Source organism: Pungitius pungitius, chromosome 5, assembly GCF_949316345.1.
Source record: "Pungitius pungitius chromosome 5, fPunPun2.1, whole genome shotgun sequence".
Classification (NCBI taxonomy): Eukaryota; Metazoa; Chordata; class Actinopteri; order Perciformes; family Gasterosteidae; genus Pungitius; species Pungitius pungitius.
In genome coordinates this window covers 20544042-20685239 of record NC_084904.1, presented here as the reverse complement: position 1 = coordinate 20685239, position 141198 = coordinate 20544042, and the positions used below count along the sequence as shown (strand labels likewise).

General features: G+C 47.9%; 6 protein-coding genes across 10 annotated transcripts in view; 4 read left to right on the top strand and 2 right to left on the bottom strand.

Annotated features, from left to right (window-relative positions):
- Positions 1-45340: 45340 nt before the first annotated feature.
- On the bottom strand, positions 45341-49072 carry hscb (HscB mitochondrial iron-sulfur cluster cochaperone). Of its 3 annotated transcripts, none has more exons than XM_037482802.2 (6): positions 48590-49072; positions 48366-48462; positions 47113-47202; positions 46819-46963; positions 45872-45962; positions 45341-45767 (listed from the first exon to the last, which is right to left on the bottom strand). In XM_037482802.2, the coding sequence occupies exons 1-6, from the start codon at positions 48928-48930 to the stop codon at positions 45683-45685; spliced, it is 849 nt and encodes a 282-aa protein (XP_037338699.2). In that variant the 5' UTR covers positions 48931-49072; the 3' UTR covers positions 45341-45682. The 3 variants fall into 3 exon arrangements, with proteins under 3 accessions (XP_037338699.2, XP_037338700.2, XP_037338701.2); XM_037482803.2 differs by having other exon boundaries at positions 45872-45919; XM_037482804.2 differs by lacking the exon at positions 47113-47202.
- Positions 49073-49095: 23 nt separating this feature from the next.
- lrrc8ab (leucine rich repeat containing 8 VRAC subunit Ab) lies at positions 49096-55036 on the top strand. 3 transcript variants are annotated; one of them, XM_037482801.2, is made up of 4 exons: positions 49096-49258; positions 49915-50010; positions 51596-53720; positions 53835-55036. In XM_037482801.2, exons 3-4 carry the CDS (start codon positions 51603-51605, stop codon positions 54108-54110), a joined length of 2394 nt encoding a protein of 797 aa, XP_037338698.1. In that variant the 5' UTR covers positions 49096-49258; positions 49915-50010; positions 51596-51602; the 3' UTR covers positions 54111-55036. The 3 variants fall into 3 exon arrangements, with proteins under 3 accessions (XP_037338698.1, XP_037338697.1, XP_037338696.1); XM_037482800.2 differs by having other exon boundaries at positions 49098-49258; positions 49818-50010; XM_037482799.2 differs by having other exon boundaries at positions 49098-49258; positions 49496-50010.
- Positions 55037-58943: 3907 nt separating this feature from the next.
- On the top strand, positions 58944-61210 carry ppil3 (peptidylprolyl isomerase (cyclophilin)-like 3). The gene is made up of 6 exons (XM_037482779.2): positions 58944-59071; positions 59351-59425; positions 59955-60048; positions 60147-60214; positions 60322-60440; positions 60591-61210. Exons 1-6 carry the CDS (start codon positions 58961-58963, stop codon positions 60715-60717), a joined length of 594 nt encoding a protein of 197 aa, XP_037338676.1. The 5' UTR covers positions 58944-58960; the 3' UTR covers positions 60718-61210.
- Positions 61211-61343: 133 nt separating this feature from the next.
- Positions 61344-63809, top strand: zgc:101858 (uncharacterized protein LOC449555 homolog). The gene is made up of 8 exons (XM_037482778.2): positions 61344-61475; positions 61579-61749; positions 62165-62343; positions 62443-62536; positions 62629-62698; positions 62775-62811; positions 62926-62989; positions 63102-63809. The coding sequence occupies exons 1-8, from the start codon at positions 61452-61454 to the stop codon at positions 63258-63260; spliced, it is 798 nt and encodes a 265-aa protein (XP_037338675.1). The 5' UTR covers positions 61344-61451; the 3' UTR covers positions 63261-63809.
- A 133-nt stretch (positions 63810-63942) lies between these two features.
- col27a1b (collagen, type XXVII, alpha 1b) lies at positions 63943-109552 on the bottom strand. Its single transcript, XM_037482777.2, has 61 exons — positions 109285-109552; positions 108262-108326; positions 103817-104916; positions 102312-102365; positions 98970-99023; positions 96886-96939; positions 96735-96788; positions 87430-87474; positions 85738-85791; positions 84367-84411; positions 83421-83474; positions 82272-82316; positions 81396-81449; positions 81269-81313; positions 81081-81134; positions 80873-80917; positions 80663-80716; positions 80475-80528; positions 80072-80125; positions 79909-79962; positions 79771-79824; positions 79620-79664; positions 78883-78936; positions 78651-78695; positions 78486-78539; positions 78274-78327; positions 77997-78050; positions 77848-77901; positions 76316-76369; positions 75912-75956; positions 75657-75701; positions 75386-75439; positions 74634-74687; positions 74473-74526; positions 74240-74293; positions 74098-74151; positions 73480-73587; positions 73331-73384; positions 73121-73228; positions 72967-73020; positions 72134-72187; positions 71356-71412; positions 71199-71252; positions 71029-71082; positions 70876-70929; positions 70727-70780; positions 70529-70636; positions 70340-70447; positions 70146-70253; positions 69991-70044; positions 68560-68622; positions 68415-68468; positions 68270-68305; positions 67493-67510; positions 67316-67351; positions 66890-66916; positions 65922-65987; positions 65643-65802; positions 65437-65546; positions 64891-65109; positions 63943-64792 (listed from the first exon to the last, which is right to left on the bottom strand). Exons 1-61 carry the CDS (start codon positions 109335-109337, stop codon positions 64646-64648), a joined length of 4884 nt encoding a protein of 1627 aa, XP_037338674.2. The 5' UTR covers positions 109338-109552; the 3' UTR covers positions 63943-64645.
- Positions 109553-136388: 26836 nt separating this feature from the next.
- Positions 136389-141198, top strand: part of LOC134129030 (kelch-like protein diablo) — a 5586-nt gene continuing 776 nt past the window's right edge. Inside the window, exons 1-4 of the mRNA XM_062562193.1 lie at positions 136389-136909; positions 137833-138016; positions 139349-139492; positions 139566-139730. Of these exons, the coding sequence (XP_062418177.1) occupies positions 136792-136909; positions 137833-138016; positions 139349-139492; positions 139566-139730 (611 nt within the window). The 5' untranslated portion in view covers positions 136389-136791. The remainder of the gene's footprint in view (positions 136910-137832; positions 138017-139348; positions 139493-139565; positions 139731-141198) is intronic.

Here is a 141198-nt window from a genome sequence, read left to right as displayed (position 1 = left end):
GTGGGACCTGGCCACGGGTTTGCTAACGGTCGCCAAAGCACAGCCGTGCATCTTTGAAATAGATCGCACGGACTTCGTATCAGCCTAAATCCGCGAGCGGGGACGTTGACCGCCCGTCAGTTAGACTCGTGCACAGGCGACCGGCCTGCACACCTCCTGCATTCCATCTCTCTGCGGGCAGTCCGACTGAGAACGTCACCTAAGAATGCATTATGAATTGTAATGCATAAATAATGGGGGAGAGAACGCTGTGGAGGAAATCCACAAACAGGAATGGGATGGAAAGGCGCCAGAAAACCAACCCCCCCCCGGTTGCTCTGCACATATTGTGGTGATAAATCTGTTGAAGAATCTTTGAACCAACATGTATCCAGGGAGCGGACTCCAGCCCGTCATTCTCGTTCAAACTGATTCTGTAACGTGTGCAAAACAATGCTAAATGTGGCATTCGAATTAACGTCAAATCCTTGCAAAAAACATCTCCTTGCGCGAGGTGATGAAGTGGCGTCTCGCCGGGCAGTGCGAGAGTCACGTAAAAGAGTCTCAGTTTGTGTAATCAACACCATATATCCAATTTCACACGGGCTTTAAATTACTCAGAAGCATCCCACCCCCCAAAAGATGATCATGACAGGCTAAATCATTTATCTACCGCTGTCGATTCCCTTATTCTAAAGCGTTTTGTGCTAATGGTGGAACACACTGAAATGGCCTTGGGTAGGTGCTTATAGAATGATAAGTGGTTTAAACTGTCTGCCGTTTGGCTCTGCAAGGAACCCACGAGAGCAAACAGTTACACTTCCCTTGAACTCTTATATCAGCTGCATGGAAAAGGAAGAGTAATGATTGCTAGAAGAGAAGAAATGGTTTTATCCGTGTTAGACGTTGCACCTTTTGATGCTGCCTTTTGTTTTGGTGCCCGGAGAAAGGATTAAGTGTCAATGGTGTCTGAAATCATCCATTTCTTCCACAGTAATCTTTTCACAGAAGAAATGTGTGACATTTTTATGTATTATATATTTCAAACTCGCGCTATAACGCATTACTTGGCTGATGCAGCTTGACATTACAATCCCCTTGCTGTTGATTCCTAAATTTACCCAGAAAAGTTTTACCAAATCATGAAGTGGAGCTTTTTTTCTTTTTCACCAGACCGCAAGTCGGAACTTTGATCCTCCAAAATGCACAGAGTGCAAAAGCCGCATGAGATGGGGTTGTATGCCTTTTGGAGGTGGCCTCTATTTGACATCACGTTAAAAAAAAGACCCAGTGTCCAGTTTAAAAAGAAAAAATGAATTTTGGGAAGCATATTCATGTATTGAGCCCAGGGTCTGGGGGGAAAAGTCATTTATAGTCGATCTACTGACCACAAAATGGGAAAAGAAATTAATGGGGACTTGAATTAAAACAGCTTGAATACCAAAATGAACCCAAAACTAACTAAAAAAATCATGCCACATCTTTTAGTACATTTAACAGTAAGATGTATGAGTCAATTTATTTTTGTACTTGATAATGTATTGCCCCTGTCTATGTGACTAAGCTTTGAGGAACATGAAATAAATATAATTTTTCATACATAAGAGGAAGCTGGAAAGGTTCTTTCATGAATCCCAAGTGTTCCAAGCAAATGTGTTTTATCTCCTTGAATACTGGATTGTTTGACACAATGAGGGGAAGCCTTTGATTAATGGCCCTGCTGTTTCATGCTATTTATTAAATGCTTGCCTTGGTGCCAGTTCTGTTTCTTAACGAGCATCAGAATTAGTCATTCTGGTGCTCATTAAGAAATAATCCTTGCAATTAACCCCTAAGTCCCACAGAAGGTCCTCGAGAGATAAATGAAATCATATGGTTATTGTGACCGTGACTGTTAAGTAGACAAATGGCTTAGTGTGATAAGATCTAGGCTCCACCGTCACCCCATCGAAACGTCACATGAATCACATTATTATGGGGGAGCAGGCTTCGTGCCTAATCTTTAAATCAAACGTTTCATTGATTTTTCGTCTTTGCAAATAATACACATGTCCGAGCAGCATTGCGCATTTGATCTGCTTGCACTATGAAGAGAAGGGATTGCGACGTGAAAGGTGAACAGAGGACGTATGACGGCAGCGGTCACCCTGACCACATATTGCTGTTTACCTATGAAGATCTTTCAGAGTGATGGATGGACTCGGAGGGAACAGTGAGACGGTCAAAGCGATATGCAGCCCGTTTCACGATTGGTGGCGAGACAGCTGCTCTTTTGTGGAGCTCGTGCTTTTCCTTTGGTTTCCCCCCCCCCCCTCAGTTTGAAAAGGGATTTCTCTTATTCAGCAGCGAGTGTCCTTCACCGGATCGCTTGTGATCTCTCACTTTACAATATGAAATTGCAGAGCCTGGCACAAAAAAAAAGCTTTTCTTGGAAGCCTTTCTTGTAAAGCCTCCATTAAAAGGAGAAAACAAGGATTTTGATGGTTATCGATTACCATGTATAAATTATAACCTTTTCATTTTCAACAGTTAAAAGGTTAAAGTCCTTTTTGTTGTCAGTTACAATAATAACACCAGAACGCACATTAAATATTCCGCCGGAAACGCTGTGGTTTCAATGCAATTGCACAACCAATGTTATAGGTTTGTTGTTAATGCCTTGAAACACAAATAAAAACGTGCCTCTTATCATCCAACAGGGTAACTTCTATATGTAAAAAAAACATGACCTGGAATGTGCGCTCTTACAGACTGTAATGCAAAGCTTTGCAGCGAGCTGAGACCCAAACAGCATTAAATCCCATTCAGTAAATGTTGGAAACGGAATGTTGTCTCTCAGTGGTTCGGCTTATTCATTGAGGCCGATCGGACTCGACTTACAGTTGAAATACGAGAGCAGAGCTGCAGGTTTGCTCCCAGCAAAACAACGTGATGGTCTATGCACACGCTTTTCCATTCAAATTGGAGTGACACTGTTTTTTTGGGGGGTTTTTTTACCGGTCCTTTGTTACAACTCCTGCAAGGGCACAGTGTATTTCTGGAGTTGTTTACCAATGTTTTGAAATACATCTTTTCGTGAGCACTTCCTACATTCCGTAAATGTCATTTCACACTGACACTGTTTTTTTTGGGGGCTTTATTTACATTTCTGTTGCCGTGACATTTTGTGACCTTGCAGTTTTTCAATTCTTCCAGGGAACTACACGTGTTGATTTTCGCTGACATATCTCCAAAATGTCAAAGATGGGGTTGTCAACATTGGAGATTTCCAAAGTAACGACGTATAAACCATTTCCTCTCGTGTAAAAGTAGAGGATTTGCCCAGTTTTCATTTTCCAATTTTAAATATCAGAATATCATGGTTCTTTCCGAGTGATGCATTGCTACATGTGTGCTCTTGGGTTAGGGGAAATTATTCTCTGACTACTTCATACTTAATGTGAAAGTAGAATAATTGGCTTGTGAATGTGATTTGAAAATAGTTTTACATTCCTTTGAAGAACCAGTACGCCCTTTTTTTTGGACAAACTATAATAGAAAGCTCACAAAAGGAGATTTTGAAGGGCCGGTTCACTTTAAAACACTAGATCAGACAGTCATAATTTGCTCTAAATCATACATTGACTCTTTCAGGCCTCTCTCCAAACAACCAAAGCCACTCCACTTAACTAACTAAACTTAAGAAAATAACTACCATTAAAAATGAACATGGTCTCTGTTGTTACTCTTTGCAGGCAAGCTAGACTGTTAGCGGGGGCACTAAATAAATTCACCTTCATGAAACACTGAGTGGATAAACACGCACCTAGAAATGTAGGATGAGGGTTTCTTTCTTTTGACATTTCCAAAAAAGTATTTTTCAGGCTTTTACCTCATTGTTTCAGGGCTTTGTTATTAACAGTGACTCCAGGGGCCCTCTGATCCACTTGGTAATTTACCCATTACAGAAATATAAGTGTGTAATATAGAATTCAAAACCGCACTGTCACTTTTGCTGCTGGTAAATATGTCACCAGTCAGGCCGAGCCCACCTCCCTTTATCTCCTTCTCCACTAATCATCTTTTCTGCTTATGCTTTAAAAACAGGGAGCAGCAGAAAAAAGAAGAAGGTTATTTAGTCAGGGACCTAATTGTAAGAGATACTAAAAAAAGGTCAAAATGTCGTTGGTGGAGTAGCAGGTGGGTCTCTAATACCACGTTAGCGGTTGCTATCTGTAGAAATGGTTTAAATTACCCACTTAACTTAAGTGTGAACCCAGCCAGGAGGGAACACACCCCTACCATTAGACTCCATTCAACAAATTACAGCTTTGGCTCTTTGCTCCAGTGTAATAATTTGGGGTGCAGATGTGATTGAAAATGTTTTTTGGGAAAGCAAAACGAGCCGCCAACTATAACCAGTCATCACTAGAAAATCTACTCTAAGGACGAAGGTGCACCAAAAAAAACAAACATCCAAAGCTGTTGCACTCCAGTGTCCCTTTTGCCACCTTGCAGCAAACATTTGCAGTTCTACCTCCAAGTGCAATAAACCAATTAAGGCGATCCAATTAAAACCCAATTCCAGCTGAGCACAGCATGCCTGGTGCCTAATGGTTATGTGGTAATTAGCTCCAGAGAGATGCGCCTTAGGGATACACTCCTCTGGATAGTTATGCGCACGCATGCACACGCTTATTCGGGCCATATGCGGTCACACCTTGGGGGGTATTGATCTGGTTTTAAAAAAAAAAAACGTCTTAGCAAACAGTGGCTATCCCGCAATGTCACGGTGGAAAAAGCTGTCACGTTGTCAGAGCTGCAATACTGTAATTGGCTTTCTCATTTTACACCCCCATGAGACTATCTGTAAAGATTACGCAGAGACAGAAAAAAAAAAAAACACCCTCAGCCTACTGGATAAAAGAGAAAGAGAAATCAAAGGAGAGCAGAGCTTCATATTTACACCGTTGACTCTCTTCATGAAAACAGATGACTTTAATGGTCGCGCCGTGCTCTGTTCTAGCCGCACTCAAATGGCTGTTAAGTCGGCATCAGCCAAATGGAGGTGAAAATTATACGTTTTCACCCCTCCGCGTACACGCGCTCCACTAAACGACCCGGCGTGGAACCGCCTCGGGGGCCAGCGCCACGATATTGCCCTCACATTGGGCCCGTGACCGCCGCGTATGGGTCAGGGTCTGGGGTTGATAATTGGGAGATAATTACGGCCAAATGCAGGCAAAAAAAACCACACACAACACAGCACATTCATCGCGCTGTGCTCAGGTGTGCGCAAGGGATTGTTGGAATGCGTCGCGCGGCATCGCATGATCGGTTGTGATTTATCGATCGGCACCCTATGCCGTGCGTAATGCAATTGCTTTTTTATTGCTGTACATGGGCCGGGGCAAATAAAAACACTCCCGACAGTCAACACAGCGTGTGAGGGCTGCAGAAGCGCTGCTGAGATTAAGGACAAAGGGAGAGTTTGTGCGAGCTCAGCAGAGAGGGGAGACTTTTGTTTGCATTTTTATAGACGACCGATTGAGGTTCACTTTCAGTCTGGAGACTTGACGCCATGTGGAATTTCAATCCCATCATAATGAACTTAAACGTTAACAACTTTTAACTTGAGTGTCTTGATACCCTGTTTGTGGCTTGTGTTCTTGTCCATTTGAATCCAATTCCAGAGCTTAGTGCCTGAGCATGGACGTGGTGAGTGGACTGAATGATGTTTGGGGCGGCAGAGCAGGAGATTAGAGTTTGTCACGGTAACCGCGCCACGGGCATTATCCACCTAGTAGAAAGCAAGAGAAAATGTCGTACCGGGTGTGAAAACATTCATTACATTGAATCCAGATGTGCAGATCATGTCCCATATTGGTCACACCATTGCAACTATACGCTGCAGTAAGCCGATGAGACTAGAAAAACGATCCGAAAGAACACGTTATCAATTATAAACCCCCACGCAGTAGAAATATTTACAAGTTTCCACCACTTGAATCAAAGTGTTTCTTTCTCATTTTGCATGATCCAAACACAGAGGAACTGACAGAACATTGGTGGTTTCATGCAGTCGTCCCCTCTAATGGTCGATGCCGGCTGCCATTTTAACCTGACGTAGACAAAAGAATGAATTAGCTCCAAGGCCTTTACAGCAAAAGAGTTAAACAGCTTTTTACGTTTTGAGTAAACTCCTTCCAAACACAGCGACACTAGAGAGAAGATAAAACAAGTTTTTTGGGGGGGTTTTGTCTATTTGCTCCCACTGGTTCCCTCGTTCATTTCATAAATGCTAATATATGCTGTATGGAAGATGAACATGGGGGGGGGGGATGTGTCGGCGGGGGCTCCCTTTTCATTTCACAGGGAGACCACGCGGGAGACCCGCAGCCGTCAGGCTCGGGAAGAAGAAGAAAGAAAAAAAAGGCTTGACAGCAGAGCCCTGGGCAACTGAGAGGAGACACGTGAAAAGAGAAAGAAGAAGAAGCATCGGTGGGAGGGGAGGGGAGGGCCTTTAAAAGGAAAAAGAGGTGTGAGAAGTCCGGGAGGGAAAAGGGGGGGCGAGGAGAGAAGAGTTGGGGAGACAGAGGCGACTGTGTTTCCGCGGGCATCTGGCGGCTCGGAGGAGAGGGCGAGGAAGGCGAGTAGGGGAGCAGGGGAGCAGAGGAAGAGAAGTCCCTTTGTGTCGGTTCAATCGCGTTCACGGGTACAGTGAACGCTAATAACGTCAGGTGGTGTTCAACGCACACACACCGTCACAAGGAACAACAAGTAGATCTGCTCCGTGAGCCTTTCGGCTGAGGCGGCTCCCCTTCGTGGGTTTGAATGAATTGAAAGGATGAGCAGCAGTGTGAGCGAAAGACATCTCAAATAGAGTCAATGAAAACCTGCAGGGGTCGCTTTGTGTATCGCACAGCACGAGCAACCGCCGGCACCAGGGGTGTCTTTGTGAAAGAGAAAAGGCTTCACAACACAAGTCAGTGTTAGTTCAGACATTTGCGATTCCATAATGGCCCATTAGGATTCATCCTGTGCTTGACATTTTTTAAACGAGATAAGACCGGTAATTAGGGTGGGGGGGGTTTTCGTTTGGTGGGGTATCCACTGTGGTCGGCGCTGAGCCGGGGATGGATTCAGTCGAGGGTTGTTCACACACAGGATCAGTAAGAGGTGTCCTATCTAGCCCAAACAGATGTGGCCTCTGTGTGTGTGTGTGCGCCTGCATGGATGAACACATGCAGACACAATAGATACAGTATCGGGGGACATGAACAAGGTGTGTCAAATCATTCGGGCCAATGGGATGTAGGAACATGAAACATATCTGGTGTTCACCGATCGAAAGTCAGACAAGATGGTACGAATGGTCCGGATCACCCAAATATAACAATGCTATTTGTATTTCAACAACAAGGCAGTTCAAAGTGCTTAAGATCAAACCATTGAAAACCTAAGGTCACTGTACGGTGTGGGTTATTCTGGCTCCGGACAAACGAACGTGACCACAGGGTGAAGAGTTCAGAAATTAGTTTTTATTTCTCTCGTGACAGTACAACGTGCCGGCGTTCCGCTCGCTCGCTCGCCTCACTGTTCAAATAGGGACGGGAGGACACACACACACGTCAATTACTGTCAGCTGATTGCAAGGTGTTCTCACCTGGCACTGTTCCCTGAGCCACTCCCCCTCTCTCCCATACCTGCAGCCGAGCTGAAACCGCGCCCGCCACCACAGTCACAAATTGTCCAACGCAACGAAACAAGTATTAAAATAGTGGAATATAAAAAGCATGAACAATCAAATTTAGATTTCATGTTGACCAATTCGTGAAATCTGTTGGCTAAAGAAATAATGTTGGTCTAATACTAACCTCTTATATTCTCTGCTCGCGGCCCTTATGTAGGGCTAAAGGGGCATTAGAGGCGTCACCTATTCAAGGAACAAACAATCAGCCACACAAGACGTGATGCATCTGGAGGAAAATTCTTTTTATTGGAGGTGAAAATGTAGGAGATATTTTCACAGAATGTTGATGCAAGGCGCCCTAAGATGAACGAACTGGATATAGCCAGTGAAAAATAATGAAGGTCGAAGAGAGTGCTCGGCCGTGAGCAAAATCAACCTAATTGGAAATTCTGCCAGGGCCAATCGTGGAATTATTTCCTTATAGTGCAAAATGACTGGCGAGTTAATAAATGGCAGCTGATCAGATCGCGCTTCTGTCTTGTTCCCCTTATTTCATGTCTGAGCTCGAATCCAGAACTCCCTTTGTTCCACCTAAAGCTTATCCAGTGTGACCTGTTTTCAGTCTCTCTGCGCCCATGATGTGGAATCTTAGATATCGGGATGAAAACTTAGAGGACAAATAACAACTGCAAGAAATGCATTGGATTGGTGAAAAAAAACTCCATTTAATGAGGCGTTTTTAATGTAAATTGAACATAGCCGACTGAGGTTTTATGAGGAACATAATTCTAAAGAATTAACTATTTTCAGTCATTAATTGGCTGCGATGTCCATCAACTTTGCACGTCTAGATTCTTCTGACCTTCTGCCTGCTAGTTGGGTGCCTCTGTTCTCTGGACTGCAGTGGAGGCAGCTTAGTGAAGGCCTGCATCGCGTCTAACTGTTTGTGGTCTGCATTCTCATTAGCCCGTGGCTACCAAACAACTTCATTGGAACAAGTGGACTCTTTCTTTTTTAGAAAAAACTCGAGTGAAATATGAAGAAATACGCATGCCGAGAGCAACAACTGATTTGAACATAAGTTGTGTCCCTGTATTCATGAATCCATCATGTGAGGTGCGAGGTTCAGTGGCAAAAAAAAAAAACCTTTAAATATCCACAAAATTGAATTTTTGCCAGCTTTTGATGCCGTTCTTGGAAGGGTTAAAATGTGAATCCTATATTCTGAAAGCACCTCCGTTCCAACGACACAACCAGACGTTTCTCATTTGACCTTTTAGAGTTCGAACACGCTGCTGTACTGCAGCCGCTGTCACTGTTCACCGCTCTGCTTTCTTGTCTCCGGTGGTCACGTGGGATCCGTCTGTCTTCGTGTCGCTCTCAGACGTAGCGAGCTTGTCCCAAAGTCGCTGAGGCGAAATGGTCTCTCTCTCCGTCCCATTGAAACCTTTTCGGAAGGAGCTGAGCTTGTGGAAGAACAACAAGCTGACGGGGTCGCCAAAGGTTTATGCATTTGTTGAGGTGACTGAGGAACTGAAATATGCATAATATTTCCCAGTAATATACAAATAAAACATAGCTACCAAAAGCTAAGCCCAATTGCAGATTCTGCTTCTTTCAGCTGTCACTACTATCGTCTCTTCTAACTTCTAATCCATAAACATTCAGCCGACGCTGGTTAATGATCTGCTAACGTACTCTGCTCACGTCAGCTCAAATGAATTTGATGTAAACATGTTTCCTTACAACCTCCCCAGGTAACGAGTGTCACTATATATATATATATTGGATATCTGTATTACTCGTGCATTATTTTCATCATCAATTAGGGAAGTCAATGGGACCATAACGCTGCATTGAAGAAAACTGGAGATGGGGACCATAAGCCAACATTTACAGTGGCCTTGAGGTGATATTAATTGAGAAGAAATGGTCACAATGAGACACCCAAAAGGAGTTGTCCCTTGATAGCTAGAAATAATAGAGGTTTAAGGCTCTTCTGTATTGGCTTTAACGACAGCGGCCATCTTTGTGTTACGACAGTAGCCCATGTTGGACGGCAAAGTGGAATAGAAACCAAACAAGAGTATTACTTTTTTTCAGAGGGCAGAAAGACAGTGCTTTGCACTTTTTAGGTATAAATGTGTCTTTTTTCCTGCCATCCCGTCGTCCCTTGAGGACGAGGGCAGAGGGTCGGCCTTTGGAGGAACTTAGCTCGCTAGTCCCAGACAAGCAGGTGGGAAGGGTGGGGGGGGACACTCACTCACTACCTGCTGCCTCACGGGACGTGGGCAGACAGCCAGGAGGAGACCTCGCCCCCCTTAACCCGCCTTCGAGGTCGTGACCCACCAACGAGAAGGGCGGGAGTGACGAGGCGGGAGTGACGAGGCGGGAATGACGAGGCGGGAGATGGAGCATGACGTTGAGCCACTGGCAGCGGCCATCAAGCCGAGGAGACAGAGGCTGTGTCTCTTTTGGTTTAATGAGCGGAGCATGTAGGTTAGATGTAAGCGTTTCGGGTGCTGAATCAGACCAAAGACACGCGCCATCCTCTTTGAGCTTTGGCTATCATTTAACATTTAGCCAAGCTGTAACTCGTTCCAGCCTTAATACTTAACATCTAACACCCAACTAGAACCTTGAAGAGATTGCTTTTGAGTCTCAGTCATTTTTATGAGATTTCTGTAAATCACAGGTGCTTTTTAGACTTGGAATCAGAGGCAAAATAAGATAAGATAAAGATGCTTTCTGCTCAACCATTATTTTGTCTATTTTGATGAAAACAACTGTCAGTAAAATAATCAAACTTACCATGTTTAACGTGACACAGGTCTGTCATGAATATGGCACTGCTCCTCACATCTATTAGCCCGGCGAGACCTCGAGTTAGTGAGCAGAATAGAAAAGTGGGCAGGTAGAGCTTGATATCCTGACCTGAGTTGTCATCAGCTCGAGGCGCGGCATCGCCACCGAGTGCATCGTCCATAATTAATGACCCGGCAGCCATGCAGGAGCACACACAGGCCATTCAGACGGCTCATCTAATGACGACAGTAGTGAGTCGACTTGTCTGTGTACACGGCCTCCCAAAGTGGTAGTCAGTTATTCCCATGCATGTCCTTGCTTAGATATAATTTGAAGAGATGCCGCCGCCGCCCCCCCCCCCATTTGGCTCGCCCAATGGTCACATAAATTGGTCGACGGAAAAGTTCCATTTTGTCCTCGTGAAGTTAATCAACTCATTGGGGCCCCCACAAAACCCCGGGAAGCTGTCGCTCCGAGGGGAAGATTTATCGGCCTCCGCAGGGGGAAAATTAGTTTCCCCCCCCCGCCCCCCGGAAGTGCTGGCGGTCAACCGCAGGCCAAGGTGCTCCCAAAAAAAGTGTCGATTCCACCATTCAACATTCTTCTCCTTCTACAACCTTCAATCAACGACCCGAAACCTGTCCGCAGGGGTCCGGAAGCAATTTTAGTTTCTTTCAAAACACTAGATTCTCTTCATTTTCTCTGAAAACCTTCCGGTATGGCGCCGGTTTCGCTCTCCTCTGGAGGACTGGGACACTTACGCAGGGGTTTTAAATGATGCCGCCTGATTAGGCCTCCAGTCAGGTGGAAGTTGAACGGAGCTTTGATCGCGAACCTCACCGGCAAAAACACAAACGACACGGATCTAAGACAAAATCAACAGAGCGGGGCAATGCGTGGGTCGTCTAAATTTGTGAAAACATGTATTTTCAGTGTTGGCGTGAGGCGAACCCAATCGTGAACTATGCTGTTGATAATTTGCACAGTACCTCTGATATTTGCTGCGGTGTTAATCCTGTTATTGGTGCGTTACAGCATGAAAGGGAAAGAAAGTTATGTCTCTTCCTCTGACATCGAGCACACGCCTCTGATATGGCTAGACTCTGGAAATATGTCTGTACGTTGTGGGTTGTTCTGGCTCCGGACAAAGGCCCGTGACAACAGGGTGACGAGTTCAAAACGGGTTTTAATTTTTCCCGTTCGCAGTGTAACGCGCCGGCGTTCCGCTCGCTCGCCTCACTGTTCAAATAGGGAGGAGAGGACACACGTCAACACACGTCAATTACCGGCAGCTGATTGCAAAGCGTTCTCACCTGGCACTGTTCCCTGAGCCACGCCCCCTCTCTCCCACACCTGCAGCCGAGCTGAAACCGCGCCCTGCCACCACAATGTCTTTTAATGTTGAAGAGAATTAATGGTAGATGCAAGCCATGATCACCCGTGGGTTCTATTGAAAGTAACGGAAACTGTGTTTGACTCAGCGTTACCTTTCAAGTAAATACACAAGTTGTTTCTGTTAATCGTTTAACAGGTTTTACAGGAATAAGCGCAGATCATCGGGTGTAGTTTGATACGTCAATGTGAGTCATTAAAATGACAAAGCACACAACCAGACAAATGACATCAGCTGGAGGTAACCACACCAACGTCTGACGGGAACTCAGTATGTTGTTTTATTCACTCTGTTACGATGAGATCTAAGATCAGAATCAGAAGCCATTTTTAACACGTATGTAACACGTAGAGGAATTTGACTTGGTGCAATATTAGAATAAAATAAGTACTTTTAAAACACGTATTTGTGTTTCCGTGGTCCGAGAAACCGCTGTGCAGTATTTGAGTGAATTAACCCGCTCTCAGTCAACTCCACGGGGCTCCTGATGCCTGCGTGTTGTGCCTCTCTTTTGAAACAAACTCATTTTGACCTCTTAGTTCGCCGACTTGTGACTTGTTTTTGTTCTTTCTTTGTTCTCTTTTCCACCTCGCCAGCTCGGGGGACAGTTGTGCAGATGTGGGAGGACGGCTCGTTTTGAATTGAAGCTTGTATTCCCCCCCGGAGGTCCAAAGGAAAACAGTTCTTAACCACGTTGCTCAAAAGGGAAACGTTTTAGGTTTTGGCTGAAACAATATACAAAGTCTTTGAGGAGAAAATAAATGTCAGTTAGTAAAGGGGTGTTTAATGTATCACCTTAATAAGGCACTGACTGAATTGATCACCTCCTGAGTTATAGATTCCTGTAATGACACAAAGATTAAAGTCGCAATTCCTAATCAGACATGACTTAGCAGCCGCGGAAAAGCAAATGAGCTAATTAGAGGGGGAAATGTCTCACAAATGAATGATGCGGCGTATCTCCAAAACAGCCGTTCCACCCTAAAATGTGTCGTGAAACACCATCGTTGAGTTTTTTATTTTCAAATGCAAAATTAGACTTTACTACCGAGTGAGACGGCACAAAAAAGGAACACAATGCCCTGCGTCTCCCTGAATGGTGCACAACCCCCATAACCCCCCCCCCCCCCCCCATCCTCCATGGTCCCATGGAGGATGGGGGGGCAGCAGCAGCCCTCAGAGGACGGCGAGAGTCAAACCTCCCAAACTTCACATGGTGGATGCTTCTGCTCAGGCTGCAGAATGCAAAGCGCCCCCCCCCCCCTCCCCCCTCCCCACCGAGAGCCGCTCGCGTTCTCATTGCTGCGGAGACGTCGAAATGTGAAGACAAACCCGGGGGAAAGTGTACGTTTCGGAAAAGGCGGGAATATTTACCAAGCGAGTACAGTGTCTCTTTGCTCTCTGGAAGTAAAGAATACGGGAGTGATGAAGACGAGGGCAGTGTTTGAACACTCAGTAATCACAAAGGAACATGGGATACGTGCGTAAACTCTGAAATTGAATTATTTTTTTTTCTTCCCAAGAAGACGTTTGCAGACTTCAATGTTAATTTAGCCCCTGTAAAAGAAGTGCAAATACCCACACCAGGAGCTCCCCCCCTGTTTAAAGGCAGAGTGTGGAAAAGCCGCTTTGATGTCGCCGACAACTTAACAGTAATGAGGAGATTGCTTTTCTCAGCGAAGCAGAGCAAATCAAGTAATCAGGGCTTGATGGCTTCCATCCTGGATCAGGAGCACCTGGAATGGACGGCAGCAGCAGCAGCAGCAGCAGCGGCGGCGATCGATTTTAAGAAGCCAAACAAAAGATCACAATCTGCTAACATTTTCAATGGAAACACACGCCGAAACAGCCCAAACCAGCATTAGGCCCCTCGGAGCATTTGATCTGGATTAAACTACGGATCGTCGCAGGCACTTGATTTAACAGCGTGGTTCAAACCCCTAAAGAGACTCACCTCTTTTTCATTTTTTTTTTTTTAGAAGCATCAAACGTGTGTCGTGCACAGGGCGGACATTTCTTTGCACCCGGTGATTGAAATGACCCTCTGTTGGTCTGAAGTAAAACCCTCTGAATGTCGGTCAGGCAGCCGGCTGGAGGAGAGACGTGTGAAAAGGTGGAAATATAAATATATATATATAAAAAGAATCTGACTCGTGACACCTTCATGACACCTCCATTCGTTGAGGTCTTGTGGGGGTTCCTTTGGCCGTGAGTCATCGCGGCTGGAGACAGCAGGGTGGGGATGAGGAGCCGATAGGTGGGAGAACTGGGAGGAGGATTCACGGGGAGCTCAGCTACGATTGTCTCTCTGTTGGTTGCAAGACAATTTCTTTTTTCCTTTTCTCAATAATGTGTGGTAGCTGAAGTTGTGCACTATAGACTTCGGAGTGAATGCTGTATTCTTTATGACTCACATGGACCGCTGGCTCTTGCTTTTTAATCTCTGTAGGTGGCTCCATCAAAAAAGTAACACAGATATTAAAGCATTTTAACTGTGGAAATATGACCAGACTGCAAACACAAATAACATATGATTACTGTAATAATTATTATCATGACTATTAATTCCCTGTGACACTCTTTTCCCCTTTTGCATGCTGTTCCTCATTTAATCTTTATTTGCTTACTTGCCATCCAATCAAAATATCTGGTGAGCTTATCCAGCAGCAGTTAAATCTTCTTATTTTTAGCCCCACAGCTCATCGCTGTACAAGAGCACTTTTAAGAGATTGACTTTCCAGAATAGTGTTCTTTGAACCACCACAAGATTGTGTATTGGTCCTTCGTGTGTATCATTTTTCTCCAGTCTGCTGATATATTAGCCCAATATTTTTAAAATATTAATTTCTAGTTGATATCAGTAGAGCCTTATATTCAAATGGGCAGTGCGTTTTTAGTAATAACTTGAACAGAAGCGCTGCGGGGTTTTCACAAAATATTTATCACATGCACGCCGTTGCTCATGAAAACAATGGTTGTCCTTTGAAATCTGCTCCGCTGTGACACAAAGCCTCGAGAGGTGACACAGCAGGAATCCATTAAAGAGGCTGGCAGGTAACATCAAGCACACAGATGCAGTGTTTTCCTCCCCATTAGTGTGCGCACACACACACATGAGCAGCATTCAGAAAGTCACCATAATGAGCAGTGGAATACTTTGGTTTGGTTTGTTCCCTGATTTAGCTTATGAATGGATGATGTCATCGTTGAACGTTTATATGTGTAAAAGCCCTTCCGATCTGCGGTTGTGGGGGGGTAAATACCTTCTTCTTCTTTTTTTTCCGTGCCTTGAGAAAATTGCCGGTCACGACTGGACAAATTAATGAACTTGAACTTAAACGACAGATGGTGCGGTACACAGCTCCTCGAGGTACGAGTATCGATTTTCTTCCCTTATTTTTTCCTTCCACAACAGCCGTCAAAGTGTTTCCCTTCACTGGCGACGGCTTTATTGGAACTGATGACAGACGATAAGAAGGTTAACACTGAACCGGGTGGGTGACATATATTGGGCTTTTCTACCAATCTCTCTCCCTTACTGCTAAAGATGCATCGTGCTTGCATTCAACTTTTTTTTTTTTTTTAAATACATTTTCAACATCCTACGTTAAAAAACACAATCTCATTTCTCGCATGCATCCAAAAATCAATCTGGCAGCATAAGAACTGAGAACCTAAATTTCATTACTCAGCAGGTTTTGTCCTCATTTGAATGAGACTGAGATGTGAAGAGTTCTTTTATATTATAAAACATCATGTGGGAGATACAGGGGTGGATTCATACTATAGCTGTGCATTCGACTATAGCGGACTTTAAAAGGGCAATTCAAGTGCCCCTGTTGGGAAGTTTGCACCTCAAAAGTAGACCGTTTCAAATACTTTGACGGATTATTTCTTTAAAGATTTTAGAGACCCAGCAGACAATGTTGCTGCTTCTAGGGGACGTCCCAAGTTTCAATTCAAACCGGTTTTGCGTCCCCCTGAGAGATTCAGACTCAATGCCACTCCTGCAACTTCGCTTGGGCTCCAGTGAGAAGCCGGGGCCGCGTCACGTGACCGCGCACCTTAGCGCCACTGGCTGCTGTTCCCGTGACGACCATGCCGACACCCCTCGTTTCCCCGGCAGGAACGGCTTCCGGTGCCCCCCTAATCATTGGTCTCAGCCTAATGTTTCACTTCATCCCAGTGCATAAACGATCTGATCCGGGTTAATTTGCCCGTTGTGCGCTCTCACTGGATTTCTATTTCTCTTTGGCGGGAGATCAGCCGCTCGGCAGCGACATGGAGGAGCGTGTTTAACAGGTTTACTGAAGTCAGGCGGCTGGCCGCCGTTCTGTTATATTTAATTAGCACCATGCGTATTAATGTATGTTGTTCTGCACAGATTGGGTTGCTTCCTCCGTGCAGCCTCCCCTCTACGTGCAAACCGTGGCAGGTGGTGGGTTCCAATTAGGTGAAGCTGAGGAGAGAAAATTCTATTCACTGGCAGAGTGGGATTTCTTTTCTTTGGGTGTTTTAGGTTTTAGGTTCCCTTGTTTTCACAAAGCCTCTTAAAAAAAGCTCACGAGGTGTAAAACTGTCAGGAGTTTCAGCAGAGGAGAAGGTGCTTCATTGGTTCAAGTGAAAGTTAAAAAAAAAGCACAATAAGTAAAGATAATCAGCATGTGAATTGCAAATCAGCTGTTTCAAACCAAACGTTTTCCAAATCCCACCATATCTGTAAAGTCACTAAATGATGTGATTTAGATGTATTCATTTCACATTTCATAATAATGTAGGTTTACACACAGTATCTAAAGCCACTGCTACCCACATCATTATGAATAGGCCCAGTAACCCATAAGGCGGACCCTCAGAAGGGGTAAGGCCACTGATTCATCTCTTTAACTTTCCCCCCACGGACGCGCAGGTGGCCCGTAAAGGTGCGCCGAGGTGTCATGGTCGCCCCTCGTTAGCATACTGCAGGAGACCGCTGCTGTCACTCGCAATGCCCGAAGAAAAGCAGGTCTCTCCGTGAATGAATTATATTTGACTCTTTGACCAGGAGAGGTTTGCAATCCCCCTGAAGGCATGAAGGGGGATTTCCTGAAGCTTTTTTTACTTTCTAGTGAGACTCTTGTTTCCCCGGAAATGAACACGCTTCCAGCAGCATGATTGAAGCTTCAGCAACCTCCTTACTTTTGTCAAATGTCTTTATTATATACTGTATTTATTATGTAAAGCACACTAATATGATCTAATATACCTATTTTTATAATGCATTAGATTCGGCTGGGATTACAATGCTGCGAGGCTTGATAATTAAATCCAGGTATTTTACACACAATGTACTTTAGTTTCATACTTTTCGTGAGTGAAAACGTTGCGTTGCTCTTTTTGTGACACCGTTACCGCAACGGTGACTCATCAGCGTCTGAATGTTTAATGAAACAGGAAGCTAATTAGTACCTGAAATCCAATTAGCCACAGACTGATTCATGACCTAATGAACTACAAGCCAATTTGCTCGTTTTTTTTTTGTGACGACGCCTGAAAAGTGAACTCCTGCTCTTTACCTCTGCTCAGACCACCAGCAACTGACATCGACCCAGAGTAACCCCCCCCCCCCCCCCCCCTTCTCTCATGCCCCTCTCGGTCAGACCGCATGTTTTTCTTTTCCCCGCTCACGTGACCATGCTGCTCCGAGCCCCTCATTAGTAGCTTATTGATCGCCCTCGTTGCTTCCCCCCCGCCCCCCCACGACGGCGGCGGGCCACGTAGCAACAGAAATGATGGCAGAGGCTCCCCGCCGTCTCCTTGGCGATGATAAAAAAAAAAAAAAACGTCATTAAAAACCACGGCGGGCCGCATGGTAAAGCGGGCGCCATGCAAAAACAAAGCGCTACAATTCCCCCATCAAAAAGAAATACCCCCCAAAAAAAACAAGACGAGGCGGCGCGGAGCCTTCGCTTGTTTGCTCGCCCCGAAACCGAAACCTCAAGTCCTCGCCGCTCGCGCCCACATCACCGGAAACCGCGGCGCGCGCATCAAAAAAACGGGCCTCCACTGGGAGGGAGATGAAGCCACAAAACAAGGATCTACACCGCTCCCCACCCCCCCCCCCCGCTTTCCTCTCCCAGTTTATTTCAACACCACCCCCCCCCCCCCCCCAGCCAGAAGAGGTGGGTGGTGTCTTCACAAGGTATGACAGGGATAGTGATCTACAAAAGGACCTAAGCTTTTCATTCCACCCGTGACGGAGGAGGAGGAGGAGGAGGAGGAGGTGGCTTTGTGAATGCGTGATGAGTTCAAGCGAGGAGATTCAATCGGGCCTGGGAGATGGAGAAGGAGGCAGTGGAGGAGGGCAAGGCCGTCTCATCCTGAAAGGCTTTCCGCCTCCTCCATCTCTCTCTCTCTCTCTCTTCTATCTCTCTCTCTCTCTTCTCTATATCAATTCTTCTCTATATCAATTCTTCTCACTCCTTGTCTTGCCTTGCTTTCTTCATCCTTCACAGCCTCCCTCCGTCTGTCGCTCCATCGGCCTCCGTCTCCTCGTTCCTCCGCCTGCCGCGGTCCCCAAAAGGGCCACTTAAGGCAAAAAAAAAACGAGGGATTTGAGGATCAGAGGCCGATCCGCTGCGAGAGGTAAACACACGAGGTTTTCCCGCTCTTTTTTTTTTTTTTTTTTTTTTTGAATGGATGCAATGACGGTCGCCTTGGAATTTTGAGTTAATTGCCCTGCGCGTAGACGGCATAACCGCTGATACGAGTCTGTGGCGGGTCTTAATTTAAAAGCTGCATGAGGGGAAATAACCCAGAGCAGAACATGAGTTCATAGCGCGGCCCTCGCTGTTTCTTCCCTTTTTGTTTATTCAGGTCCTGAAAGTAATATCATTTGAAAGGATGAAAAATGAAACTGTAGACGCGTGATACAATGCCTTACTTATACTTGATGATCAAGTACTGTGAAATCCAAGAGCATCGCAGCCGAAAAATGAAAAAACGGTCCAAAATGCACTCGTGCTATTAAGAAGCGAGAGTTTTACTTTAAATCCTTCACGGCTTCTGGAGTTTTCAGTGGCATCAGTTTTATCCGCCATAGTCGTCCCTGTTTCAGTTAAAATGTCAGGAAGGGCAGCTCCACGTCATCCAGGGTGGCTCTTTACGGCCGGCCCTCATTTTGCATGTAGCCTGGGACCCCGTTGCTTGCCTAAGGGACATTGAAGCCTAAACAAAACTCAATCCATCTTATGAATTATCAGCAGATGCCCCCCCTCCCGCACTTTGAGTGTTTACAGTACATCATACTATGCTTTTAAAAAAAGGGTTTGCCCAGTTGAGATGAGGTTGAAAGTTGCAGAAAAAGGCGGTGTGAGTGTGTGTCAAGATTATTTCATCAATAAATAAATAGTAAAAATATTTTAAAAGGCTGTATTTGCTGGCTGGACACAACCAGAAATTTGAAGATATCATGTGGACTCTGGGAATTGGATGGACATTTTTCAATGTATGCTTATTTCACACTAAAATGAATCGAGAGCATAATGGATAAATAATCATTTATAATGTGTTGTTCCGCGCCTCATATTTAAACAAAATGACCTTGCCACGGGTCACATTGAATATTAAAATGATAAAACTGTCATGACATTCACCAAGCATTCAACTTCAAAATAAGCCTCCAAACGCAGTGAGTCGCGTGCAAGGAGCAACAAAAGCACATTTTCCGGCTGCTTCATTAAGGAGATGTGCCTTGACATCCTCAGTGATCCAAGATAACAAAAGGAGCCCAAAGGCCTTTTGTTGCAGTGACGTAAGACTTCTCTACTGTTAAAAGAAGAAGAAAAAAAAAAAAGGGTTTTGCCTTTTGCAAAGAAACACCCCCGACGTGCCAGCAAGCGACGCACAACAACAACGTCTGATGGAGATGTTTTGTGCATCACTTACTGAACCGAGGCTTTCCTCACGCAAAACAAAAAAAGTACTGTACTGTGTGTTGGATGTGAGACAGAGATCCAGAGTGCACTGACGGTAACTATTCGGCCATCATATGAAGTGCGCTAATGCAATGGATTTTTTTTTTAACTGTGATAAAATCCTTGAGATGGTTTTCCCCAAAGAGGCCCCAAAGGAAGGTTGACAACAAACCGGCCAATCAGAGACAGTTACGGAAAGACCGGCTCTCCTCCCAAATCCACCGAGGGAACAGAACTCACCGGGCACACACACACAGAGAGAGAGAGAGGTGTTGGCAAGTTGCAGATTAGCCCTCTGAGGTGTAAGAGGCAGAAGGAGAGATGTGAGACGGAGATGAGCGGCGTTAATTGGCAACATCTGCGTGCGGCTTTCCAACACTCTTCCAACAGTCTCTTTTTTTTTTTTTGGAGGAGGACAGCTTCACTGTCTGCGTCTCCACTGAGTCCTGCCGCCATTCCTCAGGCAAACTCATTTTTCACCCGTCTACCTGTACGAATCGCAGACTTCTCTCCCACGACATCTCTCCCCCCCCCCCCCCACACACACAGTTTAACAGCCGTTCGTTATAGTGTGTGTGAGTCACGAGGAAGTGTAAAGCGGGAAAAATATCGATTGGCTGGCCCGAGGCGAATTTGGCGCCGCCCACCGTGTCCGCGTGGGGCCGACCGCCCCGACGACTCCCCGGGGGGGGGGGGGGCGGGGGGCGTGTTCCTGCCGTATTAAAACTGTCCATCGTCCTGGCGCTGACGCGCGTCGTTTTTTTTTTTTTTTTTCATTTATTCTTCGATCGGCGGCCCGGAGGGAGCCCAAAGGTCGACGCACGAAGAGGCCCAACGCTCTCTGTCCCTCTCCCCCCCCACCCGGTCTAAAATAATTGCAACAGCAACAACAGCTGGAGTCGGTCCTGAGGTCGCAGGAACTTGGAGGGATCGAAGCCACGAAAGATTAGTTGCTTTTCCTTAAGAGAAATGCAGCAGTTTTTAAAAAACACTGGGTTTTGGATTTCATATCAAGAACATTAATCTCAGAGGAACTCAGACCTGCCACAACAGTACAGAAGTCTTTTTAAATACCAAGTGATGATGCACATTTTTTATATCCCTGGGTGGAGTTATGGGTTTAGATGTTACACGTGAAGCTTCCACCTGACTCCCCTGCAATTCCAACTCTCAGCAGCGGGGTGCAAAGCAAATGTTTGCTCGTTCACCTCGGGTGCTTTATTCATGCGTGAGGGAGAGCGAGGGGGGGTAGTAGGGGGGGGGGGGGGGACCATAAAAAGCAACGAGACGAGGGAAGCAAAAAAAAAAAAAACATCTCGCGGGGCCTTAACATGCGGCGGAGAAGGTTTTATCCTGGCATTTTATGAACAGATTTATTTTGATTACAATCACAAAACGCACAACCTGAGCCCCCACGTTGATTGTGCTGCATATTTTGCTGTGATCCTTGATTAGATCCCTTGTTTGATTTGATTTTATTCCTCTCATGTCTACAATGCCCTTTGTTGTTATGGATTGGTGTTGGGTTTTTTTGTTTTTTTTCCCGGGGAGTAATGGATAACATCTGATACTCATCTATAACTCTCACAGCTGCCCTAAAAATGTCTTTGCAGCACCAGCGCATCTCTCCCCCCCCCCCCCCCCGAGGGGGCCAGTCTGCACCAGTGAGTCGTCTTCCTCCTCTTCCTCACACCTCGCAACTTCTGCTGGGAGCTGAGGCCCTCAAACGCTTTTTTTCTCATTCTACAAGCAAAAAAAAAAAAAGATTAAATAGACAAACCAGTGAGTGACCAGAGCATTTTTTTTTGAAGAGGCTTCCAGATGATGAAACCCAGCTCTTTTGTTTCTTGGTACCTGCATTATTGGCTTCACGAGCTTAAACCACTGCACCCAGAACACGGCTTGTGATGGACGTACCAGTAACAAGACGAACGGGGCCCGGTGGGGGAAGGAGAAGCTGCAGGATGACCTCCGTGGCCCTGATTCGTCTCTCCGGCTCCCCGAGGAGCAGCCTGTCCCCTCCCCCCCTCCCCCCTGGTGTGTTTGCTCATGCTTTGTTCCCTTTCTCCGCACTTTTCTCCCTCATTCCGCCTGTCTTCCGAGAACTCCCAAGGTTGCTTTTTTTCTGCTCTTCTTCTTCTTCTTCTCACCACGTACGAGCGCTGTGATTAATACGGTGTTCAGCCTGTACTTCGGCCTGTTTCGCTTCCCTATGATCATCATGGCCCCCCGGTGGGGGGGGGGGGGGTCAGAGGAGACCTGCACCTGGTGCGAAGCAGTGCGGCAGAGTGAGAACTGTTGTTTTCAGGCCGCACCGTTTCAGTCACTCGAAAGGAAGTCTTTGCTCATTGGATTTTAAGACGGAGGAAAGCGAGAAAAAAAATGCGGATTTTCAATTACTGCCAATGAATCATTAGCCGTCTAATGTGATTTGATACGCTGGAAAGGGAAGAGAAAACCTCTGGAGACGTTCCTCTGGCAGCGCATTCACCAAGAGGGGCATCGCCTGCTTTGAAATTGAAAAAAAAACACATTGAGATGTTGGTGGTTCCTTTACTTCAACAAAAGCTTTGAGGATGGGGGGGGGCGGCACAACTGCTGCTGACGCTCATGATGTTTTGTGAAAAGACCAGGCTTCTGACCTGAAAAATCAAGAGAATATGTCAAAAGAGAGAGAGATTTTGGACAGAAAACTGTAGTTTTAAAGTGTGTTTTTAATTTTGCATGCAGTGACTTCTGTTTTTTTTGTGGTGATTTTACTGCTTTTCCCGCCCAGGTGGCCATGGCTCCTCAGACCTGTGGACAGGGCGATCCATATTTAGAAAGACCCCCATCCCCCACCCAGAGGAGACATGGCAGTCGATGCGGCACAGTGCATTACACTCTCTGATCGGGTTAGACTACAGTTAATTTTTTCAGCCCCCCCCCCCGGAGCCGCAGCGTCTTCCCCCTCAGAGCTGCACATCTGCTGGAACAAGCCGACACCGCCGGGCGGCACGCAGCCGCCGCCCGGCCCACGGAGGCGGGATAATGAATGTAAAACAGTGGCGGATAATTCCCTGTAAATTTGTGCCTGACCGTGTTTTCAGAGCGGAACATTTTGAAATCTGTTTGAATAAACCTGCCTACTGTTGACGACTTTATACCAGCAGCAAACGTGGTTCACCTTCAGAGCAGCTGGTTTCATTAAAAAGGCTCCTTTTCCATCTACGTCTTTCTATGAGGAAAGGGAATCCAAAAATGTGTAACTACAAATATAAAACAGTTTTTTTTTTCTTTCAAATATCTATTTTTAAACGGGTAACATTTGAACTAATAATCCACATGGTACGAAATGTTCTTGATGACAACTTGGCTTGAGTGACACTTTTTGTCTGACTTGGCAAACAACAGCCTGATCTGCGGTTCATAGATATTCAGTCGATGGAGTTTCAAATTCAGTTTTCTCTTTTTTTTGTTGTCACTACTTGAGCTGAAAATAAGCTTTTGTTACAGCTGCAGCGAAATGCATTAGATTTTTGCCCTGGAGAGTTTTGCATTGGAAAGAATTCTCACCCTAAGAGACCTACACGGACCCGGATTTTGGTCTTTTTTTTCTTTTTTTTAAATGGAGATTTGGCGACATTGAGGTTGAAGCATATGATGTCCATGTGAAAAACTCACAGGTTGGTGTGTGCTTCTGTTCTGGTCACGACACACATGGAATCAGGCAAATTGAACCCTAGAACATTCCATGCATCCCCGATGGCCCAGGCGACACCACTTTGCCCAAATGGCACTGCAGCGTGTCTGAAACAGGAGACTCGCAGGCACCAATGAAACCCATTCCAGGTTTTTTTATTATTTTTATTTCAAGCTATTTTTATTTTTTTTTCCAGTCTGACAGCAATTATCAGACGCAGCCGTGTTGCACCTGCAACATGCACTGACACAGCACCCGCAGGGGCTTCTTGTTTGTGAGTTAGATTTTTTTTTTTTTTTTTCATTTCGAGGGTTTTACACATTTTGTGTCACCTGGAAGTAGACACTCTAATGGAGAACGCAGGGAGGATGAAAGAAAAAAAAATGGTTTACTGGTTTATTTTAAATCTTGTAATGATAATAAACCTGGTGTCCTGGCATGCTGCTAGAAAAAAAAAAAAAAAAAAAAGGTCTCGCCTTTCATTCCCGAACATCCACACCTGTGATTTCTGCCTCCGTCCACAAGGCACACAGAATCCAGACTGATAATGGGCTCAGAACGACACCTCCGGAGAGTCACTGTGGCCGACTTCCCCCCCCCCCCACACACACACACACCTAGCTCACTGCCAACACGTCCAGCACTGGAGGGGAGTCATTAAAGTGGCAATCAGTGTTTGTTAATTACTAGGCATTGCAGAAAGATATTTGGTCTGGGTAAGGGGGGGGGGGGGGGCGTGAGGGGTGAGGGACAATTCTTAAACGCTCAGCTGCTCTCCAGTCCATTACGCAGGTGCATAATGGACTAAAGACATTTCACATTCTGTTTAAAAAAACAGACTTAATGAAAATGCGCAAGTATCCCTAAATTCCAGGAGCTCGTTAGGAGTCGAAATGCAATCAACCCCCGGAGCACAGCTCCCCTTTTCTTTCAATCACCTCCGCCGGTCCAGTGCTGTCAAGGAAAAGAGCACGCAGGTAAATACATCTTGAGTCTTTATGGATCCTCGTACTTTATGCAAGCAATAGACTTACAGGAGGGATGAGGGGGGGGGGGGAGAGTCTCGACATCACTTGCAATTCAATGAGCCCGTTTGATGGAATACGGCCTGAGGGTTAGCTGCATAATCAGCAGGGATATGTTCAAAATGGCCGGGGGGGGGCAGGGTGCTTTCCGTGTCCAGAGGGTCACAAAACCCCACTTGCGGATGCGCACAAAAGATTCCTCGCCTTGTGGGAGGCGAGGAATCTTTATCGTAAGGCAGATAAACAGCAGTTAATGTACGTCTCTCTTCAGTACAAAACCTTTTTACACAAAGTGACATTACGGTTATGCAAATAAGACCATATAGCCTCAACAGTGTCATCATTTTCTCCTCACTTGTGATCTGCTAAGGCAAATTGGCATTTTGCTGAGACGACCCCCCCCCCCCCTGCTGCTTCTGCGTCAAGCTGTCAGAGCTAGCGTGGAGCCACACTGTCATTAAAACGTACACTAGCAAGTCTTTAAAAGAACCAAAAAAAATAGCCGTTTCAGAGGTAGCAGAAAGAAACGGATTCATCCTTATTAGGCGCAGGTTTACTCGTGCAGAATTCTAATGATTAGCAGTCATTAAAATGCAGAAGCAGGACCTTTAGCGGCTAACGGGTGATGGTGGACTCACAGGGTGTGGATCTCCTTCAAATCTCTCTCCGGGTAAACCATAAACATCTCAATTCACAAAGCTGACCAAGGAGTGTTTTTAATTGAATATTAAACGCTTCAAAAAACGATATTAAAACAAGATTTTCAGCTGATCTGTCAAAGGGATATTTTGAGTTAGTTGGAGCTGCTACAATCTGTAACCCCTGATCTCCTCTCGAGATGAAAAAGGCCGGGGTCGGCTCTGTTATCTTTTCGGAGGTCAAGGTGTAGTCTAATGCTGGGGGGGGACGTTATGAAGCTCAACGTCGACGCTAATGAGCCTAGAAATCAACCCAAAGGAGACTGAGGGCTCCTTGGAAGAAGAAGAAAAAAAAACTGATAAACGCCTATCAAGATGTTGCTGAATAATTTATCACCTCTGGTCTGCTTGCGATTTGTTTGCGGCCATTTGGCTGCTGCTGTACATGAGGTCTTTTGAGGCGAGTTGCCCCCCTATAGAAGAAGGGGGGTATTAGTTTTCCAAAAGCCTTCGGCAAATACAATCATTTCCCAATGAGCAATTGAGGTTTAACACGATTTAATTACATCTAATTGTATCCGTTTCAGTGTGGTCTCCATCCATCAGTCTGAGCCTGGTGCAAGGCGTTGTGTCGATTGCCCCCCCCCCCCAACAAGTAAATGTCACGGCATCTGCCCTCCAGACTGTTATCTGCAAACCGCGCGCCTGTGAATGAGTCCCCCCCCCCCCCCGTTGGACCACAGGATTGGTTCCGCCTGCTATCGCTCCCTGAAGCGTCCCTCTCTGAGGGGCTCGGGGGCTGCTTTCTTTATCTCCCCTGCGTTGGTTTGAGGTACCTCGGGAAGCGTTGCCCCCTCCCCCCCCGGCGTGCTCGGAATCTCGCAGGAGTTGTCGAACAATCTCCAGCACGCCGGGCGTCCTCTCCAGGATGGAGCCGCGAGGAACGGCCGCCAAAGTGGGACCAATGAATGCGAGACCCGTGACAGATGAGGCTTCTACTCGTGACATGATTTTTCCCGGGTTTCTCAGAGGATGGACGAGCAGCTCCAGACTCAGAGGAACACTTTTAACCCAATCCTGCCCCCCCCCCCCGCCCCCCCGAGCTCCACGGCGGCTTGGATGTGGTTCATACTGTAATTTGTTATTTCTTTAACTGCTCCCTTGGAACTGGTGATTCATTACAACAACAACAAAAACTGCGATGAATAAATTTGTCAATTAATTATTTAGAGTTAGGAAATGTTAGAAAACAAGAACCGTAAGTGCCCAGAAACTTGTGCGGAAAACCCAAAGTTATTAGGACTCATGCTCGGGGGGGCAGTGTGTGTGTGTGTACTGTTTAGATTTATTGGCTCTTCTTCCAGTTTATCCTTCGCAGAGTTTGGCTCCTCACAAACACACTCGCCGTATGTCGTATGGTAGCCAGCTGCACCTGGGGCGGTGATATGTGCGATCTATGAGATGCATCACCCCAAAAAGACCTAAGGTCAACCAACGAAAGTCCCCCCGCCTCCTCCTCGATGCCTTTTACTTCATTACTTGATCAAAGTTACGAATGCATTTTGAGCGACCTGAATTTTAACCACACAACGTCTCCGTTTTGTAACCACCGCCCCCCCTAGCCCCCCACCCACCGTGAGCACGTCTCGTTGTCTTACACCCTTGTGAAAAAAAATCGCAGACATGCGATCCGCTCGGCTCCACATCAACGCGCCGTTAACTGTACTCAACAGCGTGTACGGAACAATGCCTCCGTCTTCATTCCCATGAGGCCCGTTACGTTAAATACGCTTCCTCATGTCATTGGACCCCCCCCCCCCCCCATACTTATCCCGTCGTATATGACCAAAAGAGACGACTTGTGCTGCCATTACTTTCGTGTTTTCCGTGTCCCGGGGGGGGGGAGGAAACCGATGGCCGCCGTGATATTTCAAAAGGTTACCCCGCATCTCAGCATCAGCGCTTGTTTTCCAGGGGTTTATATTTGTTTAGAAAAAAAGGGGGGGGGGGGGTGGAGTGGGGGGGGGGGGGGGGGGTCGCGCTTGTCAGCAATAACAAATGCACTTGACAAACAACCGGGCGGCGTGCCATTTGGAATTCATTTGCCAAGACAAGGTGGAGATAAAAAACAAGGCGCCACCCGCGCCTTCGTAAATCAGAGAGCGGCGTGGATGAGTTACGGCGGCGGGAAAGTCCCCCCCCCTCTCTCCTCCCCCCTCTCTCCTCCCCCCTCTCTCTGGCCTCTGAAGGACAACAGCGGCGTGTCTATTTACAAGCAGCTCCCCTTGCACCTACACTCCTCCTCCTCCTCCTCCTCTGTCCTTCTCGAAGACGGCACACCGGGGGCGGGGGCGGGGGGGGGGCGATTGGAAGACCGAACGCCGATTTCCAAAGTGTCACCCGGGGTGGTAATAAACTGTCTTATCGATGGGAGGCGGCTCCCTCAGCTGGAAGGCAAATTAAGATGTATTATGTACTTGGGGGATTATATACGGCGCCTTCTCGTGGTAAAGAGTTCATGGCGGCGGTGGCGTTGTTTTACAACGGGACGACGGATGAGTGACTGTAGAAGGAATCAAAACCAGAGGGTTAAAACACAAGTGGATTTGGCGGATCTGTTCATTGAGAAGAGACAATATGGGGAGATCAAAAAAAAATGGGGCCGAAAGTCTGTTTTTGTTTTTTCATTACGAGAGAAAACAAACAGAAGTGCATTTTTTCCCTAAATCATTGGAGGTTTGATTTCAACAAAACGTGTCTAAAAGCCTTCTTTGTAAAAAAAATAATAATAATTTCCCTGTGAATAATGCAAACCATTGCAGGCAAATTGGAGTGTTTTCAGAGCCGAAGCCTTCTGGACACCACTGATGTCCTCCATCCATGGTGAAAAGGTGGACCAGCGCTGCCCCCCCTTCCCCCCCCCCCTTTCTATTCGGGGGTTTTTTCAGGTGCAGGATCATCATCATCAGGAATTCAGCCGTCAGACGTCAATGGCGGCGAGACGTTGGATTAAAACGGATCCATGTTTCTCATCCCGGTACCTCTGTGTCGTGCATGCAGAGTCCAGTCGTTAACCAGGCCCAAAGGTGAAAATGTGCTGAGCTGTGCAGAAACCTCAGAGCAGCTTGTAATTTTTTTGTGTCGGCATTCGTTTTTTTTTTTTGGAAGAATTCTTCATTTTTCAGCCGCTTCATACACATCTGGAGCGCCTGGTCGGTGGACGGAGCGTGTTGTGATGTATCACTTAAAGTCACCTTAGCCTTTGCTGTTCATAGAAGCCCTTTCACTCTGTCAGACCATCACGGTGGATGTTTTAGTCTCAGCAGGTTTTTTTTTAACTGCGTGTTATATAATTTCCGGCAAGTTCCCAGACGTGACATTTTCAATGTGCTCATTAGGGACCGTGTAATTTGGTGATATAAATCTATCCTCTATTTGACAAAAGGTTGAGGTCAGATGAGGCATTATGTATGTTTCATGAATAGACTTGAACCAATAATTAGCCATTTCTCATTATTTTTGTGAGTCTCCACCTTTTAAAAGAGGCTCTGAAGTTTTTCTGAAAGTGACATTGTCGTTTTTAAATCAAGCAATACTCCTGAGCACTGTATTGATCCGCCATTGGGGACTTTTTTCATTCATCACTAGACATATATGCACATTTGGCGTGCTAGTTGGACTTTGAGAGTAGGTGGGATGGACTCAAAATACACTAGAAAGCCCGTGTTCATCTCAATAAAAGAACATGTCAACAGTGGATCCTAAGCTGTTACGCATGCTTATCCTTCAGAAACACAAGATGGCACCTGTCATCCAGGGTCCTTGTCTAAACATATAAAAACAGGAAAGACACATTGCAGATGAGATAAAAAGGAAATGAGGCCAAAAATAAGACTATTTTTATATTCATGAAAAATATAGCGCCCAGAAAAACAAAAAGCAAAAAAACTCATTTTTTTTTAGAATCAGGTCATGAAGTCAGGTTATGACAACAGACGCTCTGAAGGTCACCCTGAAGTATTCCATGTAGGCCGGGCTTCATTTCCCCAGCTGGGTGGCGGCTACGCCACAGCGCTCCGTTGCGCCCGGAGCATGTGGCCCGGATTTAGGCGAGCGGGCGCTAACCCCCGAGCCATCGACGACGCGCCGCAGCATCCGATGCCTCTCGCTCCTCCTCAGTGCTCGTTGCGCGGCGGAGAGAATGAGAAGCAGCAGAGGGGGGGGGGGGGTCAACGATGCCCGGGCGCCAGCCGGCCGCCGCCTGCTCGTCATCCTCCGTCTCCTCTCCTCTCTGCCAGGGAGATCTGGACCGACGGGCCTCCACCGGAGACCTCCGAGCTCCCCAGACCCCTTCTTGTGCGGTACCAACAAGGAGCACGAGAGGGGGGCGGGGGGGCGGGGGGGGGGGTTACTAAAGTAGGGCTCTTATTTCAAACTGTGCTTCTACGCATGGAAATGAAACCACCACGAGTCGGCAGAAGGCCTCCACTCATTTGATTAAACTGATGAAAACATACCTCCTGTATTATAAAATAGAGGTGCAGATATAATTGTGGTTATTTCATTACTTGATTGTGCAGATATTTCTTTCCACAGTTCTGTTGGTGCCATGCAAAGTGCTTGTGTTGCCTGTGCCTCTCTTCCCTTTGGTTTCTTTTTCTCTGCAGGTGCTAACGAAACGGTTGATTCCACCTGTGCCGTCCGGTCATGCTCATTGGTTCCCCCGGGCCTCAAGCTGGCCAATCGTCCGCTCAGTAAAACCCGCAGGAGCATGTTGGGAAATGCACGGCTGTCTCAAAGGGCCCATCGGCTCTTAGATGCGACGAAAAAAACGAAAACACGCCACGTTTTGTAGAAAAATCTAAATATCTTGTGTTTCCCCAGCAGATGTTAAAAGATATTCGACCATATATCTGCGCATAAATGTGAATGTGGTCTGCAAAATTACAAGTAGACCTAAGATTGGACCCGGTTAAATCGGGAACATTTATTGCCATAATATGTTAGACATTGGACAGTAAGACAATGAAAAAATGGACAACGAGACAAATAATAGGCAAAAAAAAACCAGCAACGAAACACCGAAGCAGCCATCTGCGGCGCCATCTTGGATCTGACGTCTCCAACAAGCCCAATGGCTGGAAGATTTTTGGCGCTAAACCTGCCCTCCAGATGTGGCCCAACTTCAGTTTCCATCAGTGCAACCACGGAGTCCATCGTTACACTAACGAAATGACAAAGAGCTGCTGGTAAATCTGACATTTTCACCTCTGTATTCTTTATTTGGTGATGTTCAGTTTTTTCTTAAACATCGTTTTCAGATGCAAAAGGATTAGTCGGGTATTTTAATGTCATCGTGTTGGGACTAATACATCCCACATTTTAATACCTTGTTATATCTTCAACTACCGAGATGACCTGGAAATGAATATGTCATTTCCCTCCCTCATACTTTCTGCATCTGCATTTTCTGGCCCGTGCCGCTGGACCTTTGACTTCACTCAGCAGCTACTTGGCACGTCCCTGGTAGTCCGTCATCTGGTAGAGCGGCTGAGGGGCAGATTATTTGCTGCTCGCTGCCCGCTGCAAACGGGGCTTTGATAAGAGTTGAGGCCTTCGGGGTCACGAAAGCAAAAAAAACCAACTGGCTAAAAGCTCCGGTGCCGCAGAGCTGGAGGACCTCGTAGTTTGTTACAAGAACCACGTTTGCCCCCAGTCAGAACAGTAATTGCATCGGTCCAATATAAAAAAAAACAAATTATCAGTAGATCACTGGCTCGGGTAATCCACACCGTTACCACGGTAGCTCTGTGAGCCTCACGGAGGAGGAGGCGCTGTGGTTGAATTGAATTAAACTGAACGGATGGGGTTTGGACAGATGTTGCGCGCCTTGTGGTTCGCACCGTAGACGTTTGCGAAACGGGCCCTTTTTTGGATGAGAGCGTCTTGCGTGTGGCAAACAAAAGAGGTAGGCGAACTTTTATTACCTCCTGGTGGGGGGAAGGGGAATAAAAAAAAATAGGTTTGGTGCTTCTGCGCAGTCACTGCCATCATTGTTTATAGGGGTACAATTTGATAGCGACGGGATTAGAAGCCAATTTTTTTTTTTTTTTTTCTTCTTTTTTGACAAAACTCTGCCCCAATTCCTGCAGCTGTCTCCCAAGATATGAACTTCATTCACACACGGGGGGTTTATTACAGGGAGCCGTCGGCGCGGAGGATTGTGTTAACAGCTTAATTAGACCATTGCTTTGGCGTTTTCATAATAGTCGGCGTGCGCACGGAATTGTCGCCCATGATCAATTAAATCCTCTGTGTTGCGAAATTGAATTAGACGACGCAATCTGTATTTATTGGAAACGATGATACTTCTGTATTACTCATCTGATATCCTCTGATGTCGTTTTATATCACATCGGATACGCCTGTGACTGCATTATGTGCACTGAATTTCCACTGCATGAACGCGGATGGTGGAGGACAAAATTATGAATATATGTATATATTTCCATGTGAGAAAGAGGAATAACAACAGCATCACATCTTCCCACCGAGAGGTTTGGCTATTTCATTTAACCCCCCCAACTCCGAGATCTTAAGGTCACCTGTTGTTGACAAGCTAGATTAAAAATAAACTGCAACAGATATAGCGAACGATTTTTCTATAAGAATTGCATCATTTCATTCGTGCAAAGAAGTCCACAAACGCGTCTCACGTTGGCAGAGGACACACGTGTTGGTCCCCGCGGCGGCTCACGCTAGAGATGCCTGGACTCCCACAGAGGACGGATGGGGGGGTGGTGGTGGGGGGGGGGGGGAAATGGAAAGTATCGCATTCTTGATCTCTGCGTGCCTTTTTAAACACCAGCGGCGCTGTTTATTTTGCACAACGTGGTGTAAAAGACTCCTGTTTCCTCTGCGTCGCTCCCCAAAAAACTTTTTTTTTTTGGGGGGGGGGGGGGGGGGGGGGAAACTTCCCATCCAAAGCTTGAATACGAGAGTGCTGAAAGTCTAATCTGCATCAGCACTCGCAGTTCACTAATGCAGGCGCTACAGGTCTCCCAGGGGCCACAACACCACGCGTTTCAACCCCCCCCCCCCCCGTACGGAGATTTCCAGGGAAAGAATTTCCATTAAATGCTGTATTTTTTTTATTTTTACCCTGCGAGCCTCACTGGGAGCTTCTTCCGCACTGCGATTGTAGTGGGCCCCCCCCCCTCGGAGAGAGAGAGAGGATGGCTCAGCGACGCAAGCCTTCACTCAGCTTTCTCCCCCCCCCCCCCGCAATTTTTTATTCACCAAGCGTCACCGGGGCGAGGTGTTGGCAAAACAATGGACTGAAAGTATCAGAACCAAGTGCCCCCCCCCCCCCCCTCCCCCTCTTTTAAGTCCCTGGCTCCGATCTTTTGGCGCGGCCTCGTATCTGCCTGCCTGGCGTTACCGGAGGGATATGAAGAGAAAAAAAAAAATACACATAGATGGAGCTAGCAAATGGCTTGCTTTGCTTCGCCTTGAGTCGTCAGATTAGCGCGCCTTTCGGGCACCTTATCTCGGGCTGGAGTTTAAGGCAGCTCCTCGGCTATCACGCGTGAGGACACGTGTGTGTGTGTGTGTGTGTGTGTGTGTGTGTGTGTGTGTGTGTGTGTGTGTGTGTGTGTGTGTGTGCAGCCGGGTGGAGATTGGTAGGAAGGGAGAAAAAAAAAAAATGACATCTCCCGAGGACAGAATCCCTAAAAGCATTCCATGTTATACTTGAGTTCTTGTACTAATTTGATGGCGGTTATGCAAAAGTTGAGATATTTCCCTCAAAACCCCAGAATGCTGACCTCACGGTATAGCAGAAAAGGAAAAGAGGTTTATCCTCTGGGGACCATGCCTGTGACATAACATAGTATTTAATTCAGTAGTAGTGATGGCCAATTAACTAACATTAACGACCCTGAGGTCACATCGACTAAGACACAAAAGCCAATTGAAGGAGCCAAACGAGTGCAAAAAAAGCTGCATCTTCACTACGTCGTAATTCAAATCGTCAGTTCAATGAAGGAAAGTGACTGCAGTGACGGGCTGTAAACACGTTCCCATTAACAGCCGTGTTCGGGACCGTTCATGCATCGATCTTAATGTCTTCCGTTACTTCCAGGGCAGAAACATCAGATTTGAGTTTCTTCTAAATCGACCATTTACTGTAATTTAAATAAGAACTTTCCACAAAAAAAAAAAAAAAAAAAAAAAACAAGACTGAGAGCGAACACACAAAGCCTCTTAGCTGCGATGAAGGCTTCTAAAGGTGAAAGACTCGTTAAGAGGTACGAGGACTCTTTTTGAGAAGATGTCTGCAGGCAGCAGACGTGGAGGAAAAGCACCACCAGCTCTTAACAAGTTTAAATACGTCATTAGAGATTAATTCGGGATACTTTGTCAAAGCAATGTTTCATCTCGGCACCAGCGTTCTCTCAGCCTCAGTTTCACCTCGCGTGTGTGTGTGTGTGTGTGTGTGTGTGTGTAAGCCAACAAATGGGCTTTAGTGGATCGGCGCTCATGTTGCCGGGGTCACGGACGGGACACATTTGCATCGCGGCTGCTTTCGGCGCCGCGTGGCAAATATTTAACCGTCCTGAATATTTGATGAAGATGGGATTTTCCAGTTTTTGAGAGGAGAAAAAAAAAATGAGAAAACAATTCGACGACTAAAATGTCGAGGTGGCGGATTGTGAGGATTAACGGGTGACTGTTGGTTTTCGGGGAGAGAATGGGCGGGAAAAAAAAAAACCTCCCACGTGTTGCGTGCGAAAGCATCATGAATCGCTGTGTGGGTGACCCCCCCCCTCCCGGGAGACTCATTGATTGAACATAGACACAGAGTCACTCTCCATACTCGATGTGTTACGCTGAATAAACAGATTATTTTTTTGGGGGGGTGGCATGAATGAGGGAAAGCGAAATGAATTGTTTTCCTCGCTGGAAAACGAGCCGCACGACGAATTGACAACAGATCTCCAGTTTTGGTTTGTGCGGCGCGGTCTGCAGACGGTCCGCCTCATCGGGGCCCCCTGACTCCTGACGTGCGTGCGTGTGTGTGTGTGTGTGTGTGTGTGTGTGTGTGTGTGGCAGAACATAATTATGACACCCACGCAGTGACATTATTGCAAACCCGGCTCGCTATTTCACCCAAACATTGTGAGCCTCGGGCAAAAATAAATAATAAACAAAACCGCCAAGAGAAGAAAAAAAAATAACAAAGAGACGTAGAAAAGCCAAACCGTATTTGCACTGGAAATGATGAATAATTGAAACTGGGGGGCATGCAGCCTTGCACGCGCGCGCACACACACACACACACAAGGCAAGAGTCCACTAAGTCTCCAGTGCCATCTAGAGTTGGTTTGCAGAGATGTGCATAATGCATGCTGATAGTAGGATAATGATTTCACTGATTTCAATTAGTTTTTGTGTGCGGGCTCCACATATGTCGAACCCTAAAGTGACCGAGTAGACGCATCGTTGAGAATCAAGGGGAGGAATTCTTTTATCAAACAATAAAATCACCTTTTTTTTTTTTTGCAAAGCCGATACTTGATTACACTTTTAAATTACAGCCCTTTTCATGCTGGTAGCTGGTCCACCGATGCTGTTGAGAACCATATTTTCTTGCACAAACACAACATTCCAGTAACTTTGGGACTCACACAGAGGTCACATCTGGCGACCTCCTCCCCCCGCCCCCCCCAGAAGGGCTGGCACACACACTCAACACAGGCAGCTGTCCGTTGATGCCGAGCTTCCCATCGGCAGCACTTTGGATGTCGTTGGCAGAATCTGTGCTGTGACCACGCCGCCATTTCCTCTCCTGGGAGATCGACCACGCTGGGTATAAGAGCGGAACAAAAAGGCACGGGATTTTTTTTTTTAAATCACAGATGCTGCTCTTCGAAGAAAGGGGTGGGGGGGCGGGGAAAGAAGAAAAGAAAAAGCTCTTAAGAGTTGTGGAAGAGTTGGAACTGATAAAAGAACATCCAAAGTGAGCACGGCACGGAGGTTGAGAGGAAACTTTTAATTGGCTGCACGGCTCCGTTTTGTTGTCCCCCACCAAAAATGTTGTCATTTGTCAGAAGTGCAGAGTGTGTAATAGGGAGGCAGCACCTGAGATCAAAACTCTAACTGTAAGCCAGTGATTCTCAACTGGTGGCTCCCGACCCCAATAGTGGGTCGCGGACCCGTTTTTAATGGGAAAAAAAAATTAATGTGATTTTATTTTGAAGGGACTTTTTTAATGCAGCGGAGTGTGGGTTTTTTTTGGCTCGTCCGTCCATGTTTTCAGCAGCAGGTGCCAGGTTGGGTCAAACCATTCTGATATTTTTAGGATAATTAAACATCCTGAATATAAAATATAAAATTCAGCTTATGAACTTGATTTTGAATAAATTTGAGAAGTTGAGAATGTTCCTCGATTTTGGGTCGCGGCTTCTCATTAAGGTGGTGATGGTGGGTCCCGGAGCCAGAACCAGTTGAGAACCACTGCTGTAAACAGCGGCGACTGGACCCCCCCCCGGGTCACCCTGCACAGCCACCCGTCCCATTTCCTGCAAACGCCAACCGACCAACACAACACCGAAGGCTGCTGTTCAAATTGCCGCATTTTTGTCACATCTCTTGAAGGAGGCCCGTCTCACGAAACCCCCCCCCCCCCAAAATATCTGCGGAGGCAGCGATCCGGTGTCCCATTTTCTTGCCCCATGTTTTATTCACTCCGCTCGACTCCAGAGAGGGGACCAGGGGAGGCGATGTTGGGAAAAATCACACCCCGCGTCTCCAATCAGCCGACAGCGCCGCCTCATTTCACTAATCGTCACTCGGATGAGAATTGATTTGCTTCCCCCGCCCCAAGAGCAGGGATTGGTGTCGAACCCCCATTTTGCTGCTGGAATGCGCTTGAACCCCCCCCCCCCCCCCCGAGATCTTCTCGACAATAAGCTTCTGAATCCCGGAGTAGTGCTTTTATTTGGCTCGATCCGGTCTCTCAGTATAAACATTGATTCCCGACGTCTCGCTCTCCTTCACTTCTTCATCCAGAAAGTATTTCTGATCTCCTTTCTTTCTAAAAGCACTGCTGCCTCCTCAATTTTTTTTTCTCCCTTTTTTAGTCCATCCACCTCTCACATCCCTCGTCAGAGTTGTTTTAGGCAAAAGACCAGCCGAGGAGTGTGAGATTCGGGCCCCTGGGTGAGATGATCGCAGGCCTGCACTCGCTCGCCGTTAACGGCCCCCTGAAATCACACCCCGATCGTCCCGGGCAACGGGCTCCACAGAGGGAAGACGGGTCCCTGAAGGGGTGTGGGGGGGAGGAGATAGGCACGTGGGCCCATCAGCCCGCCTCGTGGAAGAAGCTGGCGGAGTCGAAACGGACGGGAAAAAGCCGTTCAGGGATTAAACACACAGAGGTAAAAAAAAAAAAAGCATTCGAATGGAAAGGATCAGTGAGTGGAACCTCTTAGCTCCACGGATCCGTTCTCCCCCCCCCCCTGCTGTAAAGCTTGCCTGAGTCAAAAGTGGTACAAAATAAATAGCATGCAGCATCGGTAAAAGCAAACAACAGGTCGGGTCCTCCCAAGGTCTGAGTGTTTCTCCTGCTCTTAGCGGGTGAATCTCTAACGAGAGATGCATCGAGTCTGCAAAGCGTTCGGCATCTCCTACTCACAGCTTTTTGTCTCGTTTGTTGCGTCAAATGGATTGCATTGTCCCTACAAGACGTGGAACATTTCGAACAAGTTTTAATCAAGCCAAGGAACAATTAAGAAGACGGATTCCGTCAAAGCGCCCCGGCCCTCCTCCCACGCCGGAGACGCCGCGCGTGGGCGGCCTTTCACAAGGCGCCGCACTCTCAGCCCACTCGCTTTCCTCCTCCTCCTCCTCCTCCTCGGGGGGTCACGAAAACATCCAATCTCCTAATGGCTCACTCATGTGAATCATCGCAGTGCCTTTAGGAGAGTGGTTGACGGCGCTGCTCGGAGGGGAGGGGAGGGGGGGGGGGTCGGCGCATCGTTAACACGGCGTAGCCTGGAGCCAAAAAGGGAAGGGGCAGAGACGTGACCTGCCGGCAGATTAAGCCGCCAAGCGCTGAACTGGAGGTCAGCTTCTTGGAGCCACGGACACGCCGGCGCTGTGACTAAAAACTTCAGGGCGAGGGGGAATGAAACCGTGTGGAACGAGGCACCAGTTGTGGAAAAACCCGGGATTAAAAATAACTCGAAGAAGTAATTCAATTTTTTGTCTTATTGAGTCCTAAGAGTCACCAACTGTCTCCTGAAGACTGCAGTATATCGAACACAGAGCAGTAATAGGGTTGTGCCTTTCATCCTTTTACTTAAAGACACTGACATTGTGAAGTTTATTATTCTATTCTGCTGCTGTCAATCAAACGGTTCTATTTATGTTAGTTTTAATGCAATTTTCAATCTCTGCTCTAATTACCCGGTTTACCTATCTATAATGGGAAAAAGGTGACTTAATTGTTTTTCTATTCCGAGCCCTGTTCCTTTATCAATAACTAAATTACATTTTGGGGGGGGGGGAGACCTTTTGTCGCTGTGGACGTTTTCTCATATATATATTTTACAAGTCTCAAATACAGTACATTTCAGGTAGGAAATTGCGTCAAAAATAGGGCTTCAGCACTTTTGATGCGTGAATATGATATTCTTTACTACCCCAAGTATTTTTTCTTGCCAAACCACGACAAAATATCATTGTGTGTTTTATTTACAATGTTTATCAAACGGTTAAAAAATGGCAATGTTACTCCGGGAAGGAAATGTGTTACCCTCAAACATAATAGAGATAGAGAGCAGTTTAGTTGTATGAGAGTGATTCTGTCCGGGTTCAGGGCGGCGTGTGCTGCACAGATTCTTCAACGATGCCTGAAACTCCGACTTGCTAATCTCCAGAGGATTTATGGTTAACATCCATAAATCCCCAAGGTGCACCGGTTGTAATCCGGCTTTCTGATGGTCTGATGAAATGATGTGTTTAGAACGGGAACGGATCACACCTGCAAACACAGACACTTGTCCTGCACGTGCAAAGCACAGGTGGCATGAGCTTGTTATGAAGGCTGGCCCCACGAAGACCTCCTCAATCTCACTGACTGGGATCCGTTAGCTTGTGCTAACTCCAGGGCTCCCGTCAGTCTGCTAGCCAGCGATTAGTCGGGGCCATTAGAGATGTTTGGGCCCGTGTGCATCCACCGCTCCTCTGTTATGTTGTTTGTTACCCAATGTGAAACCTATTCCAAGGCAATCATGTGATGATTGAACGTGTGTAATTGTGCAATAAAATTGAGGGTCTCTGTTCATTTGCGGGGAGAGAGAATCCTCGCTTCTCCATACATGTGCATTGGGATGAAATAAATAATGACGTGTTTGAGCATTAAAATCTTAACAGAGCGCGGGGGGGGGGGGGGGGGTGGGGGGCTCGCGTCATTTAGTTTTCCAGTCCCGGAGGAGCGGAGAGAGAGAGAGAGCAAAGTGGAAAAATGTTCAGTCCGTAGAATGGGACAAATTTAATCCTCTTGCTTTCTCACATTGAGTCACACTCTTAACCGCAATAAATATTTAATTTTCCTGTTTGGGTATGTATTGGCGAACGCGGTTGGTCTTTTAGGGGTTGAAAAATTGAACAACTCGTAGGTGGAATAATTTACTCGCGCATTGGAAGTCGCACACTTTGGAAATGAACCCGAGCAGTATGTTTTAAAGAGCTGCTGCAACGAATGAAGACCGGAGGACGGATCCTGACGCAGTGCACGTTGAAACGGGGGGGGCTAAATAGTTCATTGGTGGCACAGATTTGACTTTGTGGCCTGTGTCTCGGCTGTGTGAAACGATCCAAGTCATCGGAGCATATCTTTTGTATTCTCATTCAAAGTAACCAAAGCTTCAAATTATTGGAATCCACGTTCAGCACCATGAAGTGGAAAGCATTTCTTAATTTCTCAAGGTCCACCCTGTTAGTCACATTGTGCCGGTCTAGTAGGTTTTCACACCTGAACAAACCAACTCTCTATCTCCAAATATGTGTGAGCAGTGGGCAGAAAATATATTTTGGCCCGGTGAGTCAGCAAAGCTTGTCGGGGACACGATGGAAGCCAGCGACATCCTTAAGCCTCCCGGTTACCGGTGCTGAGCATTTCCCCTTCCATCCCAGCAGCATGTTGTCCCAAGCAGGCTAATGTCAACTCGGCTGTTACAGCTGCCCGGGCCTCTCTAAATCTCCTCCCTTTTAATTCCTCCAGCAGAGGCAGCTGGAGTCGGCCGAGGCCCCCCCCCCCCCGCCAGAGACGGAGAAGCAGGTGGCAGCCGATGCTCAGAACCGTTTTTTGATTTTTTTCAAAAAGTTACCAGACAGGAAATAAAACCTTTCCTGTCATTCCTTTTTTTTTTTTTTTTCATCGAAGCGTTCTCTCCGGAGCTGTATAAGTATAACGGGTTGCTATCAGCGATTTCAATGGTTACGCAACAACGTGTGAATGATATGCACGCACTCATTGCTCTGCCAGGGGACCAACCGCTGCTGGAAAGTGGGACATTTAAGAGATTTCATGCAGAGCTGTGAAGATAAAAAAAAGTATAATGGCTGTAATAGTACCAAAAATCTAATTACAGCTATTCCGTTACATTCAATTACAAAAATTCACTTTGATAAGGTATTATCACGGGAGGGAGGGGGGGTCACGGTGAGGCCGGGTTCCCATGGTTACAGTCCCACAGGCACCCACGGATGAATTAAATATCGAGCGGAATATGACGCCCATTCTCCCTGGTCAAGGGTTTGAAATATTCCCCGCATCATCTGGCAGGTGTTTGTCAGGCGGAGTGCGAGTTCATGTCATTGATGGATGCAGACGTGTGAAAGGGGGAGTGAGGGGGGTGTATGTGGCTAAACAGGTGGCAAAGGTACAGGTAAGATGAAATAAATGAGCCGTGGTTGAGGGAGGACTGCGGAGACAGCGAGAGATGAGGAAAGATCCATCGGATTAAAATAATAACGCATATCATCCTTCAAATTAAGAATCCAGTGTTTCCCACTAACAGATTCACTCGTGTTGAAGAAGACAGTCATTTATTTTTCCATTTAGGTTATTGGTGGAGACTTGACCCAAAACCCAAGAAAGCGGGACCCGCCTGTCGAGATGACAAAGAATAAGATATCCTGAGACATCCTTTACGGGAAGACCCTCGAGAGGCCTTCAAGTAATCATCGATTTTGTCCAAATAACCTCAATTTTTTTTTTTTGGGAGAATTGGTGGCGACCCGCTAAAAAAGCTCCTTTTCCTCTTCCTGCTGGAGGTTCAACCAGGTAACCTGCTGTCGTCTCGTCCCGCCGTAAACCTTCCCGGACGCACGCCGGGGTGAACTTTGTGAGATTGAAGCTGATCTCGAAGGCCGGCTGAAACGTCGCCGACGGGGGCGCCTCGCTGGTTCGGACGTGTGGGGCCCCCGTTTTCGGGGGCGCCGACCCAAAATCGCAGGATACGAGCGTCATCAATCCGCCCTCTCCTGGCAGAGAGACCCGGGGCGCCGACTCATTCTCTCATGCAAACCGAGGAGGCTGCATCCCATCGCCCGGGTTACAGTAGCAGTCGCCGTGGCTTTGCTGTGCCGAGCAGGACAACATATTCCTGTTTTTTTTGGGGGGGTTTTCCTAAGTGGCGCTGAGTGTAGCCCGAGGGGTCAGCGCGCACGGGGCACGTTCTCAAAAGGCCTCAATTTGAGCTGGAGACAGGATTGAGTCATGTGGTCCCTTGTCCTGTCAAAACGCAATAAGGAAAGCGTTTGCTTCCCCGTGACCGAAGCTCCGAGCCAATAGAGGCGGCCCGTGCAATAATGCAGCCATGTTTTCATAATAGAGGAGAGTAACCTGGATATTAGCGCAGGGTCAGATGTGACCTCCCTGGATGAGCGGCGCTTTGTAATAAAATTCAATATAATATGCCAGTTAGAGAAATCTTAATAAGCGGCAGAAAAAACATCATCACTTTTATTTTATTTTTGTGATCTTTGCCCGTTAGCCTAAACAGGCCTTTAAGTCTTGATACCAATCCAGTGGAGAGAAGCAAGATCAATCAAATCCCTTTTTTTTTTCTTTCTCCCTCTCTTTTGTGTTAAGTTGCAGCAGGGGCTGGCGTTGTCATAGAAACAGCCGCAGTAGGAAAAAAAAAAAAAAGGTTAGCTTGTTGTTGAACTTAGGTAGGATGCACCGAGTAACGAGAGTCATCATTATGTGAGATATCGCCGGCACAAACGGAGAGGCGACTGCTTCTTTTGTTTGGCAGACAAAAAGCGAGGGCTTTCACGAATGAACGTGCAACAGTGACTGTTGCAGGGTTCTCATCCCTCTCTGCGTGAGGATGCAGGAGAATACCACGAGGCTCCCGGACAAGTTTTGGTGGTAATATACTACCCGAGGTGCTGGGATTTGGCTGAATTTCCTGCAGGGTAATACATCTCAATGATGGACTCAGAATTGGATGCAATCATCTCGTCTGGTCTTTCCTTCAGAAAAAAACGAATCCCGTCCGGGCCCCCCCCCGCGGTGAAGCTCAGGAAACGGCGTGACGCCTCTTGGCTTTAAGACTCGGCGTTAGCGTTCACGCCAAACCTCTGAGACGTCGGTGCCGTTCGGGAACGCGCTCCCATTCCGATTTTCACAAAGATCTCGGGACGGGCGAGAAATCCGTCATTTTCCGTTATTGGCCCCCCCGCGTTCATCGAGGTGGGGGAGGACGTGACAGATCAGACAACGAGGACCACGCCTGGCGTTGATAGACTGTTTGTTTGATTCCCGCCAATCGGATAGTGGCCGCGCAGAAGGCGGGTTTAGCGCCGCTTCCGAGCGTTAGCGTGGCGATCCAAAGGGTCACGGAGGCCGCGTGCAGGCGGGGCTACCACGCTACTACGTGCGCGTGTGTGTGGGGGTTTCTCTATCCCCTATATCGTCCTTTCCTGTGGCTTCTTCATTCAGGAGGATGATTGAAGCAGATGAAGGAGAGCCACGATGTCACCGTGGAGTTCTGTGGTTCAACGCTGTGCATGTTATTCAGATGTGTGAAAAACAAGGCCAGATCCGTTTTCTTGAACAGCGGGGGGTGTGAGATGGGCAGCGGCGGGGAGGGAGGGGGGGGGGGGGGGTGATATCCGTCGCACGGAGGAGGAGGCGAGGTGAGGTGAGGAGGAGCGTGGTCCCACCAGAGGCGAGCGGTTACAGCAGTGAACTGAACTGAGAGTGAATGACTGATTCGGTTTCCACGCGCAGGCACCCTGTTTATGACCACCTGGTCGCCCCCCCCCCCCCGCCCCCCCATTCAAAGGCTTTCTAAACTCAAGAACCACAAAGGAGCCTTTTGAAGCGATCTCTGCTGGTGTTTCAAGGGGACCGCCAACTTCCTGCAAAGACGAAGAGGATAATGTGCTTTTTTTGAAGGGCTGTATAGAAAATATCGAATATCAGGACCTTGTCCAGCACTTGAGTAAAACATTTCTTTAAACGCTTTGTCATCCTTAACAGTTTCAGTTGCGACAATCACCAGAAAAAAAAAAAACAGCTGGACGTAGGGTTTGATTTGCTGGTGTCATTTTCTGCAGGAATCCGGCTGTTCTGAGCTATAAAAAAAAAAGAGATAAAACTGGCAACGTCCCGTTAATGCTAGAATATAACTGCATCATGATGTGGGCTCCCAGTAACAACTGCCACACCAAAGAAAATGTTGTTCAGGAAAATCCTTTTGACGTGACGATAACTTGACAGCCGTCCATTCTGGCCTTCTGGCCTCATAGTGCTTCGCGGAGCGGAAATTACACTCAATTAGGATAAAACACAGTCCGGAGTGCGTGAGATATTTAGTCCCTGAGAGCACCTTCCACCACTTTAGCAGAACGTTTGCCCGAGGCCGTGAGATGACGGGACGCACGCTCAAAAAGCCTCAGAGTCGTCGTTTCACGCCTCTCACTGGCCAACGGTCGCATTCATCGCTGAAGGCCTTCTCTGAAGGTGGTTTTTTTTGTGCTTTCGTCAGTCAAGCGGGGCCAAACCCCGGAGGGGATTTTTGCCATTAGAATTCCGTCGGGGAGGAAGCGAAAAATCGCGTTTCAGCGGCGAGGCCAACGTTCGAGTCTCAACGTGATTAGGGGCGTGATTGGCGAGAACGCGTTAATCTTATTATGACGACGCACGTTTTAGTCCACGCGGAGATGATTAATGCTGCAACGGGGACACGCGCCGTTACTCACGTTGTCGGCGGCTTACTTGGACGCCGCCTTAATCCATGCAGGTGAAGTTGTGGTGACTTTTCTAAGTTTGCGGCCCTCGGGCCTGGAATCCTTTTTTTTTTTTTTCCCACAGGCGCGACACATCCATGAAATGAGACTCAATTTGGAAAACAAAGGTCTGTGACTTCATGGAACCCGAAAAAAGCACGAATTTTTGGTATTAGTGCACGCAGACAGCCTCCTCATTACTTCCACTGTGATAAAAGGAACCGTTTTTTGGGCAAGACGACAATTTGCTCTGTCGCCCGAAGGATTATACAAAACTCTCAAATAATCCTGAGCTACAAGAGGGTTAGCTTAGCTTAGCTTTGAGTTGTAACTGGAAACGAGGTGACGCCCCCCCGGCTTGGGTCAAGGTGATAAAAGACTAGTAATGGCGATCAGATACGAAGGCAATGACGTGGACAGGATTATTCACAGAGCTGCTGTTGGTGGAGGAACGGAGAGCCTGTAAAACACACCTCTTTTCGATGCTTTTATTTTGTAAATAAAATAGGATCACATGGTCTCCCGTCGTCCACTGACAGCAGCGAGCAATGAGATACAAACCGAAGATACCGGTGAGCTAATCTTTATGCTAAGCTCAGACGACCGGGCCGCTGTTTCACATTCATTGGACAGATGTAAGAGGCGCGTTTTTTTTTTTTTTTTCTCATCTTACTCTGAATAAAACATTTAACATCTAATTTCCCAAAATGTCAAGTTAGTGCCATCATAGGAATGACGTGAACTGGGTCATGTAGGCCTTTGGAGAATGTTTGAATCAAGCCAGTGCACCGTGACCAGAGCGCGGTGATCACATGTGCTCAGTTCATTTACCACCCAATTCAATTTCACAGCCCAGCTGTGCCACCTTCTTTTCCTCTTCCCCCCCCCCCCCCCCCCCCCCCCCCCCCCCTTTGGTCGCTTTTCAACTTCCATTTTAAAAGAGTTGTGGGAGACGGCCGGGGCCTCTCCGTTGGTCGATCAAATTTCCTCATTAATTCAAAAAGGTGGCGCGGGATGCATTGCGGTTACGACATAAATAATAAACGCGCCCGTTCGTCTCCCCCCTCTCCCCCCCCGCCCCCGCGGTGGACAGCGTTTAATTCAATGTCCGTCCGTGTGTATTACGGGAACTGCCTCTCAGGGGTTAACAAAAAAGCAACAGCCTCGGACAAATGACACTGTTGTTCCAGACTTAATAAACAACCAGTCAGGTTGTGTTACAGTGCAATGTACCAGTGGGGTGTGGGCCACAGGAAGGAAAAAAACAAAACACATGCGGGTGTGAAACCGCTAATACATACTAAATGGTTTAGGTTGTCACGCCGACGTGTTTCAAATGACGTTTTTCATATGTTACGTGATCTGACGGTTCCCTTTCTGCCATCAGATTAAGTGACGACCCCACTATTTCCATCGCGATTGCACCGGTATCCGTTTTCTCGGATCAGTATATGTGTCCATGTGAGCTCCTATTTGAAAAAAAGAAAAAAAACAAATTACTGATTATGAATCGACGGTGTTGCGACGCACCTTCCCGTGTGCTGCGAGCAGAGTTGGTTGTGTGCCGGTTACACACATTTTTTTGAGCGAGAACTTTTAACAGGGATCAAAAGATCTTTGGCTCATCAAGTCATCGTCACTCAGCGGGGTCTTTTTCGTGACCAGAGCATCAATGCGAAGCCGGCCGTGAATAATTGAACAGGTGTTGTCTGCACAGAGAGAGGGAGGGAGGGAGGACTTCCTTGTGGTCATGCTTCCGGGGCTGTACGACGTGGCCTGTGCCTCGGTGTGGCGACTGTCAAGGTGTCATGTCTCCACCTACAGGCACCCGCAGGCACCGTTTGTTGTGCTGGACTGATGTGGGCAGGATAATCAGAAACCCTCTGAGCAGCACATTTAATCAGCGCCAATTATAGATCTCAGTCATATTTAATGATACATTAAGTACAAGTGGATATGATTAGGCTCCGGGAAATCAAAAGGAGATAAGCTATGTATCAAATTACACCCTTGTATCTGTGCATTTTTTGTATATTTAAAAAAAGAAAATAAGGGATATTAAGTTCAAAACATTACAATTAGATGTATTATTCAACTTGAACAATAGCTTTACATAATCCAAAAACAAATGTGCAATAATTTGTGTGCCTCTGTACAAACAGTTTTTTAAAAATATTAAATAAAGTGACACTAAATAAAAAGGGACAGAAATCACATGAATTCAGAGAGTTTTTCCTTCACTTTCTCTTCGATGTTTGCGTAGTACTTCATTTGGGCAAGCAGGGCTTTGGCGGCTTGAAGCTCTCCTGGTGGTAGATGAAGAACAATTGAGTAAGAGAAACACCAAGGTAGTTCAATCGCTGACTGGCAAAGGAATGAGTGGCACCGACGCAGCGTCTGACTAGAATACCTGCACGAAGGGCAGCGTCTATCGCCTCTGTCAAGACCGCCAGTTTCCCTGCAAGTGAGGAGGAGATGAGTTCCAGTTCTTTTGGTACATACTGTATATACACACATAAAAAGCACCGGGATCAGATTTGCTCGGTTTGAAGTTACACAAAACACATTAGAAAAATGTAGCGTGTGGACACACAGAATTCTTCTTTCTTGCATAATGGAACAGAAATTGAACGGATTTTTTAGGGAGACATAAATCATGTCATGAATGCATGAATGCATGCATGCATCATTCATTGGACATTTCCCCCCTTGCTGTGCATTGCAACAGTAGCCAATCATATTCCATTTTCTATACTATGGCCCCCCTTTTTTTTTATAGTGGTAATATCCTTCCGAATGGTAGTTTGCATTGTGAGTCCGCCATCGTTGGCCTGGACTCAAATTGCCCGGTTGCCTTAAAGCTGTACACTATAAAATATATATATAGTTTTTAAATCATCGCTACGTCAACTTATTTCATTAAACAAAATATCTGTAATCTGGGAAAATTAGTTGAAAGACAGTATCTGCACGAATGGGCAATTAAACATTTGACAATTTATCAATGGTGCCTTTTGTGTATAATATAGAAATAATTTCCTGTTATTTTTATTGATTTAATTTGCCATTTGATCTGTTTTAGTGATACGCTGACTGACTGAAGCAAAGGGAAAGTAAGAACATAGTCCCATATGCCCTGGCATGCATTCACACTGTAAACAACCAGTTCTTCTAGGAGGGCTGGTTCGTGGTATCAAACCACCCTCGCTGTTACCATGGTGATAACAGATGTCACCAAATGAACCGAAACGGAAATCTTAAGGATTACACTTTCAACCCATAGAATAAAGAATTCTATGTCTCTGTCACCTTTGTGACGATCAGACCGTGGCTCAATAAATCGAGCCGCTTATTCACCCTTTGTGTCCCGGCCGATCTCGTCGGCGTCCTCCGGCGTCAGTGCTCCGTCGAGAGCTTCGTTGATCTCCATCAGCTCCGCCAGGAAAGCCGGGTCTGCCCCCGGGTCGGTGCCCTCTTCGGTGCGCATCCCCTCCAGCTCCAGCTGAAACGCAGGATGGGAGGAGTCCGTCAAAACTACAACTGTACCCATTTTTTTTAAACGTTACTATTTTGGACTGGCAGACGGAGGAAGAAGCCGCCCACGTGCCGCCATTCACGTCAAATCAACTGTCGAGAGATTTCAAAACTCACCATATAAAGACCGCGACTCAAAGGCTTAAGCAGAGTCTGGTACGCTTTGTTCACGAGAGCCGAGTGGCTTTCGGAAAACTCCTGTTCCGTCTGCGAGGGAGAGAGCCGTTACGTTGGATTCAGGGGGGAGGGGGGGGGGGGGTTGTGTTTGCACGACACCTGAGTACAGTCTGCAGCTCTCAGGACTGTCAGCTCGTGTGAAAAGCAACAGTCTCAAGGTGTGGATCGGTTCCTCCAACAACAACATCCGGCTGGCTTGTAGCCTCGTATAAGTAATGAGTTTTCTAAACACGACGAAGACCTCTGGGGGGGGGGGGCTAGAGGATGTCTAATTAAGGATAAATGGCGCTGATGAATAAAACCGAGCCTGAACAGTGTCGGACAGGTTGTTTGTGGAGAAACCGTTGTTTAGGTTACCTTGCCTCTCTCGCTCGATGCGAGTCAAGATTTCATATCGTACAACAAATGCATAATGCACAAAATAAATTACCTGTGACGCAACACACCTCCTCCTCATCATCCTCCTCCCCTGGGTGACTAAATAATGCTTAGTCACCCAAACTAACTCAATTTATTTTTTTAATGATGCACGAGGGGGGTAAAGAGTCAGCGGTTTACTACGTTATAAATAAACTATAAAGGTCATCAACTTTAAACTGCTCGGATGCATCTTATTTTCCTCCCGTGAAAGATATTTAGAGCCGCACTAATCAACCTGCTTGTTTCAGTCGTTACGTCCTCCATGTCTTTAAACTCCCCCTCCTATAATTTAACACGTGGCCTTCTGTTTGATTATCTGCAGTATCACAACCCCCCCCCCGACACTGAAGTAACCACAATGTCATCACTGTGACACGGTCTTGCTAATTTCATCCCACTTGACAAGTTGATGTTGTTAAACAACTCTTTTCAAAAGGGATCGGAACTGGTTTCTTAGGTGGAAATCTGTGGAAAAACCCGTTCAGCCTGCTAATGAATTACACAAACATACAAGATAGAAAAACACTGTGAGCACAATCAGCTGCAAACTGCTGGCTCAGCAAAAGGAGGCAAAAAATATGTTCACAATTTTGAATTTAGCTACTCAAGAATGTCATTTGGTGATTAATCAATAACAATGAAGTTATGAATTCTCCCACAAATTAATCTGTCGTTTTTCTCCTCCACATGAACAACGTCCCGTTGTTACACCTGGACTAACAGATATAAGGGTACTGATCTATATTCCGGGTCCCCCCACATCTCCTGCCTACCACAGGCTTCTGGCTGAAGTTGTCTGGGTGCAGAGCCCGCTGCAGCTGCAGGTATCTCTTCTGCAGCTTCTGTGTGTCCACCGAGAATGTGAAGTCACTGAAAACAGGCAAACGCAAACACAGGGGTGTGACGTCACGTGGTGGCTCACAGACTGACCGGATGGGTAAAATAGTTACACACGGGTGGCAGGCGGAAAACCCCCAAAGCACAGAGTGATCCTCACCAATCCATCATTTTAAAGTAGGATGCACCTTCTTCCGGCGGCTGGATGACGTTGCACGACGTGCAGAAGAAGGCAGGAGTCGTGTCGAGGCGCTGTTTGCAGTTCCAGCAGCGCAGTTGGACTTGACCCGTGCAGTAGCCCCTTTGGGAACTGCCCACGGTGTTAGTGGAGTCAATACGCGTCCTCTCCCTCCCCCGTGCTTCGAGGCCCACGCTGCTGTGCACGCAGCGGGTCGACCGTGTAACAGTCGTACAAGCGGCCTGTCGCTTCGCCGCGAGCCGGCTGTTTGGCAGCAAAGCCCGCCGCGAGCACAGCGTGCGCAAAGTCCGCAACGAAAACATTTCTTTTAAAAAAAAAAAAATATATATATACACCACTCGCGGGGGTGTAAATGCTGTCAGCGACGACTCAAAAGCTCGGCGAGTCCTTGCTGTCAAAAAACCTGAAACGAGAGGAAGTGCGTTGTGCGTCCGCGTAGCCGCGGTCCACGCGCCACACTGCCACCCGTCGTCATGGCGGCGTAGCGGGGGAACGTGTCTGAGTGCGGGGAGGCTAGCAAACGACAGCAGCAGCAGCAGCAGCTAGCAACAGCAGCCGCCACCAACGCAACAACTTTGGAGATATTTCTAATAATGCAGCGTTGGATTTGATCGCGCCGCAGCAAACGTAGTAAGTTCAACATTCAGGAGGTCTTCACTGCGCGCCGCAAACGCATCGCTGACATTTTAATCGCAACGTATGCGAAGAGGATGTAAACTTCCGATAAAAGAGGCAATTGTCAGTACGTTGTCAGGTTAGCTCGTGGGCTAACGGCAGGCTAGCTTAGTTTGCTAACGTGTTATTTCAGCAAAAAAAGTGATATTTCCTATTAGGTCGTTGTCATTTACCACGTGTATTCTTTTAAAGGCACCCATTAACGTCGCTTGGTGGCACTGGAAGGAATAAAACACTCCGCTTTAACTTTCCGCTAAGAAGTGCTTGCTCAGCTAACGGACCTAGCCGGCTGACAAAGGCATTCCATGCTAACGCAACCAGCTGGGACTGGTCCACGGTGCCTCCATCCAACCCAGCCGGCGAGTTTCCCAACGTTGCGTGAATCTTGACGACACGAACAAAGCCACAGACCTTTTTTTTATTGTCAAAGAGTGTTGTTAAAAAAAAATAACTTTAAATCGTTTTAATCAACGTCATACGCACGCGAGCTTTTAACGGGTTTTGTTTGTTGCAGAAGATGCCCCTCCTCCCAAGTGTGTCCGCTGGAACCCCATTAACTTCTCCCCCTGTCCTATTCATGTCTTCTGTCCAATCCTGTGGCGACGACCAAGGCAATGGTCGATGAGGGGCTTTGGTTACACGCACAGTGGCTCGTCCACCAGGGTCTTCACCGCGCACTGGAACCCAGATAACACCTGCAAACCCCGGTGAGTATTTCATTTCCTCCGCGTGCCATGTTGTGCTGCCACATCACCTGCCCTTGCCAGGCTCCAGTCCCATTGAATAGTTGCATATGCAGAGGTCCCTCTGATCTGGGGCCAGTGTAAATATGCCTATTTGGTTCAAAGATCAGACTGGGCGTCTGCAGTCCTTGTTTCCTGACAAAGGGGACGAGCCCCAGTGAATGCCAAGTCCTGACTCATGTTGTGTGTTTGTAGGTGGTGGTGGTGTTTTTTTGTGGGTGGGGGGGGGGGGGGAAGGTGACGGTAGTGTATTCCAGAGAGAGACACTGGTTGGAGACGGCAGTTTGGACAAGGTAAACAGGATCTCGTCCTGAAGGCCGAGAGGGAGGTGCTTCTCAAGGCTCCCGCAGACAATACGCTGGGTATTATTAACGGAAACGGCTAAGAATAGAGAGCAGGGGAGCGAGGTGGCTCCTCTGGCGGTCATGTTGTTTGGGTTAAACGAGCCAGAACGGAATAGCATCTTTTCAGAAGAGTGGCTTCTCTGGAGCTCGCATGGGTGTGTCACACTCGCACTCACTGGCCTGAGGGTTGATTTCCAGTGCTTTATCTTGCTCTGGCGTGCAGCAGCAGAGGAGCCGCCCGGGATCGCTCTCCGCTGGCTATGTGTGGCCTTGTTTTGCTCAACGTTTCGGATTTGTAAGTAGAACTGTTTTTTTGCGCAGTTTTTTAAGTGGTACTTACCTGTACCAGATGTAATATGCAACAAATCCTCTGTCACCGTATTTGCATTTTCTCAAACACTGACTCTATAATTTGTTGACAGATGAAGCGATCAAACAGAACAGAAATATAATTATAAACATCCATAAACGCACGCGTCAGAAAAAAAATAATGGGTTTCTATGCTTCCCTGATTACTAGGGAACCTCCCAATGAAAATAAGGAAATCTGAAACACTATGTTGTGTTTATTTAGTTATATATGTAGTCTAATCCCTTCCATGTGTACGCATGCATGGTCAATAAAGGGGATTGTGGCTTGTGATTCTGGTACAGTTTTTTTTGTGCTGCCATTGTGATATTTGTTCTACCTTTTGTTCACGGACACAAACCATTTATCAATTCTGAATGGGATTGAATGAAAATGCGTTCTTTCTTGTTTTGATACATTTGGCCCGTAAAATTTGAAATGCTGTGTCCAGTTGGAACCCTTTTTCAAAACAAGATTAATCACGTCTGTGCAACAACAGTTGAATCAATAACACGATAGATCACACCGAAAAGTCAATCAGGCGGTTCTTTGTAACAGCAAGCGTGAGTCTTTTGTTTTACTCTTATCAGCAATTATCTGCTAAAATCTTCCTGTAAATGACCTTTTTTTGTGAGCAGTGTGTACTATTGATATTTGGGGCTAGGTGTTTTGTTGTGGATTGGATGAAGGCTGTTCAGGGATCAGTGGCAGAGGCAAGGTCAGTTATTTGCGCTTTTCTGAGAAAGCCATATTTGTTATTTACAGTTTAGCAAGTCCGTATGGCTTAGTACATCACTCTGCTCCATTACCAATACGTCCTCATGTGATATCGTTTTCTTTCCCCCCCCCCTCACAGATAAACCATGATTCCCATCACTGAGCTGCGGTACTTTGTGGACACGCAGCCGGCGTACCGGATCCTGAAACCATGGTGGGATGTGTTCACCGACTACATCTCCATCGTCATGCTCATGATCTCCGTGTTTGGCGGCACGCTGCAGGTCACCCAGGACAAGATGATCTGCCTGCCGTGCAAATGGGTGGTCAACAACACCTGCAAGAAGAACGTCAATTCCACCCTCATCAATTCGGCCTCGTTGTATATGGAGCCCAAAGGGATCCAGTACAATCTGGACCGCCACCAGTACAACTATGTGGATGCTGTGTGCTATGAGAATAGGTTGCACTGGTTCGCCAAGTATTTCCCCTACCTAGTGTTACTTCACACCCTCATTTTCCTCGCTTGCAGCAACTTTTGGTTCAAGTTCCCGCGGACTAGCTCCAAGCTAGAGCACTTTGTATCCATCCTGCTGAAATGCTTCGACTCCCCGTGGACGACGAGGGCGCTGTCGGAGACGGTGGTCGAAGAGAGCGACCCGAAGCCCATGAAAATGAACGGCTCGATGGACCACAAGGCGTCCGTCGTCAGCGAGGACGTCGAGGCCAGCGTCCCCATGCTCCAGAGGACAAAGACGCGCTTCGAGCAGGGCATCGTGGACCGGACGGAAACGGGCGTCCTGGACAAGAAGGAGGGCGAGCAGGCGAAGGCCCTGTTTGAAAAAGTCAAAAAGTTCCGGATCCACGTCGAAGAAGGGGACATCGTGTACAGGCTGTACATCCGTCAGACTATTATCAAGGTCATGAAATTCATTTTTATCATCTGCTACACAGGGTATTACGTGCATGACATCAAATTCAGTGTTGACTGCTCGGTGGACATCGAGAGCCTGACGGGTTACAGCGTGTACCGCTGTGCTCACCCGCTCGCCACCCTTTTTAAGATCCTGGCCTGCTTCTACATTAGCTTAGTGGTGGTGTACGGCCTGATCTGCATGTACACGCTGTGCTGGATGCTGCGGCGCTCGCTGAAGAAGTACTCCTTCGAGTCGATCCGGGAGGAGAGCAGCTACAGCGACATACCCGACGTGAAGAACGACTTTGCCTTCATGATGCACATGATCGACCAGTACGACCCGCTGTACTCCAAGCGCTTCGCCGTGTTCCTCTCGGAGGTGAGCGAGAACAAGCTGAGGCAGCTCAACCTCAACAACGAGTGGACGCTGGACAAGCTGCGGCAGAGGATTACCAAGAACTCTCAGGAGAAGCTGGAGCTGCACCTCTTCATGCTGAGCGGCATCCCCGACACAGTGTTCGACCTGATGGAGCTGGAGGTCCTGAAGCTGGAGCTCATCCCCGACATCACCATCCCGCCGATCATCGCGCAGCTGGTCAACCTGCGGGAGATGTGGCTCTACCACACGCCGGCCAAAATCGAAGCTCCCGCGCTGGCTTTCCTGCGCGAGAACCTCAAGTCGCTGCACATCAAGTTCACCGACATCAAAGAGATTCCCTTGTGGATCTACAGTCTGAAGAACCTGAGCGAGCTCCATCTGACGGGCAACCTGAGCGCCGAGAACAACCGCTACATCGTCATCGACGGCCTCCGGGAGCTCAAGAGGCTCAAAGTTCTTCGCCTGAAGAGCAACCTCACCAAGCTACCTCAGGTGGTGACCGACGTGGGCATGCACCTCCAGAAGCTCTCGGTCAATAACGAGGGCACCAAGCTGATGGTGCTCAACAGCCTGAAGAAGATGGTGAACCTGACGGAGCTGGAGCTCATTCGCTGTGATCTCGAGCGCATCCCGCACTCGATCTTCAGCCTGCACAACCTGCAGGAGATCGACCTGAAGGACAACAACCTGAAGACCATCGAGGAGATCATCAGCTTCCAGCACCTTCATCGGCTGGTCTGCCTTAAGCTCTGGTACAACCAGATCGCCTACATCCCCATCCAGATCGGCACGCTGACCAACCTGGAGAAGCTGTACCTGAACCGAAACAAGATCGAGAAGATCCCCGGCCAGTTGTTCTATTGCCGCAAGTTGCGCTTCCTGGATCTGAGCCATAACAACCTGACCCACATCCCCACAGACATCGGCTGCCTCCAGAACCTGCAGTACCTGGCAGTCACGGCCAACAGGGTGAGTACGGCTTATTGGTTTTAACGTTGCACCAGTCAAATGTCCACGTGTCGACTCGTGAGGCCGCTGTGCTTCTCCCCCCGTGGTGTAACGCTGCTTCCCCCCTGCATGCAGATTGAGGGCCTCCCCAACGAGCTGTTCCAGTGCAAGAAGCTCCGCACGCTGAACCTGGGCAACAACTGCCTGCAGTCGCTGCCGTCGCGCTTCGGAGAGCTGACCGGGCTGACGCAGCTGGAGCTGCGGGGGAACCGGCTGGAGTGTCTCCCCGTGGAGCTGGGCGAGTGCCGGCAGCTGAAGAGGACCGGCCTGGTGGTGGAGGAGGACCTCTTCAACACCCTGCCCTCGGAGGTCAAGGAACAGTTTTGGAAAACGGACAAAGAGCAGGCGTGAAGGGGTGTAGCGCGCCGCCAGTGGGAACAGATACTGACCAACCGGGTGGGGGGTGGGGGGGGGGCTCCACTTTCTCCCCCCCCGTTGAAGCGGGCGGCAGTGCCGCCGCTGTGTACCGCCGGTAAGGTTTTGGGTATCAAGAGCCGGCGCCAGTTTGGGCGGGACCAAATTGCCGAAAAGCTTAATTCTTCACTATGTAGTCGATTGTCTTTTTTTTTTCTCCTCGGGCCTTTACAGCCACACCCAGTGATGATGCTTTTTAGCAGTGATGTAGCCGGGCTGTTGCATAACGTGCATGGTAGTTCCGCATAAACAATGACAGATTAGCACTTGTAGTCCATATAATTAGCGTACGTTCTGGTGGACATAGTTCCACGGGCCCTCGAATGCCATTCAGTGTAATTGGAATGGATCTGAAAAGTATACATTTGTGCCATGAAAACGGAAACCGGGGATAAGAACCCAGATGAGTCATGTCAAGGAATTTGAGATCCCCGTGTTGAGAGGATGTTCCACAACGTGAGAGGAGACCCGCGCAGACTAAAGGTCGGAGGGGCTTCCACCGCGTGCCCCCCCCCCCCCCCTCCAGATGCCCAGCGCTTACCGCCGGCATCCTGTCGAGTGGGAGCGCTGTGAAAACCTTACTCCCGTGGGGGGGGGGAACGACTGATAGAATGGTATCGGGTGGGAGTAAACACAGGATTGTTGTTTGTTTGTCTGAAACAAACCTGTAAACACTACGTCTTGTTTGTTATCCACTTTTGTTTGTGGTCTTTAATGGGAACGCTACTTAAATAGTTGGGTTGGGGTCCTCGGGATGAGGTCCAGATGAAAATGTAATCATCATATAATTCATATGAAAACGTTTTTGTTTGTTTTTTAGGGGGGAAAAAACGACGCAATAACACAACTTTATCGTTGTTACGTTCCACTTAATGTACGGACAAATTGTGACTCGGATAAATTCTCATTGGCAAGAGAGATTACGGGGCTTTTAAGTGTGATTTCTGTTTCTTTTGTTGTCAAATCTGCGGGGTGGAAAAGAATAGTTTTCTTTCTAGTTGACCGTGGTTGCGTTCAGATAAATGTCTTCAAGCTGCGCTGGACGAACCACGTCCAGATGATGATAAGAGCAACGACAAATCCACGTGTTTCACACGGGTCCAATAAGGGCCGATAAAAGATACGGATGGGGACCTCTTTGGAGAGAAGAAATAGACATCTTTTGTTTTTTTGTCACAAAATCCAAATTACAAGTCGTGTATTATACGGGTGAAACTCATAAAATTAGAATATCGTGCAAAAGCTCATTACTTTCAGTAATTCAACTTAAAAGGTTAAACTAATATATTATATAGACTCATTACAAAGTGAGATATTTCAAGCCTTTATTTGATATAATTTTGATGATTATGGCTATATAAGATATATATATATACACTCACCGGCCACTTTATTAGGTACCCCATGCTAGTAACGGGTTGGACCCCCTTTTGCCTTCAGAACTGCCTCAATTCTTCGTGGCATAGATTCAACAAGGTGCTGGAAGCATTCCTCAGGGAGTTTGGTCCATATTGACATGATGGCATCACACAGTTGCCGCAGATTTGTCGGCTGCACATCCATGATGCGAATCTCCCGTTCCACCACATCCCAAAGATGCTCTATTGGATTGAGATCTGGTGATTGTGGAGGCCATTTGAGTACAGCGAACTCATTGTCATGTTCAAGAAACCAGTCTGAGATGATTCCAGCTTTATGACATGGCGCTTTATCCTGCTGAAAGTAGCCATCAGAAGTTGGGTACATTGTGGTCATAAAGGGATGGACATGGTCAGCAACAATACTCAGGTAGGCTGTGGCGTTGCAACGATGCTCAATTGGTACCAAGGGGCCCAAAGAGTGCCAAGAAAATATTCCCCACACCATGACACCACCACCACCAGCCTGAACCGTTGATACAAGGCAGGATGGATCCATGCTTTCATGTTGTAGACGCCAAATTCTGACCATCCGAATGTCGCAGCAGAAATCGAGACTCATCAGACCAGGCAACGTTTTTCCAATCTTCTATTGTCCAATTTTGATGAGCTTGTGCAAATTGTAGCCTCAGTTTCCTGTTCTTAGCTGAAAGGAGTGGCACCCGGTGTGGTCTTCTGCTGCTGTAGCCCATCTGCCTCAAAGTTGGACGTACTGTGCGTTCAGAGATGCTCTTATGCCCACCTTGGTTGTAACGGGTGGTTATTTGAGTCACTGTTGCCCTTCTATCAGCTCGAACCAGTCTGGCCATTCTCCTCTGACCTCTGGCATCAACAAGGCATTTCCGCCCACAGAACTGCCGCTCACTGGATGTTTTTTCTTTTTCGGACCATTCTCTGTAAACCCTAGAGATGGTTGTGCGTGAAAATCCCAGTAGATTAGCAGTTTCTGAAATACTCAGACCAGCCCTTCTGGCACCAACAATCATGCCACGTTCAAAGTCACTCAAATCACCTTTCTTCCCCATACTGATGCTCGGTTTGAACTGCAGGAGATTGTCTTGACAATGTCTACATGCCTAAATGCACTGAGTTGCCGCCATGTGATTGGCTGCTTAGAAATTAAGTGTTAACGAGCAGTTGGACAGGTGTACCTAATAAAGTGGCCGGTGAGTGTATATTAGTTTCACCTTTTAAGTTGAATTACTGAAAGTAATGAGCTTTTGCACAATATTCTAATTTTTCGAGTTTCACCTGTAATTATGGTTGACTAATTGGACTTCCAACCTCATCGCATCCACGAAACAGAAAATGTCTGCTCAGAACTCTTGCTTCAGTGTCGTATGTTATTGAATTATCTTGTTGTTCCTTTATTTCCTGTCGTCAACGGGCCTCCGTACACTTCCAGGTTCGGCCCTCTAATGGTCATTTATTCCTCTGGTTTAAATGTTTTATTTTGTGGAGAGATGTGCTGTTACGTTTTGCCTGAGAGTAACTTTTCTGCACTTGGGTTTTTTGGCCAAAGTAAGCAGCGCCACGCTACAAATACTTCATAAGAATACGCAGCACAACACCCAACAGTGTGTTTACCCAGAGAACAAAGTCATCAGTTTATGTTTTAATAGACCTAACTGCACACTGACTTCCAGTAGCAACAGACAGTGACTGGGTTGAAAAGCGTAGGAGTAGTTTAAGCTATTTACATTTATTTTTGGTAACATGTTAAAACTATGCTATATTGTGCAATATTGCCTTCATATCGACTCTTAACGGTTATTTTTGATGAGTTTATCAACCGTACTCGGGCATTATTTTTGTTTCTTTTTACTAAGTCGATGATGAGAGTTTGGAATCGGGGAAATGTTTTTGTCCCACAAGTTACATTTAGGTAAATGCAAATAATATAATTTCTTGATTACATCAAATGTAAATGATTCGGCATGAGGAGGTTTGACTGAAGGACCACCAACCAAGAGATTAAATTAGATCTCAGGTATTCAATAACTATTAGTTTATTTTTTATTTTCCCTCTACACCTGGAAAGACAAATTATTTCCTTTTTTAAGTTGCAATTGGGGCATTTTAAATGACCTCCAGACCACCTCAGCAATGCGCCTCAGATTGAGACAATCAACTGTTCGAAATAAGACTGACAGCAGAGACCTTTTGTGAGAAGGGTCTCATCGAGATCTGCAAGTAAAATAGTATTACGGATTTGATATTAAGCTTGTCGTTCATCTTTTTGTAATCATGACTTTTTCATTTTGACACTTGGTATTATTACTATATAGCTAAATTACTCAGGAAACCAGCTAGTACTCACTCCTTGTTTGAGTTGATTGCCTGTTTTTTTTTTTTTTTTTTTTACTACACCTGTTTATTTTTATTAATTTAAACAATTGTTTTATACAGTTACAGTTTTATATGCATTTCTACACGTTATTTTCCAGTTTGGTGTATTTAATATTGACTGCTGGTTTAAAAAACGAAAGGCTGTTTTGTGTTTTTAAAGAAGCCACTCGATCTAACGTTGATTCTGCCTTTTCCTCACTGACCATGTGCAAATTGAGCTGAATTGTTTCGGGATCATTGTCTTCATCAGGATTCGCACGGATGAAGTGCGTGAGAGGGTGAGAGTGTATCCTGTGTGTCGGGTGGCATGATGAGACTTTCTCATGCTGTGATCTCCATCTTTGTCCTTTCCCTTTTAAATCATGTTTGGGTACAAAATCCTTTATTACAATGTTTCCCCAAATCTCATCCAATTGTAAATGATGTTAACAAAAATTGGCTAAATGCTTTTTTGGTTTGCCAAATTTGTCATTAATAAGGAAATCATCAGTTTGTCAGTGTTAAAAGGAATTATGTGAGAGTAAGTATGCAGTTTTAATGTGTGTTTCATTTGTTCCCGCACACCATCCACTAAAGGCAAAATAAACTTGGTTCACCTATACCTTGTTGAGTAATTTTGAGCATGACTTGGTTCTCACAGGGTTATGTCTTTAACAAGGTCCCTGTATCAAGAGGGAATTTCTTCTCGTATGTTGGATGTAACCCGTAAAAGATCTGGTAGTAGTCATAATACTTCAAGAAAGGCATAAAAAACATGGTGAACCATTTACAGAATGGGAAACTTGGGGTTCAACTATGGCCCCAGGATTTCTATCCAGGGGCCACATTTCTTAACAGCATGTGTTGATCCAATTCTCGGTTTTCATTTGACACCCTGAGATGGTTTACTCAAAATATTAAGGGACATTATTTAGTTGCTGTGAACCTCTGTGTAGTCATGGTGGGTTCTGGTTGTTTACATTAAGCTTCAACACCTCTGTGCAGAAGTAAATTTATGTCATTTTCATTTCAACGTGCGTTATGGTTTTTAGAATATTATACGTTTTCATCCGGAACCATTGGTCGGGGGCCTTGCGCGTGCACGGACATGTTTTTCCGATACACTGGTTCAAAGACGCAACGTTTGAAATGGTAAATTTGGTTGTGGACAATAACTGCGCGTAACTTGTGAAATTAAAAAAGCAGAAGCAGTTAAGAAGCGTTACGCTGTTACGGCGTGTTTGTGCGTATCTGATTATTAGATGAAAGGCGAAGAACTTTCTTTTTCTTGAGGAGAACGTGCTTATTTGCAGTCCGGGGCTAACATGCTAAGCTAACTAGCAAACAGTACAGTAACTCAATGAATGTCGTTTGCCTCCCAAAAGTGAACGTTTTTGGTTTATGCGTGTGTTTGTGTTCTTGGTGTTGCAGGCTGTGACCCTTCAGACAGATTTAGGAGACATTAAGATCGAATTGTTTTGTGAGCGGACACCGAAAACATGTGAGGTAAGTTACGTGAACTAACGTGGCTACAGTTAGAAAGAACATTTAGTTAATCTACCGGAGCTGTGTTGCATTATTATCAAATGTACCGCCCCTGAATGGTGGAAGAAGGAAAGATGTTTAATGCCAACGTGTGTAAATAATGTTACAATTAAAATGCATGTCGTACATTCAATCATTAGGATCAAAAGGTACAATATATGTTAACATTTCTCAATTTATATATTGGCTAATATTGGAGATCGGTATTATTACTATATGTACTGCAGTAAAGTCTAATCCCAATAGTTTACTTGCATATATTTTGTCATCTGACTTTTCAAAGTAGCAAATAACTAAAGCAAAATAAACGCATGCATTTGTATACTATTTTCATTTTTTACCACGATGCAATGGATTTCCTTCTGTTGCACTGACGTACCCCGCTTTAAAGTGCTTGTTTAGCAGAAACTGCATTATAGAAACCACCAAGAGCTAGGATAACTGCTTAAATGTGTTACACGTCCTAACTGTAACATTTCCCCATTTGCAGAACTTTCTTGCCTTGTGTGCCAGCGGCTTCTACACCGGCTGTGTCTTCCACCGCAATATTAAAGGTTTCATGGTTCAGACCGGAGATCCTACAGGTACGGCCCTGTTGCTGCATCTGCTGTATACCTACACTAAGATGGCAACATTCACATCCTCACCTCTTGTTTGTTTTTATTTTGCTCGAACCAATAAGGCACAGGCAAAGGAGGAACGAGCATATGGGGTCGCAAATATGAAGACGAGTTCAGTGAGCACCTAAAAGTGAGTATCTACTAGTTCTGGCTTGTTTGCCGCTATCAGCAAGAGGTGTTGCTTTCTATTTAATCAGGGTTCACCCCTATTGTAACTTTAGCTTTCTTTTATTTCAGCATAATGTCAGAGGAGTGGTCTCGATGGCAAACAATGGCCCCAACACGAATGGCTCCCAGTTCTTCTTCACGTATGCCAAACAGCCGCATCTGGACATGAAGTACACAGTGTTTGGAAAGTACGGAACCTTTAGACCGATACATTTGCTGCTGAGTGAAATGGAAATAATGATGGAATGTGCTGTAGCTCTACTGGAAGTTACACAACGTTTAAAAGTATATTTTATTGAAGCAGCTGCCGTGTCTCTCTCTCTTTCTTCCACGCACAGAATCATCGACGGCCTGGAAACACTGGATGAACTGGAGAAACTTCCTGTCAATGAGAAGACGTTCCGACCACTGACAGAAACCCGAATAAAGGACGTGACGATTCATGCCAATCCTTTTGCTGGATAGACAGTTTTCTCTTTCAAGTGTGCAAAGAGGCCGTTAAGACAAACTTGGACTCGAGAATATTTCCAACAAACCTGTTGATGCAAAAAAAATAAAAAATACCATGCTTTAGTTACAAAAGATGACCTGTCAGAGGCTAGAAACTAGAACATCAACGATGAACTCAATGAAATTATGTGATGCTGAGCAAAATCCCCCCGAAAAGAGTACCACCACAATAAATATGACTCATGTGTTTACAACAAAAGAACAACAGTGGTGAATAAGATGATTCTTTCATTGCTGTCCATGGAGTAGTGCAAGACTTTTCCCAGCTTGGTGTCCTTATTGTTTTATGAAATGGTCTGCAATTTAAGGTCACCTTTTTCTATTTGTCGTACATTCAGAGTTTAGTCAAAAGGGGAAATGGCCGACAGCTATGCAGACTGATCTTTTTTCTTTTCGTTTTTTTTCAAGAAGTCGAATAAATGTTTTGTACTAAATAAAACGCTTGTAAAGAATGTTTTTATATTGTTACACATTCCCACTACAAATTAATATTCATTTTAAACTTAAGTTATTTAAGATTTTCCTACTTAATAACTTTTTCCCATGACATATTTCATGTTCATGCTAAAGTCCAGTTCGTAGGTCCCTAAAAAGGCGGTGCCGTCAAACAACTACGTCATCATTAGTGGACGAACCGCGTTGAGCCAACCTCAGCATTTTCTTACAAACTAGTTCAAAAGCCCACACAAATGGCCTCAGCCGATGCGTATAAAGTAAGTCTGCGTCGTTTCGCGCTTTGCTTTTACCAACTCATTCACAGTCCCGTCTTTTCACCGTAAAGTGACGTAATAACGGCGCGTACGTATTTTTCTCCAGGTGTCTTCCCTGCGGGGGAAAGTCACCCTGATAACGGGGGCCAGCTCGGGCATCGGCGCGGGAGCGAGCCTCCTCTTCGCCAAACTCGGGGCCCTGTTGGCCCTCAACGGCCGCGACGTGGACAACCTGAAGAAGATCGCCAAGCAGTGCACCGACTGCGGAGCAGCCGAGGTAACGTGACGTGACGTCACATCGCGCGGCCCGCTGACGCTAACGTGGTGTGACTTGACCCAGTGTGGCGTTTTCTTTCTAAAAAAGTGCAGTAATTACGTAGAGCCCCACTGCACTCGTGTAGGAACACTGTTAAACGTGTTTTTACAGTTCCACGCTTTCTCATTCAACTCAATGGTAAAATGTGTCTTCTCAAACTTTTTGACTGATATGAAATTGACATAAGATGAATCGGGTGTTAATAACAACCCTTTCTGACACCCATTTAAAAACAATCACACTCTATCTTCCTTTAAAAAAAAAAAAAGAATGGCTCTTTGTAGTGTGAATAGGATTTTTTTTGCACACCTTTTGTAAAAGGAACCACTTCAAACTGTGACCGCGCAAAGCATGTTGTTTGACACGTGTCCATCAGCCGCTGCTCGTGACCGGAGACCTCACGGACGAGGAGACGGTGCGGAGGACGGTGGAGCGAACCGTCGCTCACTTCGGCCGCCTGGACGTCCTCATCAACAGCGCCGGCATCCTGGCGATGGGCAGCATAGAGACCAGCGACCTGGCTCAGTACGACAAGGTCATGGACGTCAACGTCAGGTGGGATTCGGCACAGCTGACGTCACAACGCCAATTGGTTAATGTGATGTTTCATGCTACAGCACTAGATTAAAACTTTTACATCGGGTTTTTTTTTAGAGCCGTATACCACCTGACTCAGCTCTGTGTGCCCCACCTGATCAAGACCAAAGGCTCCATTGTCAACGTGTCCAGTGTGAACGGGCAGAGATCGGTGGGTATTACAGGCGTCACGTCTTTGCTGTGGCGCTTTGGAGGATCACCACACACTGTTTCTTCCCCCCCCCCCCCCCCCCCCCCCTGTAGTTCCCCGGCGTGCTGGCCTACTGCATGTCCAAGTCCGCCATCGACCAGTTCACGCGCTGCACGGCGCTTGGTGAGCGAGGCATTTTACACCCTTTTCATACCGCGTGTTACTCGAAGCACTGCAGTAAAATTTTTTTTTTTTTAAGAGCTGGCACCAAAGCAAGTCCGAGTGAACTCTGTCTGGTAAGAGTATGAAGGACGAGCTCATGTATTTGCTCTTTGGATCTCTGCATCAAAAAGCATTTGCTTTTTAGTTGTTTCTGTCTAAAAAAAAAAAAAAACACCCCATTTTTTCAGCCCCGGTGTGATCATCACCGAGGTCCACAAGAGAGCAGGACTGGACGAGGACCAGTACGCCCAGGTAACGCCTCCACACTGGACACGCCTCTCTTCCTCGCCGTAGCTTGTGATGAGAGAAAACCCCCCCCCCCGCATGCCTTCTCTCTCTCCCCCCCCCCCCCCCCCCCGTCCAGTTCCTGGCAAAGTGCAAGCAGACCCACGCCCTGGGCCGCCCGGGGGAGGTGGAGGAAGTGGCCAGCAGCATCGCCTTCCTGGCGTCCGACGCCGCCAGCTTCATCACCGGGGTCAACCTCCCCGTCGACGGCGGACGCCACGCCATGTGCCCGAGATGAGAAGATAAAAATCACGTGTGTGTGTGTGAGAAGAGCTCTTTCCACCTCTTTCCTTTATTTAATTACCGCTAAAACTGAGAGCGAAGCCCGAGAGAGAATAAAAGAAGGGAAGTACTTCAAGGACGCCAATTTGTCCTCCATGTTTACGAAGGGGAAGCCGTCAGGAAGCTTGAACCACATATAAACCGCAGGCAGTGTAAACGAGTCTTATTTTCTCACTTTGCCATCGACCCTTTTATTTGATGAAAAGAAAAAAAATTAAAGCCGCTTATCAACAAAAGTTTCCGATTTTTTTTATTTTTATTCAATCACCTGTTGAGTCACTGCTTCGTTTCGCGCAGCATAAAATGTCCACACAGATTAAAGGGCGAGAGCTGCGGCCCCCGACCGCTTCATGCGTGGTAATGAAATCCTCTGAGTTTATGGATTGGCGGCAGGACCAGTCGCAACTGCTGCACCTCTGAGTGACGAAAGCATAAATAATCCAGAGGGTGATACTGGAAAATACAGTTGATTGTCAGACAGATTAATAAAAATAAAAAAATGAAATCCTTACTGCTCTAAATGACCTTTTCTGACACGGATGTCCGGTTTTAGAAGTAGAATCCTGTGTGGGGAAAACCAAAAAGGTGGCATAATTATAGACATTTCCACTTTGAAAACTTAATTTCTAGTGTCGGACAGAAAAAAGAATACCGTGAAAATATAATTTAATGAATTTGGCCGACGTCTTATAATTTCAAATCTTCCCTTTTTTTGTTTTCCTCACGAAGCACAGACCCGGCTCGGCGAGAGTCTGTCACACGACATGATGGTTGCATCACGAGGTGTCGCCCCTCGGTGTCGCCCCCTGATTGACGCGAGATGAGAGGTGCAGTGCGAGGTAGCATCTTTTTAGCGCCGCGCGGCAGTGGACAGAAGCTCAGAGAGACTGACCTGGGGTCAGTGTGTCTGGGGCTCACTGCATACCTGAATGAGTGATGTTCTGTTGGAAATAAAAAATAACTATTGCACTTCTTATTACAACGTACAGTTCATATACACGTATAAATAATACATAAACCTAGTAACTGTCCCATTTATGTACAGATCGCTTTTCTGCCAAATCGGGTCGGCGCCCGTGAAGAAAATATGATACAACGTAGGGCGAGACGTTCGGGTTAAAGGGTTTTAAAACGCACAAAACCAGTCTCTGAAAAAAAAAAAAATGAAAGAAAAGGAGCTTATTATTTTCCATAGGTTGATTTAGTGCTAGAAGTCTTATCTCTGGGCCTTCTTTCTTTCTCCGGTGCCCCCTCCTCTTTCTGCAGTCCAAGCATATTTCGCGGCCTGTTGCCGTGGAAACCATTTGCCTCCCCTGTCCGCCTCCCCCCCCCCCGGGGGGCCTATAAGAAGCACACGGGTCCGACCTCGAGGTGGAAGCGCGCGCCGCGCTCTCTGACCGCTAGGTTGTACACGTCCACGATGGGGAGTAAGTTCGGGTCCTGGGTCTGGAAGACGAAGTGGGTCTGGTGCCAGTGGCCATCTTTGATCTGAAAAGTGAAAAGGGGCGAGTCAGGCCACGGGGGGTTGGGGGGGGGGGGGACGCCGCAAGCAAGCCACACGTTGGGACCGAAGCGTCGGCGCTCACCCAGCAGTCGTCCCGGGGGACGAGCGGCTCCAGGAGGTCGCCGGCCCGGATGGTCTCCCCGGTCCAGGCCCTGAAGCTCACGGCCCCGGGGGACGGCTGCAGCGAGGGCCCCGCCGCCCACACGGGCGCGTTGAGGCAGTGCACCGTGATGCGCTGCACGGCCTCCGTGCTCAGCAGGTGGAGGAAGTTCATCTGGATGCGGCCCGCGGCCATCTCCAGCTGCGACGCAACAATGGGTGGTTCTGATAAGCGGGCTCGTTTGAAACATTGATTGTGAGGATGATAATAGGAAATGAAAAAAGTACTAGTGAACAGCTGTGGTAGTCTGTGTTTGTGATTTTGCTGTTTTTATGGCTGTTAAAATACATCAAGCATTAAGTGTCACTTTGAAAACTTAAGACCGATTGCAAGAATGATTCATTAAATAGTTTTTTTAAAGCGCTCAAGTCGGTAGTGTAGCTCAACACAAGTGTCACGAAACCCCTGAAATGATCTCGTGTTTTGTGCTAAGTGTCTCGCAGCAAACAGAAGGGAAGTAATCCCCACCTTGGACACCGTGATGGGCTTCAGACACGTCTGTCCCCCCCCGGTGAAGTTGCACATCACCTCAATCGTGTCAGCAGCGCAGCCGAGGTTGGGATCGATCCAGTAGGTTCCTGTCGGGGGGGGGGGGGGCAGGCAGGCATCATGTGACGAGAACCCCTCGTGCACAGAGCGTTTAAAAAAAAAAAGGTACTATTATTTCTCCTCACCGTCGCGCATCCTCTGCTCACAGCTGTGCAGGTCTCGGCAGATGCGGGCGGGGTTGTCACGGTTACCCAGCGGGTTCTTCAGGCTGTGGATCAGGGTGCTGAGATGCTGCAGCGTCTTGAGGATCTCCGTGCCTTGGTCCAACATGGGCAGGTCCATGCTCTGATGGGCACACGGTTAAGTTGTAATTTTCCTTTTTTTTGCTTTCAGCCAGCTATTAGATGGGGGTAAAAAAGGAGCCCGCCGGGAGCCCAGATGTGAGCAGATGCTCGGGAACTGACCTCGGGCCTCGGCGCGGCGCGGGAATCGATGAACACTTGAAAGGCGGCGCCCAGAGCCTCGTTTCTCTGCAGGAGGAGAGCAAAGCGATGAGGTGACAACGTAAATGGGACTTTTCATGGCCTTCCATATATTTCACGTGACATGTGAAATCTACACTTTGCGGTGACTTTTATGACACACTATAACTATAACTGGTATTTTTGTAACCTGCTGCAACATGACCTTTTTATGACTTTCTATGACATGCCGTGATATTCTATAATACGATTTTAATGGCACACTACACTAAGACTTTGGGGGAATTTGTAGTATTAAATATTCTTGAAATGTTATTTGTTTTTTTTATGAACCCTCGTATAGTAGTTTCATGGCGTTTAAGAGACAGATGAATCTTTGCTGACTGCCTGCTACTCGATGAGCAAAGGAGCAGATGGGGAAAGCCGTGATTCACCGCGGGTCCACTAACCAGCCCCCCCCCCCCCCCCCCCCCCCTCCTCCCCCAGCGGCCCATCTGATCTTCTAATGGCGGACTCCATTGAAGGCACCCAACATGCGACAGGAACAGCTGGTGATTTTTGTTAATGAATTCATTTGACTTCTAACTGGTAAACCAGACGCAGAAGAAATTAAATTAAATGAAGGGGGGGGGGCGAGGAAAATAATACATATTCTCTTGGTGGACAGGACACTTCCAGGTGTTGCCTGTCCCCGAGTACCCGACACTCTCAGGGCGAGAAATGATTAAGTGCCGATAACCTTTGACCCTGACGGGAACCTGTGAAGCGGAGAGCAGACTGAGGACATCGGAGCTCAATTCAGGCGAAAAAAGGTGCGGGAGGGAAGAGACAGCGTGTCTCATCATCAGCTTTTAAATGAAATGCATACTTATGTCATTCAATTCCATACAGCTTTTGTTTTACTTTTTACTTCATAGTTGAGCCTTTCATCACTAGAGAAATATACTTACAAGTAAGAGTGAGGAACTGGGAAGACCCTGAGAAAAAAAAGAGAAAAGCTTGTATTTCACCCTGTTAGCACGATGCTAGAAACAGCCATTCAGTTTATTGTACAGTTTGCATTGCAGGAACTTCTATAAATCATGTATCCTCCTCTTTTGTCGGGTGGATTCTGGTCCAACACGCATGTATGCACAAACACAGGCAGAAATGAGGCGTGAATGGACAGGAAGTAAAGCATGTCGGATGCAGATAAGAGTCGCCGCTGGCTGCTGTCAGTTCGGATCACATCAAATCACACGTTTTTGGATGCAATCTTGGGATCTAAAAGAAACTCATTGACCGTGGAAGCCATTTTAAAACAAGCTGTTAAGATCCGTTAAGATACTCAAGTGTAGATTGAATGAGTTTTGAACAAAAAGAATCCAAAAACTTACTGGTGGTCCCGGTGGTCCACGAGGGCCACGAAATCCCTGAAAGATTGCAACACGAAATGAACCTTTAAATTATTTAGAACTCGGCTTTCGTAGAAGTTGATCAAGTGGCGGATCGATTTGGGTTCGAGCACTGAGCCGACCATCGGCTCTACGGGGGGGGGGGGGATAATCACTCACCATTGGTCCTGGAAGCCCCTGTAAGAAACAAAAAAAACAAAAATAAAATCCATATTCACAAGCGGACGATCCCACGGTATTAGAAAATGAGTTTGAGAGCAGACCAGATGTTATTGTACCACCTGCAGCGTTGAATCCTAATTTCATTTCACTCATCTGTGAATGTTGCCGTTTAAAAAAAAAAAAAAAAAAATATTTATTGAGCTTGTGAAACGAGCCTTTGTGCGAGTCCTCAACAAAGCTCCTTCCAAAAAAAAGGACACTCGAGACGAGCGCGACTGTCACGGTTTGGCCTCGCTTCCTGTTTTAGTTTGAAGTTTCATGTCTCTTGTGGTCCTGGGTTAACTTCACTTCCTGCCTTGTCTTGTGATTGCCTGATTGTCTCCACCTGTGTCCAATCACCTGCACCTCCCTTGTGTATTTAAGCCCTGTGTGCCTGTTGTCCTTTGTCGCGTCATTGTCTAATGTCCCTCGTCGTTGGAGCACGTCTTTGGTTTGTGTCTAATAAAGAGCACTTCGTTCAAGAAACTCTGCGCTTGGGTCCTCACTGCAACCTGCCCCAGCCCGAGTGTGACAGCGACATTCATCCCCCTGACAGGAATCCCACAGCAGCAAAGTGTCACCGCTGAGTGTGAGGAACAAACAGCGCGGCGCCACAGGAAATGAAAAGCGCCGCGAGGGGGGGGGGCGTACTGAGCCCTCCTGGCCTGTGCTCACAGTGCAGACAAAACTGATGCATCAAACCCCCCCCCCCCCCCACCCACCCCCACCACGCACCGTCTCCCCCCGGCTTCCTTTGTCACCCACGGCTCCCTGATGGAGAGAAAAAAAAGGAGACAGAGGATCACTCCATGACTGCCCCTAAAAAAAAGGCAGCGGGACGATAAGACAGATGGGGGGGATGAGATGTGAGGCTACGCACGGGATGACCGCTGGGGCCAATGATGCCGACGGGGCCCGCGGCTCCCTCCATTCCCTGTGGAGGAGAGAGAGGAGGCAGGCTGGTCATTTCGGGGCCGTGTGTGTGTGGCAGAGTCTCCAAAACCGCCGTTAGATCTCCATCTTACCAGCAGGCCACGTGGTCCTTTCGGTCCCTGGATCCCTGCGGGGCCAATGTCACCCAGGGGTCCCTAGGAAGCAGATGAGATATGCAAAGTTTAAAGGTTGATTGAACATTCAGCGACTTTTTGATGACCTCTACGGACAAGAAGCAGGATTCGCTACATTTCTCTCTTTCTTCAAATGGCTACAAACGCGTTAATGCTAAAACAACAGAGGGGTCTTTACCTAATGACTAAAATGCACTCCTATTTTACAATTAGCTCATGCTAATGACAGCAGTTAGCTTCGGCATGTAAAAGTAATTTCCCATTTTGTACAAAATGTAATTACATAAAATACTCTGATAGGTCCAAATCGAAGCAGCTCCCTCTTAAACACAACATCTGTTGGTTTTCCGAAATGATTCTTCCGCACATCCATCAAAACAAATTCATTTCAGCTGTTATCAGGTTCTCTATTTCTCTTGGGCAATGTTACAATAGTAACTAAGAGCGCGCTCTAAATTAAGTATGCGTATACGCTATTAAAATAAGTGCATCACAGAAAAACACACCAACATTCTATTCAGAATGCCAGAAAAAACAGATTAATGAGGACGTCCTGCAGCATCCACTCAAGCCAGAGAGCTTTTTTTTTAAGCTAATGTTTGAGAAACTGGAAACTGTTTAAAAGAAATCACTCAATCGATGCCAAACCTGCTTATTCCCCCGGCTAATTGTCTCTAAACAAATGACCCTTTACTGTGAAGACGTTACTGTTTGCTTTCCTAAAAGCAGCCCTGTTCCCCTTCGGGAGGATCATCGACGCCTTTAATCGCCCCGTTCGCAGAGAGCAGCGATCATCCAAAAAAGAAAATAATGCTCCTTGTGGATGTGGCTCCGTTTGGACGTGCCCTAAAATAAATGGTTACTTATTTGTACTTTTAATCACAATAGAGGAAGTTTGATTCATGTCATAATTCCCAAGTGGAAAAGTTTAAATAAGAAACCAGAGTAAGCAACTTACTCTCCTATCTGGGACATGGGTCGATATTGTTGCATGGCAACCATTGAACGCCACTCGACTGCGGGCACTTTTATCCCGGCGACTTAACTCCAACGACCCAAAGTCATCGCTCCGGAGTTTGGACAATTACAATAAACCCCAGTGATCTGCTCCGGACTCCCGTTCAACTCCCACAGCAGGAACCCATCCCAGATGCCCTCAGGGGCTCAGACTGTGTCCTCAGCTGATCTATAGTGATCTGTAGTGATCTGTAGTGGACTCATGGGGTCACAGGTGTCCCCCCGGGGGCGGGCTGCCGTCATGAAGAACAGCTTTTCCCATCAATTCTTCACCCAGTACAAAATAATGTTATGTACCTCCGGGTGGATTTTAAAACCCTCACACTTTGCAGTCATCATGGAGGACCTTTGGCTTTATGTGCCTTTACGTACCTTTGGTCCAAACAGGCCCAGCACCCCTGGAAATCCTCTTTCCCCAGCAGACCCCTGGTGAACAGAGAAGAGGAAGTACGATCATCTCCAGCACTGAACAAGACGTCAAAAGCTGCCACGTAAAAAGGAAAAAATGCAAAGTCATCAGTGCTCACCGGTTGCCCTTCGGGTCCCCGCTCTCCCGGTTGCCCCGGCAACCCCATCCCGCCGATGGAGCCTCTTTCCCCCGAAGCACCAGTTGGGCCTCCAACGCCCCTCTCGCCCTGGAGAGAAAACACACACGTAGACACAAGCTGCTGAGAGAGGAACCTCTCATCTCAACCCGGACCGGAGATGACCTCGTTCCCACCTTTGGTCCAAAGGAGCCTCGACTTCCAGGAAGGCCCGTCTCGCCGGTTGCGCCCCGCTGCCCGGGTTTGCCGTGAAAGCCCACCTCTCCATCGTCCCCTTGCTCCCCCTTAACATGGGAGGATTCAAGGACTCAACCATGGTGTCAAGTCAACACATAGTTGGGTTTGGAAAAGCTGACGTCTCCCACCTGGACTCCTTTAGTTCCATCTTCACCAGGCGGTCCGTCCGCGCCCCACAGGCCCTCGGGCCCCTCCCTGCCCGCTACTCCGCGGGGGCCGAGCGGACCCTCGGGACCCTTTTGGAGGGAAGGAAGGCGTTCACGTCAAAGCTCGCTTCGGTCTTTTTTTTTTTCCCCGCACGTAAGTGAGAAATGAACCCGACCCACCGGTGGTCCTTTGGTCCCGGGCGAACCCCTCGCCCCCGGCTTTCCTTTCCGACCCTGCGGCGTTAAGAAGTTCACGTTCCACAGTTCTTTCACGGAGACCACATCAAACAACGGAGCGGTTTTCCGACAGCAGATCCGTGCGTCCTTACTTGTTCACCTTTGGATCCTTTCAGGCCCGGTTGTCCCTTCGGCCCGGCGTGTCCCTAAAACGTTTCATTGCTGTTTTGAGTTGTTTGCGGAAAAAAACACGACTGTCTTCAGATCTTCCACATTTTCAAAAAGCCCGCGGATGAGATACTTACAGGAGGCCCGGAGGCGCCAGCTCCACCTCTCCTCCCGCCGAGGCCCGTTTGACCCTGAAACAAAGAGGTCTCTGCGCGTCAATGCCACGCGGATCGCTTGAGCGCCGTCGGACGCTTCACCCGAGGGGTTCGATAGCGATGAGTCAGTTTTGTCTCGCCGTGTCCCTTACAATGTGTCCGTGATCACCTGGCTCTCCTCTCTCTCCTCTGCTCCCAGGAGGACCCTGGGTTCCCAACGCAAAACAAACGCATCAAACCATCCAGGCGACCCCTAACCGATGTAAAAAAAACACACAACACACACACACACACACACACACAACTCACCATGTCACCTCGGGGACCTGCTGCACCTTCTGCTTTGCCGTCGTCTCCCTGCTCGCCCTAAACGAGCAACACGAGTCACGTGATCTGTGCTCAAACAGTCGGTTAACAGGGCGAGTGCAACACGTTACGTGAGCTATTATTATAAACAATTTCCCTTTAACAATGAGCCAATAACATCACGGATGAGAGCGCGATGGCCGGAGTCGCGCGCGCGTGTCGCGCCGAATGAATGGACGCAGAACCCACCGGGCCTCTAAAAGTAGGAGAATAATCAGCGCCGGCAGGGATGAAAAGCGACACTCTGTCGCAATTAAGCGCAGTGAGACAGGTGCGTATTTATCCCCCGGGGGGGGGGGGTCGCCCCGCCTCACTCGATCCACGCCGCTGCGATGCCCTGATACTCGGTTTTAATTACAAAGCAAGCGGAGCTGACATGTTGTAGATATTGGCAGAGAGAGACTAACAAATATCCACATCCAGATGGCTCCTGCCCAGGGATTAAAAAAAAAATTGGCGTCTGACTAAATTGTTCTATTTGGTGCGGCTCCTGTCAAATAAACACAAATTACGTTGCTGATATCCCGCTAATCATTAGCAGGCCAGGTGCACCGAGTTGATTGAATGTGTCCGAGTTCAAATTGGGGACGACTAAAGAACCAATCGGGGACACAACGAGCTGCGGGACAGTTTGACATGGCGAGGCAATGCAAGCAGGTCTCATTAAGCCCCATCAAAGAACACAAGGCTATTAGTAAATGGAGTAAACGTGGTCATGTACCTTTTCACCTTTAGGCCCAGGAGGTCCCAGGAGGCCCTGCGATCCCCCGTGACCCTGCGACCAGAGGAAAAAAAAAAGAGACAATTTCAACTCTGCCGTTTCACGTCACCAATCTTACCCAGAATGCATTGTATGCACACCCAGATAAGGAGCAGTTATATCGCAATTTACTTTTATTTTCTTCTCTCTTATCCAAAATAAGTAAGAATGGCCTCTATTCATCGAGATGAGGTGTCTGCTTTACAAAAGAGTCACGACAAAGGTGTTTATTTCTGTTTGGAAATGAAGGAAATGAGCACAACCTGAACCTCAGAACCCCCAGAGGATGGGATTCAGCGTGCGATTCATCAGCGGCAGAACAACGCGGGCGGTGAAATGTCGGCGCAGATCAATATTATCGCTCAACAACGCAGGAAATATTTACCGACATTAAACACCTTCCCGAAAAATCGATCCAGGCTTTTGGGCTTAGAACTTCTCTGTGTGAAATGTAGAAATAACCCCCCCCCCCCCCCCAAAAAAGAGAGATCCCACACACACTGAATCAACCGAATACCTCTTCATCGGGTGTTGGACTTGTTGAGAAAGCAACTTTTTTTAGTTTTGCATGACGGTATGAAAGCATTATGCACTATGATACATTTAGTACAAGACTTTAAACACTAAATTCACCTTGTAATCACATTGTGTTGATAGATTTATGAAGCGGTTTATGCATTATCCATTATCTCGTGAATGTGATTGTAATGCATTATAGATTGTAATAAATTATAGACTTTTTGTAATGTCTGTAGTATTATAACATCACTGCATCACTGCATCACTGCTCTTACCTCGTAACCCGATGGGCCCCCATCTCCTTGTTGGCCCATTCTCCCCGGAGCACCCTGAGGAAACACACACACATACATTCATACATATATATATATATATATATATATATACTGTAAATGAATACACAACAACCTGAATCTGTGGATGCCTCACCCCCGGCCCGATGGTCCCTCTCGCTCCCTTCGGGCCGACACACCCCGTCCCCCCCTGCTCGCCCGTGGGCCCGGACTGACCCAGGGGACCTCGGAGGCCCTTGCTCCCCTGTCGATACGAGATATGTGACACGCTTACGGAGGGGACTCTTGTTTTTTTGTTTTTTTTTTTACCACCACAGCATGACAGCGATTTAAGCAACTGACCAACCTTTTCTCCCGGTTTTCCCCTTTCGCCGACAGCGCCAGGTTTACCTTCCTGACCCTGTGTTCACCGGGACATCAAACGGGGGTCGTGAGCGCACAACAGGGAGGGAGCCGGGCCTCTACAACATGTGACTTTTTCTCCTCGCTGCTCACCGTGACACCGACCAACCCGGGGGGCCCGCGGGCTCCTTCCTCTCCCCGCAGGCCGGTTTCGCCCCGCTCCCCCGCGGCGCCTTCCTGACCGGCGTCCCCTCCGTCGCCCTGTGGGGGGGAGACGACACACACACACACAGTTTAACTCATTTAAATGAATTCGTATCCAATAGGACGCACGTCCGACACGTCGACGGCGCGCTCTGCCTTTAGGTGGTTTGTGTTATTGCACTTTACCAACTGACCCAAAATGTCATTGCGGGTGGGTTTTATTCAGAAACAAATGTGGGATATCAGCAGATGTGCAATACACAACAGGCTTTTTGCTACATGGTTAAGACTCACACGGAATAACAAATAGCATCACTTCCAGCAGGGTGTCTTGATCTTTTTCCTACTTTTCCCCCCACCTCTTTTCATTTCACTCTTCTTGTCACAACACTCGGCAGACGTTGGAGCTCCTGAAATAGCCCCCCCCCCCGCTATCTGCTCTCGCTGAGCGTCAAACACAATGCAGCCCCAGCTGCGCGAAAGCCAACAATCTCACAAACAGCGGTCGCCTCGGCCCGGATCACAAAAGGCTGTCCCGGTGCACTGGAGAGTTCCCCCCAAACTCACCTTGGCTCCATCGGGTCCACTGAGTCCAGCCTCCCCATCGATGCCCGCCTCGCCCTGACGGACAGATCGTGAGAAACATTATGGTTGGAATGTCTTTAGTCACGCTCTTTGCTGTGAGAACCAATCAAAAACGACTCCTTACTCTCTGGCCAGTCAGACCCTGCCCCCCCATGTTTCCGGTCGGACCGACGTCACCCTGCCAGCAGAAGAAGCACCGTTAAATAAATAAATTTAAAAAAAACAGCCATACCAGCAAAAACGCCTCCGGGGTTTCACCAGCGCCCCGTGAACCCCGAGTAAGATATTCATGGGTAGTTATCGCTCTGAGGTACTGAGCCAATTGTCCCCCCCACCCCCTCTCCCCCTCATCTTCACCTTGTCTCCCGGTTCGCCGGGCGGTCCGCTCTCTCCGGCCCTCCCCAGCGGCCCCTGTAAAAAAAAAAAAAAAAAAAAAACAGCATTTATTTAGCGCTGTAAAAGGTCCTGCAGCCGCCATGCAGCCGCCATGCAGCCGCCATGCATCCATCAGTTCTCACCCACGGCCCCATCGGCCCCAGCGGCCCCGCAGCTCCCGGTGGCCCCGCTGCTCCCTGCGGTGACAAAAGAAAAAAAAAAAAAGAAGAAGAAAAGCTTAAGAGTGTTTTCTCAATGTTGGGCAAACGCGTCTGAAAGTGACAGTGAACAGTGGAGGGAGAAGATAAATGCGAGCGGAGAGGGGAGAAGAGAAAGTGCTTATTGGGAGGAATGAATAAACAGCCCAAAGCTGCTGTAATGGAAACAGGCTCTAACCCTCCAACAAAAGATGCTCTCCAGGAAGGGAATGGTGTTAATCAAATGGAAGCACGGAATCAAAAGGGTGAAATCTGCAACGGGGAGAGGAGAAAAGTTCACAGCGGGTGCAGGAGAGCCACAGAGTACGGAGCTTTGTTAGAGAAAATCCTAAAAGTAGAATGATAAAAAAAAGAGCCCTGCTAGAGGAATAAATAACATCCTGAAAGAAAATGCCAGACAAAGATTTACAGAACGGCATGAATTTTGGTCTATATAAAGAAAAAGAATAAATAAAAAATATCGTCGTATAGTAAAGCATGAAAGAAGGAAAAGACTAGCACACCATAAAAAAAAACATCCTAAATGTGAAAAGATAATATGGCAATTAAAAAAAAAACGTCACGGTACGGCGTGCTGTGATGTGCTTTAAGCTAAATGTCAACGCGTTGCGTCCCATTCACACTGCAGCAAAGTGCAGCATTCAAATTGCACAGTAATTAACAAATAATAAACTCACTGGCTCTCCTGCGATCCCTTTGGCCCCCGGAGGTCCAGAGGGCCCTTGGACACCCTGGAAGGAGTTGCAGAGGGGAGTGTGTGTGGGGGGGGGGGGGGGGGGGTTAGGACGCACAACACGCTATCGTTACTCGCAGACGTGACGAAGCGCTGCGGCACCCACTGGAGTAGACGTGTGACACACACCGGCCTCACTCGTCTCACTCGCTGTTGTTGGCCCCCCCCCGAAATGAATCCACCTGAAAAACGGGTGTTAGCCCAAAACCACTTACCGGAAATCCCTTTGGCCCCTCTGCCCCCGGCGCGCCGAGCTTCCCCTGCAGCGGAGGGACACAAAAAGGGGGGGGGGGGAAGCGAGTTCATACATATTACTTTATTTTGTCCAATATATACACTTCCACCCCACTAGTTCTGTCTGGCTCCGACACAGCGACTAGAATAAGAGTCGATGGTAATAATAATAATAATAACATAACGACAACAACAGTGGGCGAGTAGCAGTGGTGGAGAGGGATTATTTTTCTTACCACGTCCCCGGGGAGGCCCAATCTTCCCGGTGGGCCGTCGGCGCCCTGCAAAAAAAAAAAACACCCACCGGAGTGAACCCGAGCTCTGCAAAGAATCAGCCCAAAATGTTCCCCCGACCACCAGCACCATCGATAATTGAGTCCTCTTTGATTTGAGCTTCTGGTTTTGCAGCTAAAAAGAGAGATTAAACTAAAGATTCTTCAGATGTTAAAAATAGTTATTAATTACAGTCGACTGAACAAAGCTGCTTGGGTTAAGTCCTGCAGATCTTTTTTTTTTCTTCTTTTTTTTTTCCCAGCGTCTGTTACAGAAACGTGGGATTGGTTCGAGGTGTCTAATTAGCGAGCTGAAGGCGTTTTGGATGTGTGACATTATCAAATCAAACAGAAATCCTGGCGCTCACCTTGACTCCAGTGGACCCCTTCCCCCCCGGCGGCCCGTCGGGACCCAGCGGGCCCTACGGAGAGAGAGGAAAGGACTCAATGTGCTGAGAATATCGATCAATATGAATAAGCTGTCTCACGTGAATAAAGTTGACCTTGCCAGGTCCGTTTCTGCCTTCAATTACGGTTTGAGACATTAAAAGTAAATTGAATTTGATATTGAGCGACAATCAAACGTTAGAGTTGATGACTTGACGTCACCTTTTCCGGGGGTTTATTTGGAGAAACACTAATTGAGACGGACATTTTTGGTGCTCGGGAAGTGATCTGTGTTATTTAAAGTTATTGTCACTCAAAGAAAACATGACTGATTAAGATTGACACGGTTTGCAGCGCAGCCATTGAGCATCTATTTCTGCCACCGGGCCGATGCCCCCCAGGTGGAATCGAAAAAAAAAAAGAACGTAACGAGGTCTGAGGGAGAAGCGACAGGAGTGAACACGTCCTGCTCCACGTGGCTGTCACTTCTTTTCTCCATTCATCTACTATTCCTGAAAGAAGTGAGATGTGCAGCACAATGACTTCGTTTTATTTAGTTGATTAATTCTAATTTTCAAAAGAGCCCATCTTTAATATCCATGTCCTGAAGAGTGGAGCAAAAGCAAAAGGTTGTAATTGTTTTTTTTTTTCACCCCCTTTCTTGTTGACGGGGGAAATTAATCACAGACTGGAATTCAATTGTCCTGGTGATAATTCTATTTCCCAAAGCCTTGATGTAATGTTACAGACATGAAATGTTACGCTCGTGACTGGTTTCGATGTCGGGGGGGGGGGGGGGGGGGGGGGTGAGGGGGGGGGAGCCGTGTAAAACCAATCAGGACGAAATGCTTTAATTACACCACTTATTCATGTTTGATCAATTATTCACTCAGTGCAATGAGGCTGCTGCGCAACCATGGGCGATCTCTTTCCCAAATTAGAAAACTCAATTATGGAGAAAGCCAGCGAACACTGAAATCATCCTGAGGTGAAAGACACACTCACACACACACACACACACACACACACACACATTCACAATGTCCAGACATTCCAGGGCTTTTAAGTTTGGACAAGCATCGTTTTGATGTTAGAATGCAGGTGCATCACAAACACATGTTCACATTGACATTCAGGACTTGGTAAGTCATTTATTTTCTTTGGGGAAGGTTGCCAAGCAACGCTCTGCTTCTGTCTTTCTGCTTTTTATCATGCACCACAAGTACGTTCAGGGGATTTCTGCTCTGTGCTCATTTATGGTCTCTTCAGTGGAGTCGAACATCCCTCCTTGAGTTACCTTCTCTGATGTTACGCAGTTCCTTTTCCATTCAGGGGTAAATACACTCGTTTTTTGGGCTGCTGGCGAGTAAAAAAAAGGTCAAAGGCCTGTGCCGGGAAATGCTCACAATGAGAATGCCATCATTCTGATGTTGAGGAGGAACAGCGCGCACCACGTTTAAAGTTGAGCGTGCTAGCAAGTGTTAGCCATAACAGCTCGATGGCAGTGACTTACACCGCTGCCTTTGGCTCCTCTGATGCCGATGGATCCAAGTGAACCAGGGGGCCCCTGAATGTGTGTGACAAAAAAATATATATATTCCTTGAGTTGGACAGCTCTGTTTCCTCTGGTTTGTAATTCAGTACAGTAAGAAGCCGACTTACCGGGATCCCTTGCAGTCCAGGTGGTCCCGCCTCCCCAGGTACTCCGGTGTGACCCTGGTGGATGCAATGATATCTACTGTGTACGATTCATCAAATAAAATCACCCATCAACTCTCATATTTCTGCATGACTTTGTTTGGATGGCCTTTTAGACGATTCTTTTTTTTGAATAACTCCAAACACATCTCAGCCCCCATCCCATGCGTCTGTCAGATTTAACCCCCCCCCCCCCCCCCCCCCTCCGGGCCGAGAGACGGGGTCCAGACTTACTCCTTACCATCGCCCCCGTTTCACCTGCCGGCCCCGGGCCCCCGGTTTCGCCGCGATTCCCCTGGAGAGCCGAACAGGGACAACGATTAGGGGAATCATTACGAAATACGAAACTACACCCCCGTCAATCACAATTGGACCATGCCTCTGAATTATCGTTGCAAACTGTAACACAGAAATGAAGCAGCAAATCTGAGGGCCCCCCCCGAGACAGCTAACCTTTTCTCCCGCGACGCCGGTCTCTCCGACCGGCCCGACGAATGCCGGCAGACCCTGAAGCAAAGAAAACATGGCGTCCAAACCGCGTCTCGCAGACACCGGGAGCATCAAGGCAGAAATGAGCAGGAGGAGAAGAGAGAGAAAGAAAAAAAAAAGGCCTTTTACCCTCTCGCCAACCTGTCCACCCTCGCCAGTTATCCCGGTCTCGCCCTGCAGCGAGAAGCAGCCAATTAGCTTATCGCAAACCTCTTCATGCCTGTCTTTTTTTTTTTAGTTGAAATGTGCCCGGGAGGAGGAGGGGGGTGGGGGCATTAACATCTCATTTACACATATTGGGATTATGCCTTTTTAATAAATGAGGGCGAATGCGAGCGGCTGCGTGAAGCTGGGCTCTGACCTTGAGTCCGTCCGGGCCCGTCAGTCCAGGGAACCCCTGCCTCCCCGGCCTGCCCTGAGCAGGAAGCAAAGAAATGAAATAAGAAACTCTACCCGGCTCTGGCACAAATAAAATAACAGTTGAAGCCAAAAACAAAAGCCTCCCTTAAAAAAAAAAAAAAACGGATCCATAAAACAAGCTTTTCTATTACTCCCAGAAGACGAGCAGTCACTTGTGTTTCTTTCCAGTAATCACTCGTGGGTTCAACTTCTGTGAGACGGCCAATTGGGATCAAGCGTTGGAAAAATAGAGAACTTCCTCGGAGGAGTTTAGTCTGGGATGAACCGAAAAACCAACACTGGACACAGAGATAGTCACCGTTTGTCTGAATGAAAACACAAGAGTTCAAAGCCGTTCGCTTTAATGGCTCTTAATTGGGAATATAAATCTCTGTATGGTAGAAAAACAAACAACAGAGAGGACTGTTTGAGTTATTTCATGGAGCCTCTTGATTCAATAACTTTAACCACACACTCGGACGCAGTAGAACAAATGATTGTGATGTTTGGGTAATTATCGCTCCTCATCCAGTGCATCCATCCCGAAATGACTCATCTATTACGGGTGCATGCGGGGAAAGACACTAGGCGGCTCTTTTGGTCTTTTAAAAACAACTTTAGAAGCATAACAGGTCATAGTTAAAGCTAAAACATGTTGCGGTTTCGTGTGTGTGTGTATTTCATCTAATCAGCACTCACCTCGAGTCCAGCGGGTCCAGCGAGCCCGACCGGCCCCTCGTCGCCCTGCCAACAGAATTGTTTAGTAAAAGGAAGGGTAGTTATCGCTCTGAGGTACTGAAAAATTGGTGGTATTTAGTAGTTAAAATAGGTCAGGTCCCCCCCCCCACACCTGAAGACCCAGTGTTCCTATTGGACCGGGCAAACCTCGCGTCCCTTGCTTCCCCTGTGGAGGAAAAAAAACGCAGAAGGATGAACTTCCGATCTCTACTCGTGTTCTTCAAAGCGCTGGTGAGTCCCTTCGGCTCACCTTGGGTCCTTGGGGGCCATTCTGTCCCGGCGGGCCGATGTCGCCCGGGAAACCCTGTGGGGACGAAACCGCAGCTTCACCCACCGCCCAGTGGCACACAACGCTCATTCAACGACGACAGGGATGCAGCGCATTGAGCCAGAACATGACACCGAGTAAATACCTCTGGTCCAGGAGGACCGGGAGAACCATCGGGGCCCCTGTCACCGGGGTCGCCCTATAGAGATGTCACAAATGATCGAGATCACAATAGCAACGGCACCGTAGCCCTTGTGCCCTAAATGGTTTAAAAATTGAAAAAGACAGGAGAATTTGCCTCACAGCAACTGTCGAAAGCTGCATCTCCTTCTTTTGTTCATTTCTGGGTCAAGTTTAGCTTTAAGCTTAAGTATTCAACTCAGTAAATATTAAGGACACTTGAGAACGTGCCATGATGCCAAGTGATTAGTCTTCAGAATAATCTAACTTGCCTAAATTGAACACATATAAAAGGGAAAATTTCCGTCACAGCATCTAGACGTTGAAAATCTTTTGTTTTGTCGGGCAGGTTTTTTGGATGGAGATACCTGTGGTCCAGGTTCTCCAGAAGGACCCAGCACCCCGGGAGAGCCACGCACGCCCTGTAAAACGAAAGCAGGAACATCACGCAAACGGGACACCCCCCCGGGGTTACGGATGCAGAGACGCAACGTCTTACTGCGTCAGGATCACAAGAAAAGGATCCTTCGTCGCTGGAAAGGACACTTTGACTCACCTTGTCCCCTCGGAATCCGCCGTCCCCCGGCTCCCCCGCTACGCCATCGTCCCCCTGAGAAGACACGGCGAGACGCGGAGAGACGTCCGGACGTTAGCTAAAGAGTTCGCCTCGGGGCGGCGCCGGTTTGAATGCGATGACAATGATTTTTCACCTCTAGCGTCATTGAATATTGTAGGTGAGTAATGATGAAATACATGTGCAGATCACCTGATCACCTTTCAGTCCTGGTTCCCCAGGGTTTCCAGGTACTCCCTTGGAAGCAAGGTATTAATAAAGAAAAAAACAAAACAAATGAACGATTGACCGTGATTGAAGGGGGGCAGTGCTGGCGTCACTTTGTCTCGTCAAAGTGAGCTCTAAAGCGACCCGGAGGGCATTCTGGGTAACCGATGTGACTACGGAGCGCATGGTTTACCTTGGGTCCCGGTGTTCCTGGTGTTCCCATGAAGCCCACCGCGCCTACGTCTCCCTGCACGCAGCACACACACAACACTGAGTGGCCACGCGATTTACACAAAGCTCATTTCTTGAAGATCAAGCTTTTTTTTTGTTGGTGCCAGTGTATAAAATCCCCAAAACATGAGGTCATTAATGAACACGTACAATAAGACCAGGGACTCCACATGGACCAGGAGAGCCCAGCTCACCCTAAGGAGAAGGGAGACAAAAGCAGAGAGGTGGATGAAGAAGGGATGCTAACCGGTGCATCACCTTCCGGAGCGTCACTTACTGGGATCCCATCAGGGCCAGGCGGTCCTCTCACTCCGAAGTCCCCGGAAAACCCCTGAGACACACACACACACACACACACACACACACACACACAAACAGAAGAGGATGGACGTGTAACCAGAGAGGGGAACCCAGTGGCTTTCATCCACAGCATGGGGGCGAACGAGGTCAAATCCGTGAGCTGTGATTGGTGCAACGTGAGGGAAGTAAGGAAGATTTGGATGGAAATCCACTGCGCGCCAAATATAGCATTTACGCTGCTCTACTTTTTCTTCCATAAAGTCACTACAGGAGGAAGAGTGCTGCTAAACGTAACAAATTGAACACATTGCCGTGTGGCTCTCGTTGTTTTCAGGCTTTTGGCACATGCCGACGCCTCCTCTGCTGTGTCATTATACTAAGCGGCATTACTGCTGACTCAAGACAGGCCCTGACCTCACGTTTCACCACAGAGGAAGAGAAAGGGAAAACGACTCGGGCTCATTATGTCTTATTGTGTCTCCTTTTCTTGGCGTGGGTTTCCCCGCTGACCGCTACTGCGCGATCACTTCAAAAAGAACATGTGCAACCAAGGCTCGGCTCGGGAAGACAGCGGATTAACACCGGCGGCCATGTGCTGCTGCATTAGGACGTCCCGCGTGAGCCTGGGAGTGGGGGGGGGGGGGGGGAGCGAGAAGACGCTGAACAACTGTATCACATTATCACACCAGTCCCATGCAAAACAAGCACATTGATAAAGTTTCGTCATTTAAGATTCACAGATGAGGAGCCTCTGACGCTATTGATGGTGCAGAAACCCCCCCCCCCCCAGCATCACAGGGAGGGTGGGGTTCAGTGGGGAAGTATGTTGAAGTATGTTGAGAGAAAACTTTACCGGCCTACCCATCTTGCCCTTCTTGCCGTGACCGCCAGGGATTCCCTGGAAACAGGAGAGAAAACACAGTTGAGACAGAGAGAGAGAGAGAGAGAGAGAAGGAGGACGAGAAGCTAATGGAGCGATTAAAGAGAGTGATGTGAAAACAAGGAGATCATTAGATGGGACACAAAGTAAGTCACGCTTAGAAGTGAAAGGAGTAAAAAGGAAGAAGCAACCTCTCTTTTCTTAGATAATTATCCCAAGATAAATGTGGAAAATGTTAAAACATTCAGCTTAACAGCAGCAGCAGCTGTTCTGTGGCTAATAGGCGATGAGCTAGGATAAATAATTCACTTTTAAGCTAAAATGGATGAGAAATCCTTAAAGAGGTCACAAGCAGCACCGGGCACTAGGTGATACAAAGTTACATTACATCTAAATTGATAAAAACACGTTTATTCTGCTCATGACAATATCAAGTTCAGTCAAATTAAGCGGCTGTCCTAATTTCTCTGCAAATATCATCTTGGGAAACTGAGTAAATATTCAATATTTTATATTTGTCAAGAATTTAATTCACACAGGAGTATATAGAAACAGGTATTCTGTATGTATGGAATAACCCGAAACTTGTTGACAATGCCGAGCAAAAGTCATGTGATGTGATCCGACGTTCAGAGGAGCCACTAAAAGGAACTTCAGCCGTCATTATTTCATCAAATGAATCACGAAATGCTCATTTTTTTTGGAATCATCAGAATCATCTTGTCGGCTTCCGGGCTTTGTGCTCACTTTCAATAAGAAGAACCTCGGTGTCTCCTTAGCACAGCTGACAGCTGAGATTGACAGAAGTTGGGTCATTGGGTTCTAGGACTACGTTATAACAGAGACCGGAACGAAAACTTCAAGAGACATCAAAGAAAAATAATCCTCTAAGGACCATCTCAAAAAGGTGCAGAGAGACAACAGTGACCAGTGTAGCCACAAACCGGCCCGCAGCTTCGTGGGCTATTGATTCCTGACTGGGTTCATCGGGAGGCAGCTTTCCCTCATCCCTTAAATGCAGGGTTCTCGTGAAGCCTGACTGCGGAAAATTCAAGAGGTTTCTACGTCCCCCCCCCCCCCCCCCCCCCCATTTTTTCACTCTCACGCTCCACTGATACTCACCCTCTCACCGTCAGGACCAGGGAGGCCGAAACGCCCGAGGTAACCTATGTGACCCTGGAGAGACGAGGAGAAAGGATGGGAGGGGAGGCCCGGGAGAGCCCGCGAAAAAAAAAAAGAAAAAAAAAAGGGAAGGAGGATTGTGAGATTTGAGCAGAGGTGACGGACATTATGAAGAACCGTCAGGGGTTCTGCTGCTGCGGCGGAGCGGGCCTTTTGGTGCAGCCAAGCCTTGAGGCAAGTGTATATGCCCATGGACTGCATGGTGCTGGCTTCCACGATGTAGTCCAAGGGCACATACCCTCACCTCAGGGATCTCTGAAGAACCTGCTCTGGGGAACGAGAGGTCGAAGGAAGTGGTGGTGGTGGGGGGGGGGGGGGAGGAGGGAGAGGGAGGGGGGGGGGGGGGGGGTTAGCAACGTCTGAATGCATCACGGTCATGCTGAAGTTTTATGATGTTTGGCAAACCGTTACAACCATTAAAAAAAAAAGAAGAGCGAGCCAGTGAGCTTTCAAGAGAGCCAGAGTTAATCCTTCAGTACTTTGCGTGTAGCAACGGAGCCATCTGTCGTTATCATGTGGGGGGGGGGGGTTAACGGGGGCCAGAGGAGCGGCGTTTTTACAACGCGGGCCTCTTTTAAACGTACCCACGTCGGTTCGGGTAATTCATTCAGCAGGCGTCTCACAGTTCGTTTGAGACGGCCAAAGTTCAGAGGGCTTTAAACTACAAGGAGGAGAGTCCCGCCCCCTCTCTCTCCCCCCCCCTCCTCTCAATGGAAGCTGAGCGCGGCGAGAAAATGAGTTACAGGTAAACACAGAAAGTCACTCTTAAAAACACCGCGCCGTCCCAGGTACACACTGTTTACTTTAATCACAAAACATGCTGCTTTTAGCGGAGTTTAATGACACAAATTCATGCCAAATGGATTTTTATTCAACATCTACTTACCGCCATTCCTTTTGGCCCCATTATCCCAACAGGCCCGGGTAAACCCTGAATGTAGTAACACACGACAGCACAAAGGTCTGTGGTCACAAACAAGGGGCTTGAATACTCCATGAGCAAATTCATTTCCATTAATAATAAAAGAAAAAAAAGAAAAAAACTAATTTGCGGTGTCAATATTTAAAGGCAGAGAGGCTGCGTTCTGCCAGTCGGTGAGAGGAACTAATTTAGATTGGTCTGCTTGCTCGCTATATATTTGCATGGGTATATTTGCAGTCGTTTTTTTTTGGCCAGACCTGGCAACCCGTCGCGACGCTTTTATAGGAGGTTGAGAGCCAGCAATACAACAGCGAAATACCGAAATAAAGACCGAAGACCAACGTCCCTGCAGGTGGAGACACAGCCACACACTCCCAGCTGGTTCCAGGTGATGATGGAGAGGACCGCAGGTCTATTCTTTTCTACTCATTCTGCCTCCCGCAGCATCCGCTAATTACGTCCATTAATTTCTCAGAGACACCGTCAGCGAATCCACCGGAGCGGAAAATCTCCCTCCGATCACCTCTCAGCCTCCGGGGGGGGGGTACGGCGACTCTGCAGAGCCGTGACAAGAAGCTGGTGATTTACCCCCACAGGTGGTGTGGGTGGCGCTCAAACCTCATCCATCACGCACGCGAGGTGTCGACGGGGGGGGGATCAAGAGTATCAAGAGCCTCCCCCCTCCAGGAGTGGACAGGTGGACTATTTATGGAGCTTGACGTCTTGAATCTATGGGGTGGTGTCAGTGTGATGCTTGCTGTGTACGAGATAATAACCATAATGAATAATAAAAAAAAGGACTTGAGCCACATCACATTATCCACCTGAGTGAAAGACATTTTCACCACTTAGTCTGGCCCCACGCGTCCCTCTAAGGCAACACTGTTGACGCTCTCGGTTCTGACAGAGGAAGCTTCTTCGTACCGGGAGCATTATTTATTACCTCATCTTCCTCTCCGGAGCCGTGTGCTTACAATGGAACACTTTTGACATTTTCTTTTTTTCCCCCCTCGCTAGGCCGCAGGCGCACGCCTCTCGACGCCGCCGTGCCCTTTTCCCTTTTCGCTCGCCACGCAACACACTTTTTATTTTGGGTTCGCCGAATTAGATTCTTCGAGGCTGACTGAGAAGCCCGAGAGTCTCTGGCCGGTATCCAATATCTTCAAACTACATTATTTTATAGCTGCAGAACACAAACAGAGATTTGGCGTTTCCCCCCCGATAATTCCATAGAGACGTCTGCGTGTGTGTGTGCGAGAGTGTCTGTGTGTGTGTGTGTGTGTGTGTGTGTGGCGCCCTGCTCAACCAGCACCGCAACACCGGGTTTTACTGCACCTGCCTGCCAGGATAGCCTTTGGCTCCGGGGCTTCCATCATCTCCCCGCTCACCCTGCGGAGAGACAAGAGAGAGACGAGCAGTCAGCTCTGCAGGGGGGTCAGGAGACCAAAAGGAGGGAGGAGGCAGAGAAGGGTGGAGGGAGGAGGTCATTTTCTACTGCGCGCGTGCTTTCTGATGGAGCTGCAATTATTGCAAGAAGAAGTTAAAACTTACTTATGAAGTAAAAAAAAAAAAAAAAAAAAAAACCTCCATTGGTGCTTTAGAAGAAATTCACATCTCACAGCTTTTCAATAAAGTCCTTTTGTTCAGCACTGCGTCGTAGAAAAGTGGGTGTTGGTGTGAACGTGAACTGAAAACACCTCAATTAATCTGACAATAAGAGCAATTATGACGGGCTTTGAGCCCACTGTGAGCTCAGTTTGGCCTCCGTTTGTTTGTCAACGCGCAGTGTGACATACGAGTCATTCCGTCCTGGCGGTGAGACCGGACCAGACGCATCGCCCCGAGGGGGGGGGGGGGGGGGGGGAGGCCTGCATGAACTGACAGGCTGCTGAAAGCTTCCTGCAGTCAATTGCACACCGGCGACAGTTTAGTTTCCGCCAAAAACCAGATAATGAAGTAGCTGTGAGTGATCAAAATGTTAATGTGGTATTAGAAATTGCATCTATAAACTTAAAGGAAAAGTTCTAGTCTGGGAGTAAGTGAGGGCCTTTTTTATAACAGTCAGAGTTAATATTTGTATTATTATTAATATCAGTCAAATAAAAGGAGAATCGGTAACTCAGTGGCACTGAATAGAAAAAAAGGGATTTCTGACACTCTTCAAATGCAAGTTTCTTTAGATTTTTCAAATTAAATGAAAATGTCTCCAAATCGCACACATTAAATGTCGGTGATGAACATGACGTATTTTCTAAAGTAGACTTTAGACTTGTTATCTTTAACGGCTGTGTACAAATTCCACCGAATTAATATTCCATCGAGAAGTAATGTCCTTCTGACACAAGATGTCACCAGTAATCTTCACCGGATTACAAAACCATCAAATCGCATTCCCCCCCCGACAGGAATATCAGCGGCTCGGGCCACGTCTCCAGAGAGCGCTGGAGGAGACGGGGATCGTTCCCCCCCCCCCCCCGGTGACACAGCACATTCTTGTCAAAGATAGCACACACAGGATCTGGACTCATGAAGGAGGGAGAGGAGGAGGAGGAGGAGGAGGAAAGGAATGACCTCGGGGGTGTCCAAACTATCCAGCCCACTTGCACCTCTGCCAAAATAAACCCCTCCGTCCCCTCCTCCCTCGCCGTGATCCCCCAACAGCCCACGCCGCTTTGTCGCCGTTAACTCTCCTGTTGTTGTAACTATAAATGGAAGGACGCGGTGGAGGGGGTGGGGGGGTGGGGGGGGGGGGGGGGGGGCTCTCAGGCGACTCCTGGCTCATCTGCTGGGATGAGTGATCACGGAGCAGCGTGAGGAGGCTTCAAAGAGGAGGGATCCGAGTCTGAGTCTTTCAGGCCCTTCTCTTTTTGGTTGTCGCAAATTTGAGGCCCTTCCCGTTTGGCCTAGAGGAGGCGCTACAATCATTGGATCCATTGTGTGTTTGTTACTATCCTCACACCTTGGTAGGAGGCTGGTAAGGGTACTGGTTGAGATATTCTACACGGACGGCAGAAACGAAGTACTCACAGGTTCCCCAGGCAGACCAACAGGGCCGGGATGACCTTTGTGTCCCTGTTGACAAAGAAACAGTAAGTCACAACTCTGCACACCAAAGAATGAGAGTAAAAATCCCAGGGCATCGTCTCTCATCTATAATCTGATCAATGCACCGCAGGGAAGCGGTTGGAGGAAGGGCTTGTGTCAGTGTGTCAGTGTTGGAAAACGACAAGGGAGGACATTTAATACAATTTCGTTGATAAAAAGCACCTTTGGGTCAACTCAAATGTGGTATTTTCAAAGTGCTTCAGGGAAGACTTGACTTTGTTTCCTGATGAAATAGAACAGATTAATAAAGAGCTCAAAGGTAGACTGTCCACAGCAAAAGACTCCGATCCTGCATTGATTAAACCAGTGAACCAAATCAGACAGGATCGGTCACCTGCATGAGGCCTCCAATGAGCATGCAAGCTGCTCACAAAACAAATTCCTCTTCATAAAAGAGTCGCATGGAGTCACCAGCCGCCGGCAGACTGAGGCCGCAGGCCGCGGGCTGATGTGAGCTTTCCCAAATAAACAAATGGCCACCGAGAGGCCCACTCCGAGCCCGCCGTGTCCCGCCGGACAAACCGTCCTCCGAGACGCTCCGGCAGGATCGACGTGGAGCAGCAACTCTCGCAGGCACTGGGTTCGTGCATGCCTGGGTGACAGTGATGAGGAACGGGAACGTAACCAAAGAATCTGGGCAAACCTCCACACTGCGATGGGGACGGTTCTGTGCCCGGATCCGATAGTTCATTTGTTTACTCGTATGGTCCTGAAATGTGGGCTATAGCTTCCAAAACCCACACGTTTTCCTTCAGTTAAAAAATAGTATGGAAAATATAGATTCACGCGTGAACATTTGTAACCCTCATAGCGCATGTCCGTTAAAGATTAAGGCTAAGGCTAGTAGATGGTTAGCTTAGCTTAGCTTAGCACAAAGACTGGAACCAGGGGGAAACAGCTAGCCTCTGATCGCTAGCCAAAAGTTGAACAAGCACCTAATGTTACAGATTTTTTACAGTGTGGAAGTACTTTTCAGTCTTAATGCAAACCAAAGCAAACTGTTTGATTTTCACGTACTGCCTTCATCAAGAGAAGGAAATCCCCAAATGTAGAAGTATTCCGGTAAACCCGATGCGCTGTGAATCATCTAATACATTGTGGTGGTGGGGTGTGATTAGCTCAGCTGCGGGGCGGGGAGGAGAGCTGGGAGGAGGGGTGCAGGGAACGGTGCCGGCAGGTGATGAGCACAGCTGGGATGTATCAACTAATTGTCCCCTGTGCTTAAAACCAGTAAACAGATCTGGAAAGAGAGAGCCGGGAACTCTGGAGCACGCACGAGCAACCGACGAGTGAACGGCGAGCAAACGACGAGTGAACGAGGAGTGTGCGAGGAGTGTGCAACCTCGGAGCACTGCGAGCAAATAAAGAAACTTATATTCAAGCTGCCAGTGTCCGCGTGTTACTCCGCACTCTGCTACAGTGGCGCCCAACTAGCGGATGGAACCCAGCGATCACCACGCGGAGGGGATGGCGCAGCCGGCGGTCGCGCTCGGGCGGATGCTGGGCGAAATCGCCGCGATGCAGCGGGAGCAGGCGGAGGCCAACCGGCACTTTATGGGGGCGCTCCAGGCCCAGGCGGACCGGCAGACCCAGGTGCTGGAGCAGTTGGCGACCCGGCCAGGTGCGGCGCCGCCGGCGGCGGCTCCCTCGGCCTACGCGGGGGTGGTGCTGCACAGAATGACGCCGGCAGACGAGGTGCAGTCCTACCTCGAAATGTTCGAGGCGATGGCGGGGGCGTGCGGGTGGCCGGCGGACGAGTGGGCGATCCGCCTACTGCCACTACTGTCCGGGGAGGCGCAGACGGCGGCGCTTGGTCTGCCACCGGGGGCGCGGCACGACTACGACGGGGTGAAGAGGGCCATCGTTGACCGGCTGGGGCTCTCCCCCGAGGACCACCGGAGGCGCTTCCGGGAGGCGAAGCTGGGGCCGGGGGACCGCCCGTTTGCCTTCGCCCAGCAGCTCAGGGACGCGGCCAACAGATGGCTGCAGCCGGAGGGCGCGGGCGGAGCACCGGCGGTGGTGGAGAAGGTGGTGGTAGAGCAATTCCTGCAGGGCCTGCCGCCACGGACCTCGTCGTGGGTCCGCTACCACCGCCCGGCGACGCTGGAGGCGGCTGTCACCCTAGCAGAGGACCACCTGGCGGCTCACCCCGGCGGACGGGGCGACGGCGGACGCCCGGCCGCGTCACCACCCCCAGTCCCCACGCCGCGAAGGAGGACCCAGCAGCCGGCCGCGGCGTGGCCCCTGCCGACGCCGCGATCACCAGCCCGGACCAGGGGGGGCGACCGTGGGGAACCGACCGGACCCGGCACTCTTCCCGACCCACCGAGAGCGCCTCAACCGCCAGGGCAGGAGTGTTGGAGGTGCGGGCAGCCCGGGCACTACCGGCGGGAGTGCCCCCTGATGGAGGTGGGCCAGACGGTGAGGGTTGCCGGACCTCCAACACCCTCCCCCGGCCCGGGAGCGACGTACTGCGTTCCGGTAAGGATCCAGGGGGGTACATACCAGGCGATGGTGGATTCGGGCTGCACGCAGTCCATGATCCACCAGAGGCTGGTTCGACCCGGGGCATTGGTGGAGGCATCGCGGGTATGTATTAAGTGTGTGCATGGGGATATTCACGACTACCCAGTGGTACCGGTAGAGATTAGGTGTGGGGGAAAAAAGCATAAGATTAAGGTTGCGGTTAGCTCCCGCCTTACGCACCCCCTAATCTTGGGGACAGACTGGGCAGGGTTTCATAAGTTAGCGGGGCAGTGCGCGGGGGTGCGGTCACGAGCAGCAGGGACATGCGGGATGTGTGCGGTGCTCAGTGGTGACGCGAGGTTATCCGACACTGCAGACAGGGACGGGGAACCAACGGAGCCTCCCACGGAGACCCCGCGGGCTCCCGAATTACGCTCCATGGAAGATTTTCCACTGGAACAGTCTCGTGATGATACTCTACGCTCGGCCTTCGACCAGGTGATACGTATTGATGGTCACATGGTGCGCCCTGACACCGCATTATCATACCCGCACTTTTCATTGATCAGGGACAGGTTATACAGAGTGAGTCGTGACACTCGTACAGGTCAGGAGAACACCCAGTTGGTAATACCAAAAAGCCGTCGGGAAATAATTTTCCAGGCGGCTCACTATAACCCGATGGCGGGCCACATGGGTAGTGACAAAACTATGGACCGGATAACGGCCCGCTTTTACTGGCCAGGCATTTGGGCGGATGTGCGCCGATGGTGCGCGTCCTGCCCGCAGTGTCAGCTAGTGAACCAGCCGGCCATTCCGAGAGCGCCGCTGCGACCGCTCCCGTTGGTGGAGGTGCCGTTCGAGCGCTTAGGGATGGACCTTATCGGGCCGTTTCACCGGAGTGCACGGGGATATCGCTTTGTGCTAGTTCTGGTGGATTACGCAACGCGATATCCCGAGGCAGTGCCGTTGCGCAACATCTCCGCGAGGAGTGTTGCGCAGGCACTGTTTCAGGTCATCTCCCGCGTTGGAATCCCGAAAGAGATTCTAACGGACCAGGGCACCTCGTTCATGTCACGTACACTGCGGGAACTTTACGAATTACTGGGAGTTAAGTCTGTTCGGACCAGCGTCTATCACCCCCAGACCGACGGGCTGGTGGAGCGGCTGAACAAAACCTTAAAATCCATGATTCGTAAGTTCATTCACGACGATGAACGTCATTGGGATAAATGGCTTGATCCTCTGTTGTTTGCAGTGCGGGAGGTGCCTCAGGCCTCCACGGGATTTTCTCCCTTTGAGCTGCTGTTTGGCAGGAAACCCCGGGGGGTGCTCGACCTGCTTAAAGAACACTGGGAGGAGGGTCCGAGCACCAGTAAGAACGAGATTCAATACGTCCTGGACCTGCGAGCCAAACTCCACACACTGGGTGAGTTGTCACGTGAGAATTTGCTCGAGGCCCAGGAGCGTCAACAACGGCTGTACAACAGAGGAGCAAAGCTGAGACAATTTACACCGGGAGAAAAAGTTCTTGTATTGCTTCCTTCCTCCAGCTCAAAACTCCTCGCCAGGTGGCAAGGGCCCTTCGAGGTCACACGGCGGGTGGGGGACGTCGACTATGAGGTGGTGCGATCTGACAGGGGCGGAGCTACACAGATCTACCACCTCAACCTCCTCAAACAATGGAGAGAGGCGGAGTCCGCTTCGCTGGTGTCCGCAGTAGCTGAGAGAGAGGAGCTGGGGCCCGAGGTTTCTAAGTCCACCGATCCGACCCGGCTCCACTTCGAGGCCCATCTCTCTGCGGCCCAGAAAACGGACTTAGCCCAGTTGCAAAGTCAGTTTAATGATGTGTTCTCTCTCCTGCCAGGTCGCACGGACCTCATAGCGCACCACATTGAGACGTCCCCGGGCGTGACAGTGCGAACACGGCCCTACCGGTTGCCTGAACACAAGAGAAAAGTGGTTCAGCGGGAATTAGCGGCGATGCTGGAGATGGGGGTAATAGAGGAGTCCAACAGCGCCTGGTGCAGCCCCATCGTCTTGGTCGCTAAGAAGGATGGGTCTGTGCGGTTCTGTGTGGACTATCGCAGGGTGAATGACGTGTCACGTTTCGATGCCTACCCGATGCCCCGGGTCGACGAACTCCTGGACCGACTGGGCACCGCACGTTTTTTTACGACACTGGATTTAACCAAGGGCTACTGGCAGATTCCCTTGTCACCAGAGTCCAAGGAAAAGACGGCCTTCTCCACTCCGTTTGGGTTATACCAATTCGCCATGCTTCCCTTTGGGTTGTTCGGGGCCCCGGCCACCTTCCAACGCCTCATGGACCGGGTGCTTCGCCCGCATGCTGCATATGCTGCCGCCTACCTGGATGATGTGATCATCCACAGCACCACCTGGGCGGAGCATGTGCGGCAGGTGGGCGCGGTGCTGGAATCCCTGAGGCAGGCCGGGCTCACCGCCAACCCGGGGAAGTGTGCAGTTGGGCGGAGGGAGGTACGGTATCTGGGGTACCACTTGGGGGGCGGGCAGGTGCGCCCTCAGGTAGACAAGACCGCGGCTATTGCGGCCTGCCCGCGTCCTAAGACAAAAAAAGAGGTGAGGCAGTTCCTGGGGCTGGCCGGGTACTACAGGAGGTTCATCCCGGGCTTTGCGGAACTGACCAGCCCCTTGACTGACCTGACCCGGAAAGGTGCCCCAGATCCGGTCCAGTGGACCGAGCGGTGCCAGTGGGCGGTTGAGGGGGTAAAACAAGCTCTCTGCGGGGAACCTCTCCTCCATACACCTGACTTTTCTCTCCCTTTTGTCTTGCAGACTGATGCGTCGAGCAGAGGGCTGGGGGCCGTTTTGTCCCAGCAGGTGCAGGGGGTGGACCGCCCAGTCCTCTACATCAGCCGGAAGTTATCGGAGAGAGAGGCCAGGTACAGCACCGTAGAGAAGGAGTGCCTGGCCATCCGGTGGGCGGTCGACTCCCTGCGGTACTACCTCCTGGGACGCTCATTCACCCTCTGCTCGGATCACGCCCCGCTGCAGTGGCTCCACCGCATGAAGGATACCAACGCCCGGATCACTCGGTGGTATCTAGCTTTACAGCCTTTTAACTTCAAGGTGATCCATAGGCCCGGGACGCAGATGGTCGTGGCCGACTTCCTCTCCCGCCCTCCAGAGAAGGAGGAGGAGGAGGGGGGGGGGGGGGGGGGGGAGTTGGTTCGGCCGGACGGCTCCCCGGCCTAAGTCGGGCGGTGGGGGTATGTGGTGGTGGGGTGTGATTAGCTCAGCTGCGGGGCGGGGAGGAGAGCTGGGAGGAGGGGTGCAGGGAACGGTGCCGGCAGGTGATGAGCACAGCTGGGATGTATCAACTAATTGTCCCCTGTGCTTAAAACCAGTAAACAGATCTGGAAAGAGAGAGCCGGGAACTCTGGAGCACGCACGAGCAACCGACGAGTGAACGGCGAGCAAACGACGAGTGAACGAGGAGTGTGCGAGGAGTGTGCAACCTCGGAGCACTGCGAGCAAATAAAGAAACTTATATTCAAGCTGCCAGTGTCCGCGTGTTACTCCGCACTCTGCTACATACATATTTTACAATAACGGAGCTTGACATGATTGCTGGCTACTGAAATGATAAAGACTGTCTGGCTGCACCTCACAGCAATGGACCCCCCCCCCCTCTCCCCCGGTGAGTCGGACAGGTTCCAGAGGCCAATATCTGTCGGCTGCATCATCATTACTAAGAAAAGCCTATTTAATAACAAGCCAGTGGAACATTTCTGAAGCTGCAAAACAATGGAGTGAGACCTCGCGTCGACGTGATGTTGGACCCGGTCCCCCGGACCAACAGCAGAACTGACTCGCTTTTCGCGTTCACGGGAGTGTGTCACGGAGATGAGAAACACTCGCGAGTTAATCGCTTACAAATGGCGCCGGAGCCTCTTCCTGAGGCCAATAAATAAAAGTCCTGACCGAGACAAAAAAAAAAAAAAAAAAAAAAGAAAGAAAGGCAGAAAGAAACACACTTTCAAATTTCACGTCTCCTGCAGCGTTTGGGACGCTCAGTGAAGCCAGATGGCGGTTCATCAGCCGCAGTAAGCGCAGTTCAGTCAGACTCCTTATTGAGGATTGTTTATATATTGATGCTGACAGAAAGCGCCGCACTTGAAGTTGATAGTAAGCAATCATCCGGGAGTAGACGAGTCCCAAAAGCCCCTCAGCCAAGAAGAGAGAATAGAATGTGGCTGTAGCCAAAAGAGCAGAGCAGTCACCATGAAAGGACTTGTCTGTATGTATATATATATATATATATGGTCACATAAACAGCATTAAAACGTGTCTCAGATACAGCAGTGTATCACATTCTCCATTAGTTCTCCCTAGTCCACAGATTTTTGTTACATCACAAAACTTATTTCCACTTGGCGAGCTCCACACTCCTTTTCCTGGATAAATCAGACTCAGCAACTAAAAAAGGCTACAGTATGAAAAGCTTATTATCCAAACACGAGGAGCAGGAAGGACCCATTATGAAGAGAAAAAAAGAGGGGCAGCACAGCCAATAAACAAAGTTAAGGGGTCGTTCCAGTTTGCCGTAATCAGAGCTGTCTGTGTAAAAAGGCTGCTTCCAACATTTTGGTATGAGACACACACACACACACACACACACACACACACACACAGACGAGTCTTACTTCCCCGTGCAGACCACTGACTGACTCCTGAGCAACCCCCCCCCCCCCCCCCATAGCATCTCCTCGCGTTTCCCACAACCAGAGAGAGGTTTTCTCTCCACGGCAGCGAATCCGAGACTAAAAATAAATAAAATAAAAACCTCTGGGCCCCCCCCCCGGTGTTACTGGCTAGATGGACGAGGGCAGGCGAGGGAACAAACCCTTCGGGCTTCATCTGTGGCACACACTGGAATTTCGGTGTAATTGGAATACTAAAGTACACTGTAAGTGGTTTTGGAACCCAAAAAAAAAAAAAAAAAAAAAAGAACAGCTGCAAGCAATACATGCGTTTGGTGGCTTTCAGAGGAGCCAAGCTGATTGATTTTATTAGCTGGATATTCTTTGGCTCTCACTGCTTGCTTTTTTTTGGGGGGGTGGGGGGGGGGGATCCGAGTGTATTTGAGGTTAAACACAGACTCGACAAGAAGGGCCCGGGATCCCACCTGAACCCATTTAGGAACCAGCAAGGATCCCAGATCGCCACAAATCAGCAGGAAGAAAAGCAGCTTTTTTTGGGGGGGAGTCCTCGCCATGACTACACTGGACGAAGACTCCTTGGGCGCCACGGCTGGTTTCACACAGTCAGCGCTGTCAGATCGCATATCAGATTGTTGTTAAATCGTTTTAAACTCTTACCGGTGTGTGTGTGTGTGTGTGTGTGTGTGTGTCTTAATAAGAGAAAAAGCTGCAACCAATGTTCCCCCATTGCGTAGGACAGCTGTGTTCCAATTAGCACTCTTCTGGCATTTGAAACCTGACCTCACTTCTCGTCTCATATCTTGCTGCTCAGTGTGATTCTGACAGCGAATAAGGAGCAGCGTGATGATGAATTGCCGAATTTAGAAAAAAGGAAAAAAAATGGACCTGTCTTTTTGCCCCCTGAAGCTTTTGTTTTCCTCGACAGATGTTGCCTGCGAGGTAATTCAGCAGAGTCTTCACTCTCATTTCATCCCATATTAAAAAATGATTATACCTGGAAGGAAATTTATTTGAACAGTGCAGTAATTAGTCCAAGTAGAAGAAGGGGATAAACCTTAATGAATTAGCTCAGTTTGGGTTTAATTGGGGAGTCGTGTCCCACAAATGCTGTTAATTAATTAAAGTAAAAATGCTGTCTAGATCCCAGGATCACTACTTGTTTTAGGAAGTGATTTTTCAAACAGGGATCCAGTGGGAACCAATGGATTCGGGGCCGAATGCCATAAACAGGGAAGGGAAGTGTTGAGAGATAAAGTAGCGCATTGCTGCATATGGTCTTCTTATGGGATTTGTCGAATATAAAAAAATGAGAAAATGCTCTAATGGAAGAAGGTGTTATGTTTGATTCTCCACTGACGTAAAAAAAAAAAAGGACGGATCACCGTTTTAAACAATGTGGAAAAACAAAGTCATTCAGTCATTTTCACACTCTGCGTAGAAGGAGAACCAAAAAGCTCTCACCACTTTCTTTATGTGTAATTACTGTTTGGGGGGCGGGCAAGGCCGAGGCCAAGAATAAAATGTACAAGGCTCCGGAGAAGAAGCTCTGCAAACCATCACTGGGCTGTCAGGATAACCCAGTTTCCGGGAAGAAGGCAATAATGTAAACCAGTAACCCAGAGAGGGACTAAACCCACAATCAGAAAGAGTGAATGTGCATTTTTCAAGGAAGCATGTAAAAAAACCTCAGCTCTCCTCAGCTGCCCTTCCCTCATTTGGGAGGTCTGCGGTATCTAAAAAAAAAAAACAAGAGTATTTTGACTCTCTGGGGTGGGGGGGGCGGAGCACAGGTGTGCTCTTTGAAGCCTGCCAAATGTAGAGGCAGCTTTCCAAACAGCGCTGGGCTGGAGTGTCTAAACATTGCAATCTCACAGATCCCTCCCCCCCCTCCGCGTGTGTCAAAGGCCGCCGAGGGCGCTCGGAGGGTGTACGTTTCCTTTGGAGATTCCCCCCCGCCCGATCCCATCGAAGAGCACAGCCCGGAAAACCGCAGCAAGCCCGATGCGAACTGCTACTTCCCTGCGGATTCAGAAGAAGGAAAATCAGACGGTCTACCTTGCGTCCATCTTGGCCGCGTAGTCCGGGTGGGCCCACGACACCGGGCTCTCCCTAGAAGAAAAAAAAAAACAACCCCAATACAAAAACAAATGAGGTGACGAATCGTGGAGCAGCTCTGGAAAAGGGGGAACGCTGGCGGCGTGCTCACTTTGGGGCCTTTTGGGGCGTGACCAGGCGACTGTCCAGGACCTCCTTTCTGCCCCTGGAAACACAGAAGACAGACGCAACATGTTCTCGTGCAAACATTTTCAGAGACACTACGAAGGGTTAGGGGGGGGGGGGGGGGGGTGGTGGGGCACAAAACGCTTAACTGCATATTTTCCGCGGCGTCCCGCCTCACAAGGTGCAGAGGGGTGCGCTTGTTTACGTTTACTCAAGGAGCGATGAGTTCCTCCTGCTCATTGGCGGGCAGAGTTTTATTTACAGTAAAGCGCGGCCCATTTATGCCGTGCCGGGACTCGGGTTTACACCGATGGGGAGCGACCCCGCGCATTCTTCTCCCTTTTTCGGGGCGGTGGGAACCCTGTCAGCTCTTTTCTGAGTCACCCTCCGAAACCGCCAGTTCGGGATCTCCGCCGTTGGAACGGAAGAGGCGCGCGGAGAAGTGGAACATTTACGGTTCTCATCACGTTCATTTAATAAAAAAAAAAACATTTAGGCTTGCAGAGAGATCTCACTTGGAGCCATCCTGGTGTCTTTCTTGGATTTATTCGTGCCAAAAGGCTCATAGTTCAGTTCGGCGGAAAATAAAATAACTTTTATTTATCTGGGTTACTGGAAAAAGTACAACGGGAGTCCCCATCTGCGGCACATTGGCCCTGTTGAAACCCAAAATGTGTTCTTGACGGCAACGACTTGGCATCGAGGAGCGACCCGCCGGGCCAAGAGCAGCAGCACGTCAAAGGTGTTTTCATCTCTCGTCCACTAAGGACTGCAAACTCCAAGAGACGCTGAATGGAGTCGTTTCTTCTGAAGGCTGGAAGCGACTCGTACCTTTCCCTCCGTGGTCTGCTCACGTTGCCTGTTGCGTCCAGAGGCTTCAGGTGCGGCGGTTTGTAATCCTTTTGATTTGGGCAAAGACACACGTGCGTTCGGGGGGGGTGCTGAGCCCCAAAACAAAACCTGGATTCGACAGCGTGGGAGCTTGTAAAACGGATTACTGTTGGTAAACCTTCCACTCACTTCAAATCATCGAGGATTTACTCTTTCTTTGACGTTTGAAATGTTCGGTCTAAGGGTGAAGTAGCCCTTTAAATCTACTACATATTAGTAGGTCGTTAATCATCGCCCCCCCCATCTACATGTCTGGTTGTCACATGCGGATATAGAAGCGCTCAAAGCTGAATCGCGCTTACGCAGAGTGTTTTTCATCCAGCGAGTTTTTTCAGAGTGCCGAACTGTGCCAGACCAGACTGGCCGCTGTTTGAGGTCAATGTGCACATGGGTCCAACTAAGCAGAGCCAATTGTGGTTAGACAACACAAATGCACTGTATAACGGAGCTTTCTCCCCCCCCCCCTCCCACGTTAAAGCACGGCCAAATTATGGTACCAATTATGTTGTTTTAAATGTTCTGAGAGTGGTAAATGCTTAAATTCAATGGATCAGGAGCATTTTCCACTTTAGTTTTCCCGTCATAGTTTAACATAAAGACTGTGATATCGCGTCTCTCTCTCTCTCTCTCTCTCTCTCTCTCTCAGACTGAGTACTTGCAAATGAGTCAGTCGGAAAGGCTTAAAACCGCTGTTCTCCCCTGAAGGGAAACAAAAGGCTTTTTGAGAGGCAAGACGAGTTGCCACGTGAAGCCAAGAGACTCCGAAGTTGCAAAAACAAACATTGACATTTGCATTGTTGTTCAAACGCTCGTTTCTTTAGTTGGACATAGACCAAAGATGAGTAAGCATAAACCAGTAAACGCTCTGCGATGTATTACTATTTCATTTACATCACAATCCCTTCCATCCCCGAGAGAGCCCTACAATGGAAAGTAACCTGAACCCTCGCTGTGTTATCTCAACAGGAGACGTAATCATTTTGTTGCTATTGCCAATTCATCATGACTCAAAGTGTAGACCTGAGGCCCTGCGGTGTTTTTTCTTCCAGCAGAACCATGAGCAGTTTTTTCTCAAGGACAGGCCTCTTGGATATGGGGGGAGGGGGGTGGGGGGGGGGACATATATTACACACAAAATACAGTGGGTTAGCTTTCTGCACACACTCCGTTGATCCGTACCTTCGCTCCTGGAGTTCCGGGAGGACCGGGGTTTCCATGAGGTCCCGGGGGACCCTGAAAAGAGAGACACACACACGCGAGAGGAAGTCACTGACGGGGGGGGGGGGGGGGGGGCTGTGTGCGTCGGTGCCGCGCATCCCTGCATTTCACATGCTGTGCAGCGCCCATCCGTCACGGCTTATCCCCCCAAAATGGCTTCCCTGCCGCAGGCCGTAGGTGTCTGTGATATGTGAAGCGCTTGGATGCAATTCATTGAGCCATCTGTGCATAAAGGCCTGATGGAAATGGCCCATCTCCTGCGAGTCGTGCCAAGTGAGGGGGGGGGGGGGGGGGGACAATACGGCAAGGAGGAGGCCAAAGCAGAAAGGAAAGGGAAGAAAAAAGGGACTACAAACTCAAGGCAGCAGAGAGGGATTGTTTTGGAGGAAAGGCATCCTTGTGAGGAGACTCCACACAGGATGCTGCAGAGTCCTTGTCCCGCCCTCTGACTCCACCCCCCCCCTGAGCACGAGGTGAAAGTGAGGGATTTACTGCAGTCAAGCAGACGAGGTGGACGTCTGGGGGATCCAATCCCTCTCTGTTTGAATTATCTGACTGTGGAGAGGAGTCAGGCAGCCCCCCCCCCCCCCCCCCCCCCCTTCCTCCACCCCCTCCCTCAAACAGGCCAGACCTCTCGCAGGCGCTCGCATCCGGACATATGGAGACACTTAACAGAAGCGCATCGACAGATCTCCTCCTCCTCCTCTACTCGCAGCATGCCCCTCCCTTTCCCTCGGCTCGGTATTTAAACGTGTGAGAGTTGTTATCTGGGTACTAGGAAGCAAAAGGGAGGAGGGGACGTAGAGAGAGAAGAAGAAAAAAAAAAGGGAGGTCTGGAGAGAGTGATTGCACATTCGCATTCTTGAGGTACACAGGGTGAGGAGGCATGCCGCCGGGGTGACGAGGTGGGCGGGCCAGTTGCTCACACACACACACACACACACACACACACACACACCTGAGGCCTGTGGAGGAAGGACACCTGTATGCCAGAGGTTTACCACGTGGGCCGATGACTCTTACAGGCGTGACACATGCAGCGCTACCGTTTTCACGGGGCCGTTAACCCCGGACAGACCTGCCCACGTCTGCAGCCCGATGATACCTCGACACGATGCGTAGGAAGACACCTTAACGCTCTTATTTTGGCGGGATCCTCGGTGCCAGCTATGGGCTGATTAGAGCAGCTGGATTTGCGACTAGCGAGTGTTTTTATTTATCTATTAAGTCCGCGAAATGTCATTTTCATGAAATTGGTATTGGTTGTGTGTAGCAGTACATCAAAAATAAAAATTACATAAATAATAACAATAATCACTGTAATAAACGTCTGTTTTTATTAAAAGACTACAAATCTAGAGATTTACAGATGCTTTTTACCGCCCGGCACTCAGGATCAATTCAAAGATAATGAGCAAAACTGACTCCTGGGGACTTTGTAACTTTTGACTCCATTAATATGCTCCTGATTAGCTTCAGCACAGGAAATAGAGGACGCGTCAGTGTGACAGAAGGCACTTGATCAAACCCCTGAGAGGACAGCCCACACGGAGAGCTCATTTCAATTTTACAACGTCGATAAATCAGTTCGGTTGTCGAGGGAAGGCGGAGGGAAGGCTCGCTGTCAGAGAGGCGAAGCCCCCCCCCCCCCCCGTGGTGGCGGGTCGCCCCGAAGCTTCAGCCCTTTCGAGATGAGCGAGAATACATTGTTTACTTTCTACTTGGAAATTCAAATGAGACGTGTGTGTCTTTCACTGCGCTCTGCAAACAAGGCAGTTTGATGGGGGTCAACGTGGAAGAAATGTATCGAGGCTTCATGACATCACAAGACTAAAGAAACCAAATCAGGTTCTGCTGTCTTTACCAGTCTTTCCAGTACATTTATATACACTATATATGATTTAAGATCAATCTCTACATACGTTTCTCCATTATTTCCGTAAAATTGGGGCAAAGAGCCATGGATCAAAGCTGAAATACATTAAATATGATATTGTGTTGGTACACAGTCTACAGTCAAAGCTTATTGATATATATGTTAAATTGTGTTAAAGCAATGCAACCACCTAATGGCCAATAGGCTGTTGCTTGGGATGTTAGTACGTCCACTAAATAGAGAAAAACACTGTGAAAGCAAATAATGGGGGAAAAACGTACTCCTTACTCCTGATCAACTCTTTTGCGTCATGAAAGTATGGTACGTGCAAAATATAAAACCCTGTGCTCATGTAAAAGCTGCTTTCATTCCCACCTGAACTTCCCCCTCAGGGTGTTTCTCTTGTGTTTTTTGTCTTTTTTTTGAGTCGTTGCCGCATGCAATCGGCTCTAATAAAGCGTGATGGCGAATGAACTCTGCAGAGGTCGGCGCTCTGCCGCACAGAGCTCCAGACGGGGTCTTAAGAAGGGGACAAAGCCCTCTTTCTTCCTCGTTTTTAAAGAGATTGGGTTGCCGCAGCTCACCGCTCCGAGGCTCCGGGGGCCCGGCTGCAGGGCCCGGGTGGGGGGGGGGGGGGGGGTGGTAGCTCATGCACGCCGCTCCTCAAGGAAGAAACGTACAGTATATGCGTGCATCCGAATTTTCAGCTAAGTACCGTGATGGCAAGTTAAACTCAGTGGAGAGGCATGCAGCTACACAAACACACACACACACACACACACACAACCATCAGTGGAGGTTCCCTGGAATTAAAACAACACTTGTCCCCTTGGACAAAATCATCTGCGCGGTGCGTCCTTGAAATTTCGTGCTCTCGCCCCCTCAGGCTCCATCAGCAGCTTGCGGCCGTGGAACTGGCATTTTGCTCCACAAACGGGAGACAAGGGGGGCGGGGGGGGGGAGAGTCCAGCAGACTGCTACGTGGTAGCTGTGCCTAATGCGAGCGCTGCTGCCTCTGGTGAGTGGGATTAGAGCACTTTGCTTTGGAATGAGATGTTTATGTGTCTTCACCCTCTAAAAAGCGCCTCATTTTTTTTCACGTCACCCCTGACGCCCACCGCCGGTCAACCCGGCCACTTGCAGCACGCAGGTTTGTTTTCGCTCTCCAGCTTTCTGCAAATGGGCCGTGGCAGCGAAGTCCAACCAACGTCTGGTGGCCGAATGAGGCTCCGCAATCCCAATGTGTCACCGAGGGCTCGATCGTAGCGGCCAACGCCGCACGCGGTTCTCTCACTTCAAAGGCGATCGGACGGCGTGATGAACTCGTCGTGATTGACTCGCCGCAGAGACGCGGTCGGGGCAGATTAGGGAAGAAAGGGGTAAATGAAAGGTGGTAATTGGAGAACAGGGGAAGGGAGAAAACTCACCCTGGGACCCCTCTTCCCTGGCTTTCCTGGCAACCCTTGAAGTCCTTGAAGGCCCTAAAATGAAGGAAACATAAACCGTGTCAATGATGAAGAGAAGAGAAAGAAACCTCATCAGTCAATACAGGGAAGTCAATCCAAGGGAACCCGAGTTTTGCTTTGAGCTGGTTGATTGTTTGATTGATTGGCTCATTTTCTTGGTCTTGGAGGAGACCAACAACTATAATTACTCTCTTTCATGCAGCATTCACTCTGAAAAGGCCAGAACGCTTCCAGCAACCTTTGGACTCTTTAGACTGAAGCCACAAGGCCGTGCACACGACACGATAAGCTGCTTGTAGCTGCTCGGCCTCAGGTCTTTACAGAGAGCGTGCGGTTTACAGGACGACCTCCATTATTAAACTACAACAATCAATGAATTAATCAATTAATTCAAAGCCTAATGTTCCGACAGGAAGCCACAAAGGTTTCCTTGGCCAATTAATGCCCATTAATGTCAAGTCTAATCCCAGTAAAAGAGGTATCGAAATACCCACCGATGGCTTCTGGTCAATGTTATAAACCTGCCTGGCGACGACGTGTGACCTGTACCTGCCTGAGTCTGTTGAGACTTTACGCTAATAGGTGACCTTTGACATACACCCGGGACACATGCGTTACTGTGCTGTCGGCATAGACAGAGCTGTGGGTTCCAGAGCAGCGGTGTTTTACTTAAAAACCTTCTCTTCGGTCAAACGCCTGGCCAGAACAAGACTGAGAAGTCCTTTTTAACGACGGAAAATGTGGGAAACCATCTCGTGTTCGGCAGGGGATCCGTGTCTTCAGCGTGAACACAGTCTACAAAAGAAACGAGATGATGGCGACTACTCTCCCCCACCAACTCTTTGCCGTGAAGTCATTAAACTTCTAATGAAGTTCAACTCATTAGTATTATTTCATTTCTTTCACGCCTGCAGTGAGACGTGAGCAATAGAAAATTGTAAAGATGACGACAACGAAACAGCTTTAAACTGGATAGAGAACTGCCATTACATAAAAATACCTTTTATATTCTTACCAGGATTGGTTCATTGTGCCGCAAGAGCTACTTTTAACCTTTGACCCTATCTATCTAACACCTCAGCAAAGGCTCTGAACACCAGTATTTCTTCCACTGCTGCTAAAAAGAAAAAAATCACACATTAATCGCCAAAGAAGTAGACGGCTCTAGAGAGCCTTTAACACCAAACGCAGTTCAAGAAGTGAATAAAAAGAGGGAAGAATGGCGCAAGTCTGAATCATTATCGCACCGACACACCATTGTCAAATGAGCAAACACTTCGGAGAAGTTGAATGTCATTGCGATCCAAATAACTTGGTGGAAAGAAAGTACTGAAATATAGAAAGGTCGACAGGTAAAAAACGTGCATTCACACATATTTTGCAAGATTAACACGGGTACAAAAAAAGCGCTTGTTGTGAACTCTCTCGTGCGCGGGGTACCGAAAAGGTGCGTCGGGTTGACTCACCGTCGGTCCCGGTTCCCCCTTCAGTCCGGGCAACCCGTCCAGCGGCGGGGAGGGGGCCGACTCCACGACAAACATTTGGAGGACGTCAGTAGCAGCCGCGGTGACAGGAGGAAGTGACGCGGCCTCGGCGTCCTGCGCGCTGCTCACCTCGGGCCTGGGGGCCGTCGCAGCTTCTTGGCTGGGCCGACGGCGCTCGTGGGGAAGATGGCCGCCCGGGGGAGGGACCGGAGTGAAAGCGGCTGTGGCGCTGGGGTCCGGCTGCGGGCCGTTGGCGGGTTGCGGCCAGGGAGGCAGATCCATTCCTCCGGCTTTCCAGGGCTTTGGAGAATCGGCATCTCCTGCTTCAGTTGGTTCCGACGGGCCGTCTGCCCATTCGGACATCTCCGTCGGCGGCGGCGGCGGCGGCCGGGTCGGAACAGGCGCCCCGATGGCGATCACAGGCAGCATGGGTGGAAGCGCGGGCCGATACGTGTCCGCCTCCCTGCACTGCTTCTTGATGTAATCGCAATAGTTGTGAGCCGCCTGCGCGGACGGGTAGATGTCGAACTGGCAGATGGCGCCTTCGAACGGCACCGAGCCGGGGTCCATCTTGCCCAGCAGGAAGGAGCCCTCCGCATCCAGGGCCTCCTCCTCCTCCTCCTCCTCCCCCCCCCCGGGGTGCAAATCCGCGCGGGCGACCCTCCCCCCGCAGGACGTGTGCAGGGACACCCGGCGGCCCTGGATGCCCACGGCGAGGCTGTGCCACCGGCCGTCCTGGACCTCGTGGTCGAAGGCCGCGGGGGTCCCCGCGCCGACGCGCACCAGGACCCTTCCGCGCAAGAACTGCACCCCGAGCTGCACCTTCCCCTCCCTCGACAGGGCCGAGAAGAGGAAGGCGCCGTTGACCCGGTGGACGGACAGGCCCAGGATCAGGGAGAGGTTGGCGGCGGCGTACGACGCGGGGAGGACGGCGCGCAGGGGCGCCCGGAGGCGGGCCCTCGGCGTGAGGATGACGCCGGACTTGAAGGGGATGACGCCGCCGGGGACGGGTCGGTCGCTCGAGGTCGACGACCCGCCGGGCCTCCGGCCGGAAAGCCCGAGCTGCTGCAGAACGTCCACATCTACAAGAGAAAAAGGGGCGACGGTTAAGCAACCAAAAATGCAGATTTTTTTTGCATGCACTATTTTTTGTGTTTTGGCGAGAGGTCCAAACCGCAAAGTGACTGCACCACATGACATTCAAAATTAAAGGCCAATTGCACAACACATTCAGCTTTATAGATTCCCCTATATAAAAAAAGCAGTAATATAAGTGATATAAGTTCCGGTGATTTGCCGCAAATGATGTGATCGTCGCGTCGGCGCCAATTAGGCGGATCTTTGGGAAGCGGCGGCTGAGGGGGACCCCCGGGGGGGGGGCGGCGTCGGGGGTTTCCAGGATGGCACATGGCACATGGGACCCACGGGACGTCGTCTGCTGATGAACGACGGTGGCTCCCACACAAAAAAACCACTCGGGCAGCGTTTCCTGCAGCGTTTAATTGCTACTTGGATGTCAGGGAGACAAATGTGGCCAATTCTTCACATATTGAAGTCTTAGCGTGTATTCTATATCGCTGCAATTTCGCACGGCTTTAATTATATCCACATTTTTGGAGGTGCTTGCAGCAACATTGATGGGGAGACTTTTTCGACTATGAGCGTCTCCTCGTCTACTGGCAGTGCGCTGGTTGTGATACTGATAGGACAAGTAAAAACCTTTCATTTAGCTCCGATTCAAGGATGCACAATATATGAAAGGTGTGATCAAAAGTTACAGCCAATTAGTATTCTGCTTAAATGTATTTTGAATGTTATGATCACAACTTCATCATTCAACTTATTGAAAAAGATGTATCTAAAAAGCATTTATTACTTTTCAAAACCAGTCATCATTAAATAAAAAAAAGCATTCGGTTTAGTACGTTTGGAAATGAAAGAAGAATTTAAAGTACATTAAAAAAGCTAAAATATTACATAACGAGCTCCACCATCCATCCTCCTCCGGACTATAACAGAACAAATGTGTGCAAGACTAAAATAAACTGCTAAATTCTGTATTCCGACTCAGCAGAGGAGGAACGAGTATAGATATAGATGCTAGACACGGGGGGTGGGGGGGGGGGGGGCCCAGTGTGTGCCGACAGTGGGAGGTCCGCTCGATAGAAAAAACCCACAATATGCAAATGGAGAAATCAAACAGGAAGTGAGAAGCTCCACACAGAGCTGAGAGGAAGGCGCAGGGGCTCAGGATCTACTTCTTACGTTGCGTATCTTCAGAGTCTCAGCAGGAGCCCCCCCCCCCCCCCCCCTCCCCCCCGCGGCTCTTTTGTGACATCTCGATGAGGTGAAAAGAAAAAAGAAGAAAAAAAAAACACAACAGCACTAGAGAACACGACCGGCAGGTTGCGCGGACTAATGCATTCTGGGCACTTTGGACGAAGCGCTGGTTCTCGGGAACATCACATTGTAAACATTCAATTCAACTACATAAAAATCAAAGAACACCGTCTCCCAAGAGTTGGGTTTTTTTTCCGGTTACAATCGATAAGAGGTGCCTGGGGGCGTGAATGGAAGGCCGCCGATAGACGCCTCCTCCAACCAGCCGATGTCATTCATTATTTACGATATTATTATGTTCTCAGTTACCCTTTTCGCACATTCAAACGGACCCAACATGGGGGAGTACACTCCCGGGGTGCGCGCCTCCATCTTGTTACGCGTTAATTATTGACAATCATTAACACCGCCCTCTGCCCAGATGGCATCAATTACCGCCAACCAGTAACCATGGAGCTGCTGGTTTGATTCTCGGCACGACTCAGTTGATGATTGACTCGTCATGTGACAAATAAACGGTGTATGTGAGCCAATAGTGGATGAAAGCAAGGATCACTTCCCAGGCTTGTGATGTCAGCGCTTTATGTTTTATTTGTTGGTTTGTTGGACAAGGGCTAGGGGCCCCCCCAGTTGGGCGAGCACCGGTGTAACCGTTGCCTGTGACGCTTTCACTGGTCTCACTGGTAAGGGTTCTGATATTATTACTGTCTTGTGCTGTTTCCAGGGGTGCAAACTCATCAGGGATGAAAAAGGTGATTTATTTATATAATTGCAGCTAAAGTTGTGTTTTCTGTCTTTAATGTAAAAGGTACATTTTTTTGTTTGTTTTCTCCCTTTGATTTTTTCAAAAGTTACATTGAAATAGACACTGTACAATCCGATAGCCTGTTAGCCTACGTTAGCTAGCCTACCTATTACGTCATCGAGGCAGCTACAGACCCGAAGAGGACACGAGTTGGCAAAAACGAACGAGCTTGAAGGAAATATTCATAAACAGTAGAACTGCCAAACAAATGGTTTTATTGCAGATCTACACAAATCACACAAATTACCTTTTTTGGAACCAAAAAAACGGCGAATTTTGCCGAAAAGTGACGAGTTTGCACCCCTGTGTTGCTGCTTCGCTCAGCGTGGTTAAAATGAGGCAGGACACTCACCGTTTCATTGAAACGAGACACGAACCGTTACAGGTAAAGAAACCCGGAGAGAGCTGGGGGGACAGAAACATGCACACAAGGCTCTTTAAAACAGTTTTAACGGAAAGCCGAGTGCACCTCAACCCGAGGAGGAGCGCAGCGGGAGCTTTTTTTTTTCCCCCGCGAGACCACGAAGGCGTCAGAGAGACGGCTCGCTGGGCCCTTTCCAATCACATCCCCCAGCCGAAATAAAACCGCCGAGGCTGTTGAGAAATGACATCATCAGCACAGCGGTCATGTGCGAGGAATGCCCCGCTTCAAGCCAGCTTCTGACGTTCCCGACCCCGAGAGCGTGGGATGGCGTGAGAGCACAGTGTGTTTGCGCAGAAAAAAGGAACAAAAGGCTCAAGAGCAGGAAAACGGGAGGGTGGGGGGGGGGGGGGGGGGGGGTTCTACTTTTAGGTACAAATTAGGTCCAGTTCAGGTGTCTGGGTACACGGACATCTACTGCATCAAACAGCGATGCTAACGGAGAAGCAGCGGACCGAGCCGTTAGTGGGGAAACATGGATGCCGATCACATCGGGCCCGGGACGTTCCCTGGATCAACAAGGTGGATGTTTTCACTTTCTTTATCCATTCTGGGTTCAGAAGACATACAGTGGTATGAAAAAGTTGACTTTTGTTTAAGTTACTATTGCACACTTTCTGTAAATCCCCACAATTTCACTTCCGAAAGATCACTGTGTTTGTCTGCTATATGATATATTTAAGTGAAATTGCTGTTCCGAACCACCATCGATACATAAAGGAACATCTTGAAAATGACATGGGGTGCTCAAACTTTTTCATACCACTGTATCATTATTGGTGGCTCGCTGTCCACCGGGCCCGTTTTGCGCCTCTTCCTGCTGACCTTGTGACCTCTAGTCCCACGAGGGGGCGCGCTTACCTTGCGCTTGTGCCAGCCGCAGAGAGCAGGCGCAGCAGAGTACGGTCCAAAGGATCAGAATTCTCCTAAAAAAAAAAAAAAAGGGGGGGGGGCAGACAAAGAGCAAGAGAAAATTTACAACGTAGAATGGAAGATACGCCACAAAGACTCAAACGTGTTTCAAGACAACAGGAGAACCCGCCTTGGTTCCCATGATGCACTTTTTTGACCGCTGGCTTTGAAAATGTTTGAGCAGATGTCATGTGCATCCTTCAACTTCACAGCGCTGATCGTTCTCTCGCGGAGACGATTGGGGGCCTTCTGAAAAAGGGGCTGTGGACCCGGAGCCGGGGGGGGCGGGGGGGGGTTCTATTAAGAACGCTACGTTCTATTACATCCACGGGGGGGGTCAGCCACTGACACGGCGGCTGTCGGTTGGAGCTTTTTAAAAGTCGGGTCTCCCGCCTTTTTGCGGCCCACCCACTGCTCTCACACTGACATCAGCAGAAAGAAGGGAGAATGGGGGGGGGCAGTTTGTGAGTTGTATATATGATGCAACATTTTTGGACTTTTACTTCCCCTCCCATAGGGACAGCCGGCCAACCAGCTGAGTGAGACACAGCTGGGGAAGGGGTGGGGGGTGGGGGGGGGGGGGGGAAGAGACTGTCTCCTCCTCTCATACATCTCCCCCAAATCAGTCCCAGATCACTTGGCAGCTTGAGCTGCAAAAAAAATATCCACGGCGTCAGGAACCCCCAAAGAGCAAAGCGGGTTTCCATAAACTCATTTTTTAAAAAAAGAAAAGAAGAAGAGTGCAAGCTGCAGCCTCTTCCCGCCTCAGAACTCACTCATTTTCCGCTTTAAACGGTTCGGCTCGTGCGAGCGCAACAGAAAGGTAGACACGAGCTGAGAGACGCAGGTGATGTTGAGGAGCACGTGACCCCCCCCCCCCACACACACACACACACACACTTCCTTCACCTCCTGCACCTCAGGTCGTTTGAGAGAAAGTAAGAATTGTATTAAAAAAAAGTATCGACTCACCCCGCGACTCCGGTGCCTTTGAGTCCGGAGTACGGGGCATTGTCCGGCTCCATTGCGGTTACTTCATTCTTACTTGGGAGGTTTTTTTTCTTCCGCAACAGTCCAGACGAGGCAGACCGAGTTGTTCCATTCCAGAGTGTAACAAAACACACACACAAATCACACGGCCCGGGGATGACCGCCACCGGAGAGCCTGCTTTCCCTCATTGTTGCTGCCTCTCCTTCCAGGTGATGACTTTTTGACGCTGAGCTCCACCTGCGCGCGCGCGCGCCTCCCGAGCTTTGTTCCAGTCTTCCGCCACCCCCCCCTCCTTTTTTTTTTGCGCCTTTAGTTGGAAGTTCAATGAACGTCACTCACGTCCAAGTCCGGTCCAGCCTTCCCCCTGCGAACCGCCGGTGTGCGCGTGCGTGCCTGCGTGTGTGTGCGCGCGCGTGTGTGAGTGAGTGTCCGGACTTCCACAAACTGAAAGTTTATTGCAGACTGAAGGAGGTCTTGGGGAATGGGAAAGGGGGGGGGGGGGGTAAACACCTCCCTCTGTCGCCCTCAGCTGACATCGAGGGAAACAGCTCCTGCTCCTCCAGCTCAAGGTGAGTTTTTCCCGCGAAGTGTACGATATCTCGTGGTTTTTTTTTTTTTTGCATTTAAAGTTTGTTTCTTTTTTTCGTTTTTTTTAAAGAGTTCGCTCACTTGTCACACATCACAAAGCAGTGTTTTAACAGAAGCAAATACCGCGGACGAAAAACCTTGAGATGGCAACGAGCTCCAGAGGTAAGAAGACCTTGAGTTGAGATTGCTTTAACAAATTAGTGAGTGCTCCCTTGTGGACAAACTGTGTCATGGCAACTCTGTTTCTAAAATACCACAACAGATGCATTTTACCTTCATATACTGGAATGTGTTTATCACTTAGTAATAAACACAAACTGTGATAACGGAACATAACACGAAGTAAGTAACCTCCATACATTCACATCGCCAAACACATATATATACATTCATCGGGACAGTTTTAACTTTTACATTATCATTTGTTTGACGGGTGAAAACGTTGTGTTGTTTTTTTTTTTTTTAATAATTGACTGATTCCCTTCATCAAGTGAAAAGTTAAACCGGTGGACCGGCCTTTATTCACCTCCGGCCTTACCGGTTGCGCTGGTCCCAGTATGTGTGCGTACGTGTGCATGCGTGTGTGTTTGTGTGCATACGTGTGTGTGTGTGTGTGTGTGTGTGTGTGTGTGTGTGCCGTCGGATGCTGTGAAATTCCTCTGCCATAGTAAAAGTCCTCATTGACCCTCCTTTGGCAAACGCGCTGTGACAGTGTCCGGGGGAGACCCAACAGAGCGCCGATTCAGCCGCTTGCAACCGGATCTCCCCCCCCCCCCCCACCCCCTCCCTCCTCTCCTCACACAGAGCCCCCTCTCAGCTCGCCCTCTCCTTGAAAGGAGCACCTCCCCGGTTTACCTGTATCTGAGCTCCTGTCCGATGGGGCCTTTTTGTTACAGGAAGGCCAGTGTCCCCTCGGCCCTGCAGGAGAAGTGCAGCGAGGAAGGTCTACCAAGCCGCGGGGGGGGGTTAGGTTTCACCGGGGGGGGGGCGGTAATGATTATTGCAGCCGCCTATGGAAGCGACTCTCAAACTGTGGCTGAGATGTGTTTGTGGAAGCGTACCTGGGGGAAGACCTTTTGTGAGCTTGAAGGAATGGTTGGACTTTTGCACAGGCGTTTTGCCCCTTTTGGTTAGCATAGCTTAGCATAAACACTGGAAACAGTGGGGCTTGTGGCTTTACGGGGGCCGAGTACAAAAAAAAGTCAGGCGTTTACCTCCCGGCAAAAACCACAGTCTGACGTTCTCAGCCTGGCAGCGCGTTAGCCCCGACCCGCCAGATGGTTAGATACTCAGAACCATCTGAAAAAGCCGTCACGGGGGGGAGGGGGGGGGGGAAACATTTTGGAAAAAAGGCCAGGCACTTTCCAAAAATAAAGCTTGGCAGGTGATTGGACGAGTCCCGCGTTGATTGAACTCATGTGGACGGCTGTCAGGAGAAGAGCGATAGTGTCCTTTTCATCGAGTACAACTGTCCCTGCTGTTCTTTGTTCTGGTTTTAACGAAGAAATGCCGCTTTTTTTTTTTTTTTATACAAGCAACGACTTCCTCCAGTCTCCCATCGAGGCCCAAACCCCGACTCATGGAAGCCCCCGAATGACCTGTGCACGACAGAAAAAAAACCCAAAGTGTACATTTTGCTAAAAGACATCTGCGGGCAACTTTAAAAATGATCAGTCTTTTACGAGTTGCATTTCTTCCACTCGTCGTCACATGTGACTGCCATCCCAGGACCCCGTCTCTAACCGATGACAGGTGTGGATGGGCGCTGTGACGGTTTGTACTCCAGACCAGCGCCGGGGTAATGGGAGTCAGCTGGCCTCCTTCTCCAACATGACGATGGGTATTAGGAGCTCAGTGGTCTGCAGGATATTGGAGGGATTTCGTGCAGACGGACAGCGTCACCGTGACCACGGCTTCTATACCACGCGCAAAGAAAATCACCGTTTTATTTAAAGATCAAAGTCACACTATCCATCAGACACATTTACTTGTGGAGGATTTGAATCTTTTGACTGACAGTCGGCTATGAGATTTTAAAAAAAGCATCCAAAGAGCAGATGGTCATTTTAGGTTATCTCTCTTTCTTCTTTCTGCTTTAATAATCGGCCTCTGTAAGAACTTTGAATATAGCACACAAATTCTCTCTAGCAATGGGTGACTTAAAATCTATGGAAATAAAGAAAAGTTAATAGGTAAAGGAAATGTGCATCTTTTCTTTATATTTCTATAATTTGAAACTAAACATATCTGGCATTTGAACTGTTGTCTTGAACAAAACAAGCAGTTTGCAAACTCAACTTTGTGACTCTGAGGTCTGAGAAATAGTTCTAAAAAATGATTTATGAAAACATGAAGCATGTCGAGAACAAAGTACAGTGTAGAGAAATGGTTTGAGTGTTTTATCAAGGAACATTGTATCTGCCTGTAACATACAGTATTACAAACAGTACATTTTTGACAAAGTAGAGTGAATACAAGCTTTAAAGCTGCTCTAATGAATATTCCTATATCATAAACAATGACCAAATGCTAATGTGTAACGTCACAGAAGCGAATGGCGCCACAGCGCTGTCAGCGATAACCCGATCGGTTAATTCTGTCCACCTGCTGGTCACATTCACCTCGTCAGCGCAACCCCACTCATTCAGGTCCACTGGTCCGAAGCACAACTCCAAATGAGGTTGCTTTGTGTGAATGTAGAGATACAGACAGAATGCATCATTTAAACTCTCTGCTCCCGGGTCCGACTCTGCCTTTTCAGCCAGGAGACAAATAGCTCTTTGCTGGGGTTTTTTTTTTTTTTTTGTGGCGCAATTTTCAGGATTTTCTTCGCACAGATCAAGGTCTCCTGAGAGTTTGGTCTTTCCAGATAACAACTGATGAATTATTAGTGACGCGTGTTTTTTTTTAGGGTCACGCTTCATGTCTGGTGAACCTTTTCGTTGTAACCACAAGTCTTTTCCACCCATCAATCGTCCGAGGCGCCGAGTCACGCAGCAGCGGTTCACACATTTCCTCCTCCAGCCATGTGACCAGTGTGCACATCACGAGCCACGTGGTGGACCGCGGCTTCTTCTTCTCAAATCTCCGCAGTGTGGTAAGAATGTTTTTCTTTTGAAAATCGGGCACAAAAACTCTTTAATTCTTTCTCCGAACGCCACATTAGACGTGGCGGCGGGTTTGCCGATTCCTCACCCACGCAGAGCTGCAGAAAGGCCGCCGCCGCCGCCGGGTTTGAGGCATTGTTGTGGTGACATTTTAGCGGAGGATCAAACCGCCGGTGAATAAGCCGCGTTGAAAAGCTGCTCTTTCAGCCAAATGTCAAACAGCGGCGCGCCGCATTGTTCGAAGAGACGGCTCGGCGGCTTTTCAGTCGCCGCCATCGCAGTGCTGTGTCCCACAATATATTTTAATGGGACTTTAATACTGTTATTTCAATGCCTTTCAGTTTCACTCAAACAATCCCACAAGATCATTGCTTTCTAAAGTTTGACTTGAGATGAAGCAACTGTGAACTCATCATTTCAGGTTTAATATGTGTAAGACTGAGAGGGGTTGTTTCATTTTGAGTATTTTTAGAGCCCTAAATGGATATAACTTCATAACGAGGCAATTTTTTATAATGGAAAAAATCGTTCTTTTTCTTCTTCCCATCACCTGGTATTTATTTTGTGATCCTTCCTGTGGTTTGGACCCTCTGTGCCACCTGTGGGACACTAAAATACACCCGTGACTGTACTACTAATGCAGCTAAAGGCTTCACCTTAACCATCTAGTCTATAAATTGCTGATCTGGAGATCTGGAGAGCCCCCTCAGCGTCCCTCAGCCCGAGCACAAAGAGCGAGCCAACGTCAACTTCCTGCTCCCTTTTTTTCTTGCTTCTTTGCTCCCGAGGAGGCGGGGGACACTAGAAGATATTAATACTGCAGCTAATGGAGACCAGCGCCGGTCACCTGGGAGGCTTTTCTGGCGGAGCGATTCCATTTCAGCGAAGCCACAAATCTGCGTCGCACAAACGTTGCACAAGCGGCACTTTGCACCGACTAGACAAAACAAAATGACCATGTGCCTGTAGTTAATGCAGAACAGATTTTAAATAGTCCCAACAGAGGGTTCGCTGCTCCGACAGCCCCCGGGCTTCGGTAAACACACAAACACCACCTGGCCCTTCGAAATGTGGGCCGGACAGCAGGTCCGCAAACGCACACAAACACTGCCGCCCATCCAGGGCCCGACTGTCGCACAGGGTCGCTGGAAGCCTCGAGGTACCGTCTGCACATGCATGACGCATCCAAATCCATCCATTTAAAGGTTAAAGTAAAATATGTTGTGTGACGTGTAAACACTCAAACATAGACCCTTAAATAATATGAATAATGGCGGTAAGGACAAGTATTGTAATGACCATTTGAAAGGTAGGGATCATTGTATCCTGTACTTTGTATATTTAGGAAGAGGATTTGCCCGTGACACTGTTGAACATTTTGCTTTCATGACATCATTTGGACTTATTTTTTGCAACCAGAGGAGACAATTTGCACGAATGCACAAAGTTCAAAGCACCTCAGCAGTGGCTTCCCTTTTCAGACCTGCTGGCTTCTTCCAGTGGGTGGGCCTCCAAAAATATATTATATTATTATAATAAATGGCATCACGCTGCTGATGAAACGTTGGGGTGAGTAACTACTGCTCAACTTGTTTAGATGTTCTCAGTTCGAGAGACTGAATTCCCAGGACTTCCCTCTCGCCATGTTTCCCACAGCACTGTTTGACTTGAAACCGTGTAGCACAGGATGAGATTAAAGCTGAGATATCCCCTGTTTTACGGAGGTTCAGAGGGAAACGCGCACAGTTCAGCTCGGAGAGGTGCAGATCTTATCGGTTTCAGACTGATGAATGAGTCTGGTTATTTCTGGGGCTTTAGCGGATCCCGCGGCGGCGCACAGCTAAAAGAAGCAAAGAGATACGATACGGTTAACCCACAAAAGGCCCGAAAGGGGAAACTGTCCCTTCGAACCGGACCGGTGATTTACAAACAGATCGAGCTTCTGTTGTTCGGAAGGGGCCGCTGTCTTTTTTTCCCCGAAGCGCGGCTAAAAGGAGCAGGATTTGTTACCGAACCGAACACAGATAACCTTAGCGGACGGACAAAGGGGGGTCACTGATCAGACCTCTGCTTGCACCGGAGGAGCGCGGAGGCCTTATCGGTGAAGTACAGTGCGCCTCTTGTTCGCCTCGCGGCTTGAGCTCAGCCAGCCGTGATGGTGTACCACTTCTTCTTCTTCTTCTTCTTCTTCTTTCTGTGCTGAGCCCACTACACACGCGGCTTGTTGGGATCCCGTTAGGTTCAGCGGTTTTAAAAGAAAAGGGAGAGCTTGCGAGAAATGCTGTCAACAAAAATGGAGATCCGGGGAACAGAGGGACTCTAAACCCGACATCTTCTCTGTGCTGCACGGGGGGGGGGGGGGTGAACGCACCGCAAACAACAGCTCCTTCAGTCTGACGCGGTCGGAGCAGATCTAATCTTCAGGTGCGGCAGTCTCATTTATCCGTCATCTTGCCGGGGCTTTGGAGACGGCGTATTTATCGCGAGGCGCGGGGGGGGGGGAGGGGTTCCACAAAAAAAAAAAAAGGAATCCGCAGATGAAACGGCGGAAGGATTGGTTTCAGCTCCGGGAGGACACGGTAATTACCACTTTGACAGGCTTTGATCACCGCTACAGCTGTTCCCAGAGCATCTGTGTTGATAGAACAACGAGATGACGGCCTGGAATATCATATGAATTTGCCCTAGTTTTTTCTCCTTAACCCCCCACCCCCCACCCCTCCACAGAAGCTCAGTCCCGACCATGTCCATGTGACTTTTGATTTGAAGAAGTGGAGAAAGGATGATTCGACGACGGGAGCTGCAATGTTTCCGAAAGTCGTGAGTAAACCGTCTTCAAGACCTGTGAAGGCTGTGGGTGGAAAGAATCACTGTGGTTTATTTATTTATTTTGTCGAGAGGTAGCAAATCATTCAATAAAAAAAACGACTGAGGGATCAGATGTGCCGGAAGGCCGCTTCAGCAAAGATGGAGGTGTGTTGTCAGGAGCCGTAACGCTGGTGGGAAGAAGAAGAAGAAGAAGAAGAAGAAGAAGAAGAAGGTGAAGATGAAACCTCCCCACAAAGAAGAAGTTCTTGGAGGTCTCTCTTTGGCGCATCCAGACCGCAGTGCGGCCCCGAAAGCAAACATGCACCTACGCCACCTGTCTGGGCTAAACAAAGACGCAGCGTTTGTCAGCGAGGGCCGCCCACTTCTAGGGAGGGAGGCGTCTCATGACCTCCGAAAGTCAGCCCAGGTTTCCTGGTGTAGATTTCACCTCCTCCTGTATCCTTCGCATGAGCCCTGCGCTGATGTCGTTCTCCTGGAGGCTGAGGCGCGTCAGCGGGCACCGCGTCCTGCAGCGCAGCAGCCCCGCGATGCGGTTCCCTCCCGCGTCGCCGACGCCGTTCCGGTCCAGATCCAGCTCGCGCAGGCTGGCGTTCTCCGCCAGCGCGTCGGCCAGCAGCCCGACCCCCGGGTCCCCCAGGTCGTTCTCGTCCAGGATGATCCGAGTCAGCGTGCAGCTCCCCCTGAGGCTGTCGAAGAGCTCCTTCCACGCCGCCAGGTCGGCGTCGGCGGTCCGCGCCAGCCCCAGGTACCGCAGCCGCGAGTGGCGCCCCATGTACGACGCCAGCGCCCTGACGCCGTCGCCGCTCAAGCCGTTCCCCCCGACGTCCAGTTCGGAAAGGGCGAAAAGACGCAAAGAGCGCCACCCGGCGGGGAGCTGCGGAGGCCCGGCCGGCTCCGGCGGGAGGAGCTCGGCCCGCTGGGCGGCGGCGGCGGCGGCGGCCCTCGCCGTGTGCTCCTGCAGCTCAGCGACTCCATCCAGCAGGGTGAGCACTCCGTGGTCACGCAGTTTGTTTCCAAACAAGCTGCAGAAAGAGAAGGGGCGGGGAGAGAGTGGTTACCATGGAGATTGAAGTGAGCAGCTCCTGCAGGAATCTAAATCAAACGGCTTGTCCTTGCGCCGTGATGAGTTTTTTTTTTTTTCTTGTGTGAAATGTAAAAAATTCCTTTCTTTCTCACACTGAGTCAGATAAATAATTCGTACCGGTGTGCTCTGCAGCTTCACAATGTCTTACGGAGAATCTTTAGAGATATTAGAGAGGTATTGATGTAGTTATATTAAGGTATCGGGATGCAAACCTCTTTGGGAGATAATGTGTGTTACTTGACATAAACACACTGAGGGAATTGTTCAATATTCATCTTTGTTCAACACAAAGAATACGAGCTACATTTCAGGGTTATGTTTTCTGACTTGTTCCCTTTGGCAGAGAAGCCTTATATTTAAAGGACATGTCACAGTGTGGTATGACTCTCTTCGTGTATTCCTTCAGACCAGACGCGTTGCTTTTGATCTCGCCCATGTCAGCGTGCGCTGTAAATCTTTGCGTCTGTCAACATGTCTCCGTGAGAAACACAGGCCATTGCACATTCCCTGTGTTTTGTCTGGAGGGAGGAAAAAAAAGCAAATAACTCGGAGAGGTAAGGCACTGGAGGCATTTCTTTTTTCACATAAAAGAGACGGATTGTGTAATTCAACAGCAAGAGGCGAAGGTTTTATTCTGCAACAACGAGGCTGGCCTTGGATCAGCTGTGTCTTTTTCCCTTTTATTATGTTCTTTCCTAAAGTTATTTTAGAACACTTTCTCTTTTTTTTTAAAGTGGCTGGATCTGCTGGCCAGAAGGAATCAGTAGATTCCGGGACTTACTGCAGGCCCCTGACCTGGGGCTTGGCCCTCAGGACGTCCAGCAGGACGCGAGCGCCGCGCGGGCCGATGAGGTTGAGGTTGAGGTTGAGCAGCGTGACCTCGGACGCGCTGGTCATCAGGGCCCCCGCCAGGCCCAGCAGGAGGTCGTCCGTCAGGCCCGTGTTCCGCAGGACCAGCTGCTCCACCTCGTCGGAGGCGCCCAGCACCGTCACCATGGCGTCCAGCTGCCAGGAGGGACGTTCCAAAAAAAAACGGAAAGACATGTCGCCAAAAAAGGTCATCGAGGTCGTTGTTGCTTCAACAAAAGACAAATTGTATTTACCACCGGGGCTGCAGGCGGTTCTGGGGATGGTTCTATTTTTATTTTTTTTTCTAAACACTGAGACCAGAGTCCAGAGAGACACATGACCCGGCTGCCGGCCACGTCCACTGCGCCACTTTGCTGGGCCTTGAGGAATTTTTCGGGGTGCTCTTTCACTTTGATGGGTGCGAGCGTGTCCCCGATAACCTGCGTGACCGTTTTGTCACAGTCAGCCTCTCAAGATGAATGCCCTTAATCCAACGAGATAATGCAGTTTCCCGTTGAGCCGGGTTGATTTGATCAGAAGTGTAAAATCATGAAAACACACACACTGAAGTTACACTTATTCATCTCTTTCATTGCTAATGAGTGAACAAAGGACGTTTGTATCTTTCATTTTCACTTTTTGAATTGATATAAGCTTCTTTCTGCTTTGTCATTGAGAGAATTTGTTTTCAGGCGGAAAGCTAAAAATGAATAATAATAAAATCACAGCATTATTTTAAAAGGACAAATTGTTTGTTGGCACCTAAAAAACCTAAGACTTCTCCCTCAAGGGCGTAAATACCAGTGATCCCCCGCGGTGACACACCTGCGCCTGCAGGTACTGCTCTTCAACAGGCTCTTCGCTGACAGCTCTCTGGCCGGCCTCCTCCTCCTCCTGCTCCTCCTGCTCCTCCTGCTCCTCCTCGTGCTCTCCGTCGGGCTGGGGTTCCGTGTCACTTTCCGCGCTGCGCTCCACCTCGGAGGCCGGGCCCTCGGGGCACGACGACAGGCTCCTCTGGAGCCGCCGCCTCTCCGCGACTTGGCACAGAAAGGGGGCACAAAAGCGACTCAGGCAGCAGTTGTGTGTGCGTGTGTGTGCGTGTGTGACACAGCTCCATGCGTCACTTTTTTTTATTTTTCATACGTTAAACACGTGACGGCGTCCACTCACCGTTTGCCTTGAGCCAGGTGTGTTTGTTTGAGGCTCGCTCCAACGCCGCGCTCATCGCCACGCATTCCTCGTAGAAGTCCTTCAGTCTTCCCCCGTCTCCTTTTCCCCCGTTTGATCCAAGCTCCCTCTGTCTCAGCTTCTGGGTCTGCTTCGTCAGGGCTTCCTCATCCTGCAATAGATCTTGGAAAAAAAAAAAAAATCTTGTTCCAGATTGTTATTCTCCTGTTTTTCCATCTTCTCTCGCAGTAATTAAAGCAACAAACACAAAAAAAACGGCTCACCGAGAGCTTTGCTCGCCGCGTAGGCTCGCCGGCCCTCAGGTCTCGCCGCCTCCGGGGCCCCGCCGTCGCGTCCGCCGCGTCCGCCGCGTCCGCCGCCCTCCCTCTCATTCGCCGCCGCTTCGCCTCGGCTCTCTGCTGGATTGGCGCGACCCTTGCGTCGCTTCCTCTTGGAGGCCTCTTTAGTCCCGGCTGCGGCGGCGGGGTCTTCGCTGTCTGTGGATCGCTCGCCGCCGCCGCCTTCCCCGACATGTTTTCTTGTCCTCCTCGACGACTTCTTCTCTGGTTTGGCGGGGATAAACAGAGGCGGCGATGCACAAGACTCCACGGTGCCTACACATAAAAAGCAAGGAAAAGAAAAGAGAAAAAAAAGGATTTGTGGGATATTTGATATTCTGTCTTTTTAAAGCAGTCAATTCAAAATCAAGGATTGGGCCCAATGTCCAATAAATGTTGATGAATAAGCTTTATTCCCAGGGTTTGTACCGTTGCCAGGGCTCGGGCCCGGAGGGAGAATGAGGTTTTCCTTTGTGCCGTTGTGCAGATGCTGGCAGGAGCCGTATTTGTTTCTGAGACTCGTACATCTGGAACAGATGAAACATGTGCTTTTGCCGCCATGACAGACGGTCTTACTCGATCCGCTCTGACGGGTCACAGTTTTCATTGTCTCTGTCAATGCTTTGCTTTGTCCGACCTGTAACAGGGCATCCCGCCGGCCAGCCAAGCCAATCGGAAGCAGCTCCTCCTGCCCTGCTGGGAGCCGGGGGCGTAGCGGTACTCGCAGCACGAGCTGACTCGGGCCGCCGCGACGCCGTTGACGTGCAGGGTGGCGCTGAAGGGGAAGCCCCTGTGTCTCTGAGAGACAAACTGGAACTGCTCTGAGAGACGCAGAGAGGGGGATATTATAGTCACTAGTTTGGAAGCAAATCACGCCATGGCCATCTTGACTGAAATAGAAAATTCTCATCAGTATGTAGTTTTTTTTTCTTACATTTATCTTACAGATTGTGTAGAATGAGCCTACATCATGTCAGAGATTTCTACTATTTTTACAAAGAAAGAAGAAAACCATGGTGTTTGCCCTAAGTGGAATATTCTTTGAACAAAGTAACCTGATTAATAGACTAACAGCGGTCTGATTTGGGTCAATCTTACCAGTAAGTTGGTCAAAGAAACGATGAAGGATTGTCCTAATTTACGAGGACAATCCCGTCTTTCCCTTTTCTGTCTCTCTCCCTCTCAAACACACACACGTCTGAGAACTGAGTGCTTATTGTGCGACTTTAATGCATAAAACTGGTGCTTTCTAGGTTTTCGGCCTTTTTTTTTTGGGTGTCGGGATGGTGCTGATTGGCTCTCGTGGCGGGTCGGGTGGAAGCGGGTAACTAAACCCCCCCCCCCGACCCCGCTGCTCACTGACGCCATGAAAGGTCCAGTCTCTCTTAAACGGGCCCCTCTGTTTGGATTTTGTTGCAGAGAAGGGATGGTTTTCCTTTTGGTTCTAATTTCATGGTACAGCGGGGGGGGGCTGAGGCGCTTCGTCACGGGGTCGCATACATCATTGTGAACATTGCTTCGTTGATTTGAGCCTTGAACGTTGAGGTCGGTGCTGGTTCAAACTGTCCAGACACACACACGCACACACACTTAGCAGGTTAACAGCTCAGCAACCACCTTTGTGATTTATTACATCCAGATTGTCTGCATTTCACTGACAATTTCCGCCCCGTAGGGAAACGAGTCTGTGTGATTAGTTATGGATGTAAAAAATTCAGTCATACATGTAGTGAACATTTGTGTTGCGTGACATGTCTGAATTCATCTGTATCGCTCCAGAACAAAAACTAAAACATGAAAAAACCTGGAAAGAACGTCCGATAGTCCAATAAAAGATGAAGAGCGTTTGGTTGCTCAGCCATCATGTGTTTATGCATCGTAAACCATTTTCAACCAGTCATCATGGAAGTTATGACAAAGGACAAAATTAAACCTTCTGTTATGCACATTGTTTTTATGGCTCTTTAAACAAGGACATTGAAATTCAATCCAATGAAACAGACTTTTGGTAACTCATCTATAGACTGTTTAGGGGCTCTCGTTTTTTTCCTTTGACTCACGCAGCAGATGAGTCTGCAAACAGAGCACACACACACACACACACACACACAGTCCCAAGCAGAAATCCGTGACCTCACGCGGCGATTCAGCCTGTTTCATGACAGCAGAGAAGAAATAGTCTGGACTTGTTCTTGCGATGGATGCAGCGTCAGCATTGACTCGAGTTCTACCCGAGGCCACGTTATCGCGCCTTCTCACAGGGCGGACGACGCGTTAAATGAGCCGAGAGAGGCGGACGCTCCAACACCTCTAATTACCCTCTCGCCTATTAGTCTGGAAATGAGAAGCTTCTATCGCGGCTCTTCTGCTCACACAGCTTTCGCCCCGCTCGCTCGCGAAGGGATTTCTCTTTGCCAGAAGTGGGGGAAAAGGGGGGGGCGGGGACGTGACAGGACGGCCTCCAGCTAAAGGCCGGATGCTCTTTTGTTTTGGGGGGCGGGCTCCTACCTCCCGGAGTCACCGATCCTTTGAAGACACAGATGTTCTCCCCTCCGTTGACCTGCTGGAGCACTCTCAGCTCGTCCCGGGGCGAGGTCGCCGGGCCCGGCCCCCGGCGACCTCGCCCCAGGTAGGTCATGGTCACGGTCACGTTGGATTTCTTGGCCTCTCTTTGAGCCTTCAGGTCACTCTGACGAGAAGAAGAGAGCACGGTTGGAAAACGTCTTCGAAAACTTAAAAAGGTTAAGTTGCAACGTGTTTCACCAGTCCAAGTGAGATGACCTGTTTTTTTTGGGGGGGAGCCCCGGCTCTCTGAGAGGCAACGGAGGAGAGGGACCCTCTTCGCTTGTCGTGGAGGTAAGAACAGGACTGACTCAGGGACCCCCTCGCCGACCCGAGACACGACGCCCTGGTGGCGATGGCCGGGAGGTACGCGTCGTCTCGGGCTCTGCCGCCGCCTGCCGCGTCCCTCAGCTGCGTCGGGCACACGGAACCCGTCAGAAGGATCCACCATACGTCACTTTCAACCGCAACGTAGACTTACGGACCTTGTGGATCTCCACAGTGTCGGGGTCCTCCAGGAGGAGGAGCCTGCTCCTGGCTCCGATCAGGCCGCCGATGGAGTGGACCATCCGAGCATCCCGCCCGGGCCGAGCCGGGACCTGGAAGAGGAACGGCTGCTGTTGGGTGATGAAGGCGCGGCCGTTGACAGACGCGCGGGCGTGGACGTGCTAAACACCTACAGGAGTATCTCTGTTTCCTCCCTGGACCCCCCCGGAGAAGAGGTCCTGGAGGAGGGTCTGGCTGCTCCTCCTGGTTCTTCTCATTGATTCCTTCTGATGCCGAGAAAAGAGACACATCGGTTTTTATCACGCAGCGCTTAATACATCCATTTTTACTTTAGTTTAGCTTAATTCAGACTTACCTGTAATGAATGTATAAAGTCATGGATGTGATGAAACTAGTGGTAAAAGGTGAGTATACAATGAGTATTTTGCATTACAATTTGTAATAATGAGGAAATATAATTACATTTTTGCAATTGTGGTGATATGATGACCAGATGTTATGTACTTTTTCAATGTTTGTGTAAGTGGTGAAATATTTCCAAAGGTCAGAATAGAAGCTTTATTTTACTATCGATGGGTTAAATATGAGTCAGTTAGCTAAGCTTAGCCTGGAGAGTGATTGCACAGGAAGCCGTCTTAAACCAAAGTTTAAGGCAGAAGTTAGTTAAATATTTCCTTTTATATTAGGACGATTTTTATTACTCAGTTCTAATATAACAAGTGAGCAAACGAGAGAAGTGTGAGGGAAGGCTTAGATGAGAACAGCTTGAGGATCATAAATCAGTCTCGCGAGGCCGATAGAAAAATAATGAGACTTAATTGCACAGGTGAATGTGTCTTTTCTCTCCGGTTCGATTCCCATCTGGGCCTCGTGTTAAAGTCCGCCTCGCGGAAACTGAATTAAGAAGACATTGACCCCCCCCCCCTCCCCCCTCTTCCCCCCTTCCACTGTAAGCTAACAAGCCTCCATTGTTCCCATACACTTTGGGAAACCTAATCACTTCGCACACCCTCGGCCGTGTCACCTGCTGGGCTGGGTGCGTCCGGGGGAAGCAGGCAGCAGGCTGGCGCCCCCGTGTCCCTGAGATCAGCAGCACGCGTGTGCGTGTGTGACCTCACGTGGGAAATGGAGAGAGAAAAGGAGGCTCGTGCGGTCAAGACGTGTTGTTGTGGATCAGTCAAGTCTTTGCTGCAGTCACCACGGACGACTCCCGCACCCTTGAGTTGCTTTAAAGAAACATTTTTTATTTCCTAGTAGTGAAGCGGCATGTGCTTGTGATCAGTCCGCGACGCCGTCGGCCCGATTTCATGATCTTAAAACTCTTTCTTCTCAAATGTGAATTTATTCCCCATCTTTTTCCATTTCCAGAGGTGTCAGAAGTATTAGGGAACTTGACTGAAAGCAGCTAAACCTCACTGAAGAACACTCCAGTACAAATGTAATATCAGCTTTATTTACTTTTAAATATGAAGAGAATCTTTTTGAGAGCAGTTTAATAAAGTAGCAGGTAGAGCTGATGCTATCGGCCTATTGACCGGGGGAAGTTTCATATCTAAAAATCCATAAACAGTTGAGTATCTTCCGTTGAAATGTAGAGATACCATCATTGTACTGAAATACCCAGTGAATAGCTCAGTCACCTGTTTTAAAAAGAGTGTTAATTAAAAGCTCATTAATGTCTCAACTATTCAACTACATTTACTTTACAAGACTCACTGAAATAGTCTCTCGTTGCCTTTTATACCTTAAAAATAACTGTATTTCTTCCCAATGCCTACGTTTAATAAGCTGTTCCCTTACCTGTTGTCTGGTCCAGGTGACGGAGCTCTTTCCACCAGGTGACCTGATACGTCCCCAGTGGTTGATCTCCTGTTCTCTGCTCTCTGTTCACACGGCCATCCGGGGGACACCTGAGCGGACGACGTCCCCCCCCCCCAGACATTGCTTCCTCATCCATCTTTAATTGTTCCCTCTGTGCACTCTGGTAGCTTTTTTTTTCATTTACCAATTTAAGAATAACATTCTTAAAGGTTCAGCATTTGATCGGAGAGTCTTCTGCTCACAGCTCTGGATTTGCTGTCCTGTTTGTTTTATTTGTTGAGTATTCATCAAGCTGTGGAAACAGCAATCATCACACAGGAGACAGCGCCCGCTGCATCTTTAATAACTTTTCCCGCTTGATTTGGGGATTTTAAATGATGTAAAGTTAAACTTCGGATTGTGTCTTTGTCCCCCATCGAATAAATATGAATGGGACGCACCAGTGTGGACACATTTTCAGAGCAATCTCCATGCGGTAACATTTTGTAATGAAATAATCAGCTTCGCAAAACAATCTCAAATTCCATTTACTGGTTTCTTTTCAAAAATGCCTTTTAAGCCATTTCACACGAGGCGAAGCTCCAGAACTCGGATGCAATCAGAGGCGCCGCTGAGCTCCACGAGCAGACCGTGCCTTCCGGATAAAAGCCCGGCGGATGGAGCCCGGGATTGTTTTGTCACGCTGCTATTTGACAAAAAAGACCTATTTCCAAGCTGGAGAATGAACCTTCGTGGCAAAGGAGAAAAAAAAAAAGGAGGTTACGTTGCTGCTGTCAGAATAAGGACCCCCCCCATCACACGGCGGTTGATTGCTTTGAACCGGCTTACTAGATACGGCCTTGACCCACGTGACTGACACAGTGGGCTGTGACACTCCAGTGGATACACAACAAATGAATGAAAAGGTGTGGGCCTGTGAATAGAGACTCTGCCATCACACGGTGTCACGGTTGTATAACGGGGGGGGGGGGGGGGGGGGGGGGGGGGGGGGGGGGGGGGCAGCGGGATCCATTGCATCCACGAGCTGATGGAGGGGAGGGGGGGGGGGGGGGGGGGGGTCTCGGGTGTATTTGGCTTGGCAGCCCCGCTACTTCCTTCCTGCCATGTTCACTGAAGCAACGTGTCGCTTTATTACACTCCTCCGCCCCGCGGCGTCCATCACGCGGCGCGCGCTGTGTGATTCGTCATTTTCCTTCCTGCTCAGCACCTTTTGTGGAGGTTTTTTTTGTTTTTTTTGTAAAAGTCACGTTGATCGATGTGGAAACATGAGTTGCTGCAGTGATTATTTGCAAGTGAGGCCAAATTCATCGCTGATGGCGGAGTTCATAAGCTGCGTTGCAGCCATAGATCAGTGTTTTAATGGACGACTTACGTAAGATCCCGCTCTCAGGGGACAGTTTAGATTACTAACCATTCATCCCGCCTCTCACCGTGACATCCAAAGCAGGATGTATTTCATTTCCCCCTATTCTTCTCAGCGAGTGATGTGTGGCTAATGTAAAACAGCAGCGGCCCGTGGCGGTGATTGCCAAACTTCTTTTGGCGGAAATATGCCCTTCACGGAGCAGCGTTTGCATGTCCTCTGTGTCTGAGGTGGATGCATGTCCGTGAATACAGTGGAGGGGGGGGGCTCTGCAGGCACACCGTGCCCCCCCCCCCCCACTTGTGTCACAGAAGTTAAATCCATTTAATGCTTCACCAGCAGAAGTCAAAGTTGTGAATTTTGTCAAGCAAAAGCGGGACCGGTTCGCAGTCTGGACAGTAGGACAAATCTGCAGCTTTCAGCAAGGCCTTTACCCCCCCCCCCAAGTTGAGTGAGTGTGGCTATGCCAGTGTGACCATGACACATGAACCCCTTATTTAGGAACCAAGATATTTATTTGCCTCAAAGAACTGTTATTCTACCGTTTCAAAAACACCCATTGTCCTATTTCCTCTTATTGTGCATTCAATGTCATTTAAAGGAGTTGATTCTCCATGAGGTTGAATAATATTGGTGTTTTCATGAATGCCTGGGAAAAAAAAGGTAGGATTTCTCCAGTATCCTAGAGCCTAGTTCCTATTGTTTCAGACAATATGAAGCTCTGAGGATGACAATCCAATCATTTTCTGGTGGTACACAAGCCTCTCCAGTAGCTCATATTCCAAATGGATATGCTAAAAGTCAATTAAATAATCTTTCAGCGATGGTTTATATGGACCAACTTCAGCTTTCACGGACTCAAATGTCCTACTTTCTCCTTCCAAGCGCCGTCGAGCGTTTCAATTCTCCTCCGTCTGGTTTTCACAGACTATGTGAAACCGTCGGCATTTCACCACTTGAGGGTGCAAGAAGACCAACGAGAGGCCATCTCCTCTCCTGCTGGAGGGCACGCGGCGACGGGATGTCAGCTCATCCGGAGGCTCAGCCAGTGGTCGCCCCCCCCCCCCCCCCCCCCCCCCCCCTCCCCCCCTGCTGGTTAATCACCTGTCTGGGGTGCTGCATCCTGTCCCCCCCTGCTGTCAGATGCTATGGCGGGGGGCTGCTAACTGGCAGGCGTAGTTGAGTTTTCACAAAACCCTGGGCCTTCACCCACCGCCGTGTTGGGGCCGAGCAGTCCGTGGACGCGTTGTGAGTCACCGTGTAACATTCATAAGACATCGCATGCAGGAGTTTGGTGGATCGGAGGAAGCAGCGTTTATTGCCCACTGATTTTCACACATTAGGAATGAGTCCTAGCATGCCAGCGCACACAAACGCAGCAACAAATGTCTTCTGGCACCAACAGTGCTGCACTTTGTCAGGTTTCATTTTTATCTCATGATAAATTGTTTGCTCACAGGTGACCTTTACTCCTTTGCTCAAGCCTTTACTTGCCAGGAGGACATTTATATTATTATATATACATCACACGTTTATAGAATGGTATCATTCTATAAACTTCATTGAATCCTGTATAATGGACAAGAATATGATGACTTAATCGCGTTGCAACTGCTTCCGTTTTCTCTAGTTTCTTTATCTATTTTGTCAACATAAATCACATGGTCAGGAAATCATGTATCTGTGTCAGTGTGAACTTAAACTTTTACATTAGTTGCGTCATCCCTAGTTACACTTTTTTCAGTTTAAATGATTAATAAAAAGAACACATTTAGAAGAAAAAAAAAGTCCAACTTTTTTATCTTTGACGGTAACTTTTGTTGCTAGAACCTAGCCGGACAGGCTCTTCACTGGACGTGCATTTTAAGAATATCTGCTTATAACCGTGTGTGCGCTGCCCATGCGTACGGTGTAACGGTGGGAAACCAACCGTCTGGGATCTGAAGATAACACAACGTCCACGTAGCGTGTCAGTCGAAAGGCCTCGAGTGGCCCGTTCCATCTGGTCCCGGCTGGAGACTGGCAGAGCCATGTGGCAAGATGGCACCACTTTTGACTGGGAGATGGTGCAAGCTGCGTGTGAGGGAGAAGCTAAAAAAAGGGGGAAATAATGCAGATTGAATTATTGCTGCTCATACTTTACTTTGCTGAGATTGTATACATTTGGTATGACACCCCATAGTAATGGTATTGTCTTTTGCTGATCGGTTCTTCATCATTAGACACTCGTAGTGTTTAAAGGTTAGCACTGCTTTCTAGTAATAGTATGCATTTGTGTCATTAGAATGCTCTCCTCTTTTCAGTTCTTTTCCATGATATTTCTAGACCCAAGAAAATTTTGTACAACTTTTTTCGACCAAGCATATACTTTTTTTTCAAAACGTTTTCTGAAATTATACTCTTTTTCAATCTGACTTTTTTTAAACATTTTTTCGACTCAATATTTTTTTACTTTTTTTCCAAACTTTTTTTTACTTTGTTTCCAAACTTTTTTTTTTACTTTTTCTTTTACATTTCTTAACCTAATGTTTGTTTTTTTTAAAATATTTTTCATCATTTTTCAACCTACCATTTTTAGTTTTCCAATTTTTTTTACAACCTATTACTTTGGAAAAAAAAATTTTTTGGCCTTATATCTTTTGACTTTTTATCTCATGACATTTATCAACCTATTTTGACTTCTTTTTCAAAAAACATTTTGACCAAATATTTTTGGACTTTTTCTTTTACATTTTTTGAATAGTTTGACTTTTATTTCATTTTTCCATCAAATATTTTTTTTACTTTTTCTCAAAATATTTTATAACCTATTATTTTTGGACTTAAAAAAAAAAATTTCACCATATATTTTTAGACTTTTATCTCATGACATTTCAAAATTTTTTGAAAACAATTCAGGATATTCATGATATTTTAATAAGGAGCCTTTGTAGTTTAGGGAGGTCAGTGCTGGCAGTGATTTTTGACATAAAACACTCTACAGGGCTGCGTGGATAACGTATTTTTGTACAGTCGGGTTAGCATTGCGCCTTGGTTCCCTCGACAAAGAGCAGGGGTGATCGGGGCAGAAGATCCGTCACAATCTTTTGCAATCTGACTTTTTTTTTTTAAACATTTTTTCGATTTTTTCCAAACTTTTTAAAAACTTTTTATTTTACATTTCTTAACCTAATATTTTGTTTCTCAAAATATTTTTCATCTTTTTTTAACCTACCATTTTTACTTTTCCAACAATGTTTACAACCTAGTATTTTTGGACTTTTGGAAAAATATATTTTTTGGCCTTATATCTTTTGACTTTTATCTCATGACATTTTTTGACCAACATATTTTGACTTCTTTTTCAAACTATTTTTTTGACCAAATATTTTTGGACTTTTTCTTTGAATAATTTGACTTTTATTTACACTTTTTCTCAAAACATTTTATAACCTATTATTTTTGGACTTTTTTTCAAAAAGAATTTTCACCATATAATTTTTTAATTTTATCTAATTTTTCCAACAATTTTTGTCACAAAGAGACGTTTAGGGGGGAATGCGGTTGAAGGAAGTAAAACGCTACCGTCCACCGTGGCCCCATCATTTCATGTCCACCTCCACAAAGCTAATGGCGGACGTATTCTTGGTGTCCCCTTTCATTATTTTAGATTTGGAAGGAAAGATGTAGGGTGTAAGGTTGTACGATATAAAGAAGGTCCACACTTTAAGAGGTACGTTTTAAGATTCTCTGTGTTCATCTCTCCTCACACTTCCTTAAAATATCCATACCAGAACCTCCGTTACCAGGCACAACAAGTCAAGCCGAGCAGCTGCTGCCTTTATAGGGTCCTCTTGTTAAGGGTCTATTTTACCTCTATATCACTTTCCTCTTAACTGGGATTGTGTGTCACCATTTGTCTTTACAACTGCAAAATGACATGGAACATTTCCACAGCCTTAAAGACGACGAACAGTGTGCCGGGTCACTACTGCGGCCGTCTTGTGTGTTTCTTCAACAGAACCAGAGACCACTTGTTCAGGAGTCCGTGCGAGATGATACACGGTGAAAAGGCCTTTCACACTTCGACAGCAACCTCACTTGTCTACAGTTCCGTTTTTTTCGGGGTTTTCTTTAGTTTAAATGTGACCTTACATGAAGGAAAATGTTCTGAAACAAAGCCCTCATGAAAAGTCAGCAATTGACCCCACTTTTGCAAAGGTTACGGTTCGTCTTTTGAGTTTTATTTATATGACACCTATTGACCAAATTAAATACAATTCAGAAGGTTTTACAACTGCTTGAAAATTTAAAAAAATGTGTAAAAGGAGAGACATATAAATTTCACACTAAATTAGTTATATCAAACAGTATATAAACAAAAGAAAATACAACCGCATGTTTGGACATGTAATGACTCGTTTTGACAGGGGATCACAAAAAGTTAGTTTTACTTATTTCCATCTGGGAACGTCACAAATCCTGGTTAAAAACCAAATATTTTAAACATCCAGACTGATTTCTACATTTTCAAACCTTATCCAGCAACTCAGACACCCAACCAGCCATCCAACCCATTCCACAGTGTGTGAGGGCAGGATGACGTACTGAGGTTGAAAATCACTTACACGCCTCATTGTTGTGACTTTCTGATTGGCAGCAAAGTCTCCAGAGACAGCTGCCTGACGGCTAGCGTGTCATCGACTGGTGGGGGGGGGGGCGCACTGGGTGGACAGGCGCTCGGGCATGCGAGGGGTCCAAATGAATCAGGAAGGTCAGCTGCTGCCACGCGGACCACGTCACACATGTGTGGGAATAATGGAGGGTCGTTTCACGCATACTTTCTGAACCTTCCTGGTTCCTGGACCTTAAAGACTCAAAAAAGCTCCCCGGTCAAATTCAATTTGTCCGTTGTGTATCAGGAAAGTGTCTCTCTGAGGTTGACTCTCGGACATTCTGGGAAATGTTAATTGCGTCATTGAGGCGTTCAAGAATCTTTTGTCCCAGATTAATGACGACATTTTAAACCACGAGACCCAGCGCCCGGTATAATAGGAATAGGAAAGGAATAGTTTGAACGCCTGAGCTACATAACTGCTTTAAAATAACATCTCATCCTCTGTTTCTATGCGCTGAGCAGGCGAAAATGATATGAAAGTGAAAGTGATGGAGCTGTTTCCCTTTTCTTCCAGACCCTCCAATCAGAGGGTTGGGCGGATCGATTGGGCAAGACACTTAACCCAACATTGCTCCTGTAGCTGCGACCACAGTGTGTTGATGATGTCATGTAGTGTTAAAGGGCTTTGAGTAGTCGGAAGACTAGAAAAAGCGCTATAAAAGTAGAGTCCATTTATCTTTGTATCTAGTGAAAGGATGGAATTGACATCGCTGTGTGTGCTCTTATTTCAAACTGGGTAAGATTGCAAAGAATTGCTCTTAAAAAGAGCATGCACCAACGCTGCCCCGACATGGATACCAAGAACATAAAAGAAACAATGCAGCACCTGTCGCTCTGTAAAGGTCCACATCAGTTCATTGCCACTGACTGCTGTGTTTAGTTTGTCCTTCACGTCCGTTATGAAATGTGTTCAGAAGAATCTATCTGTGCCGGACTGAGACGTCCCTCTTACTTATTTGAATGGCGGAGTTAACACCCTTTATTGAAAACACTAGAGGAAGTTCACTTCAAAACATGATAATCCACAAATCCACTGATTTTTACTGGCCATTTGTCCACATGGATGCGGGATGGAGACACTGAAGACATCCATATATCTATCTATCTATCTATCTATCTATCTATCTATCTATCTATCTATCTATCTATCTATCTATCTATCTATCTATCTATCTATCTATCTATCTATCTATCTATCTATCTATCTATCTATCTATCCATCTACCTATCTATCTATCTATATGAGTCATCTGCATAATGCTGAAGCCATGCACTTACGACAGCATGGCAGTGACGACATCGCATTTGCATTTTCACCTATCTTTGACCTGCATGGTATGAATCACCGTACCATCTGAGGCCTTTCTGCTGGAAAGAGTTATAAATATAAGGGTCCTGCAGCACAGGTAGTCATGCGAAAAAGTGATGGACTGGGTGAGCGATCTGCAGGAGGATGCTGACACGTTCCCTTCTGTCCAGACAGTGTCTGACAACCAGAGTCCTGCGGTGACAATGTGAAATGGGGAAGACGCATAAAGTCACCACTAATGATGCAGTCATAGGAGAATAAGACGTTTGACCCTCCACCCCACACACACCTGTTCCTGGTCTAAATGTTCACAGTGAACATGATTCACCGCTGACGGAGTCTCGACTCGACTCTTAGCACACGTGGACAAACCCTCGGGCGTGGCAGCTGTAAAAAAAGGAGGCCCGAAGAGGGTCGTCTGAGAGCAAGATTGGGTTTCAGGCTGCCGGGATGGTGCGATGAATCACTTGGGGAATTTGCGTGGGGGGGGGGGTTGGTGGTGGTTGCTATGGGGAGGAGGCTGCACTCCTTGGAGCGGTCAAGTTCAATGTCGTTCTGGGCAGTAGCGGCAGGGCGGCCCTCGGGACCGGACGGACGCCGGGCGGCTGCTGTGGGACAGGAGCACAAATCCTGAGTGCTGTGGATATAAAACATGGGGGTGTACAATGAACAAGGGTAAGACTAATGATCCAGATTACAGTTTTTCTCCATTGCTTTGGCTCAATTCTTGAAACAGAAATTACATTCTCAAAACAACTCGTGCAAACCTCCAAACCACTGGGCACTTGCTCACAACAGATTTGAATTTCTCATTCCTTTAATCAAATTGCAATTGTTTTAGAAACTCCTTGCAAATGACAAGAACAATTGCCTACAGCTTGCACACATTTCAAATGATTTAGCACATCTGTGCAAACGGTTAGGTACAATTGCCTTCAGTTAGCCCAATTGCCAATTGAATACACCTTGCTGGTCTAAACTGACTGTTGCTTCTCAGTCAAGTGGTTGTTCTCTGCACAACATCTTGGCATAATTTCCATGTGTACAACATCACCTGCACAATAGTTCACTCCACTGTCAAAATCGTTCAGGCACATAATACCATGAAAAACATCATGGTATATACTATACAGTTTTTCTCCATTGGTTTGGCTCATTTTTTGAAACAGAAATGACATTCTCAAAACAACATGGACAAACCTCCAAACAACTTAGCAATTTCTCAATACAGAATTGAATTTCTCATTCATTTGGTTAAATTGTAAATGTCTAAGTACATGTCTCAATGTCTCAGTACATCTTTGCAAATGATTAAGTACATGTAGCCTACGTTTAGCACAATTTCCAAGTGAATAGATCTTGTTGATCTAAACTGATTGTTGATTCTCAGTCTAATTGTTTTTTGCTCCAAAACGTCTCAGCGTATTTTCATTGTATAAGTCATCACATGCACAATAGTCTGTTCAATTGTCAAAATTACTCAAGAACATTATACCATGAATAACATTTGATAAATTCACAGTATTACAACAATTGACAGTCAGGTGAAACTAGAACTTTATTTTATCTATTCTTTGACCAGCTTTATTTACAGCACTGTAGGATGCATATAATTTACATTGGTTTTTGTTTCTGTGTTTCTTTTACAGTATATTATGCTGCTTTTTACTTTGATGTATGGAAGTTATTTTATGTTTGTGAATGATAATTGCAATTACAATTTCCGGTAGTATGAGTGCAATGTGTGATGTCAAACCTCGGAGGCTAATCTTACCCTAAAATCCTATTTTATTCTGTTAGCTAGACAAAAAAACCAGTACAGTAACCATTGTCAATGAAGGACTGGGCTAAGACTGGTGGACATGAGGGATTTCAATGGTCCTCTGCCATAGTGACAAAACAACTAAACATTTTGACCTGCAGTGTTTAAACAATGACAAAAGGACTTTTCATTTTGGGGGCACTGACTGTTTGTATGAGAAAAGGAATTCGTTGTGACTGATGAGTTGTCTGTTTTGGGAGAGATATGACCTTTTGCAGGTGTGCCATAGTGTTTTGCTAAACCAGCTAGGTTATTTTGGCAAATGTATTTAAAGCTTTGAGAATGTCGTTTTTTCGAGAGATAGATGAGCCACAGCAATCGAGAAGGAAGTTTTCATTTTGGGGGCACTGACTATTTTTATGAGAAAACGATTTGGTTTTGAAGCTTGAGTTAACTGTTTTGGGTGAGATATGACCTTTTGAAGGTGATCTATGTAGTTGTGCTGAACCATATAGGCTATTTTACCAAATGCATTAAGAGCTTTGAGAATGTAATTTCTGTTTCAAGAATTGAGCCAAAGCAATGGAGAAAAACTGTAATATGGATCTCTTGGATCATCGGCTTCATTTTCAGGTGCAACTAGAACTTTACTAATCAGGGGGAGTTACTCACATCCGATCACCAATCACACAGTCATTTTAGTTAGCTGACAGGTGCTATCCAGGAGTATAAATGCTTCCATCAAATATCTAGGGCTTGACCAAGTTCAGTAGTTTATGAACATGGAAGCACATGGCCAGGTAAACGAACAAGGGCAACTGCCTGTTCGAGGAAGAGGAGGAAGAAGAGGAAGAGGAAGAGGAGCAAGGGTGTGTGGTGGTGGAGTAGGGGGAAGAGGCCGAGGAGGACGAAGACAACAGGCTGTGCCAGATGCAATTCGGGCTACACTTGTGGACCATGTGGTCAACCATGGCCTCACAATGGCAGAGGCAGGTCGTCGAGTTCAGCCTAATGTGCCACGCTCTACAGTGTCCTTGATCATCCAAACATTCCGCAGGGAAGACAGGTATGTGCTCAGTCAACTATGGAATTATTGGTGGTAGAGTTACTAACTGTAGTATTCAAATGTATTGAACTAAAGTAAAAGTAAAACAACTAAATACAAATTGTAATAGTGTCTATTTGTGAATTCTAATGTCTAGGATTGCAAGACAACCTGGTGCGGGTGGCAGAAGAGCAATTTTCAGCCAACAACAGGAACAGGAAATTTGCAATATTGTCGTGGCCAACAATTCCATCACACTGCGAGAAATCCGGACCACAATCCTAGAGAACAATGTTGGCATCTTCCCGAACGTAAACGCTGTCAGCATCTCGACAATTGACAGGGTCCTGATTACAGTAAAAATCAGACGAGCATGAAGCAACTCTACAGAGTTCTATTTGAAAGGAACTCTGAGAGAACCAAGGAGTTGCGCTATCAGTATGTACAGGTAAAGCAGTGGTGTTCACTACGCCTAGTAAATTGTACAGTGTTATGCGGTGTATATCATTATGACCTGTTTGCAGTGGCGCATAGAGCCCAGTTTATTGAACTTGCAGAGAACACAGAACATTGCCATGTAATTTGTTGTCTGATTCTACTGCATAACCAATTTACAGTAATATTGTGTTTTCTGTATCGTAGAGAATAATGGAGCTGGAGGCGAATGAGAACCCTCACACCCTCATTTTTGTTGATGAAGCTGGGTTCAACCTGGCCAAAGGAGGACGGCGTGGCCGGAATGTCGTTGGCCACCGGGCAACGGTGGATGTCCCAGGACAGCGCGGGGGCAACATCACTATGTGTGCTGCAATTTCAGAAAATGGTGTAGTCACTCACATTCCAAGTATTGGCCCATACAACACCCAGAAGCTCCTAGTGTTCTTGGACCACCTGCATGCTGATCTTATCCCTCTACATGAGGGGGGTTTGGTAGGGCCTCACTTGCCTACATATGTGATTGTGTGGGACAATGTGAGCTTTCACCGTGGCCCACTCATTAGGGCGTGGTTCACTGCCCATCCAAGAATGCTGATGGTGCTCCTATCGCCTTACTCCCCATTCCTCAATCCTATTGAGGAGTTTTTTCTGCATGGCGGTGGAGGGTGTATGAGCATCGGGCTCTAAGCCAGAGGTCTCTTCTCCAGGCAATGGATGCTGCTTGTGTCGATGTCACAGCAGATCAGTGCAGGGGATGGTTGAGGCATGCACGGCGATTCTTCCCCCGTTGCATAGCAAGGGAGAATATCAGATGCGATGTTGATGAAAATCTGTGGCCAGACAGACGTGAGCGCGAGGATGAGCAGGAGAGTGAGGATGAACTCCAGCTTTGAACTCCAGCTTTGCTTTACTTTCCTACTGTATTTTATTTTTGATGTGCTTTTTTTTACAGTATTTTTTGCTGTACACATTTTCTGTTTCTGTTTTGCAATTACTGTAACAATTTCCATGGCAGTATAAGTGCAATACAGTATGTGATGTGAAACCTTGTTGGCTCCTCTTTTTTCTGTTTGATACACATATTATTCTGGAAAGAAAACATCTACTACAGTAACCATTCAGTGTCAAAGAACTAAGCCAAGATTGAAATGTGCACATGAGGATATTTCTATGGTCCACTGCCATAGTGACAAAACAACTAAACATTTTGACCTGCAGTGTTTAAACAATGACAAAAGGACTTTTCATTTTGGGGGCACTGACTGTTTGTATGAGAAAAGGAATTCGTTGTGACTGATGAGTTGTCTGTTTTGGGAGAGATATGACATTTTGCAGGTGTGCCATAGTGTTTTGCTAAACCATCTAGGTTATTTTGGCAAATGTATTTAAAGCTTTAAGAATGTCTTTTTTTTCGAGAGATAGATGAGCCACAGCAATCGAGAAGGAAGTTTTCATTTGGGGGCACTGACTATTTTTATGAGAAAATGATTTGATTTTGAAGCTTGAGTTAACTGTTTTGGGTGAGATATGACCTTTTGAAGGTGATCTATGTAGTTGTGCTGAACCATATAGGCTATTTTACCAAATGCATTAAGAGCTTTGAGAATGTAATTTCTGTTTCAAAAAATGAGCCAAACCAATGGAGAAAAACTGTAATCCGCAGCAGTGTAATTAGCACTTGGAAGCGACACGTACAGTATAACTATACAGCCTATATTTATTTTATATGTATATAATGAATTAAGAGAACCTTGAATATGTGTATATAGAGTTAGTATATCTGTAACCTCTACTCCAAATATTTATAATGTATATATGTCTTTTTTTAATGATTTTATTGTCATGCATTATCAACTATAACTGTGGGGGGGAGCCTTAGAATTAAGATATTGATTGCCAACAACTGCTTTTTTGTAATTGTTGGGCATATAAGAATATGTTGATGTTGAGAATTTGATATATTGCTATAAACGCTGAGATGTAACTTAGACAGTAATTGCACAGCGTCTACTTGGTTGCTTCACGGTGCAGGGCCGCCGTGGAGCAACCCGAGTCCCGCCACATGACGATCCAAGGAGGGACCCCCCCCCGCGGCCCCGGCGTGTCAGCCCCGCTCTCCCAACGCCGACAGCTCAGCAGACTTCCCCCGAAAGACGTCTTCAACAACAAGATGTTTATGGGTCAGTTGATTCATTTGGTGTACGGAACCTTTATGTAAAAGTTTCGGTTTTTTAGTCAGAAAGCGAGTGTCTACCGGAGGTAGGAGGGGCATTCTTTCAAAAATCATTTACCTTATCAACTCATTGCATGATATATGAACATGATGTGATTGCATTTTTTGTTATTGACTTATCGTTCCACAGGATTCACTTTGGGGCGAGCCCCTTATTGCTAATGGTTGATATGATCACAACGAGGTCACGTTTTACTGTCCAGTCGGCTCAAGAGACCTGTTATATCGAACCGCCTCCACTCCTCTCCTCATCACCACGGCCGATAATGATGATCGGAACCCGCCGCTGGCAAGAAGCCTCCAGAACAACAGCACATCCCTCTCACGGAGAGACTGTCAGAGACCCTCTGCATCGATGCAATAACTTTATATTGCAGCCAGGAAAAAGCCCATTAAAATGGACTGAATGACAGGTGGTGACAAGCTTCAGTGAATGGGTGAAGAAACGTAACAAACGCTGTCGTGCAGGGCACAATAAGGGGCAGCCTTGTTTCAGAGAAACACGCTTTTCAACGAGTACATTCCGAACCAAGGCAGGTCTCTCTCTCTCTCTCTCTCTCTCTCTCCACCACCACCCAAACCCAAGGGTGGTGGTGGGCTCTCCTCGGCCCGGTGGTGTCACGACCCCTTACTCTTACACTTGCTTTTTCTATTTGTCACCCGTCTGTGCACTTGCGGTCTTATTATCAACTCATAATTTAGAGTTCACGTCGTTACCATGGGAACCAGGCAAAGCAGCTCAACACTGTTGGATCCACGGCGTGTTTACCGCTTTTCACGGCATGCAATTCAAAGATTGAGAGAAGAATGACCAAGAACGGTAATGTACACTCTCTGTTATCCATTTTTATTTGTGTGTGTGTTGGGCAGTCGGGGGATGGACCCGAGATGACCCGTCCTGTCCGCTGGAACAGTTCAGGCCCGAGTGCAACGAGTGGAGAGCCGCAGCGCGCATGGTCATCCGCCGCGGCAAAGTGGCCGTGGCTGCTCTGGGCGGCCAGATCTACGCAGTGGGCGGGGCGGACCACGTCAGGTGTTACAGCAGCGTGGAGAGGTGAGAGGCGGACGTCGGTCTTTGCTATCTCATGAAATGCAAAGTCATTTCATGACCTCACAGCGGACGGTGGTCGCTGGAGTGACAGTTGTAGATATGAGTTGCATCTCACTCGGTGTCCCCGAACCAGGCAGCTGCTGTTGTGCGCACGGGGGCCACATCTGTCCTGATGTTTGTTTAACTTTTACCAGGTATCGGGCCTTGCTGATAAAATATCTCAACTACATGGGAGTCCTAACCACGACAGAAACTGCATGGTGGAACATAGAGGGCACAAAACATGAAGGACATACTTTTCATGGCCAAAAGATTTTGCACAGTTGACTGTAATACAAAGGAATATCCACGTTTTACTGTAAAGGAGGGTGTTTGCATGTGAATGTTCAGTTTACAGAAAAAACATAACACGGAGATCATGTCCTTTAACTAAAGAGTAAAACATATTATAATTCAAAAACACACATCACTTCCCGTTGTATTATGGTAATCTATCTCTTAACCTTGATCTTGACCCTCAACATCACTGAATGACTGAAGTAAAGCAACCTCATTATTTTTCTGGTCATAACAACACGAATTGATGAATTTGACTAGTCGGCAAATTAAACAAGATGGTCATTCACACTACACCCTATTCATCGATATAAGCCTACTCTGTGCATGGAAAGATCTCCTTTTTGTTATTTGGTGTTGTTTACATGAATGACCAGCAGAGGTCAGCACCGAGGCGGCCATCAGACCTCAAGGCCTTTATGACACTAAACCACCAGCAATCTTTTTCTTGAGCCACAGTTCACCCTAAAAGCCTAACTTTAAAGATTTGTGCTACACGATACACTATTTGTTTTAATAACTGGCGGCATTTTTTTCTTTTTGCTGTGGGAAAAGCTAAAGAAAACCTCCAATGTTACTAAGTCAAAAAACACTTGAGCTCATTCCTCGCGCAGTCCCACGTCCTCTGCTTTCCTGTTGCACGATGTCCTGTCTCCCCACTGATAGACCCCCCCCCCCTCCCCGACTGTATCACAGTCAGTTGACCCCTCAAGGATCAGCCCAGCTGTGTAGCTCCTCGTGTTGGTTACCAGAGTGCATATAATCTCTGAAGCTCAAGGCCAAACATTTGACTACAAAAAGTGTTTCTTTGTTTGTTTGTTTTCTCCTGAGGGATGCAGGTGTCTCACAAGGGGAGAAATAGCCTCCTAGTGGAGAGCGAACCCCCCCCCCCCCCCCTCTTCCTGCATGCCCTCGCAACCTAAAATTCATTCTCCCGGTTCCTCTAAAAGCAAAACAATAGCCAGCATCCATCTCCCCCCCTCCCCCCCACCGCGGCAGGTACAACCCCGACACGGACAGCTGGAGCACAGACGTGGCGCCCTTGAGCAGCCCCCGCAGCGGCGTGAGTGCGGTGGCGATGGACGGGTACCTGTACGCCATCGGGGGCCACGACGGCGTTGCTGCCGTGAGCGCCGTGGAGAGGTAAAAACACCTGTGGATCCTCTCGACAAAAGGGTGTTTTTTTCATTTTATTTTTTATTTTTATTTTCCCCAGGTATGACCCACGGATGAACACGTGGAGCAAGCAGAGGCCGATGCTGAGCCGACGCAGCGGAGCGGCGGCCGCCGTGCTGGGAGGTCACCTGTACGTGATGGGAGGGAGCGATGGCGAGGTGGCTCTGGACTCCGGTGAGGAGACACAACGTCCCGGAGCTAAGACGTCTCAAATCATAAAAAGCGGTGAAAAAAAAAAAAAAAAAAATCAGCAAATGATCTCTTTTGAGCAGCTGGCACATCCAAACTTTGGGGGTATTTTTGCTTCATTGATTCTCCAAAATCGTCAGTGATTAATTGACCTTCTAACGACAAATTCCAGCTACAGTACATACACTTGTGAATTGTGGGTTGACTTTTTACAGCTGGCATGAATCCAGAAAACAACTTTAGCAAAATTCTAGTCGAGATGTTATTCCAGATGTTATTCTGAGCTCGGAGACATTTCGGCGACTGACATTCCCACCGCTGTTGTCTTCATCTGCTACGTAGGAAATCTCGTCTACCTTTGACAGCTCGGCGACGTCTGGCAGGACACCAGAAACACACTAAGGCTTTCTTGACCTTTTGTTCCATTTCTCTCACACACACACACACACAGACACACACACAGGCATTCTAAGCCCTGTGACCTTGCCAAAGATAACCAGCGGTTATGTTGTGCCTGCCACTCGTCGCTGACTATTTTAGTTTGTGAGAAGAGCACATCAGTGGAATTCCCACAACCTTTTTAGGATTCCATCAAGCGATAAGTATTTATTTTAAATGAATATTCTCTCACGATTTAAAAAAAAAGGCCTTTATTGGAAAATCAATAGACCCAACATTTTCAGCCTTTTTCCATTTGTTCCATTCCATTCAATGTACCCCACGCATTTTTTGCACATAAATATAAACGTTACCTGTGTATAAATGGTATGGTTCTGGTACATGTGGCCTCCACACGCCCCCCCCCCCCCCCCTCCCCAGTGGAGCGATACAGCCCCGTAGACCAGCGGACGGTGGTCGCTGGAGTGACAGTTGTAGATATGAGTTGCATCTCACTCGGTGTCCCCGAACCAGGCAGCTGCTGTTGTGCGCACGGGGGCCACATCTGTCCTGATGTTTGTTTAACTTTTACCAGGTATCGGGCCTTGCTGATAAAATATCTCAACTACATGGGAGTCCTAACCACGACAGAAACTGCATGGTGGAACATAGAGGGCACAAAACATGAAGGACATACTTTTCATGGCCAAAAGATTTTGCACAGTTGACTGTAATACAAAGGAATATCCACGTTTTACTGTAAAGGAGGGTGTTTGCATGTGAATGTTCAGTTTACAGAAAAAACATAACACGGAGATCATGTCCTTTAACTAAAGAGTAAAACATATTATAATTCAAAAACACACATCACTTCCCGTTGTATTATGGTAATCTATCTCTTAACCTTGATCTTGACCCTCAACATCACTGAATGACTGAAGTAAAGCAACCTCATTATTTTTCTGGTCATAACAACACGAATTGATGAATTTGACTAGTCGGCAAATTAAACAAGATGGTCATTCACACTACACCCTATTCATCGATATAAGCCTACTCTGTGCATGGAAAGATCTCCTTTTTGTTATTTGGTGTTGTTTACATGA

Excerpts from the sequence above, each read along its gene's own strand:
- zgc:101858 (XM_037482778.2), top strand. The coding sequence starts at position 61,452 with ATGGCCTCAGCCGATGCGTATAAA. Across the intron at positions 61,750-62,164 it reads CCGACTGCGGAGCAGCCGAG|CCGCTGCTCGTGACCGGAGA; the intron begins GTAACGTGACGT and ends CGTGTCCATCAG. Across the intron at positions 62,699-62,774 it reads CACGCGCTGCACGGCGCTTG|AGCTGGCACCAAAGCAAGTC; the intron begins GTGAGCGAGGCA and ends TTTTTTTTTAAG.
- hscb (XM_037482802.2), bottom strand. The coding sequence starts at position 48,930 with ATGTTTTCGTTGCGGACTTTGCGCACGCTGTGCTCGCGGCGGGCTTTG. Across the intron at positions 48,463-48,589 it reads TACTTTAAAATGATGGATTG|TGACTTCACATTCTCGGTGG; the intron begins GTGAGGATCACT and ends GCCTGTTTTCAG. Across the intron at positions 45,963-46,818 it reads GATCGGCCGGGACACAAAGG|TATGTACCAAAAGAACTGGA; the intron begins GTGAATAAGCGG and ends GTGTATATACAG.
- lrrc8ab (XM_037482801.2), top strand. The coding sequence starts at position 51,603 with ATGATTCCCATCACTGAGCTGCGGTACTTTGTGGACACGCAGCCGGCG. Across the intron at positions 53,721-53,834 it reads TGGCAGTCACGGCCAACAGG|ATTGAGGGCCTCCCCAACGA; the intron begins GTGAGTACGGCT and ends CCCTGCATGCAG.
- col27a1b (XM_037482777.2), bottom strand. The coding sequence starts at position 109,337 with ATGGAGCCGGACAATGCCCCGTACTCCGGACTCAAAGGCACCGGAGTC. Across the intron at positions 79,665-79,770 it reads TAGGAACACTGGGTCTTCAG|GGCGACGAGGGGCCGGTCGG; the intron begins GTGTGGGGGGGG and ends TTCTGTTGGCAG. Across the intron at positions 70,930-71,028 it reads CTGGCGCCTCCGGGCCTCCT|GGACACGCCGGGCCGAAGGG; the intron begins GTAAGTATCTCA and ends GAAACGTTTTAG.
- ppil3 (XM_037482779.2), top strand. The coding sequence starts at position 58,961 with ATGGTTTTTAGAATATTATACGTTTTCATCCGGAACCATTGGTCGGGG. Across the intron at positions 59,426-59,954 it reads GGACACCGAAAACATGTGAG|AACTTTCTTGCCTTGTGTGC; the intron begins GTAAGTTACGTG and ends CCCCATTTGCAG. Across the intron at positions 60,441-60,590 it reads AAGTACACAGTGTTTGGAAA|AATCATCGACGGCCTGGAAA; the intron begins GTACGGAACCTT and ends TTCCACGCACAG.